Raw genomic sequence first — 143,415 nt, 5'->3', positions numbered from 1 at the left:
ATCAAAGAACATGAAGCAAAATGAGGAACAGGGTACAAACATTTGGTACGGTGATAACATTCAATACTTCGCAAAGAGTGAAGTCCTTTTTAAACTGTGGTGTGATTGGATGCAGGTGTGCGTGATTAGAACGGATGAGTGTTCTGGGAATTGCGGTCCATGACGGCCATGTTTGTAGGCCGCATTGCAGGATGGGGAATGTAGTCACTGGTTTGCCGTGATATGACCGTGTCAGACTCATGATATGGGAATGAAACACAAATACTTGAAGAGATGCCATGCTCATTCTTTCATTCATCTTCAGTAACTGCTTTATCCTATTCAGTATCCCAGTAGATTGTGAGCTTCTACCCGGAACACTGGGCATGAGGTGGGAATACATCCTAAATGGGCACCATACACACATTGACATCTAGATGCAGTTTGGAGTAGAAGTGTTTGAAGGATGCCAGAGAAAGCAGAGGAAATCCACACGGACATGAGAAGAACATGCCAAACTTCACACAGATTGTAACTGAGCTCAAGATCGAACCGAGGACCTTGGAGCTATAAAGCAGCAACACTACCCACTGCACCAACATGCCACCCTTACATGAAGCACAGCCCTAAATTCAACCATCTTCTTTAAAAATTTACGTCCCAGCCAGAGAAGCAATATGTTCTAGACGTCTTATTAGCGGCGTAGTTCAACCAAGTTGATGCTCTGTTCTATATTGATTGTTGAATCATTAATCACTCGGTCTCTTTGGTTTTGCTCTTGGGGTTTGCTTCATGTCCATGTAGATGTAAGTATTGTGGGATTACATCGATCCTGTGAAGAAATCTGATGGGGGGGGGGGGGGGGGGGTTCGGGTCGAAACACAAAAATTACAGCCATGATGAAATAACTCTTTGATTTTAGATTTCCGTCTTGTCTGATCTTTTTGCACTATATTCCTCATTTATTTCTTTTTCATTCTCTGTACCTGTCAAGCCAAAAGTACCGTGAAGACTGTGAGCAATCCTTCACTGACGGAATTCGAACTCACCCGTAAGTTGTGTTCACTCTTCTCCCTGAATTAGGCCAAGTCCAAATGACGTTTTCCTATTCATTCTGACAAAAAGCCAAGTCGATGATACTGTCTGCCTCCAGAAGACAAGGCAAATCTTGTAATCTTTACTTACAAGGAACTGTCTAGTTTCGATATAAGGTTTAAAGCGAGACAGAGTCCTGTTCCATGAACTAATCATAGATTCAAGTGCTTCCTATTGCATTCTGAGTAGATTTGCTAAGATGCCAGAATGATACTATGGCAAAAAAGTATGAACACTTGTCACTGTCGAATTGTCTCCAGGAGCATAAGCTCTCGTGGTTTAAATGAATAAATTCTTTATCTGTATGCTAAAGATCCTGAAGATAGAATTTAGAATATATGAAAATAAAATCAATAGAAACCCTTATAGAATGTGTAATGGCTTTAATGGTTATAATGGGAATTGTATTGGTTTTAATGTAAACAGTAATAGTCCCTACTGGTAATTTGTTGACTTCTATTGGTGGCATGTTATGTCTAGTGGATACCATTAAGGAACAATAATGGTAGTGGTTTTAATAATTAGCTGATGGTTTGTAATGGTATTTGTAGTGGAAACCATTAGCATTTCTGTAATGGTTTCTATTGTTTTTTTGTTTGTTTGTTTGTTTTCAAGCAGGGTTGGTTGCCTTAAGTCACGGTACATCATCATCAACCTATTAACATAATTTTCGCCTATTTAAATACAAACTTTGGAAAGTATTGAAGTTTCCGCGAACACAGTCTTTTCCAGGATGGACATCTGAAACTCGCATTGTGTCAGTGAAGAAATTATTTGATTTTGCCTTTTATACCCATGCCTTGTTTCACAGAGCTGCAGAAATACCAACGCTACGAAATCGTGATGACGGCCTACAACATCATTGGCGAGAGTCCTGCTAGCGCTCCGGTGGAGGTGTTTGTAGGAGAAGCAGGTAATCATCAGCTTTGGCTGTTTTATGTATAGCACGTGAAGACGAATTTCACTTCTTAACATTTCATTAATACAAACCTTGTTGTCTTTGGCACTCAGCGCTCTGCACATAAAAGCATGATAACACAGTGGAAAAAAGACAAAACAACCAAGACAGGATTGAGTCTGGGCTAAACAGATATCTTGTTCTTGTCAAAAGGCAGACAAAATGGCTGATAACAACAAAATGTTTTGGGGCCAGCGTTTGTGCTGATAAGGTACCATGGGAGATCATGGGTATGAGTCAAACAATGAAGAATTATAAGTAAACTCAGAACTATAGTGGATATAAGAAAGTCCTGTTAAGAAACCCCTGTTAAAATGGCAGGTTTTTGTGAAATGAACGTAAGAAATGATCATGTCAGATTTATCTTTTCTTTTATCTCAGATTTAATGTGAAATTGCAAAAGCATACAAATAAAGTGCAAAATTATTTTAATTTTTTTTTTTTAATTTAGGGGAAAAGGAAATATAAAAAACTTACAATAACCCAGTTGCTTAAGTGTGCACACCCCTAAACTAATACTGTGTTGAAGCACCTTTTGGTTTTATTATACCACTTTGTCTATCAGCATGGCTCATCTTGACTTGACTGAAGGTTTTGCACTAAAATCGACTGGTATTTGTAGCTCTTCAGGATTCCCTCCATCTTGATAAAAACCCCAGTTCTGGCTGAAGAAAAGCAGCCCTAAAGCACGACGCTCCCTCCACCATGCTTCACCTTGGACATGGTGTTCTTTTGGCGAAGTTCTTTTTTTTGTTGCACCAACATACATTTTGGAATTGGTCTCATCAGACCATAATACATTTTCCCACATGGTTTGGGGAGATTTAGTTCAGCTCGGATGTTTTTATTTCTTGTGAGAAAGGGCTTCCGTCTAGCCTCCCTACCCCGAAACCAGACGTGTGAGGAATATAAGAGATTGTCGTCACATGCAGAGAGTAAATCAGCACTCGTCAGATATTCCTGCAGCTCCTTTAATGTTGTTGTAGGTCTCTTAGTCAGCCTCCCTGGTAATTATTTGTCTTGTCCTTTTATAAATTATGGAAGGACGTCCTGTTCTTGCTAATATCACTGTGGTGCTCCATTTTCTCTGTTTGTTGATGATGATGGCCTTCACAGTGTTCCCTGGTACATGTAATGTTTTGAAAATCTTTTATACTCCTCTCCTCGTTGAAATCTTTCAACAAGTGAGATCCCGTACATGCTGTAAGCTCTTTGAGAACCATGGCTTCAGCAGTCAGATGAAACCAAGAAGATGTGACGAAAATCCTACAGGAACAGCTGGTCTTTATTTGGGGTTCATCAGAATCATTTCATTGATGACAGCTGTGTGATAATTACTTATGAATATGAGATCGCTCCGTTCTGAACACAGTCACGTCCCCAATTATATAAGACTGTGTACACTTATCCAAACAGGTTTTTCTGTTTTTCCCTAGAATGTTTTTAAAGGGTGGAAAAAGCCATTTAACGGGGGTATGTATACTTTTTTATATCCATTTTATATATATATACATATATATGAGTGAGTCAGTCAGTGAATACGTGCAATTGCACTTCATACCTCCCTCTAAACAAGACGGACGACTAGAACACACTACAAACAGGAACTAATACATACAGGACATGACATGTTTTTCATCTAAGAACAAAGAGGCATTCTGGAGAACTGGTTCACGCATCAATATTGTGGTTGTTTTGTGTAGATAAAAGAAATCCTTCATTCATGGTTGTGAGTCAATTTGTCTACATCGCCTTTCAAAAAGAGCAAGTTGTTTACGACTGGTTTGTCTATAAGCTCTCCTGCTGGTCGGTCTCCTCGGTGAAAACATTAGGGGGGCTTTCGGAGGCTAAATGATGGTCGGGTTTAGAGAAATACGTCACGGGATGCCGAAATACACGGCTTGTGGATGGGTTTGTGCAGCGAGTTTAATAGGGTGCTTTTTAGGCTAGAGCCTGCATGTTCACTATGCACTTTTCTCTGACATTACATTGCATATCTGCAGGCTTGACCTTGCTCAAATAGATATTTTGCCAAGCAGAACAAGTCTGGTTGACAGTTTCAGCATATTGTTTCTTCACTGAACTGGACAAGTACACATATACACACACACACACACACGGTGCATATGCACAGACGCTCGCAGACACACAGACTACCTCTACGTTTTAAAAGAGAGTCTTCCATGCTAATGATCTCGAGTCACCACTGAGCAGCAATATATCTAAGCATAAAATATTACCCTTTTCCATCTCTCTGGCATTTCAACCCGAAAGAAATGAAGTGGTGGATTTGAGTGCTCTTCAAATTCAACGCAAGTCGCCTCGTTGCTAAAAACAGCCGATGTTCAGTGCAATTATTCGCAGAGCAATATTCCATTTGCCTGGCAAACAGCTGAACCCGAGCATCTTTCTGTATCTAATGAGCTGCCAAACAGCAGGATAGGACACAACGACGTCAGAACCCCACCAAGAGAAACCAGGCTGTAATTGCTGCACTACATTATGGGTTAGGATTTACAAAAAGGCAGTGTTCGGTGCCGACTCGGGCTGATTGTCTTCTGTATGATCAATTCAATGCCTCTGATAAAAGCCTTGAGTTGGAAAAAAAAATAAAAATAATCGCCCTCTATCTGAAGATGCATTAGCGCGTCGCTTGGCTGACTCGCTCACGAATATTGAACGCCGCTAAATTTCTACAAATACTGTCCAAGGTGTTGGCTTGGTTTTTTTTTTTTTTTAAATTTAATCCTGAATATCATAGTAAGCAAAAACATGCTGTGGTAAACTTGGAGGTTTTGAGGGCATTTTCAGGCATGTCTGATAGAATCACGTTTGGCGTTATTCTCGTGATCCTTACACCTGATCGTTACAGAATGTGTCAAATGGTGCCGACGGTAAGATTGTTATTGAGAGCAGTGACAACAGTTTTGGCGTTTCCTTTCCTGCACGTCTTCCGGCTGCTTATGGCCGCCTCTTGTAAGAGGCTTAATGAAGCAGTAAATATGAATCTGTCATAAGAAACTCAAGCAGCTGGCGGAGCTGCACAGGGTTATCTGCATCAGGTTATTAACAGCATCATTAGAGGGGGTCAGGCAGGCAGATTACTCCCAGCAGCAGGAAGGGGGACGGCCAAACAAACAGACAGATTTCCTAATGATTAACTTTTGGCACCACTTGAGGGGAAGCAGGGAGGGTGAGGAATTTTGGTGTGGGTGGGGGGGGGGGGGCTTTGGGGGTGTTTCTGGGGATGGTTTTGACACTACCTGTCAAAAGTTTAGACACACTCATTCTTTATTTATTTTTTTCTCCAGATTTTAGAATAATAATAAAGTCATCAAAACTCTGGAGTAACACAAATGGAAGTATGGGAATTATGTTGTGGTAAAAAAAAATCCACAATATTTCAAAATTATTTAATATTTTATCATCTTCAAAGTAGAAACCCTTTTCACCTAGAATTTCCAGAAATGTATTCTTGGCATTTTCTCACTCGATTACTTGAGGAATTTCCCACTGAGATGCTTTTTAACCAGTATTAAAGGAGTTCACACCGACGCTGGACACTTATCAACTGCTTTTCTGAATATTTCACTCCGAGTCGTCCTTTTAAATAAATATTTTACGTAAATAAAATGTTCGTTTTCTAATGAAGGAAACGAATACGTTGGCACGATTATATTTTTGTCTGCAACACACAAGATCAAGGCCAGGAGAACTTGGAAGTTCACTTGGAGGAGCATGGGTCTGGAGATCGCCACAGCAGTCAACCGGCGATCCAAATGAGAGGAAATAAACAATAGTGTACTATTACTTTGTATCTATATTTGTATATGTTTAGATCGGTTACATCCATAATGTGTGTGTGTGTGTATGCAACTCATATTTAGCTGAGGTTAAGATTAGGATTGGATTTAGGTGTAGGCACAGCATTAATTAGCTGCATTATGATGCAGCTCCCATGATCAGTGCATTGCTTGCATTGTTTGAGCAACAGGATATATTTTTCATATGCTTCATATGAATCTGAACATTTCAGTGACACCAGTTATGCGTGGGTGTGGCTTGAAGTGCTTACATGGAAGTCTCTGAGTCGAAATGAAACACTGATGTTCATAATTGTGCCTGCTTAAATTAGACCGTCAGGGTGCCTGAAAGGCTTTTAAGTCACTTTTAAGGATTTCTAAGTAGACTGCATTCAACTAGAGGTCATAAGACCAAGAAAAACCAAAGAAAACACCCCCTCGACTCGGAATTCCTGCTCGGGACTTCGGGATGCTCCGCTCGACTCCGAGTTCCTCCGATTTCAGCAGGTGACGTCAAGTCGACATCGCAGCATCAGCTGTAAACAAACTAGCGCTTCTTAAGTTCAAGCTGAGTTCTGCGAGTTCTATATACAATGCACGTATCTGCTTTTTATTAATCTACACAGAGATATTTGCGACGAATAACGACGAAACAAGCCACACCCAGCCACGAAACTGCGTATCGGTCAACTGTCCGATTACTTTTGAGCCCGTGAAAATGGAGCGACTCCATTGGCTGTCATTTTTAAATGGTTAAAGCAGTATTATATTGTTATTATCCAACCTCTTGAATTAAAGCTGAAAGTCTTTACTTCAGTCACGTCTTGATTTCTTCGTTTTAAATCCGTCGTGGTGGTGCACAGTGGTGCACAGCGGCAGAATTACGGAAATTTGCGTCCATCCATCCGTCCATCTTCTACCACTTACTCCTTTTCAGGGTCACGGGGAACCTGGAGCCTATCCCAGGCAGCATCGGGCACAAGGCAGGGACAGGGTGCCTGGACAGGGTGCCAGTCCATCGCAGAGCACACTCACATACACACTCACACACCCACTCATACACTACGGACACTTTAGACACGCAAATCAGCCTACCATGCATGTCTTTGGACTGGGGGAGGAAACCGGAGAACCCGGAGGAAACCTGTTTGAAATCTCAAACGGCCTCTTTGAACGCAGTCATAACGCTATAGCTGAATCTGAAATCTTTATATACTGTAGTACACTACTGTATATCTGACATGAAATAATGGCTTTAACACTCTTTATAACGCACTACGTACGCATAGCAAATATGAAGCTCTTTCCGACGTCACTCGGAAGCTTTGTTCCCACTCGCTTATTATTTTACCATCGTTTCCATACATAATCAGGGCTTTTGTACGAGAAAATGAAGCCAAACATGCCGGCATGCTTCAGTTTTCTCTGGTATTAAAGGCTTGACTGATTCAATATTTCTCTACTTTGATATGCTCAGCGATCAGTGTAGAAATGTAGCTTGGTCTGTCAGTGTGATCTGTGATGTTGGAGTGCTTCTGAGTTCTCAGCCCATCTGGAGAAGAAACTGAAATGAGTGATGTTAGAGTGCTACCGAGTTCGTATTAGCATTCAGCTTGTGTAAGTGCGTTTTCTGAAATAAATACATGTCAATATGTGCGCTGGTGCTGTGACTTTGTATTGAACCAGTGTTGTTGTGGGTGGTGATTGTCGGCAGTGTGTTTATACTGTTGCCTCTCATGCTCTCTCTCAGCTCCCTCTGTGGCCCCTCAGAATATCCAGGTCAACACAGTGTCATCCACCCAGCTGGAGGTGCAATGGGAGCCGCCCCCTGTCGAGACGCAGAACGGCATCATCCAGGGCTATAAGGTCATAACTTCTCCTCTTTGTTCTCTAATTTTCTCTCTTTTTTCTTTCTTTCTGATTCTCGCTCTCTTTCATTCCCATCTCCATCTCTCTGGGAATGAGAGATAACGGCAATGCATGCTTTCAGTCTTCGCTTTGCTTTTATAAACAATGTAATAGATAATCATGTTCGACAGCATGTTTAAAAGACCGAGTCATTTGGGTCATGAAATAATTATGACCGGTCATGGGTTAAGCAGATCCTTGCTGAAAAATGCATGACACCGAGACTGAGGCTGTAAGGGAACCCATGCATGAATACAGCAGAATTGGTTTTCCAGTTTCCTGAAGCTTTTATTGAATACGTGCATTCTGCAATATCTGCCATCTTTTAGGAAGCCGCAATGTACCGGGGCATGGAATTGAACGTTTAGAATGCAGCAAGGACAGCTTTTCGATTGCATTCCTCACATTTTGATGGGGTTTCTTTTTTTTCTCACATCCTCCCCTCCCCCATTACGATTACTTTGTCTTCAGATTCACTACTGGGAGATGGACAACCAGAACGAGACGGAAAAAGTGAAGATCCTCTTTCTACCCGAGACGAGCGTGCGTCTGAAAAACCTGACCAGCTACACGTACTACATGGTCAAACTGTCTGCGTTTAACGCGGCTGGAGACGGTCCTCTCAGTGAGCCCAGGAGGGGGCGCACTCTTCAGTCAGGTCAGGCTCTGCGTCACTCTACTTCACAACACTTCACTCTACTCTCTCTTACCTGTTCTAGGATCAGCCGGCGTCATTCCCTGAACGGGTTAAATCATAACACAAGCCAAGTTCAGCGGCCAAACAAAAATCAGGTCGGGTTTTATTCCTCCAGTGTAACGCGTCGCACGTTCAATCATGTACTCGGCGGTTGTTGACGCTCCGAATCGTGCACTTGCAGAGAATCGTTTGACCTGAGGCTCTCGCTCGTCGCGATACCCGCAAGCTACACTCTACCCGTGAGTCATCTCCAAAGGAAAAAAAAAAAAACAATTCAGAATTTATTCAGCTGGTCTGGATGTGACCTCATTAGCACAAGCCATAGAAACACAGGCTCTCGTACCGTCGTTGACATTTCCCAAAGCAACAGGGAGCACATGCTGAACAGAGAACACAGAGGCGACAAATGTTGTGAATTAATTGTACGGAGAGTAAAAAACCTGTGGTTGCCTTTATTGCTTTTTCGTAACATGGTGTGTCTGTTTGTGCTCATTATTTCATTATTATTCAGCACACACCAAAGTTTTGCTCTTTCTCTCTTTCTCGTTGTCTCTTAGCCCCCAGTGCTCCTAGCTTTATTACTTTCTCTGAAATCACCAGCACTACTCTGAACGTGTCGTGGGGATTTCCTGTGTCGCCGAACGGAGTTGTCGAGGGCTACAGAGTGGTGTACGAGCCTACTGCCCCTATTCACGGTACGCCTTATATGCTATTCCATAAGAAGCGATATACACACTTTTTTCTTTTTTTTTTTAGCAATACACTGCTTTGATTATTTTATTAGTAGTATTATTATTCACAGTACTGTAAGCATATGCCAATAAACAGCACAGATGCCAGCCGTTGTGTACGCCTCTGAATTAATGATCAAGTGCCAAGGAGCCCTCAGGGGACTCGCTAGTTCTTTAAGTTTTCCCACATAAATTAGCATTGGCTCATAAGCAACATCTTGTTGCTGAAACTCATTTCAAAAGCCACTGATCCAGTTCTGTCATTTGATGTTTTCCTTTCTTTGTCCTGGAGCTGAAAATTATGTTAACTGTCTTTAGTGTCAACATTCAAAGAAGTATTTCGTTTTAATCAATAGATAGTACTAATAAAAAAAATTGTGTGTGTGTGTGTGAAGGCATAAGTAAAGTGGTGACAGTGGACATTCGGGGCAGCTGGCAACGCTGGTTAAAGGTGCGAGACCTGACAAAGGGGGTGACCTACTGCTTTCGCGTGCAGGCCAAAACCATCGGCTACGGCCCCGAGGCCGAGGCCAACATCACAGCGGGACCCGTGCAAGGTGTGTGAGCCGCTCATGTTGCTTAACACGACACACAATGCTTACAGTAACATAGCTACAGCAGGGCCAAAAGAAATGCTTAATTGAGCATGAATCGATAGGTGACAGAAGCGTGGGCTCGCGGGACAGACAGAGCAAGGCTTCATTTCATGCTCTGCTTGCCTTTGTCCATACAACAATCGCTTGTAGTCATTAACTCTTATCTGCTGTGACAGTCTGAAATACATTTGAAAGGAAACTCCCTTGAGGTTTAACAGTGTATTGACATGTTAAAGCAAAAAAAAAAAAAAAACGGTTGCATGGTCTCATCAACTTTTGCACTTTCGTAAATCATATCTGGTGCTGCTGCAACTTTAACACATCATTTGTGGTTATTCAGAGATATGTACATCCTTTTTTATGCAGGATCTCCAGGATCCCCGCTCAAAACATCCGTCACGAAGTCTGGCTCTGGTCTGACCATCCAGTGGATACCGGGAGACACAGGAACTGGCCACGTGACAGGTTATGTCATCGAGGCTCGCCCTTCAGGTGTGTAACCGTTATAGCATATACAAATACAGCATGAGGCAGGTCATAGGCTCAGTCTCTATAAACTCTGTTACATGTCTGATGGAAATGAATAGCAAGAACTTGCCTCAGGAACATATAGAATAAGCAACTGAGGTCTTATTAGGTTTTCATCACAAAGCATGTATTCATATCTTGTTCTCATCCAGTATTTATTATACCAAACTTAGCGTAGCAGGCAGGAATGAGCAGACATGAGATGTAACAAGTTTCTGAGGGATTACATGACATTTCTTTGTCTGTGACTGTGACTTTGTCCTGCAGATGAGGGATTATGGGACACTTTTGTTAGGCACCTGCCCCCCTCCAGCACCTCCCACACTGTGAGTCTGGAGCGACTACGCCACGGAGTCAGCTACCAGTTCAGAGTGCTGGCCGTCAACGAGCACGGCTACGGCGAGCCAAGTGCGCCCTCTGCTGCCATGTCGGGTAAATCCTCCTGAGTGAGGCTCAATCCACAGGCTTTTCATTCGATTTTTTTTATTTTGCATGCACAGAAAAAGCTCAGTCTGAAGCATCAAACAGCACAGACTTCATTTAGGGCTACATTGTGTGTAATCTGCAGCAAAAATTCCTGAATTAAAATTTGCCAGTAAAGAGACTACAGTAAAGCGCAGGTGAAAAGTTTCGATTCTTATTACAGCGGGCTTATTCAAATTTCTCCTGTTTCATTTAGACCACACTGCTCATTACTATTTACGGTTTCTTCATTTATCCACTTGAATTCAGCCTGAAATGTAATACGGGAACGTAATAACGTGAAAAAGGATTTCAGAAAGAAGCCATGTGTCGTGCGAAGAGCAGAGGGTTGGAACAGTGTGTCATTTGGGATGTAAAGTCAATGGCGCCCTGCAATTAGTTCAGGGTCAGGTTAATCTTTGGACTTTATTTAATAATTTAGGTGTTTGTTTTCATCCTGATATCGTCGTGCATTCACATGAACCGTACACTGGACTCCTTAAGTAACTCCTTATCGGCAGTGATAAAGCCACTGCGACTGTTTTTTATACTCCAGAACATAAATAATAATGATGTTTTTGCTCTGCTGAGGTATCACGCGGCTAATCACGTGGCTGAGAAATATTTATTAACTAAGCAAGTCCATGAACATTCTGAAATATTTATTCTTTATTCTCTTTTTTTTGTTTACCACTCAGAAATTGCAGAAATATAAAATACTAAGGGCAAATATACTTGGTTATTAAGTCTAGCTTCCTCTACAGTGACGTGCTGTCAGGGTTTACTCACATGTAAGTGACTATTTGAGAAAACAAAATATTACATATGTTACTGTGGTTCTATGTCTGAGTGGAGGACCGACAGGCTGGTTTGATTTGGCGTTAGTGGAGGCTGTGTATCAAAGCCGTCACGAGGGTTCGTCCTGATAGAGCACCTCACCAGATAGAAACAGACAGCACTCTTATTATTTATTTATTTATTTGTATTGTATTGTATTTATAGTTACAGTCACTCATAGTGTTGATACTGCTCCCTGTTGAGTTTGATAATCACTTAAGTGCTGGCACGCTCCTTTAGTGAGAACGAGAATCCCTCGGTCTGATATTGTTCAGTACTAAGTATAAGAATAGCTCAGGTTCTGATACTGCCCACGCTTGAGAATGAGAAATACTTTTACTCTCCGCAGACTCTTTGCAGGAAGAAAACATGTACTCGGACAACACCTCAGAGTGTGTGCACGCTACTACCAACACCTGCCTTTGTGATATGTCTGACAGGCACTGAGCTTTCAGCCAACATTGCAATGGTCTGCAGGACAACGTACGCAGTTTCACTACCGGAGTTGCAAATGGTAGTACATACCCTGTATACGCGGGTAATGTGCGGCCATTTGCAAGTTCATGACTGCGTCCGTAATTGAGACAGCTCAGTCTTGTGTCAAGAAGGTACACGAGTCGAACCTTACACCATTGAGCAGCCTGCAAAGGAGTCACATGGTCCTTTTTGTGATTGACTTTAATCCTAGTGTGAGATCCGTGACATTTGTCTCATCACCTGCTGTTCGATCTGTCTGTCCAGTACATATGTATATATACACCCCCCATGGCATTGCAGGGACTCTAAGGTGACTTGCACACGCTTTATGAACACCCTGGGTCAAAAAGCTACCCCAAAAGGAAAGGTATGTGACCCCATTCATGCAAAAGCAGAGAAAGAGTTTGTATTCCACAATAATTTAAAAGAACCCTCCCAAGCAGTACGGTCTGCATACTCCCTCTATTGTCTGTTTCTGTAGTTGAGACGTGCCAGGCTGCCATTTGGGCAAACTGTGCAACTGTACGAATCATTTAACTGAACAGAACTTAATTAACTACAAAATTTTAACTTTTAACAAGGGCTCCTAATGGTAGCCTGCTGCCTCAAAACTGTTTCCTAGCCGCCTCTTGCACACTGTGTCATATGTCAGCTACCCATGTACTGTACGGAGAATGCTAACTGATTAATTCTGTCTGTTAAGTCTTTGGAATACCTCACGTGGTTAGTTTCACTCTGTGAAAATAAAACAAGAAAGAATTATGTACTTCCCACCCAATCCCAGCATGATTAGTTGTAGTTTTGTGCACTTCACACCCACAGAGGTCAGTGGTATTACTGGGAACTGTTCTGAACTGCACTAGGTCGGTCACAGTAAATCCTTATTTTAACCATCCATCGAAATAAATAGCAAAAAATAAAAATAAATACCACTGGAATAGATTTTCACACAAAGTCATTAATGAAACAGCAGCAATGAAGTTTCACTGGAATTCACTATGTGAGTCGTGCAATAGAATGATATTCAGGGACACTTGTCAGCATATTGGTGGACGTTTGTTCCATAAAGAGAGTCTTTTTAAGTCTCCGTTTTGAAATATGAGTTTATTTTCCTTGACCAAAGTGTCACCTACGGGAAATGCAGTGCGACCAATTAACAACAGAATTGGCTTGTCATATTTATTGCTTGTCAAGCAAGTAAAGCAGTGCGGTTCTTTTTGTCAGGAATTCATTAAACACTCCATGTCTATTGGTCAGTTTATCAGATACAGTGTTCGTATAGGTGCACTTTGTAGATAAACAGTTACTCATTGTAGTCCTTCTGTCGGTATGCAGAATAATTCCTATCCATCAAGGGAAAGGGACTACCAGAGGAGCACTGGAGGTAGTGGACTAACGGTAGTGGCATGGTAAAGTATGTGTCGTTGATATGAGTGTGTCAGATGTTAATGTGACAGCTGGATTGAGAACAGTGCACCCACCAAAAGTTTCTAGCCAACAGCAGTCCTATAGTTAGATATGGACGCTGATGAAGGGTAGATGACTGACTAAATAAATGAATAAGGCATGGAAGAAGTGAGCTATAGTTCCTAACTGCATAATTGCAAGGTGGATCAACAAGATTCATCATAAAATGGTCAAAGAATGTACAGTATATACTGTCTAAAACCAATACACGTACCAGCGTCACACACACTTCCATTGCAACAATCCATCCATCCATCTTCTATACTGCTTTTCCTACACAGGGTCGCAGGGAGCCTGGAGCCTATCCCAGGGAACAGGGAACAATCACACACACACACACACACACACACACACACACTCCAGACAATTTGGAAATGCCAATCAGCTTACAATGCAATTGGATCCCCAACCCTGGAGGTGCAAGGCAAACATGCTAACCACCATGCCCCCCATTGCTACAGTCATGTCAGTATCGTTGCTGTGCTGAGAATGGTCCACCTACCCAAATAATATTTGGCCATCAGTTATCCTCTTGATGATCCCTTAACCATCGATGGATGTGGTAGATGGGGTCTGTAATTGTGTAGTAGGTTTACCTGATAAAAGGGCCAATGAATGTAGGTACAAGGATAACGCACCTAATAGACTTATAAAAGAGAGCTTTTTTTTATTATTGTGCACTTTGGATTAGTAAATCTTTTAAAGTCATTTTAAACTTTTTTTCAAAAACAGACGTTTGTGATTCAGTCTTTTCAATTTTGAGTCAGAAGGGTGAATACTGTCACATGTTTCTTTGTGCACCAGCACAAAGAACCTCGACTTTTGTGTACGCATCAAAGGAAGAAGGTTATCTGAAAGGGTCATCAATCTCCAGACTGAACCTTTCATACCACAGGCATCATCATCTACCTCTGAGCCCTTGTCAGTCTGTCTCAACGTTGTTGTCAACCAGTCAGTCAAGCCTTGTCAGAAGATGTGTCCTTAGATCATTGGCATATCTGGGCCACTTTCTCTCCAGCTCTCTCAAGGGGAGACTCACACACCATCACATTTTCTGTACTGCTTCTCCACATACTGCCAGCAATTCCCACGACTAATTTCACCAGGAAATGAAATGTGAAACCATCTGCTGAAGGTGACTTCCATTTAAGCAATGCTGGAATAGACTGTGTTAGGAAATGTGTTTTGGGAGTGCCCTGTTATCAGTAGTTTCAGGTTAGATACTGAAGCTGATGTCACGGTTGTTATCTAACAGCATTTTGTCTGACTGTGTACTAGAGATACCGGTTCTATAGCACTAGAGAAATGAGAAAATAATAGCTCCATTAAAGCTCCATGAAAGTACATGGTTACAGCTGTCTGTTAGAGATAATCAGCTTACTTACAGAGGAGAAATACAGTCCGATGTTTTACTGCCGTTACCATAGATGTTGGAGTAGAAGGACAGCATTAATAATGACATAGCCTCAAACAAAATGAAGTCAAGAGGCTATCGCACTTAAACTATAGGCTGCTATCTAATGAATTTTCAGAGTAACTCTGTAATAAGCAGTTGAGATTCGACAGCATACATTCATCCAGCATACAGTCTACTGGCTCATTTTAGACATACCTATATCAATAACCAGGGTTGCCAGGTTTCAGACGGATGTTCATAAACCACACAAAAGGTTTGAAGCTAGCTAAAAAAAATTCAGAGATACATGTTTCTTCCTTTTCTGCAGGAGACCTTATCCACTCCATAATCCCACTTTCCTTATTTCAGCCATTGCAATCAATCTTACAATAGAAATGGTTCTGTACATCGTAGACACACTGTCTGTACTTACGTTCCTGATTATTTACTATAAAACAAGGTCTGGTGGTCGCAGAGTAATTTTAAACTAGCCCAATTTGGAAATCCTGTCCTTAACAGTCCTTAATCATCCCTTGAGCATGGGGCAGTATGATTCCTGTCCTAATGGGCCTCGTTTGTTGCAGTTCCCTTTCTTTACCGCTAGATGCAGTAATAATTCTAAGGAGGTAAAAGGGGCAGTGAGCGTGCTTCCCCAAGATTGTGGAACCTCTAGGAAGGTAATCAAATCAATAGATTGGCTTATATCTGTCAAATAGGAAAGTTTCTTTTATTATTCTCGGTCATTCAAAAGAGGTCATTAGTATTATAATGAGAATTTTATGAAAATGAACATTTGTTGAATGGCTGAATGGTGAAACTCTGCCCAACCTGCCCCTTCACTGCAAAAAATGCCTTTCTTTAAGCAAGCAAGACAAACTTAAATCTAGTTACTAAAATCAAGCAAAAAAAATCTGCCAGTGGGGTAAGCAAAACTGACACGGTAAGAATTCTTGAAAATAGCATAAATATCTAGTGACTAAAAAATGCGATTGGTTCGTAAATCTAGACAAAAATGCAAAAATGTAAGCAAGTTGTGCTTATTACAAGCAATGAAAACTCAGTTATTCAAGAAAGACTTACTTAAAATGATATTTTGGTCTCTTGATTGAGCTGACTTTAGAATTTATCCCTTAATCTAAGATTAATAATTAGAAGAAGAAAAAAAAAAGCTTACAGTAATAGACAATTTCTGAAAAACAGCAAAATAAAAATAAGTGACTTTGTCTTAAATTAAGGCACCAGAAATATCGTTTTTTTTTTTTTTAGCATTTTTATTAAAAAGGGGAAAACTCTGCAACATAGTGTCAGGGATTGTAGAAAGTGCAGATTTTTATTGAATAAAGTGCAAAAGGAAAAAAAAGCAACTGAAACTGTGTAAATAAGAACCATAAGTGTAACAATGGACACAAGGCAAAAACATACGGACTATGAGAGCGACTGTGGACTAGAACGTCTATAGGGGTGTTTACTAGAGGTAATACAGAACAGGTGTGAGTGATCAGTGGGACATGTGACATGCTGATGGATAACGTAGTTCAGTGTGGATTTCCGCATAACCATGACACATAGCTGCTTCATTGAAAAATTGGAAAAATTGAAGTGTGCAAGAGGTCTTACTCTTCAAATAAGGAAAATAATCTTGTTCCTCTGCTGGAAAATTATGCAAACCTTTGTTGTAGCTTGTTCCTGGTTAAATCTAGCTTGATATTTGCTGGAAGATCTTATTAAGATATATATATATTTATTTATATTTATATTATATATTTTTTTTCTTTTCTTTTTTTTCTTAAAATGCAATTACCTTTCTAATGCAAAACATGCTCGATAAGATTTTTCTTACACAAAAAATGTCATTTCCCAGAAACAGGGCTTTTTTTACTTTCTTGAAATGCAATGTATGGACACGCCACCACTGGTTTTGTGCCAATCTCTGTGGCTGTTGTTGTTTTTAAAAAAGAATGAAAAGCATTTTCCAGTACAGCATGAAATCAGGCTCTGTCCAATTCACTCTCTCTCTCTCTCTCTCTCTCTCTCTCTCTCTCTCTCTCTCTCTCTCTCTCCATCTCTCATCTCTCTCTCTCTGTCTCTCTCTCCCTCATCTCTTTATCTCTCTCCATCATCTCTCTCTCCCTCATCTCTCTATCTCTCTCATCTCTCTCTCCCTCATCTCTCTCTCATCGCTCTCTCTCATCTCTTTCTCTCATCTCTCTCTCCCTCATCTCTCTATATCTCCCTCTCATCTCTCTCTCTCTCATCTCTTTCATCTCTCTTTCTCTCATTTCTCTCTCATCTCTCTCTCTCTCATCTCTCTCTGTCTTTATTTGTGCATCTTCGCTCCCACAGCCCAGATGGACACCCCATTTTATGAGGAGTGGTGGTTTCTGATCATCCTTGCTCTGAGTGGTCTGATTCTGCTGCTGATGATCGTTTTTGGGCTCGTCTTGCACGGACAGAACAAGAAGTACAAGAGCTGTGGAACAGGTGTGACCAAGACCATGTCATGCAGATAAATCCACCTTATACTCAATTTCCATACACTGAGCTGCTGAATGTTGGTCTGTATTAGATGTTGATCCTAGTGGTGTTGCCGCGATGATGATATGCTAATCACCGCAGGTAAAGCTGTGTCCACGGTAGAGGAGAGGGTCACACTGGACAATGGAGGCTTCACAGCTCTGGAGCTGAACAGCAGACCTGTCCATGTCAAGAGCTCCTTCCTGAGGAAGAACGGCACCAGGTGAGAACTCCCTACCTCTTGTGTAGAGTCACCTTCACCTCTAGGGCATGATGATGTTTATTCTATAACCCCATTTCCACAACTCATTCAGTGTAGATTCCCAGTTTGTTCATATAGGTTGTAGCATATTCACAATTAATTAAAAATATATATATATATATATTAAATAACCACCTTGTATTATTGAGTAGAGTTATTCAGTAGTCCACAATGTCTTTCATTTTTCCAGGTGTGCTTGTCTGAATATTGAAATTACTACTCCTCACCCAAAATCAGTGCCTGACCTCACTAATGCTCTTGTAGCTGAATGAACACAAATCCCCACAGACACGCTCCAAAATCTAGAGGAAAGCCTTCCCAGAAGAGTGGAGGTGATTATAACAGGAGACTGGGGGTGATTGTAACAGGAGAGAGGGGATGATTATAACAGGAGACTGGAGGTGATTATAACAGGAGAGCAGGGGTGATTATAACAGGAGAGACGGGATGATTATAACAGGAGAGCGGCGGTGATTATAACAGGAGAGCGGCGGTGATTATAACAGGAGACTGGGGTGATTATAACAGGAGATTGGGGGTGATTATAACAGGAGAGCAGAGGGGATTATAACAGGAGACTGGGGGTGATTATAACAGGAGACTGGGGGTGATTATAACAGGAGACTGGGGGTGATTATAACAGGAGAGCGGCGGTGATTATAACATTAGAGCGGCGGTGATTATAACAGGAGAGCGGCGGTGATTATAACAGGAGACTGGGGGTGATTATAACCGGAGACCGGAGGTGATTATGACAGAAGACCGGGGGTGATTATAACAGGAGAGCGGCGGTGATTATAACAGGAGAGTGGCGGTGATTATAACAGGAGAGCGGCGGTGATTATAACAGGAGACTGGGGGTGATTATAACAGGAGAGCGGCGGTGATTATAACAGGAGAGCAGGGGTGATTATAACAGGAGACCGTGGGTGATTATAACAGGAGACCGGAGGTGATTATGACAGGAGAGCGGCGGTGATTATAACCGGAGACCGGAGGTGATTATGACAGGAGACTGGGGGTGATTATAACAGGAGAGCAGGGGTGATTATAACAGGAGACCGGGGGTGATTATAACCGGAGACCGGAGGTGATTATAACAGGAGAGCGGCAGTGATTATAACAGGAGAGCGGCTGTGATTATAACAGGAGACTGGGGGTGATTATAACAGGAGACTGGGGGTGATTATAACCGGAGACCGGAGGTGATTATGACAGAAGACCGGGGGTGATTATAACAGGAGACCGTGGGTGATTATAACAGGAGAGCAGGGGTGATTATAACAGGAGACCGGGGGTGATTATAACAGGAGACTGGGGTGATTATAACAGGAGACTGGGGGTGATTATAACAGGAGAGCGGCGGTGATTATAACAGGAGAGCGGCGGTGATTATAACCGGAGACCGGAGGTGATTATGACAGAAGACCGGGGGTGATTATAACAGGAGAGCGGCGGTGATTATAATAGGAGAGCGGCGGTGATTATAACAGGAGAGCGGCGGTGATTATAACCGGAGACCGGAGGTGATTATGACAGGAGACCGGGGGTGATTATAACAGGAGACTGGGGGTGATTATAACAGGAGACCGGAGGTGATTATGACAGGAGAGCGGTGGTGATTATAACAGGAGACTGGGGGTGATTATAACAGGAGACTGGGGGTGATTATAACAGGAGACCGGGGGTGATTATAACAGGAGACTGGGGGTGATTATAACAGGAGACCGGGGGTGATTATAACAGGAGACTGGGGGTGATTATAACAGGAGACCGGAGGTGATTATGACAGGAGAGCGGCGGTGATTATAACAGGAGACTGGGGGTGATTATAACAGGAGACTGGGGGTGATTATAACAGGAGACTGGGGGTGATTATAACAGGAGAGCAGGGGTGATTATAACAGGAGACCGGAGGTGATTATAACAGGAGAGCGGCGGTGATTATAACAGGAGAGCGGCTGTGATTATAACAGGAGACTGGGGGTGATTATAACAGGAGACTGGGGGTGATTATAACCGGAGACCGGAGGTGATTATGACAGAAGACCGGGGGTGATTATAACAGGAGACCGGGGGTGATTATAACAGGAGACTGGGGGTGATTATAACAGGAGAGCAGGGGTGATTATAACAGGAGACTGGGGGTGATTATAACAGGAGAGCGGCGGTGATTATAACAGGAGAGCGGCGGTGATTATAACAGGAGACTGGGGGTGATTATAACCGGAGACCGGAGGTGATTATGACAGAAGCCCGGGGGTGATTATAACAGGAGAGCGGCGGTGATTATAACAGGAGAGCGGCGGTGATTATAACCGGAGACCGGAGGTGATTATGACAGGAGACTGGAGGTGATTATAACAGGAGACTGGGGGTGATTATAACAGGAGACCGGAGGTGATTATGACAGGAGAGCGGTGGTGATTATAACAGGAGACCGTGGGTGATTATGACAGGAGACCGGAGGTGATTATGACAGGAGAGCGGTGGTGATTATAACAGGAGACCGTGGGTGATTATGACAGGAGACCGGAGGTGATTATAACAGGAGACTGGGGGTGATTATAACAGGAGAGCAGGGGTGATTATAACAGGAGACCGGGGGTGATTATAACCGGAGAGCGGTGGTGATTATAACAGGAGAGCGGCGGTGATTATAACAGGAGAGCGGCGGTGATTATAACCGGAGACCGGAGGTGATTATGACAGGAGACTGGGGGTGATTATAACAGGAGACTGGGGGTGATTATAACAGGAGACCGGAGGTGATTATGACAGGAGAGCGGTGGTGATTATAACAGGAGACTGGGGGTGATTATAACAGGAGACTGGGGGTGATTATAACAGGAGACTGGGGGTGATTATAACAGGAGAGCAGGGGTGATTATAACAGGAGACCGGAGGTGATTATAACAGGAGAGCGGCGGTGATTATAACAGGAGAGCGGCTGTGATTATAACAGGAGACTGGGGGTGATTATAACAGGAGACTGGGGGTGATTATAACCGGAGACCGGAGGTGATTATGACAGAAGACCGGGGGTGATTATAACAGGAGACCGGGGGTGATTATAACAGGAGACTGGGGGTGATTATAACAGGAGAGCTGCGGTGATTATAACAGGAGAGCGGCGGTGATTATAACAGGAGACTGGGGGTGATTATAACCGGAGACCGGAGGTGATTATGACAGAAGACCGGGGGTGATTATAACAGGAGAGCGGCGGTGATTATAACAGGAGAGCGGCGGTGATTATAACAGGAGAGCGGCGGTGATTATAACCGGAGACCGGAGGTGATTATGACAGGAGACTGGAGGTGATTATGACAGGAGACCGGAGGTGATTATGACAGGAGACCGGAGGTGATTATAACAGGAGACTGGGGGTGATTATAACAGGAGACCGGAGGTGATTATGACAGGAGACCGGAGGTGATTATGACAGGAGACCGGAGGTGATTATAACAGGAGACTGGGGGTGATTATAACAGGAGACCGGAGGTGATTATGACAGGAGAGCGGTGGTGATTATAACAGGAGACTGGGGGTGATTATAACAGCAGACTGGGGGTGATTATAACAGGAGACTGGGGGTAATTATGACAGGAGAGCGGTGGTGATTATAACAGGAGAACGGAGGTGATTGTAACAGATTGTAACAGGAGACCGGGGGTGATTATCAGAGATCGGCCGATATGGATTTTTTGTTACCGATTATTTGCATGTTTACGTGCCCTATAACCGATATACAGAAGAGATTTATTTATTGTTTTACTTCTGGTTTTGACAGTGATAACGACACCACTGAACTGAACAAACCATTTTATTTACAACAATCACACTTCCTCCTTGCATACAAAACAAAACCTCTTATTAATACACAGATAAATAGACAGGTCTGAAAGAGTGCAAAAAATTATGTGCACCGTTACTAAAGTCTCTCTTTTTTTTTAAATAAAAGCTTTGATGAGATAAAAAGTTTACGTGACTCCATGAGTTTGTCTCTATTTCTTAGTGGCAAGCTGCTTAAACTACATATCAAGCATTTATGTAACACATCTCATTAGTTCATTAATGGCTGTTATTTTAAATAAAGTTTGTTCATTAAAACAAAGGAAGTATACTTCACCTGTGCACACCGTTGTTAACCCGTCTCTCCTCCAGATGCAGTGCTGCAATCTCAATTCTTCATGCACTTCTCAATGCGCCCACAAGATGGCGCCATTTATCGGTGGAACCGATATTACAAAATCGAGATCTGATCTGATCTGATATCTGATCTCTAGCTATTATTCACACCTAGGGCCAAGTCCCAGACCCTGGAGCTGTGATGTGGAAACATTACCCTCTGCACCATCGTGTAGCCCTGAATATTTAAATTTGCATATCAAAAATAATTATACTAAGTTACTACATCCCCATAAATGATTCATTTATTCATTCGTTCATTCATCTCCCACTTTATCTGGTCATAATGGCTCCAGAGCCCATCCCAGAAACTATGACGCAACCACCCTGGATGGACACCATCACAGGACACCATGCGCACACACACACACATTTACACATACAATTAGGAAATCCAAGTAATGGCATGTTTTTTGGGATGTGGGAGGAAACAGGAGGACCTGGAGGAAACCCACGTGAACACAGTGTGTGTACACAGATAGCACAGACAGTAACCCAAGCTCAGGATCAGCCTGATACATTGCCTCTGAATTGTTCATTTCCGTATATCATATGTGCAGAATTCTGGGCTTCTTCAAATATCTGAAAGCAGACAGGTCATTTAGGGTTAAGCCGTTAAGGGTAAATATATATATATATATACGCTATGTTCATTTTACAATATATGTTCTACTATGTCCTCTGCTGCGACAGATCCCCGCCTCGGCCCAACCCTGCAGGTCTGCGCTATTCAGACGAAGATATCTGCAACAACTACAACGGTGCCGTGTCCACAGACTCCACAGCCCTTACAGAAAGAGCTGCAGAGCTGTCCGAATCTGAGGTGAAGTCTTGAATTACACGCACGATGAAAACCTCAAAGAATCGATCATTCTCCATATGAAACGCTGAGACATTCTTATTGTAGCCTGGTAGCTAAAAAGTCATAAGCGGTGTGGTTTATTAATTTTTTTATGCGCGTGTGTAGCCGTTTATACACTATATATTTCTCTGGTAGTCTACACATTGCGGTCATAAGAAGAGCTTTTAATAACGTGACTTCATGCTTCTGCCCGTGTGATTTGATATACCAGGCAACAGACAGCGAGTGTGAGGACGAACCGATCAAGCACTCGTTCGTGAACCACTACATGAGCGACCCCTCTTACTTCAACTCGTGGAAGCGGCAGCAGAAAGGCCTGAAGGAAACTCTGGCCTGCGCATATGAGGAGTGTGCCAGCGGAGACGGAGAAGGCTACTATCAGACTGTCGTGACCCAGCACAGCATGGGAGGAGTGTACACACCCACTGGGCAGCCTGCACCAGGCTCGCGTACTCCTCTCACAGGCTTCTCATCCTTCGTGTGAAGCTCCCCGAGGAGCAGGACCACTCTACAGACCTCTCGATCTGCTAACAGGGATTTGGGAAAAGGCACAACACGTGGGAAGACATTTTAGCTGTATTTTCAGCATGAGCACTAGAAAGGACTGCTCTCAGAAGGGTTGATGAGGAGAATTCATGGATAATCACTGGACTGAGAGAAAAAGAAATAAAGCAGAGTGTATTACTGTACATGTTCCTCCCTGGGAGGCCCAGACTTTGACTGGAGAAGGTGAAGACTTGTTTTACCTGTTGGGGATAAAGCAGGGTGTAGCAGGGACTCACACTACATTCCTACAGCGACTCACACTATAGTGGCACACCCTCACAGTCTAGCATACACAAGCATTCCTGCTACTATTCCCTTACGAACATAGGGCAAACACTCTGTAATTACGATATACTGTATATACTGTCAAGTCTGAATAATCTCACTCACCTTCAGTGTCTCTTTGTATATACACGTGTTCTACTTGTGATCGAAAAGATCATAAAACCGTGACAGGTGTGATGAGGAAGCACAGTGCAGTGGGACTCAGCCATGACCACAGCTCCAGAGTTTACTACATTGTCTACTCAACCGGAGCCCATTAACCAGCGAGCCAGCCTCGCCGTCAGTCGTGCAGTGATCCTTTGTGTCGCATGTCATCCTCACACACAGCGTTGCAATTAAACATTCAGTTTGTTACTTTTTTTATCAGGCTGAACAACTGCAGTCTCTTCAAATACTTGTTTCTTTTCTCCTTCTTCTTTTTCTTTTTTTTTTTTTTAACGTGCACAGATATACAGTATAAGTGTAGTCCGAACCAGTTTCAGATTCAGAGAAATCCTATTTCCCTTCTAACTGTATTTCAAACGGTTTACTTTGAGTAGCGCAAGATGTACTGTTAATACAACACAGCGATGATGTACTGGAAAACCAGCAGCGGAATCAACCTGCTCCATGAAGCATAAGGGAGGTTAATTATAATGTTCCTGTGGAGGCTGTTCTGACACAGGTCGGTGATATGAGGTACTACATTTAGAGCAAAACGTCGGTGTTTTGAGTGATTTGAGATGTTACTCAGGGACGGCTGGGATAAACGAGTTAAGACCCCCCGCCTTGCCCTCCGCCGTCTTTAAGAGATTCAAAACAACAGCAGCAGCTTTACGTCAGATTACTCGCTGTTGTACATTTTTGGTGGAACCAAGCACAACATCGGTTGTACGAATAATAACACATGGAACGTTCTTCGAGTTCGTGTGCATCGGGGCTGAACGGTTTTTCAGCCCGCTTCAGCAGCGATTTAAAAAGCGAACAAGTTGGATTATGTACTCTTAATGCCTTTTCGAGGAGAAGCTAAAAATAGATCGACTAAGCACACATCGTCCAATCAAAGTACAAATTACAAAAAAGGACACGTGACCGAACTAGACATTTACTGTTTTTTGTAAAAAAAATTAAAAATAAATAAATAAATAAATAAAAATGATCAAATTAAAAACCCTTTCTGTCTATCACGCTTATACATTACAGACTTGAAACATTTCGACGTCACGAATGCAGCTGCGTTTCAATGTGTGTGTAATTGATTTCCCAATATCATTCTCATTACACATCGATGACACCTCGTGATATGATATAGCTCAACACTAATGGATTCATTGTGAAGCTACTGATAGATATTAAGTTTAAGACCTCCTACTGAATATCACAACCAGCCGTCACTGACGCCACTGTAGTACAAACCGTCACAGGTACTACTCGAGTATACAGTATATTGTCAGATAATTGTATGCCATGTGAGACACAGGTGTGCTTTTTTTTAAAAAAAAAAACAACAACATTTTTTTCTGTTCAAATACACCTGACGGAACTCATACCAGGTTCGATTAGCCACTGATCTGAGTCCCGTGTGTTTTAAAAGCTGTGCCGTACAGGACTGGAGTGACTGGTTTGTCACAGTGAGCTTTTCCGTTATTTTTCAGTGTTCCGGACGAGAGACGTTTACGAGTTCGGGGATCAGAAAAGCCCGGGCTTACACTTTTTTTTCTTTTTCTTTTCTGGAACTGTATCAAATTTGAGCACAAATGAAAGCATTTCAGTCGCTGGTTTGATGAAGTCGTCTCAAATGCGTAACCACTCGCATGAGGACACGTGTGAGACGTCTCTGGATGTAATGATCGAGATGGAGCGTGAACTTGTATTCCCAGCGCTCATAAGCCATAAGGACATTTCATTTTTGTTTTCTTTCTTCTTCCGGTTGCTTTCTATTCTGATTCACTTTTCTTTCTCCGTTTGAAATAGTTGCATTTTTATTTTATGTGCTAGAGATGTATAAAGGTGATTCTTTTCTCTTTTTTCCTTTGTTGTTGTTTTTTTTTTTTTTTTTTGGTCCATTGTTTACTGTAGTGCTGTTATACAGTGAGGCAGCACCATTTGTAATTCGGTTACTATGTATGAAGGTTTTTGTTTAGTTTTTTGCAGCTTTTGAAATGGTGGACAAAGCAAAGCAACATGTTCTTGTTTATAGCTGCCATTTCACCCCAGCACTAGTGTACATCATCAACATCCGTGAAGTAAAGGCAGTTTCCCACTTTTTCAGTGAAAGTAAATGTTTGCTATTGACTTAAAAATGAATCATTAACTTTTTCAGACCACTGACACACTATTAAAGACACCCAGAAATGGTTTTAAACACAATTCTTTCTATATTAAATAGAGTGATATGGCGCAGAAACATCCCTACACTGTTACCCATATCAACCCCAGCAGCTCACGACCATAGCTTTTGGTGTAGCAGGACAACATGAATTAATAACAACATCAACGCCTCAAACGAAATGAAGCTGAGATGCTCTCACACTCCGTAATAGCAGTTGAAAGTCTGAAGCATACAATCAAGCATGTACTTTTTGAGTGGGTTTTTAGTGTACCTTTGTTCAGCTGTGTTCGATGCAGCAGAAATGTGTTTCCCAACACAAAGAAGGAGTAATACCTTTAACCATGGTTGCCAGGTTCCAGCAAGTGTTCCAGCCTACCTACATCAAAAACCACACAAAAGACCTGAAAGCCCCCCCAAAAAAACAGTCATTGGAAAAGAGCGACACATTTTTCTTTCTGTATTTCTCGTTCTTTGTGTGGGGAAACACTCCAAAATCCCCCTTTCCCTCTAACAAATTTTGCACTTTATATCACAAAAGAAATGGTTCTTTACACCATAGACACACTGTCTGCATTTGCGGGTTGCCTGTGTTTGTGAACATGTTTTAGATTTAGTTTACAGTATTTGCTTTAAAACGAGTTAAACGGGGCAGTGAGTGCACTTCCCCATGATTGTGCAACAGCTAGAAAGGCAAACCAAACAAAGCAGTGGAACATCAGCTGTCCGATTTTTAAAAATCGTTGATCACAGAAAAGAGTTCATTAGTCAATTCAATGAAATTTAAAATGTACAGAAATATGAAAGAAACTTCATGAAGAGTGACAGATATATATATATATGTGTGTGTGTGTGTGTGTGTGTGTGTATGTATATATATATATATATATATATATATATATATATATATATATATATATATATATATATATATATATATATATATACACACACGCACACACACACACACACACACAGGAGGTTGTATTAGTGAGGCAACACCAGACCATCCTACCTGGTATGTTCAAGCCTTGGATTGATCAGCACAAGAGTTTATCAACACCTGCCCATCACACCCATATATGGTTCTTCCCTAAACAGTTGTACCAAAGGTGGAAGCCCCAAATTGTCTAGAATGTCTCTGTATGTTGTAACATTACAACTTCCCTTCACTGGAATTCAAACCTGTTCCAGCAAGACAATGCCCCTGTGCACGTGAAGATATGGTTGGACTGGAAGAACTTGACCTCAACCCCACTGAACACCTTTGGGATGAACTGGAACACCAACTGCACCCCAGACCTCCTCACCTAACATCAGTACCTGATCGCACTAACACTCTTGTAGCTGAATGATCACACATCCATACAGCAAGGCTCCAAAATCTAGTGGAAAGCCTTCCCAGAAGAGTGGAGCGCATTATAACAGGAGACTAAATGTGGAATGAGATGTCCACAAACTTTTAGCTATATATTGTATCTACATATACTGTACACCCCCTAAATGTAAAGTCAGTTGGCAAGTGATTAGTGAGCAAGCTGTTATTTCATTCTTAAGCTTTTTGCAGCCGGGTAACGTCTGCAAGCATAAAATACATTCCACATATTAATTTTTAAACATAATCACACTATTCAAATACAAGGTTCATTATTTAAATGTGTAGAGTAATATTCTGGACAGCGTTTCGTTCCTGAGCACCAACAACAGGTTCAAGTTGTCATTATTTATAGGCTACATGTTACTGAGGTTTGGCTTAAAACCCATTCAGTTCAAGGGAACAGTCACACACTACCAACTATAAGAACTCAAATAATACGGTTTGTGATTTCCACCAAAAAATTCACAGACTCCTGGAGGTCCCCAGACCGCGCTTTGAGAACCACTAATTACCTAATATCAGCTTTGTCATTAGCTTGCAAGACAAAATCTTTCCTTTGGTTATACATTAGACATATACCGTACCTATTTGTCCACAGGGGAGTACATCTGTCACTTCAGTCATGAAAAATTTCTTTACTTGTATCCCAGGTTGTTAGTGAGGACTCTCCAGCATTATCAAATGTATCATCCATCCATCCATCCATCCATTTCCTGTACTGCTTATCCTACACAGGGTCACAGGAAGCCTGGCGCCTCGAAGGTATCATTTGACTTGTAATTTGAATTGAATAGGTTTAATCCGAACTTCAAAAACTTAACAAGTTGGCCCAAATGTATCCTGCCATTCTAAAGGCTCTTTTGACTTTAATAAGTAGCCAGAATATTATTGTACACATTTGAATAATGAGCCTAATGTTTAAATAGTCAGATTATGTTAATAATACTTTTTTTAAAATACTTTTTTTTTTTTTTTTAAATAAAACAAATTTGAGCTGACAGGTCCATGAAAGGGTGCACGGTGGCTTAGTGGTTCGCACGTCCACCTTACACCACCAGGGTTGGTGGTTCGAGTCCGGTGCTACCCTGTGTGTGCACGGAGTTTGCACGTTCTCCCCATGCTGCGCGAAGTTTCCTCCGATTACTCCAGTTTCCTCCCCAAAATCCAAAGGCATGCATGGTAGGCTGATCGGCAAGTCCAACGTGTCTGTGGTGTGTGAATGTGTATGTGAGTGTGCCCGGCCATGAATTGGCACCCTGTCCAGGGTGTACCCCACCATGTGCCCGATGCTCCCTGGGTTAGGCTCCAGGTTCCCCGCGACCCTGAAGTATAAGCGGTATAGAAAATGGATGGATGGATGAATGGATGTGTCCATGAAAATTATTTTACATTTAAATTGATTCCTGACTCCAACAACTACTGCTACAGTATATACAGTATAGGAAAGTATCCAACTGAATCCCTTTTAGATGGTCCCTAAGCATTTATGTGTGCATTTATATGACCATTCATCCAAATCATAAAGGATATTTGTTCCTAAGCTCTACAGGATATACAATTATAAATGTGAAAACACTGCCTGATTGAATCCTGCGTGTCCACTATGGGGCACTGTGCACTATTAGTGCACACCAAAACCAAAGCTGTAAACACCAGGAAGTGACTATAGACATGCTTGACTGCTAGAGTAACGGAGGTGAGTTACCAGCAGGATTGAAGTTTAAAGACCAGAGCTAAGGAATGAAATTGATATTTTTGTAGTATATCTGTCGTCGTTTATAATAATTAATCACTGACACGTGACTACAGAGAGAGAGAGAGAAAGAGAGAGAGAGAGAGAGAGAGATGATCAGATTACAGGCTGAAGGGTGTGTGTTGAGTGTTTTGTGGTCCAGGATGCATCTGCCAATAATGTGTTATAAAAGTAGTAGATAGCAGTATAAAAGAGCAGACTCACATCATGAGCTGTTTATATATAGATTTTCAGGGCTGGGCTGTTTGTTGGTGAAATGTGTGTTGATTTTAGACTATCTGATGCAAAGTAATGTTTTTGTTGTTGTTGTTGTTGTTGTTGTGTTTGTTTTTACCTATAAGATGGGTTTCATTAAACAGTTTTTCCCCTCCTCGTAGTCAGGTAACACTATTAAATAATAAAATGACGGCAAATGGACATACCTTGAATATAGTCACATTTATCTAGTATTTCCAATTATAAAGATCACAGTAAACTAAATATAAGGTTATTAAATCTATTCGTACTCATTTCAAGATTGAAAAAGTCTTGTTCTATTGCCGGATAATTTTGGTCATGTTAAGCATTTATTTCTAGAAAGAAGCTAAATGATCTGCCAATACCATAAGAAAGCTTGAAATGAGGAATAATGTCTAGAAATATGTTTAATGATCTTATATTTGGTTTATTGTAATCTTATAATAAGGAATGCTATAAATTTGACTATATTTCAGATATTTTTCACTTGCTAAGATTTTTTTATTGAGGTTTAAGGAGGGAAATAGCAAGGAGCCGTTCGAAAATAGCGGTGAGTCGACTCTTATTGGTGAGCCAGGTGATTTGAATCAGTGAAAAGTACTGGAGAACAAGAAAAGTTGTAGTTTTGGCACTCTTGGCCATCAGGCTTGATATGAAGAAGGCAGTATATGACATTGGCAGAGTTTTAACTAATAGATCAAGAACATTGGCCAACGTTGGAAAAGTTCGAACATTCATTGAGTCATTTTCCTTCCACTTTTCTTGGTGGGAGTCGCAGTGAGCCTGAGAAGGTCAATCCAGACTTCTGTATCTCCAGCCACAGATTCCAGCTTTTCAGTAAAGGATTCTCAGATGTTCAGGAAAAATTTTAATATTACGACTAACAAGATCTTACTGTTGCTTAGAGGATACACAAAGAGGATGGATTTGTGTCTGACCATCAGAAAAGAAGATCTTCTATCCATATATCGACTGGTGTTGTGATGGAGAATAGTTTATGTTGTTGATTTGAGAATTATGAGGACTGATTCAATCGCCTGTGATAATAAACAGGTCTGAGATAACAGATAACTACGTAATCAAAAAGTCATGCAGGATATATTACATTATCCTGAAACTTTGTTCTAGCTCACTCCTTAAAGCCCCAGAGCCTTACTTTCTACCTTATTAGGTCATGCTAACGCACCTTTATTGTATACCTGTATCTTTCTCTGCCTACGCTTTTGAACTTGCACCTTATTTGGATCCCTATAAAATGCTCCCCTGTAGGTGTTATCTAAAGTTCACAGCTGTAAGCAGTGAAGCGCGACTGTCAGCTGGACAATTCAGACCATTCCTAAGAGCTTTGTTGTTGTGGTGTGATGGAAACGAGTTTCCTACCAACTCTGTCTGTGACATGGAGTCTAGTCGTACTGGTGGTCACTCTTTTGTTTATGTAAGTATACCCTGAACATTTTAGTCTAATTAGTCATATGTGTGTTTAACTATACTTGCAATAGACAAATGTTCCTTGTGACTCGCTCACTTCATGGTTAGACTTTAAACATTTGGGTTTTATTAGCATAGTTCTCACAGATAAAGAAACTGGATTATTGTGTTTGTGCTCTTGCAGTTTGTTTGCATGTGTTTAAAAAGATGTTCTTAATTTTAAAAGGCAAAAATAAAGAATATGTTTAAATGGAATCTCTTGTATTTTGAAGCATTGTGAAGCATCTATACGAACGCTGCAGTTGTTATCGCTGCACTTTGACTTGGTTAAGTGGCTGTTAGTCTTTTTTCCTTCACTTTCCTCATTATTAATCACAAGACAAGCCAAAATAAAGTTTGTTCAGGGCTTTGTCAGATAGTACGCAACCACTTCAATTCGAAACTGCTGTCAAGTCTAAAATGACTTCCCCATGTTACAAAAGAATAAGGAAAAAAATTTACTCCTGTGGAAATCCCGGAAATCCCGTCCTTCCATTTATTCAGTCCAATCCTCTGCAGGCAGTGGGGATGAACGCTAGCAAAGTGGAAATGTATTACATTGTGTGCACACAATTTAATATATGTTATGTTATCTGCCTGTAGTTACGGTGTTTGGCCGTATCGATTTTTTAAAAACCTGGGGATCCCAGGACCAAGGCCATGGCCCTTCGTGGGAACCTTCTTGTCCTACATAAAGGTGAGTAACTCTACACTACAGCAGTAACACTGTGTATAAATATTGGTGTTGAACCAATGCAGGAGTGGCTTATTGCTCCCTTTTGATTCCATTTCAGGGTTTTTACCATTTCGATATGGAGTGCTTCAAGAAATATGGAAAGGTTTGGGGGTGAGTACAGATTACAAACTATGGTTTCAGTCAGGAAATACAAGCAAAGCGATATATCAAGTGGAGAACAATACAAGTAGTGCTACCATACAGTTGAGTTCTAGAGAAGTAAAGTGTGCGGAGTAGAGGTGTAAGTGCCAGAGTATGTGTTTTTAAATAATGTGGGAGTTGGCAGGTTAGGGTTTAGTAAAGTGCTCATGGAAGAGGTGGGTCTTTAGTTGTTTTTTGAAGATAGTGACAGATTCTGTGGTCCGGATTGAGGTTGGAAGTTCACCTCACCACTGAGGGACAGATAGTGTGAAGGTTCTGGAAAGGGATCTTGAACCACGCTGAGTAGGTCATTAACCGATCGCAGATCGCGTGAGGGAACGCTTCAGGAGAGTGTTGAGGTAGGGCGGTGCTGTTCCAGATAAGGTCTTGTACGTGAGCATCAAGGCCTTGAATTTGATGCGGGCGGCTACAGGAAGCCAGTGGAGGGAGATGAAGAGGGGTGTGACATGGGTTCTCTTGGGCTGGTTGAAGACGAGGCGTGCTGCTGCATTCTGAATCATCTGAAGGGGTTTGATGGAGCTGGCTGGGAGACCCGAGAGTAGTGCGTTGCAGAACCTGATGATTATGTTTACACCCTAAATATCATTAATGGTTCCAGCAACTTATTAAATAAAAGTCCAGATTGTTAGTTGACTGTACTGTAAATACAACCTTGTGGTTGTTTTTTATTTTTTGCAATTAAGAATCTTTTGCAAAATATTAATCAGTTTACACATCTTCGTTGTGATGTTTTATGACGCAGAGTGAACAGGAGCACTACTGAGTCAGATATAATCAAAAGTATATTTCCTTTTAAGGGTATATGATGGAAGACTGCCAATTCTGATGACCTTGGATCTCGAAATGATCAAGGCTATTATGATAAAAGAATGTTTCTCTACCTTCACTAATAGAAGGGTAAGTCGATTACATCAGGTAACACGATTACTTCAGGTTTTGTCCTTATCAAGTAAACTGAGCATTGTTTACATTTGTCTCTTCTGTGTAGGACACAAATATGGAATTGGCTGGTCCCTTCACTGATGGCATAACTATAGCAAAAGATGAAAAGTGGAAACGAATCCGTGCTTCGCTCTCTCCATTCTTTACAAGTGGACGACTTAAGGAGGTGCACTTTTGAGTTACTTCATTTCAAATGTGTATTATATATACTAATTAAAGACAAATAAACTGTCAGCTCATAGGAGCAACCAGCATGATAGGGTCCTTCATGCCTGACTGGACTAATTTAATTGAATATCCAGTTATTATAATATGTCGATTGTCTTCATGTGACATTTTCAGTTAATTAGTGCATTTTGTGATAGTTATTATGGATCTTTATGCATAACAATTTGACATTTTCTTATCTGATTTCTTCCAGATTTTTCCTATTGTTGAGAAATATGCAGATCGCTTAATTGACCATCTGAAGAAGAGAAAGCCAGAAGAAGCGATCAAAATTAAAGAGTAAGTTTTTGTCACTGATAATAATGCAAAAGGTTGTTTGTTTTTTTTTTTTTTTTCTCTCCTCAGGATTGTGAAGATGACCATACAGTTTGATTTGTAATTCAATTGAAAAACTCTATTGTATCTATAGTGCATCGATTATATACACTAAATCTACATCTTGGTTTGTGTCCCCTAAAAGATCTTTTGTAGAAACACATATATTTTCTTTGAAAAAATATTATAATAGTGGGTTTCAAAAAAGGGTTACAAGTAGAACCTATTCAAGAAGCTAAGAACCCTTGAATCACTTTGTAGTGTACTATAATGATCTTATTTTAATATGTTAGTTTAAACTGACATTTATAATATAATCCACAGAGGTAACTCTCTAGGTTTACTACATATACATACTGATTTATGATAGATAAAGGTTCATACACGTAACAACAATGAAGACTTGCCATTTTTTCTGTGCATATTTGGCGTAGAAACTCTGCAATTTAACATCGGCGTACATATCTGAGCTGGCTTCTTTTTTCATCCAGTAAAAACGGCAGATAAGACAATCAGCATATGAGTCAACAAATGATTGACGGTTTCATAGGTGTTTTGTACTCTCTGTTATTAACTGACCTCATGGAAGCCCCTCCCCTTCCCCATCTCACATTCGTGATCTCTTGACTCTGATTTTCCCACGTGAAAGACGTGGTGTCCTCGCTTTCGGTCAAGGTCAAATCTATCGGTGATGTTAACTATATTTATTAGGTACTTGTTCGACTAGAAAGAAGAAAACAAATAGTAAATAGTCCTTCAAGGAGATGTCAAATCTAGCACTAAAAACTATCTTACTGGTAATGATCATTAGAAAGTCATTAAAGTGCTGTTTGCAAGCACTTCTGAGTCTGAGCTTTATCTTCCAGAGATCGAGAGGTGGAATCATATCTGCATATTTTTGACATCTGAGCAGCACAGATAGCGCTTCCCTCCAAGTGTGTTACGTTGCCCTGTGATATGAGCAGTGGTTCGAAAAGATGTAGTTGGAGAGCATGGCGCATCTTGAACGAAGCACGTATTAGTTAGATTTCACCCTCACTGGTTGGTAGCTGTCCGCGGTCAAGTACACCTTGAGGCCAGAGGGTGGATTCGGACTTGATCCAGCTTCTCCTAATTGGGCAGAGTCGAGCCACAAGTCCAGGAGGTGTTTCGGACCGGATAAGTTTTTGGATATGTTTTTAAGTGTGTTGTTACATATTGTACACCGTTTCGTGAGTTAGGGTTAACCCTAACCCTTAGGAGTTGTAGATCACCAGCTCCACCCCCAGGGCTCACCAGCTCTACGCGAAGGACTTTAGCTTTCTACAGCAAGGACTATCTCACTATAATCCTAACTAAAACAGACAAGATTTCCCCCCAAGCAGACGATTGTTACTGTAGAACCCTGTATATATACAAGCACTAAAGGTTCTACCTTTGACAAGTGATTTACGAAAGGACTATATCAAAGATGGACTCCACAAGACTACACTTTATTCCTCTTCGCAATCAGCAAGTCTGACAATGTATTTAATGATTTAAATGTCTCTCTCTCTCTCTCTTTTTTTCCCCCAGTGCTTTTGCTCCCTATTCCCTGGATGTGGTCACCAGTGCCTCCTTCAGTGTTGAAATTGATTCCATTAACAGCCCTGATGATCCGTTTGTCATCCAGATCAAGAAATTTTTCAACTTCAACTTCTTCAGTCCCTTGTTCCTGTTAATTAGTATGTCCTATCTGATTTGATCAAATTATGATATTCGCATATAAGTCGGTGACGTGTGTAACGAATCCGGCGAATGTAAAACCCAGCAGTCATGCTATGATTTGTAGTCTTAATAATGCACTTCAGTTGATAGTTTGAATTCTGAATGAAACAGTACAGATGTTACTGTGCAATTCAAATTTTTCTGCGTTGAGTTCCCATTCATGTTTGTAAGTGTCCCATATCTGTCACTAGTGTGAACAGGTCTGCACATGTGTACAATTAACACAGTCAGCAATCAAAACAGCAACAATCTGCATACCGTATTTGCAAGAACTAGCAGCACCAGCGTACAATGAGGTTGTCTGACAACTTGTCTGCTGTTTGTTATTAGGACAGGAAACTAAAAAAATGAAGAAAACGAAACAAAAACCCACTGAATGCAGAGTGTTCTTGCGGGTTTTTGTCTTGCTGCAAATTTCAGGTGTTGATGTAAGGGCAGGGGGGAAAAAACATGAAAACCCGATTTGACTAATCAGATATGACACCGCCAATTTGGGAAAAGTTTGATGAGTTTAATTGCCGTTTAGACTGCAGAGGAAAAGACAACATCCCTGTGCTGCTCAAATAGGAAATCAGAAATACCAAAGAAATTGGATTTGAGCTGATTGTCTTAAGTACCTCAAATCTAATTTGAAATGATTGGTGTTTTGCTTTCAAACAGATTCCAATTCATTAGAACTTGTCACATTTAAGGACAAAATTAGATCTGAGCCAAATCAACCTTTGTAATGTCATTTTTAACAGTCATCTTGTTTTACAGCCATCTTTCCCAGTGTGGCTCCGGTTTTAGCCAAAATGGGGGTGACCTTGTTTTCAAAATCATCTATGGAGTTTTTCTATGCTGCGCTGAAAAAGATCAAAGATCAGCACAACATGGATGAAAAAGTGTGTGAAGTAAATATACACTCTGTAATGTCTATTAGGAATCCCACTGCCTGCAATATGTTGCAAAGATACATAAACAGAAGTGGTGTTAAACTTGTGCTCCTTCCTTTCCTGGTAGAGGCGAGTGGACTTCCTGCAGCTCATGATCCAAAGCCAGATATCTGACGAGCAAGCTGAGAAGGCCGACGATCAACCGACCAAAGGTAAGAGTTGCAACGATGAAACATACAGGAAACTTCCAGGAAAGTAGAGCGTCATCTAAAAGCTTTAATGTTCTAGTTTCAAAGAAAGACTTGGCCTTGGTGGTTGTTGTTTTGTTTTTTCAGGCTTGACCGATCACGAGATTCTTTCCCAGTCCTTCATTTTCATCCTGGGAGGCTATGAGACCACCAGCACCACCCTCACTTATCTACTGTATAATCTTGCAACTAATCCTGACTGCATGAGCAAACTGATGGAGGAGATCGACACAACCTTTCCTCATGATGTAAGCATAAATATATAGTATTATTTTATGTCAACTATAACAGGCTCCCCGGTTCAAACTCAAAATCTCGGGGTACTGTCTGTGTGGAGTTTTGCATGATTGTGTGGGTTTCCTTTGGGTTCTAGGGTTTCCTCTCACCGTTTAATAACAGGTTAGTAAGTGGATTGGATTCAGTAAATTGCCCCTAGGAATGAATGAATGAATGAATGAATGAATGAATGATGAATATAAGCGAATAATCTGTACACAGCAGCGAGTCATGATTGAAGAAAAATGTTTGGAGCAGAAACACAAATCACCAATAATAAAAACTCATATTAATAATAAAACCCACGTAATTACTCAAATATATCTGATTTTTAGGCTCCAGTGACATACGATGCGTTGATGAAGTTTGAGTACCTGGAAATGGCCATTAACGAGTCGATGCGTCTGCTCCCTACTGCTCCCCGTCTGGAGAGGGTTTGCAAGAAGACTATAGAGCTCAATGGATTCACCATTCCTAAAAACACTCTGGTCGGAATTCCTACATACGTTCTGTACAGGGATCCACAGCTCTGGGAATCTCCTGAAGAGTTCAGACCAGAGAGGTATACGTTTTTTCATAATGGCATTTGTGTAGCGTTAGCATATTATCAGACCTGTCAGACAGGCTGATTAGGTGGTAATAACTGCAATGGTTTGCGTATTCTCTTAAAGGAAAAATTTATTCTGAACGACTTGCATATTAATCCCAGATTTATTTTTGTAATGAAACTCCAGGTTGACTTTTTTTAGTTTATACTTCTTTGACAGATGTGGTTTGTTTTTCTACATTACTCGTTTGACTACCCACTAGTGGCGCTAGTGGAATTTAGCTCTCGCGTCATCTCTACCTGAACGAACTGATGCAGAAGCACTTTAGTCTATTAGTCACTTTAGTCTAAACCTTCGTATTACCTATATATAAACCCTACTTGTACATATATTTTACTTGCTTATTAGGCATACATACCAGTTTGCCTAATACAGTCGGGGTCCATAAGTATTTGGACAGTGCCGCAAATTTTTGTGCTTCTGCCGCTGTACACCACCATGATGGATTTGAAACGAAGCATTCGAGATGTGATGTGACAGTGTAGATTTTCAGCTTTACTTCAAGGGGTTTAACAAAAATATCGCGTTAACCGTTTAGGAACTACAGGCATTTTTTTGCATAGTCCCTCCATTTTTACACGCTCAAAAGTAATCGGACAATTGACCCATAAACAGTTTCCTCATTATTTCATGACAAATTAAGGAGACAAAAGATCTGGAGTTGATTCCAAGTGTTAAATTTGCACATGAACATCTGTTCATGTGAACTCTCAATAGGCTGTCCAAAGAAGTGTCGATGCAAGGCCATCATTAGGCTTAAAACACACAGATAGCAGAAACTTTAGGAATGGCCAAATCAACAATTTCATTGTCAAAGTCTACAGTGAAGAGACGCCTATATACAGAGGTTTTACCTCAAGATGCAAACCAATACTCAAGAACAGAAAGGTCAGATAAGACTTTGTTAGAAAATGGCTATAAAAAAAAAAATCCTGCCAAGGTTTGGAACAAGATTCTTTGGACAGATGAAACCAGGATTAACTTGTATCAGAGTAATGGGAAGAGAAGAGCATGGCAAAGGAGAAGAAGGGCTCGAGATCCAAAGAATACCACATCATCTGTCAAACATGATGGAGGAGGTGTTATGGCATGGGCATGTATGACTGCCAATATAACTGGGACACGGGTGTTTATTGCTGAGCCCCCAAAACACACACACATCCTTTTTTTTTTCTCCTTTCCCCTCATCTTCTTATGTATATATTTTGTATTGCACAGCTATAAAGTACCTGATCCTCACAACAAGCATTTCAATGTACAACTGTCCCTGACATTTTGTGCACATGACAAATAAACTTAAAACTTGAACTAGTCGCTTCAACACCATCATGCTTGTCATCTTGTAGATCACTAACTAGCTGAGCTGAGTCTCTGCCGCATCCCTGCTCAACTGTTATATATATACCACTGCATTCTGGAACTTCTACACTGTCTTTTTCATCAATTGAACGTCACTGGAGACTGTTGAAGGTTTGAGGAAAAAAGCTTTTGCTCTTTTATTTTTAGGAACTAACAAATGTTTTCTCCTATTAAGAGTCATTGTAACTGTGCTAGCAATGTCCCTCTGTGACATTACCGCAGCACACAACTGCAAACTTCTCACAAAAATAATGTAAAAAGATGGATGCCTTCCTAACAATGTGATGTTCTTTAAAGGTTCAGTCCCGAGAACGACATCAACCCTTACACGTTTATGCCGTTTGGTCTCGGGCCTCGTAACTGTGTGGGAATGAGGTTTGCTCTGCTGATCATGAAACTGGTGATCGTGAAGCTGCTGCAGAACTTCACTGTGGAGACGTGCAAAGAGACGCAGGTCTCTTATTAATGCTCTCATCATTTAAATAGTCCTGGTCCTGCATTTTAAGCCGTGTAGGCCACGTCCAAGCCAAACACCAATGCTTAATCAATGACTTCTTTCTTCTCCTTCTTTCCAGATTCCCATTCAACTCAATGCTCTCTTTCAACCAAAAGTTCCTGTGACTCTGAAGTTCATTCCAAGAACTCACAATGAAGGATAGTTCAGCAGGATTTCATTGTAGCCGTGATTTTATTACACTAATCATTAAGTTGGATCACTAAGTTTTCATATATATCGTTGATTAATTGAAGATTTACTATTTCATTAAAGGCTATCATTTTCTACTCAATTAAGGGAGAATATTTACATGTTTGGTACAAATATTAATCCATAAGAACACATTTTAGCAGTACATGACAGTGCTCTATACGATGCCTTGTCTGTTTTATACTCCTATTTTATATTGAATAAATAATTCAATATGCATGGAGGAAAAGCTTGCATTCGTTTATCTTTATTTGATTTGACTTATAAAGAGTTATAAAGAGTCCAGCAATGCATAGGGATGTTAAAGTGCGTCTGTCTGGTAATATTTCCTTATCCTACACAATGTTGCGGGGAGCCTGGAGCCTATCCCAGGGGACTCGGGGGATAAGGTAGGGGACACCCTGGACAAGGTGCCAACCCATCGCAGGGCACAATCTCACACACACACATTCACACACTACGGACAATTTGGAAACACCAATCAGCCTTCAGCACATGTCTTTGGACTGGGGGAGGAAACTGGAGTACCCGGAGGAACAGGGAAAACAGAGAAAACATTTTTGTGTGCTACTTTTTGCTATATTATTCAGAGGTGACTTGGGCATTCATAGATTTTCCCCCTTTACTAGACCTATAGTATACACTCTATACCCTATACACTATACACTCAAATGTTAAGATTATGGAGTTCTGAATTACTGCTGATAGTGTGGGTCATAAAATGTTCAATTTGTGGTTTTAATTAGCGCCGATTAAAAGAAGAAAACCTCCACTACTGATATTATTTAATAGAGGTATTACGGCCTGTAGTTTGGGAGAAGTAAAGCTTATTTTGCTTATTTGCATAATGTTTATTACATTATGAGCTGTAATGGAGTTGCAGCAATCGTTTAAATGTACTGGAGGACCTTCAGATAATTTCCCAAAATGACATTTTATAGCATTTAAGCAAAACTGCTAACAGCCAGACCACTGCATTTCACACTTCCTGTGATCTATATCTCAGGCAAAATAGCATTTTGTATTCACATTAGTTTTTACTGTGTATAAACTAAGGCTGTCAAATGTAACACTTTCACTTTTAAGAGCTTGTTTTTAAACACATTTCACACAAAGCCCATTTGCCGAACCATGCTAGCTGGCCTAGGATCTACAAATTATTCCTTAAAATATTTCTAGGAAATATGAAAGATGGTATATGCTTGCAGCACTAGCAGGGTGTTGCAGTTTTCCCGCTGATTCATGAGCAGAATTAAAAACTATTGCTTGTTTTTCTGCGCCTGGCTGTGTAATGGATCGTGGTTGTGACTGTGATTTCACCGGTGGGATATGTCAGGGAGCAGTGTTTTTCCTCAAGGGGCCTGAAAATTTTTTTTGCAAACAAACAAACAAATAAATAAATAGATAGATAGATAGATAGATAGATAAATAAATAAGGGAAGGCTCATTAATTAATGGAAGAGCATTGCAGCTTACAGGCTTTCTCTGTTTGAATACCCGCAACTAGTCAGAGATGATCGTGATTTAGCTCACTTTAAAAGACCTTTTGTTTCTGTTAGGCACACTGGACTGTTTTTATCGTACTCTGAAATGTGGTGAATTTTCCTATATATATATATATATAGAGGAAAATTGCATTTTACAGGTTAGCATGTTTGCCTCACACCTCCAGGGTCCGGGGTTTGATTCCCGCCAGGGCCATGTGTGTGCGGAGTTTGCATGTTCTCCCCGTGCTGCGGGGGTTTCCTCCGGGTACTCCAGTTTCCTCCCCCAGTCCAAAGACATGCACGGTAGGCTGATTGGCGTGTCTAAAATGTCCGTAGTGTATGAATGGGTGTGTGAGTGTGTATGTGATTGTGCCCTGCGATGGACTGGCACCCTGTCCAGGGTGTACCCCGCCTTGTGCCCGATGCTCCCTGGGATAGACTCCAGGTTTCCCTGCGACCCTGAAGAAGGAGTAAGCGGTAGAAGATGGATGGATGGATGAAAAAAAAAAAAGAAAGATAGTTAGTAATTACCGTCTACCTTTCCTCAATCCACCTCCAGGGTGCGTACATCACTGATACAATATATATTTTACAGAAATATATTTCTGTAAAGCTGCTTTGAGACAATGACCATTGGAAAAAGTGCTGTACAAATAAAATTGAATTGAAAATAACATGTTATTGGTGTTACTAGAAAAATCTGCAGTTCCTGTACAACCAGGGTCTGATGTCATCCCCTGAACATGGGTTACAACGGCACCTGGACCTGCTGGAGCAATACTGTGGGCCTGCTGAAAATCGAGACAAGACCAACATTTTCATCTTCCAAAAGAAAGCCAGATCTCAGAAAAGCAAACACCATTTTACTGCAAGAAACAACGCCCTAGAGCATTAATTACACTATGATTACCTAGGACTGAAAATCAGTACCACAAGGATCTGGAATCGGAATACACTAAGAAAAAAATACATCATATGCAGACTACACTAGATGAGACCAGCATCACACAGATTATGTGCATGCAAAATTGTTAGTAATGTACGAAATTTTTAAAGGTAAATGTTAACAAATTTGTGAGGGACGATAGAGCGCGTCCAGACCAGCTGTCTCACTGTGTGGTATGGGATCTGCACAGACTTTGACCACAAGACCCAACAGCGAGGGTCTCTAGTGCTGCATCGGGGGCTCTCTACCCATCATCGAGACCTCCTTCAAAAACCACTGCATCTGCAAAGCCACCACTATTGCGGACGACCCCTCTCACCCGTCTCATGGACTCTTCACACTGGCAGAAGGTAAAGGAGCATCCCTGCCTCCACCAGCAGACTCTGCAACAGTTTCTTCCCTGAGGCAGTCAGATTACTCAACACCCAACACTCACCTGGGCTAGTTGAACACCTAAACCAGTAAGACTCATACCACTGTACATACACTAACCCAGTAAGACTCATACCACTGTACATGCACTAACCCATTAAGACTCAGTACTACTGCATACTGCACTTTACATAGCTTCATCTTTATACTGTGGAACTCAATTTTGCCTCCAGTATTGCTGCTATACTTGTGCTGCTACTTTACACAATAGCTTACAGTTTACAGTCCATTTTCTGTGTATTTACTGTCCTGTGTATTAATTGTTTTGCACTCATCTCACACTGTTGTGTATTTGCACTTTATATAGTCTTGCGTACTGTTCCATGTTGCACCATGGTCCTGAAGAAACGCCATTTCGTTCCAGTGTATACAAGTTACATAGAGGAATGACAATAAAAACCCACCCGACTTGTAACTCAGAACTTGGCTGCTTTCCATTGATTATACGCTATATGGCCAAAAGTACATGGAAACTTGACCATCACACCCATATGTGGTTCTTCCCCAAACTCTTGCCACAAACTTGAAAGGACTCAACTGTCTATGATGTCTTTGTATGCTGTAGCATTACAATTTCCTTCCACTGGAATTAAGAGGCGTAAACCTGTTCCAGCATGACAGTGCCATTGTACACAATGTGACATCCATGAAGACATGGCTTGCGAAGTTTGGACTGGAAGAACTCGAGCTGCTCGCACAGAGACCTGACCTCAACCCCACTGAACACCTTTAGGATGAACTGGAACACCGACTAAACCCCAGATCTCCTCACCTGACCTCACTAATGCTCTTGTGGCTGAACAGGAACAAACCCCACAGCCACATTCCAAAATGTAGTGTAAAGACTTACCCTTAGGTAAAGGCTATATAGTGTAAAGATTTAGCCATAAGAGTGGCAGCAGTTACAGTAGCAAAGGGGGGGTGAGATCTTCAACAAGCACATATGATTAGATTTCCACATACTTTTGGCCATATAGTGTACCTATTCAAAAGATCTTTAAAATTCTGAATATATCTAAAATCTGTTAATCAAAATCTCTTACATCCCATCTGTCAGTTGCCCCTGAGACTCACTAACCCACAAAACCTCTAAAACACAGCAGCCTCAGACCAGCAGTGCTGACCAAAGTCAACTCAGAGTAAACCAAATTATCAAAGCAAAACAGTATATGTGGAACATTAGGACACTGACACCGAATCACAAATCTAAATTACAGTGCTATTTGGGCCCTAAACAGAGAATACAAATTCGCACAGAATAACTCCACCGTCAAAGATCCAAAGGAGAAACAGATCCTGATCATATACGGGATCAGGGACCACAGTTTCACCAGAAAAAAAGAGAAGAGAGACTGTGTGGTCATACTGAGGGTGGCAAGCTCTTTCTGCCTTGCACGGAATGGCCTCAGGTGGGCTCCTCTATGGTTAGCCTTACAGAGAGTAATTCATCTGCTGGTCTACATAACATTGCGTACATCCAGAGGAATGGTGCCTGCACCCAGATGTGGTAGCACAAATCTTGGACAGGTTTGGCAAAGCGGAGGTGGACTTCTTCACCAATGACAAGTCGACACAGGCCACGGAAACAGGATGCACTGTAGGACCACCTACTATAAACTTCTCCTCCTGTACTGCTATACCCTGGACAGCATGGTTTTCAGACCAATGAAGTGTTGGAGAAATTGACTCAAATCTGTCTCCGCCCCTAGACATCAAGTTCTGCTGGGTAGTTTTGATCTAGATCATCAGTGTGGTCCATGTCACTAAGAAAATTTAAATCGCTTAGATGACATTGGACATAATACATTACTTGCTTTAAACATGGCCACTTTTTATTTTACATTTAAACTATCATTAGCTTAAGAAGTCAACAGTGATGCAGTGTTACAGATATCAATAATACATTCTAGAGAAATGTACAGTCTCATATTTCTTTATATTTATGATAGGAAACAGGGTCTTAACACAAAAATAGCTATTTTGTTTGGTTTCTGAACTACTAAAATACTAGAGAGGCCACATAAGGAAAATCAGTTGTATTTGAGTACTATTTTTTTCCCCTTATAACATCTTATATTTTTCCCCCAACTAAAGGGATTAGCACTACATTAGTACAGTGTGTGAGAGTTGAGGCTACATCTACTAATCAGAGGTGTAATAGAGGAGTAATTAGAGTAGCTATGAAAATGGTGGTGAATCTGCTTCTGTACTGACTGGATTAGACTCTCTCTCTCTCTCTCTCTCTCTCTCTCTCTCTCTCTCTCTCTCTCTCTCATCAGTGCTCTTGTCATCAAACCAAAATGTAAGACTTTGCAGAGACAAAGGACAAACACTTGAATGGGGGAAACAACAGCAAGAGAAATAGGTGCAAACAGTGAGCGAGGCACATGGCCAAAAAGAGCTGGAGCAGGAGTTGAAGAAAACAAGCATGCCAAGAAGGTTTTGTAATAGAGTCCCTGTTGGCTGTGTTGTATGTTCAAACAACAACAGATGGGAGAGTGAAACTTGGACCTTGGTGTCGCACAGGCAGTGAGAATGCACCCTCCAGAGCAATGGATGGCACTAAAGCATTAACTGGGGTGCGGGCAATTGTTAAGAGTCAGAGCAGGAACAAACACTGGAACAGTATCTGAGACAGAAACTATCATGTTAACTTATGTCCTAAACAATTTAAGGTCTAATTATGTGTGTAGACAATTTAAAAAAATTATAATAATTTTATTAACTAATCCCTAATGTGGATAATGCCTGACATGAGAACCTGGAGACTGACTACTTTTTTTCCTCATTGACAAATTCGGGGAAATTCAGAGAGCCTAATATAGCTTGCTTTCTGCATGTGTGGATTCTTCTACCAGCACTATCTTGTTTCACAAGGGCATGCTCATCCATTCATTGCTGTTGTTGGGGAGACAGGGCATTTCTGGCAAAACAATCCAAGTATCTATGCGGAAAAGCAAAATCAATCCCTGGGTGGAAAATAACAATGCATGAGGACATCCTTACGAACACATCCATTTGATAATTCTCTACAAAAGGGAAAATCTCTGGACTTCAACCAATTGCAATTTAATTCTATATTAACAAGTCATGGGATTTTGTAGATATTTATACACAGGGGCGTTGTTTCTGGTGGGTTGAATGGTGGTAACAATTCTAGGGAACCTAAACTGCTCTGGACCCAAGTTTGAGTCCCTAGAATTATGTAAGTGTACCATTTTACTATCCCACATCTTTCTTGCTTATCATTTGCAAGGGGCCGACATGGCACCACCACTGCTCAGATCTTACTTGGGTGGTGGGTCATTTTCAGAAAAACTGTAGTGACATGGTGGAACTTTTAAAACTGTATGCACACTTGCCTTGATGGTCCATCTTGTAAGTGTACAGTTAGAGAATATAGGTCATCTTAACACAGTTGGTGTAAATCGTCCACTACCCCCCTCATCGGTGTCAGTTTCTAAGCATAGCACTGCTGTTGGCAGGAGATTTTAGGTTGGTGGACTGTTCTGAAATCAACACACACTGTAAAATGCCACCATGTTGTTGTCACTTGCCTGTGATGGTCGTATGGGGGTTCCATTTCCAGAAGGTAGTGATCATGAGCATTAAAGGTGCACTATAAAGGCGCCATAAACACTATACTCCAAGTGGCCGTATGAGAGCTTTGTGTCATATGGACTGCTTTTCTGTATAGGCATATAAACATTCTTCAAAATTCTCCTTTTGTGTTACACTGAAAACAGCATACATATTTTCGTGTAAGTCCTTTTGTCTGGCTAGCCGACACAGTCATGTCGTTTTTACGGAGACATTATGGCAATAACGAAAAGACAATCAAATGATATTCATTTTTTCTTTGGGACAGCAGAAAAAAGGGTAAGCTGACAGGAACAGGAAAAAGGTTTGCAGTGTATACACAATTGTGGCTGCTCTACTGTTTGGAACATATTATTCACTATATCTGTGCATAATAAGATGAAAGGCCTGCCTGGGGGTAGAGAGTGAGTAAAATCTGAAATATAATAAACCAACTAATCTAACTTGTTTTTGTATTGTAATACACACTGACCGTTTGGTCCTAAATATAAAGCTCTTGCATTGTATATATAAATAATGTATATATAAATATTTGGGCATTTATTTCATAGAGAATTAAAAAGGACCATTACATTTGTGACCCCACCCCTACCAAATGGTTTGGTCCACCCCCACCCCCAATGTTCAGGATGTGGTTATGGCTTTGGTTCTACTGAAGTGAAATTGTAATGCTTTTTTTGTGATCAAAGGTTTTTTCAAAAGTTAACATGTTACTCAAACCCATACTAATGAATACAACAGAGAGTGCAAACATATTTAAATATAACCAAAATACAACCGCAGTTCCAAAAAGTTGGGACAGTATGGAAAGTGCAAAAAAATAAATAAAAAGAGCCGTCTGAAAATTCAGTTCACCCTGTACTATATTGAAAACACATTAATTGATGTTTTACTTTGTGAATTGAATTTATTTTAGGTTTGGCGTTGTCCTGCTCTGGATGGAAGCATATGTTGCTCCAAAATGTGTACATATCTTTCTGCATTATCAGTGCCCTCACAGATGTGCAATTTACCCATGCCATGGGCACTGATACGCCCCCATGCCATGACAGATGCTGGATTTTGGACCTGATGCTGATAACAGCTTGGATGGTCCTTTTCCTCCTTGGCCCGGAGAACACGACGGTTGTTTTGTCCAAAAACTATTAGAAATGTTGACTCGTCTGACCGCAAAACACGATTTTCTCTCCACTCTTCCTCCAGGCTCTGGGACCTTGATTTCCAAATGAAATGCAAAATTTACTTTAATCTTCCCCGTGATTGTGACTCTGTACTGAACCAGACTGAGAGATTAAAGCCTCAGATAACCTTTGCAGGTGTTCTGAGTTAATTAGCTGATCAGCTCTCTTCTCAGGCTGACATTTCTGTATTATAAATTCTTTATTCGAATATTTTGAGATACTGGATTTTTGATTTCCATGAGCTGTAAGCCGTAATCATTAAGACTTTAAAAAAAAAAAAAGGCTTGAAATATTTAACTTTGTGTAATGAATCTAGAATATATGAAACTTCCACTTTTTGAATTAAATTACAGAGGGGGAAAATGAACTTTTCCACAATATTCACTTTTTTTTTTTTAGATGCACCTGTATATGTATATGTGTGTGTGTGTAACATCATGTATCATCTATTCTGTATACTACAATATATTCTGGAAACTTCCTACTCTTCACCAGAATAGTGTGCAGCTTCAATGTTTTCAGCCCGACTTTCACAAAGATCCCACAATCCACGACGCAACTCTCGCATCCGTGTTTTCACTCTTTCTTGTTCTTTCTATGTTTATAAACAGAGGAAGCGGCCAATGGTCACTCGGTGCTGACGTCACTGCCGCACACCCCACAACTATATCCGAGTAACGAAAAGCTTTATAATTCCACACGAAAAGTATCAGACGATCGACACGTTCGTGCTACAGCCGCAAAAGGAGACTTCATCGTCCTTTTGCAGATATTTCTCACTGCCACATGTTACGCACGTGTCGTCCGGTTCCAGGAACTGCGCCGCCGTTAACCGTTTGTGCGCCGGTCAGAGTGCGCGCGCGCTCGCTCGTGACCGCGTTTGAATCCCTTTCCACGTCAAATAAACGGCGCGTCGCTGCTAACTGAAGTCACCTGTTGCAGTGTTGTAGTCGGTAGTGTAGAACAGTGCCGGTTAAAAGAAGATGTGCGATATGTTGTGAGAGCACGGGTTTGGATCGGAGAGTCCCGCTGATCCAGGTCGGGTGTTGTGTCTCGCTCATCTCCCATGTTGTGACTACCAGCAGCAGCAGCAACAGAGCGAGGCGCTGCCCGACTCTCAGCCATTTCTTCAAGTTCCTGTTCAAGTTCTTTTTGTTTTCTGTTTCTTTTCTTTTTAATACATATATCGATACACATCTATATAGAAGAGGAGAAAAAAAAAAATGGCGGATTACGCGGACGACACCGGAGCGCGAGCATTGCTGGCCCTGAAGTCCGCGCCGTGCAGCCCGGTCCGGGGAGCGAGTCCGCCGGCGCACGCGCTCTCGGCCCCGGCGCAGGCCCTCGCGCGTCTCCACGGCCGCGACTTCGAGTTCGTCATGCGCCAGCGCGCAGTCACCGTGGGCCGCAACTCATCGCACGGCTCCGTGGACGTCAACATGGGCCACTCGAGCTTCATCTCGCGCCGCCACCTGCAGATCACCTTCGAGGAGCCCGACTTCTATCTGCGCTGCCTGGGCAAGAACGGCGTGTTCGTGGACGGTGTGTTCCAGAGGAGAGGCGCGCCGCCGATCCGGTTACCCAGAGAGTAAGTGTGCTCTCCTCTTCATCTTCATCTTCATGCTCCTGATCCTACTGCTAAAGTAGCCCTGTGCCCGTCCTTCCACGAGCCCATGGAGCAGTAATGCGATTTGGAGAGCTAAAACTGAATGCAACTTCACTTCTTGCGCAATAGAAACACGTTTATCTTGACCGCACAGCCATGTTGCATTAGCTGAATAAACACAAATCATTGTTTTCACTCTTAATGTAAACACAACCCTCATCATTGTGTAGAGTTGCAACACAGCAAGGCGTTTTATTCTACTGTATTAACATGCGTGTGTGTGTGTGCACACACATATACACACACACATATAAAACATATACACACTAAATACAATGTCATGTTAACTTCACTTGAGGCCTAACAGTTCCCCCTAATGCCTATTTCCAGGTAAAGACATCTATCCTAGCTGGAAAAGCCACTTAATCCTGGAATGAATCGGATTAATAACTCGTATTCTTAACCTGGACAGTGTTACATTATACTAGAGAAGCTGTATGATTGTAGACATGCGCCTCCTGTAAAGGTCGACATGGCCCAAGAAGTTAAAACAGAGATGTGTAAGTGGTTGTACTTTGACAACAGCAGTGTGAGGGGTGTGTGTGTTGCTCCAATTGGTTGGGAGTTGAGCTCCACCTCAGCATGGGGCGGTTAGACAAGCTACACACACACACACTTATTTTAGGAAAGAAAAAAAAGTGAGCCCCATGCCAACAACAACTTAAACACGTCATGCGTGTGGTGTTTCAGCTCAGGGTGTCAGGAGTACTTGAAACACCGCTCGATTTCTTGGATTTTTACACGCGGTTGTGATTTCTTTTATATGATGCAAATTGATCCTCAAATCTCCACGAAGCCCGTCAGCGGTTATCGGATCCGTTCAGGGCCGGAACCGGGATTGAAGTTGTAGTGAGGGCCACGTTGCAAACATGGAAAAAAAAAAAAATCCTGTAATATACCTAATATTTCCATCACCAGTGGCTAATCCGTGTTGTGTTCCACTTGTATAAAAGTGCTCTCACTCCAGTTTCATCTTTAGTGCGTTAAACATTTAAAAATATTTCTAACGGGTTACATCTAACGTTACTGGAACTAGCAAGCTGGATTGGCTTTTTACACACGTCCAACTGGCCTCTCATATTTATTTCTTGGATAAACTCAGTGATTATATCGCCACTGTCTGGCCAAAAGTATGTGGACACCTGACTATCATCACACCCGCTTGTGGTTCTTCACCAAACTCTTGCCACAAAGTTGGAAGCACACAATTGTATAGAATGTCTTTGTACAGTGTAGTATCACAATTTCTCTTCACTGGAACTAAGAGCTCCAGACCTGTTCCAGCATGACGATGCCCCTGTACACAAAGCGAGCTCCATGAAGACATGGTTTGAGAAGGTTGGTGTAGAAGAACTCGGATTGTTCTGCACAGCGCCCTGACCTCAACCCCACTGAACACCTTTGGGATTAATTCCTTACATTTTATATAATGCTTTTCTAGACACTTGAAACGCTTTACATTGTGGGGGGGGTCTCCTCAACCACCACTAGCATGTGGTGTGTAGCATTCACCTGGATGATGCGATGGCAGCCATAGTGCGCTAGAACGCCCAGTACACACCAGCTATCAGTGGAGAGGAGAGTGATGTAGCCAATCCAGGGATGGGGATTATTAGGGGGCTATGATAGATAAAGCAGAACGTATGCGTCATTTTTTACACGTACGCTAGGAACAGCGTACAGTACGCTTGACGCAAATTTCATCATCAGCAGTGTACGTGCACCGCCCGATTTTTCTGACGCACATGCGCATTTAATTCTTTTGCAGTATTTAGTTGTTCCACAAGGTGGCAACAGTGACACATGGGCCACTGATTCTCAAGGTAGTTGAAGAAAAAAACAGAAACGAGTGTAGGTTAGAAAGTACCCCCGTTTGTATAATTTTAGCCTTAAAGTGTATGAGGATTTGTATATGGGTCGCCATATGGCGAGAGCTCGCCCAAGCATTCTTCTTCATGTTGTTGTGATTCTTCATTGTCGTCCTTCACACCTGCTTTACTGCTCTCTACTGACTCTTGTAGACAAGGAGCGGTACTGCAAGTTGTCGTAATGCGCACGCGTCGACCGCCTGTGTACGCGTACCTGTCAAATGGAGTATACTTTGAAAGCCTATACATACGACTGTGCGCTTACGCTGGTGTATGCTGGGGGAAAAAAAACGCAGTACAGCAGAGGCTTAAGGGCCAATGGGGGCTTTTTAATGACCACAGAGAGTCAGGACCACGGTTTAACGTCTCATCCGAAAGACGGCGCTATTTTTACAGTATAGTGTCCCTGTCACTATGGGCCTGTTCACACCTGGTCACTTCATGTGTTTTTTCTCTGATCGGATAGCTATCTGATTGGTTAAAACGGTTCCATTTACACTTGGCTACGTAATGTGTTTCAGCTGAACGGCTACGAATCCGATCTTCTATTCCCCGTGCAAAATGCAAATCCAATTTTCCGCTGAACTGAAACGCTAGCCGCCATTATTTTTGCTCTGTTTGGGTCGAGAAGAAACCGAAAATGCTTGCTACGACTCTTGCGCAACAAAAGGCAGCACTTAAGTGCAGCATTTTCATTGTCAGTAGTACTAATCTTTAATCTCTAGCTAGATACCTGGATGGAAGCTCGGAATCAACACCTGTGGGAAAATATAGTGCTGGCTTCTTTTACAGAACAAGACCGGCTATCCAGTTTCCGAATGGGGCGCCGGACCTTCCATTGTCTTTGTGTCAGCCTTCAAAGCAGTTTAATGAGGAGTTCTCTGTCAGGCTATACCGGTCAATAAGATGTTTTTACTTCTGGCACAGCTAAAGGGAGTGACGTACCTCCGTTTGGGAGGAGAAAAGAGGCTGACGTATGTGGCTTCAACAACTGGATGCATTTAGACTTGTCCGGAATGCGTCCAAGACGTTCTCCTGATGTGGTTTGAGTGATTGGATTTAAATCCGTCTCGGAAGGCGTTTACACCTGGTCTTTTCACAATCGAATAGCTATCCAATCAGAGAAATCACAGGTGTAAACAGGCCTTATACTGGGGCGTTAGGCCCCACACCTACCACAGGGTGAGCACCCCCTGCTGGCCTCACTAATATCACTTCCAGCAGGAACACAAGTTTTCCCCAGTTTTCTCCCATCCAGGTACTGGCCAGGCTCAACCCTGCTTAGCCCCAGTGGGATGCCAGGTGAGAGCTGCAGGGTGATGTATGGCTCTGAATGTACACCAGGCCTTCTCACTTGACGTCAGTGCCTGATCTCACTAATGCTCTTGCAGCTGAATGAACACAAATCCCCACAGCCGCACTGCAAAATCTCGTGGAAAGCCTTCCCAGAAGAGTGGAGGTTATTATAACAGCAAAGGGGGGGGACACCAGCTCTGTGTAAATGCCGACGGTTTTGGAATGGGCACGTATAGGTTTGATGGTCAGGTGTCCACAACCCTTTGGCCATATAGTGTATGTCATGTTTATCGCATGGTCTCGTGAGTGCTAAATATAAAGGCAGATTAAGTCTTTGGACAAACCTACAGCGTCCTCAGCTGCCCTGAGGTCCAGTCGTCAGTCACTGTGGATTTGTCTTTGAATGCAAGTAGGCATTCGTATTGAACCATCATATTGTCAAGACAGAACCGTCTCTATATTAAATTTGTCAGCTGGAGGTAAAAAAAAAACAACAACAACAAACTAAGCAAAAAAACCACTGAAACCCTTTGTAGCTAGATATGGCCGTGGGGTTCATGTAAGTTGCGTTCATTCGGTTTTCATTTCAAAATGAAAATAAGAAAACAAGGAAACTTTAGCTTTAGTTCTATATCTGAATTCATGCCTTTTGAATACTAATTAGTGTTTTGATTTTTTTTTTGAGCAACAATAAAAAACCTCATTGCACATTGCATGGCTGTGTTTACATTGATTACAAAATCAACAGACGGTATATAAAAACGCTCAGACCTGGAACTACCATTCTACAGCCTCTTCTTTGATTGACATGTATTCTGGGACCTTTTTTATGTTTTCATTAAAGATATTTTAAAAAATAATAATAATTTTAAGCACGTAGCATTAGCTGTGCATCACGCACTAACAGCAATCTTTTAATCTTCCCTGTTCTTGCTACTAGCTACGCATCCGGGCCATTCGAGATTGTCGATTCGTTTTAACCCCAGAATCTGAAATGATAAAAAAAAAAAAACAAGAAATGTTTTAAAAGCCCAAAAATTGTTTTTACATATACCATGAAGGGAAATAACCGTTCAGACGCTTTAGTTTCCGTTGTTTAATCTACGTCCAGTCCGTATATCTAGTTTTCAAATTTACACACACAGTGCCTTTTGACTTTGGCCTTATAAACATGGACAGAAAATCTGTTCTGTATCCATAAGCAGAAGCAAAGATGTGTTTAAAAAGCTAAAATTGTTGGGGAACAAATTCTTCAAACACCACAAAGTACCGACATTAGTAGTTTTGCTGTAATGCTCTTGTTGGCGTTTGAGCTTTGAGACGTCTATGGTAAGAAGCTTTTTGCAGCATTGTGGTTTCATTTTGGCTCGTTCCTCTTGGCAAATTGTCTTCAATTCCCGAAGCTTATGAGGATCCTTCTGGTGAATTCCCAATTTCAAAATCCTCCATAAATCTTCAATGGGATTCAAGTCAGGAGATTGGCTAGGTCGTGCCAGGCCTTGTTGAGTTCTTATGGCTGTATTTGGGCGTGTTGTCTTGTTTATACGTCCATCTTCTAACTTTCTTAGCCAGTGAGATTAAATTCTCCTCTAACATGTCCCGTTACGTCGCTTCGTTCACGTTTCCTTCGATGATGTGTAATGCCCCGGTACCGTTTGCAGAGCAGCAGCCCTGTAATATGATGCTCTCACGTCTGGAAGTCACTGTGGGTACGTTGTTCTTGGGAACACTTATGTCTCCAAGCATGACCAGGTTCTACTTCAGTTTCGCCTGACCAGAGTATATTGTTCCAAAAGAGTTTGGATTTGACTATATGCTTTTAGATATGCTTGAGGTGTCTTTTTTTATTTATTTATTTATTTTTATTTTAACCAAAGGAGTTTTGTGTGAGGTGGGAGGAATGGAGATGATTGCAGTGCAGTTCTCTGGGTAATTGTTGCTCCCGCTGCTTTCAGGTCATCCTGGAACTCTTTTGGTTTTGGTCCCATGACCGTTCTTGCACGTTATCGAACCAATTGGACTGACCGGGGACCTTTGCTATGACTCTGTAGCATTTTTCCAGTCAAATTTTGTTCATCATTGTTGTCCTTGAGAACTTTACGAAGCTCCTTCAGCTTCACTATGATCGCTACTTCTTCCCAATCAAAGGTAACGTCATTCATAATGACGGAACATGATCAGGTCATGTCAGTCCTAGAGTAAAGTGCAAAAATTATTCTTAGAACAAAGAAATATAATGTATACCAACAAGTGTATGTTTCACAGATATTCCTTCATAATCCCAATGAATAAAAATGAACATATAGGTCATATAAATAAAATAACATTTTTACAGACGCTTTTTCAGTAAGCTCTCTGCATTTGACTTGGCCCTTATCAGTGCACAGAACAGAGCCATGGAGCTTGTTGTCATGGAGCTCACAATGGCTATTCCAGCACCTATGAAAACACAGGCCAACAAACAGAACCAGAGCTGGGTGCGTGCCAGACATGCCCATCAAAACAACTGTAGTGTTTACACTGCAGCAGCAAACGGAGAGCTCTCTGAGCCTGGTTTATTTTTTCCCCCTAAAGAACCGTACCAAATCCAACGCTCTTCGGCTATGCTGATCCAAATTGTGAAAACGGCTCCAGTTCCGCTAGAGCTTGTCGTCTTGGGTGCAGAAAGATTTGGGGAGTTCAGAAGTGTTTTCTCAGAAGTTCGGTATTTGTATTTCACAAGCGCTTTTCTTGGGAATGGTGCTGTAAATTTCTTATTAAAAGTCATACACACACACTGTTCGGTTTATTAGGAACACCTGTACATCTGCACATTCGTACGGTAATCCACTCGGCCAATCATGTACTCGTGCAGATACAGGTCAAGAGCTTCACACCAAACGTCGGCTTGGGTGCAAATGTGATCTCGGTGACTTTAGCCGTGGTGTGGTCGTTGGTGTCGGACGGGCTGCGAAAAAATTTCATTTCACACTTCGACTCTGTGCGTTCTGAGATGCTTTTCCGCTCAACGCGGTTGTAAAGAGTGGTTATTTAGGTTACCGTGGCATTCCTGTCAGCTCAGAGCAGTCTGGCCATTCTCCTCTGAGCTCTCACATCAACAAGGCATTTTCTCCTGCGCAACTGCGACTCTCTGGATGTTTTGTTTTTGTTTGGGTTTTATTCGCACCATTGGGTGTAAACTCTGGAGACTGTTGTGCAGTGTGAAAATCCCACACTGAAAAGAAAAAGCAAAAAAAAAAAGGGAATATGTTGTCCTGACTGACCACCTGTTCCTTCTGTTTTCTGTGTGGGAGTTAAGAGAAACTAGAGGACGTTTCTAATCTACTAGTTTGAATGATATAAAGTGAGTATGATCGGTTCACATGGTATTAACGTGATGCAGTTGTTACCACAGATCTTACAAGGATGATGGTGCTGACAGGAAAAATGACTCGTTTAATAACTAGTGCGCTACGATCGCGCCGTGGGTAACGCTGACTCCTCACAAAGCCGGGGCCTGGGTTCGATCCTGATGATTCACTCGAGTGACTGTGCGGAGTTTGATTTCATTCCAGGAAAATACATGATCAAGTCGTGTTGGCTGTACGAAAACAAGCTGGGCTAATGTAACTCGGTTCCTTCACATAGAACCAACGTACACATCTGAATCAAGTAAGTTCAGTGAGCTTTTTTTCCCCCCAGTACATTTAGCAGTTTCGAAAAACCAAGCCACCGTCAAAGGCACTGAGATTTTATTTCCTCCCTTTTGATGTTTGATGTGAACAATAACTGAAGGTCTTGACCTGTATCCGTGGTGTTTTATTTATGCTTTGCTCTGCTGCGACACGATTGGTTGATTAAAATCAATGCATGATGTACAGGTGTTTCTAATTAAGTGGGCGGTCCGTGTCCATGTAGAAGAGTTACACAACACTGTTGTGTGAGGGAGTGTGTAAGAACTACACTTTTCAGCTCCGAGGAAATCGAATGATCTGAGACTAAATTACAATGGGAGAGAGGCTCAGAAGTGTTGCAATTAAAAACACACACACACACACACCATAGCAGCCATCTTGAATAATCACTTTCTGATGAAATCCTTTATCACGCTGCTCAAGCAGATGTGTGGTTTGCGAAGCGCAAAACTGGTAGCTATAAGCTTCCATTAAATGTTTACCTCACCGCTTTAAAACAAACGAGATGTCTTTTGGACTGATGAAGTACAGCATGTCCCAAAAGTCTCCTTTTGGACATAAGGGACTGTGTACCGTATGCCTGCACCACGTCGGTTGTGTCTTCGTCGGCAGACGTTCGTGGACGTCCACTTCTTCTCGGTCGGTCCACAACACTTCCAGTCGTTTTGAATTTGTTAATACGTTTGGCAGCAGTTTAAAGCGACAGCTTTACAATCCAGCCATGAGAACGATTCCAATACATTCTTCTTTTATCAAAGGCGGTCTGGGGGGGAAAAAAAAAAAACATAGGGGAAAGCACCCTGAGCAAAAGAACTAGGCGTGTATCTAGTGCTGGGCGATTATATCGATATAATATCGGGATAAATGCTTACACAATACACTTTTCTGAGATATCGTTGGTATGGTGATGTATTTAAAAAAAAAAATGTTTTTAATAAGTACAAATGAAATGAACGGATGTCGTAGATTTGACGTAATAAAAAAAATACCGTAATCTTGTTTTGTCTTCGTAGGCATTAAAGAGACGTATCGTCAAAGACGGTTTAGCGTATTTTTGTTTCTTTTACTACAGTTTTGCGGACAGTTTTTGTTTGATAAATGATATATCGTGGTACACAATCGTGTACCGTAGAAATGTCCTCAAGTATCGTGGTGATATTTTTTGTCATATCGCCTAGCCCTACACGTATCCCGTCCTTATTCATATCAAGCATTGCTAGTCATTTTCTTTAATATTGACGTCCTCGTGATCAGATTTCACGCTGTATGAGCCACTTTCTGCATTACTCTCAATAAAATTCATGTACCCGGAAAGCTTCAGGACAGCAGTGTTGTCGGAACCTGATGGTGCTTTTTATGTGTGGTTTTTATTTTGTTTCGTTGAAATCCGTTCACGGATGTAAGACTTTAAAACGTAACTGCACAAAGCGTAACGTTTTTCACGCCGAGCTTGACGAGATATCCATGACCGAATGACTGAAATATCGGTTTGGCTTTGTTGCAGCCTGTGCAGAGTAAAATTTCCTGAAAGAGCATGGTGTGTTAACTCGAGAGAAGCTGCACTGGTCATAAATGAAACTTGCAGCCGAGCTATTTCAGGGATTACTGTCTGGTTTCTGAGCAGTAGAACCCTACGTATAATATCAAACTACATGTTGTAATTATATTGCTGCGTATTTATGCCATAATGACAGGGCTACAGAGTACTAACAGGAACACTTTCTTTATATCACGTGCATGTGTGTGACTAAAGCCTGTCAGGGAAATGTTCTCTGTAACACACTGTATAACTACAGATGCTTTTTTTTTTTTGGCAGTCTGCAACTACGTAAAGGCATAGCTCACACTTTTTTTTTTTTTTTCCCTGCAAGCGTATGGAGGGTCGTTTAATGAAATTGGCATTTATATGTTAAATATAGTTGATCTATTTTCAGCTTCTTTATTTATTTCATGTGTAAGGGAAGCTTCTAGCTACCACGTTGGCTTAGCACACACTGCACGTACAGTGGAGATATAATATATATATATATATATATATATATATATATATATATATATATATATATATATATATATATATATATATATATATATATATATATATAATTTAAAGTTTACCCACCCTGTTATATGAAAATGGCTGTTTTTTTGTGCTGTGATTTAAACCATGGTTTGGGGAGATTTAGTTGAGCTCAGATGTTTTTTTGTGAGAAAGGGCTTCCGTCTAGCCTCCCTGCCTCATAATCCTAGACGTGTGAAGAATGAGAGATTGTCGTCACATGCAGAGAGTAAATCAGTACTTGTCTGATATTCCTGCAGCTCCTTTAATGTTGTCGTAGGTCTCTTGGCAGCCTCCCTGGTCAGTTTTTGTCTCCTCTTTTTTATAACCTTTTGGAAGGACGTCCTGTTCGTGCTATTATCACTGTGGTGCTCCGTTTTCTCTATTTGTTGATGATGGCCTTCACGGTGTTCCTGGTACATCTAGTGTTTTGGAGATTTGTTTATACCCCTCTCCTGATCGATACCGTTCAACAAGTGAGATCCCGTACATGCTGTAAGCTCTTTGAGAACCATGGCTTCAGCAGTCAGATGAAACCAAGAAGATGTGAAGAAAATCCTACAGGAACAGCTGGTCTTTATTTGGGGTTCATCAGAATCATTTCACTGATGACAGCTGTGTGATAATTACTCATGAATATGAGATTGAACGAGATCGGTTCATTCTGAAGACAGCCACGTAACCAATTATAAAAGGGTGTGTACACTTATCCAACCAGTTTATTGTATTTTTTTTTTTTTTTTTTTTTTTTTCTCTATTTTTCCCTAAAAAGTTTCTAATTTTTTTTTTTTATCCACTTTATACCTGTGAGATCTGTATACATGTACAGCATACTGCTTAGCATCATTTAGCCACTGACGGGACGCCAAGACAAGCTGTTAGTTACCTGAATAACACTCTATGGCTGTGTCCGAAAGGGCATGTTTGCGTACTATGTAGTAGGCGAAAAGCATTACGCCAGAGTGGTCGCTTGTCTGAATTCATTTTAAAATGAAAACGATCCTCGTCCACGATGGCCTTTCCGCTGTGTTCCAGAAACGATCTCCGTGCACACTACACGACCGAATACGCATGTCACATGACCATTCCGTGCATACAATAAACAGGAAGTTAGTTGCTAGTCCAAACTGGCGTTCCATGTAGGGCGTACACCGCTCGAAATGAGATTTGTTGCCGATTTTCTCTAATCGTAGCTCGCCTCTTGCGCATGTAGGCAGCTGCAGTGTTATAAAATACAGAATTGAACTGCACAGTGGCTGCGAAGAATGACGACAAAGCCAGCAAAGCTTGCGGTTCAGTCTCCGTGTTGTTGAGCGTAATGGTCATACGGTAGGGGCTTGACGAATCGGGGAAGGATACGCAATAATCCAGACCCGATCGGGGGGGGCGAATGTGGGTGAAGCCACGCCCTCGTTTCCAAAAGTCTTCGTTTTACATTGAACCGCGAGCACGGGGGTTTCAAACTAAAACGGGGTTTTCGAGGGTGGAAACCGCCGGAGTCAGGCGTAACCCTAGCAACAGTTATGCGTTTTAAAACAAAAGCATTTTGCAGTATGCAACCGATGCATACTACACGAGTCCCATGATGCAATGGGACTGGTGTGGACGAGCTCGGGGGGTAAACCGTGTAAGACAGCATTGGCCGTTTTAAGTATTAAGCCTTGGTTTAACAATACCCGAATAAATTATTAGCTTGTTTAGGATTTTTGTGTTTATGATGACGTCGGCGGTCACATGACAACGCTAACATGGTGGATGCGGTATGTCGTGCAGTACGTACTGTCGCAGTATGCGATTTCGGACACAGCCCGTCTTTTAGTGCTAATCCATAATGATAAATGGATAACAGTATCTGTCTGATTTCTAAATAAAATCCTTGATAGTCACGGATTATAAGCAAGTAACGTGAAGTTGGTTTTTGCAACCAGGTTGGGCGCACATTTCTTTTTGTTTACAAACACCCAATGTGCTTATAAGCGTCCAGATCTTGTTCGCTACTTTAGCCTGTTAGCTTGTATAATAGTGCAAATATTATTTTCGTTTCATTCTATGTTTTATTCTCTGCCCCGCCAGGTGCACGTTTCGTTTTCCCAGCACGGTGATAAAGATTCAGTTCACTGCGCTGTACTACAAAGAGGTGCTGCAGGAGGAGGCGCCCATGTCCCCAGTGAGACCCCTGTACCCGCAGATCTCGCCGCTGAAAATCACCATTCCTGAAAACGACTTCAGAAGCATGATGAGTCCTCTGCCTTCTCCGACAGGAACCATCAGGTACAGCCGAGTCGGAACATTAACCAGCATGAGGCTCCACATGTACTGCTTCACTTCGCATTCACAATAAACTTCTGAACTCTTAATGTTTTCCTAAAGCGAAGGCTAAGCCGAACCTTATGCTGCATGTAAACAGTGTTGGCTGAACGTGAACCCAATACAGATTTCAGTTGGAAGACCGATGCTTTTAAATGATTTGAGTCTGCTCCGGGAAATTCTGGAAAACAGCCAAAAATATCTTGGCGAAAAAATGAAGTTTCCCCAAAACAACATGAACATGTTTTTGTTTAGGAGACTTTCTAATTTCGCCTTGGCTGTCTTCCTGCAAAGATCATGTCATGTGAGGAGCCAGTTTAACCAACACGGTGGTAAATACCGTCATTCTGCCTTAATACAGTCCCCTACGAAAGTATTGGAACGGCAAGGCCAGTTCTTTTGTTTGCGTTATACGCCGAAGACATTTGGGTTTGAGTTCAACAGATGGATATGAGGCGGGAGTTTAGGATTTCAGCGTCTAGAGGTGTTAAACAACATAAAACACAGAACCTTTAGAATCAGACCAATCAATTTTCAGAGGAATAAAAGTATAGGAAGAGATCAGACTTAAAGTAAATACACGTAATATTTGGTTGCATATCCCTTGCTTGCAATAAATGCGTCAAGCCTGTGCCTCGGTGACATCAACAAACTGTTGTTTCTTCTTTTGTGATGCTTTTCCAGGCTTTTACCACGGCCTTTTATATATAATATAAAATAAGTAAACCAAGTATGAAACATTTTGGAAGACGTTTAGCTAAAAAGTGTCAACTTTTTGGGACACCCTGTACGTAGATTAGGTTAGAGATGTGAGGTAGGCGGTGCTTTTGCTTGCCTGTCAGGATAAATTGGCGGTTAAGGCTCTGGGTTACTGATCGGAAGGTTGGGTATTCAAGCCCCAGCACTGACAAGCTACCACTGTTGGGCCCTTGAGCAAGGCCCTTAACCCTCTCTGCTCCAGGGGCGCTGTATCATGGCTGACCCTGCGCTCTGACCCCGACCTCCTAACAAGCTGGGGTATGCGAAGAAAAGAATTTCACTGTGCTGTAATGTATATGTGACCAATAAAGACTCATTATCGTTATAATTTCACCATGTGAAGGGTTTTCCCAGGACACCTAATTCCTATTTGCCATTAATCTCCAAATATGGGTGAACTGAAAACATGAACTAGACCTGATTTTGTGAGAGAAGTGATCCAGTCGGAAAGTTCAGTTGAGCTGTGTATTTCATATCAGACTGATCTACAAAGGCCAGAGTTCACCAATACAGTAAGAAATTCTTCAGTTTCATTTCTTTAAATTCTTGCACTGTAACGAAGCAAAGTGGTTTCTTAATATTTGCCTAATGATGAAACTATTTGTTTTATTTGCATTCGAAATGTAAAACGAGATTCGGATTTACGAGTCGTTTCTTTAATCCGAAACGGTCTGAGGGTCTGACTGAAAGGGCTGTTTTTCCTGGTTGTTCAGCTTTTACTTGCTCAGCAGGGAATGTATTTTGGTTCCTCCAAACACATTCCCAGTGTTTCATTCAGCCTGCTCATGCAGAAGGGAAGTCTGCCCCCGGTGGCCCCTCTGCATCTCTGCACTGCGTGTGACCGTGACTATGAGCTCGATCTCTCTCTCTCTCTGTGTGTGTGTGTGTGTGTGTGTGTGTGTGTGTGTGTGTGTGTGTGTGTGTGTGTGTGTGTGTGTGCGCGCCATATATGGTGTGTGCACAGCTCTGAGCGCTCTGATTGGTGGAACGCCAAATGTTGTGGGTTTTTTTTTTCTATTAGCGAACTGACGGATAGTTTCCTTTTTCTGAGGGCTCCTAGTAGCCTACCCCCATCCTCCCTTTTCTCGGTCAGCCCCTACACCCAAAACAAACAGCGTGCTTGCTCACTATGCTTCCTGCTTTCTCGTCCACCCTCCTCTAGCTAGAGCAAAAGGGCTTTTTTTTTTTTTTTTTTTTCTTTTCTTTTCTACAGCCAGTCTGACAAGTTTTCCACTGCTGAGCATGTGGGTTTTTGTTAGTTAGTGTGCTGTTTTGGGTTTTTTTTGTTTGTTTTTGCAGCAGTCGAGCCAGTAGGGTTTAAAGATTTGCACGGGTACTAGGGCCTACTATGTGCTGGACAAAACAATCGTTATAATCAAAGTTTGGAATTTGGCACGTTTGGAACAGCATGCGCTGGATCATATTATATATCTGACTTATGAGCAATGGTTTTGTTTTTTTGTTGTTTTTTTTTTTTTAAGCAATCTGAATTATTGTTGCTCATGTTTTGATCTCTCAATGAGTTAATTATTAAGCCATTAAAGAGGTTTCTTCTGTAAATCATTACTTAAGATAACCTTTTGGAACCCTGAGCGAGGTGTTGAACTGTACCTCTTCCTGCTCACTATAATCGCCAGCGTGCGAAATCATTCATTGTGTCGAAGCTCTATTGAGAAGGCCAGCTGTTCCAGTTGTTACAGTGGTGCTGCTGTAAACTGGGGAGATATATTTCATTCTTAGACGCATCGCACGTTTCTCTCTTTCACCGAACAGAACGATTGGACTTTTCCATACGGCTTAATAGGCTGAATTCTCGCATCTGATTGCCCACGTCTCGGAAAGTAGTTCCAGCCTTGACATGAACAATGGGTTAATATTAACGCGCTCGTTCTGAGATGTTGTTTCTATAGTAACAGCTCATACAGGGACGCACCACATAATCTTAGACTAATGATAAATGGATTGCGAAACGTGTTGTTTAACAAAGAAAAAAAGATATGAAAAATGAATGTGGTGATGGTTTTGTCCGGAGGCGTATATATCTTACATATGGAAGCATTGTGCTTTGCCAAGTCTTCAGGACAGAGGAGTTTACGCTTTCTGGTTTCTCGGTAAAATGACAAACTGCAGGGGTTTATTTGTTTTGGTTTTTTTTAGAGAGAGAGAGCAAGGAGAAAGAGATGCTGTTATGGGAACGACTGTTTATCATTGCTGTAACAGGAGCTAACTTGTCTCTCGGATGTCCCACAACATTAAATCTTAACTGTAAACTGTTCAAATGTGCTGTTCATGAATAAATTAACCCTCATGCGTCACTTAAAAAAAAAAAAAAGTTACACATGGGTCCAAAGAGGACAAAAATGTCCATGTCCAAAAACTGTCATAAAATATTATATTAATTTTTTTTTCCACTTTTTTTTTTTTTTTTTTTTTTTTTTTTCCTTACCAGCAGCAATTACTAAACATTTATTCATTTTCATAATTGTAACCCTTTAAATGCTGGTTTCTTTACATAATGCCACAGATGTTTGTTTTTATTGTAATTATTTAATTTTTAAAAAATGATTTTCCATATATTAAATGCTGAGCAGAATTTTCTTTCTTTGATTATTACAGTCTTTGATATGTCAGTGATTAACAACAACATTCATTTTGATGCATTAATATTTTGTATGCAGTGTCAGATTTAAATATTTATAAAAAAAAACAAAAACAAAAAAAAAAAAAACTACCACTCAGGTCCAGAAAGGACAAAAATGTCCACGTCAAAACTGTCGTAGAAATATTATTTATTTATTTATTTTTTCCCACGTTCACGGACTTAAATTTAATAAAAAAAATTTTTTTAAATTTAAGTATTTAAAAAATAAATTTTTACCAGCATCAGTTCTGATCATAATTACCAAACATTCATTCATTTCATGATTTTAACCCTTTAAATGCCGGTTTCTTTGCAAAAATCTTCAAAGCTCAGGAACCTCCTTTGACTCATCTACATGGGGTGGGATTTCCAGTCCAATATCATATTCTTTCTTTCAAACCGGACACACACACCAAATTTTCAGTTCACACATACAAACCACAACTCTGACGCACACACACAATTGTAGCTGCATCATTTATTCAGTTGGTCTGCAGCGCTCTATAATACAGCAGAATCAGAAAAAAGGAAAAGCATGCATTTTCCCCAGAGACTAAACCCGAGAAAATAATACCCATTTCAGCATATTTATAAAAAAAAATAAAAATAAAAATCTACGTTTTGAAACCTTGTCAACAAAATAAAAGCCTGTTAACATAGAATGCATGATTTTATGCTTCAACGTCATGGGGATTAAATATTGCAGTTTGAAAGGGTTTCAGCGGGGACGTTTTTGTCCTTAAGGTCCTGAGTGTAGCTCTTTTGTGTATCTAGTTTAAAAATAGATTTATGAAAGCAAATGACGGTGAAATATTAAAAAGCCGATAAACATGCAAAATGTATTCTGTTTGCATTAACACAGACAAAATGATTTAAAGATAAATAAATAAATAAAGCCAAAAGAAAATGGTCCACAAGGGGGTAAACGTTATGATTGTTGGTAAACCGCTGTGGCATGAGAGGAATAACGGACTCCGGACTGTGCCGTTATACGCACATCATCCGCTTCTGTTTTGTGTCGTTCGATATCCCGACACACTGGTGTAGATGATTGTTGCGTAACTGCACAGTCTGTCATGTTATTCCTTACTTAATGTAGAGTATTAAAAAGAAAGGATGCCATATGTCATGTATTTGTTTCCGACATTGCTTAATGTGCAAGTATTATGAAAACTCGAATAGTATTTGGACAGCGACGTTCCTTCTGACTTCTCTAATGTAGTACGTTCCCGCTTGTGTTTTCATTAAGGATGAAAATCACCATGCTGTCGGGAGCTGACCGTGATGGGTGGTGGTGATATTAGACGAGAAGTCTAAAAATTCTATTTCCGTAAAAAATCGCACGAGTATCGACACGTTTGGGATCGACTCGGGCGAGTTCTGTTCGGTATAACGTCACGACTGTGATTTGTGCTTTTCTGCAGAAATGTATATAGAGTAAGTGACATTTCAGACACAATATGGCCAAATGCTCTGTTTATTTTAGTAATATTAATAGATCCTGGCTAGTGATTTGGGCGTTAAGGGTCCTTCTGGTGAAATTAGCGTCCGTTCTTCGTTTTCGTCTTCAACTGACGAGCTTTCGTATTTAAAGTGAAATGTTCTATTCCTGGAAAGGAAAGTATTGCTCGCCTTGTCTGCAGTTGGAGAATGATGTCACGGACACTACTGTAGAACCCGTTTCGAACTAGGAAGTACAAGACTGTGAGAAATTGGCTTTATCAAACAATATCAAACGATTGCAAACACGGCACAGGTTTAGCAAAAAATATATCTTTAAGTGTAGGTGTGTAACAATTATTGGCACCCTTTTACCCAATACTTCGTGCTACCTCCTTTGCCAAGATAACAGCTCTGAGTCTTCTCCTATAATGCCTGATGAGGTTGGAGAATACATGGCGGGGGATCTGAGATCATTCCTCCATACAGAATCTCTCCAGATCCTTCACATTTCGAGGTCCACGCTGGTGGACTCTCCTCTTCAGTTCACCCCACAGGTTTTCTCTGGGGTTCGAGTCAGAGGACTGGGATATCCTCGCTTCTTTAGAACATTCCATGGATTGTATTTTTCTTGCAACCATCAGTTGCGCTGTTGTGTTTGGTTCTACAGAAGTTCAAGCTAGCTCTGCTTGGCCAGTTATACCAGCTGATGGAAAAATCGAGATGCATAAAAATGGATAAATCACTTGTAATTATGAGCTGGCTATATTGCAGCCTCTTTTATGGATGGCTCGGATGCGACACGTGCCAAATGGCGGAGATACTGTTCGGCTACGGTTCAGCGTGCCGCTGCTGTTTTATGAATCAATGCATTATTTTTTGACAGGATAGCTGTACATATGCTCAGGGCTGAGTGTTCTACTGTAAAGGGGTGTTTATTTTTGGCCACAATTGCTTTCGCAGGTTGTTATTATATTGTGTTATTGGGTCCAGTTGTGTATGAAAGGACCGCTTCAAGCCTGGACTTCAACCCCACATGCAGCCTGTGCCCTCTTCCGCCAGACAAAGGCTTTCTTCCTTACTGAGCTCTCTACTCTCCACCCACATCAAGGCAGCAGAACAACAACTCTGACCCTGCTCTGCTCCTGAGGCAGCCTGTTACACTCAGGACATACAGCAGTAGTAAAAATAACGTGCGTGTGTATGGTGTTGGGAGGTGGGGGTGTGTGCCCTGGTGTCTAATATAACAGCAGTGTAACAGAATCTGTCAAACAAATAGGATATGATGTGACTTAGCACAGAGACAGTCAGAGGAACAGCAGGACTATGCGTTCCTGGGTATATCATCAGGGCTTGAGGCGTATTCCTCTGAGGCACTGCTGCCTAAATGCTATATACCTATACTATAATACGTATACACAATATATACACAAGAGAAAGGATGTATATTATTACTATTATTACAGAATTGCTAAACTGTTGACAGTAAACAACAGCCTGAGGGTAGAATCTAGTAGGGTGTGTGCAAGCTCCTCTGTGCTCCTACATGATAATCACAAGCACTTGGGAGAATGTTGTTCCAAGAAACCACATTTGTTTACAGTGTCATTTTTTTGAAAGGCCCAGAGCCATCTGCTGGCCGTTTGTATGCTTTATATATCAAGTGGTGACAGAGGAGGGATGAGTGAAATGATTAGCTCTGTGTGTGTGTGTGTGTGTGTGTGTGTGTATATATATATATATATATATATATATATATATATATATATATATATATATATATATATATATATATATATATATATATATATATATATATATAAAATATTTTATAGATAGATAGACAGATAGATAGAGAGATACTGGACAGTTGAAGATTGGAATAAGACCACCTTCTGCTGTTCTAGCTCACCTGCCTTAAGGTTTAGCATGTTGTTCATTCTGAGTTGCTCGTCTGCTCACCGTGGTTGTAAAGAGTGGTTATTCGCGTTACCGTAGCCTTCCTGTCAGCTCAGGCCAGTCTGGCCGTTCTCTTCTGGTTGCGACGTGAATGGGCAGTAGTGGAACAATGGCTAAGAAGGTTGGGGTTCAAGCCGCAGCACTGCCACTGTTGGACCCTTGAGCAAAGCCCTTAACCTTTTCTCCTCCAGGGGGTGCTGTAGCATCGCTGACCCTGCACTCTGACCCCAACTATCTAACAAGCTGGGATATGCGAAGAAAAAAGAATTTCACTGTGCTGTAATGCGTATGTGACAAAGGCTGCTTCTTCTTCTTCTTGTTCTCAACATGCACTAGGGTTTTTGTTGTATAATTCACTTTTTTTTTTTTTTTTTTTTTCTCTTTCCTATTTTTTGTTGTTAGCACTGTGAGTTAGCTATAGATGTGCACCTGTTTTGGTGGAAATTAGCTGAAGCTAGCTGTTTTGGAGATTGGACTTGCTAGGATTAGATGTAAACATGGAGTCTCGCTAAGCTTGGTCCAGACAAACGCCGACGTGTTATACGCTGACTTTTTTTTTTTTTTTTTTTTTTTTTTTCTTCGTTTCCTTTTTCAGTGTACCTAACTCCTGTCCAGCGAGTCCTCGGGGTGCGGGCTCCTCTGGCTACCGCTACGGACACAGCATAACCTCTGACCTGCAGTTGGCGGCCGAGTACGCGGCCAAAGCTGTATCGGAGCATCGCACAGAGGTGTCGGATCGAGACAGCCCCAAGGTTAGTAATCGTGAGCAGCTTCAATCCTACATGTTGCCGATTATCTGTGAGCATGTCTAGATGTCTGGCTGGAGATGTCCAGGCTTGTTTTTCTGTTGGCTCATGCTTCTCAAGTTCGCAGAGTTGCACAGTTATGCAGCACAGTAACGATAGCGATTGCTCATTCGGGATTTATTTTGATGGCCTGTATGTGTTCTCTCATAGGACGAGTCCAAGCCCCCGTACTCATACGCACAGCTGATTGTGCAGGCCATATCGTCGGCTCCAGACCGACAGCTGACACTAAGTGGCATCTACTCCCACATCACCAAGCATTACCCGTATTACAGGACTGCAGATAAGGGCTGGCAGGTGAGTTCAACGTAAACATCGCCACACCTGTCTCACTCTCTATCCATCGGCATTCGTCTAACTCCGTCTCTGACCTGCTGGATTGTGTCCAGAACTCCATCAGGCACAACCTGTCGCTGAACCGCTACTTCATCAAAGTGCCACGCTCTCAAGAGGAGCCGGGAAAGGGCTCGTTCTGGCGCGTCGACCCCTCATCAGAGGCCAAGCTGGTGGAGCAGTCCTTCCGCAAACGCCGTCAGAGAGGCGTCTCCTGCTTCCGGACACCATTCGGCCCACTTTCCTCAAGGTGAAAAGCCTCATGACTCTGTTCAACCCTCCAACACACACACACATTCTTGTGAGGAACCATTGATATAATTATTAATGCAGCTGTGCTTACATCTAAATCTAACCCGAATCTTAACCTCAGTAACCAAAAGGAAACCTCATGGAGACTTTCCAAATGCAGAATATTCCTGTCCCACAAACACACACACACACACACACACACACACAGAGGGTCTCAGTGCCAGAGAGCAACTCTTCGGTTTGTTCTCATTTCCTTTTTTCCCCCTCTCTTCTTGCTGCTCTTATTTGCTCGGCAGAACGAAGTAAGTCATGCCTGTGTAAAATCTAATTATTCCAATTGATCCGTTTCGGGCTTCTTGGGTGTCATGTCATGCGGCGGCTTCTAATCTACACTGTGCTAGTCACCTGCTGAATGGTGTGTGTGTGTGTGTGTGTGTGTGTGATGTCAGGTTGAGGTTGCTTGCAGTCACAGTGTGACCTCTGTTTAGTACATAGAGTTGTAGGTCATGAATGTGGCTTTGTTTATGCATTTGTGTGTTTTTGTGTGTGATGGACATGTTGCTTTCAGGAGCGCTCCAGCCTCGCCCACCCACTCCGGCCTGCTGTCTCCTCACTCGAGCGGCCTGCAGACCCCCGAGTGTCTGTCTCGAGAGGGCTCGCCCATTTCCCACGAGCACGAGTTTAGCACCAAGCTGGCATCGGTGCCCGAGTTCAGATACTCTCAGAGCGCCCCTGGTGAGTCTCAGTCTCCGGTGTATTCGATCTGGACGTTTCGTAAATCTCTATTCTGTATGGATCGTTTCGCTAACGCCGTGTGACTGCCAGGTTCCCCGGTGAGCGCGCATCCCGTGATCGTGGCATTGCCTCCTCAGCCCTCGGCGTCGGTGGCGAAGCCCGTGGCGTACATGCCGGCTTCTATCCTCACCTCCCAGCAAGCCTCCGGTCAGGCCGTACACGTGCTCCAACAAGCTCCGGCCGTCACCATGGTGCGCGTTCTCAACTCTGCCTCCAGCTCCGCCAACGGATACGTCCTGGCCAACATCGGCTCCGCGTCGGCCGGGGAAAGTTCTGGAGAGCACAGAGGTACCTCCGCGCCGGTACCGGCTCCACCCTGCCCTTGTGTTGACTGCTCAACATTAGCATCCTTTCTAGCCGCTGAAGCTTTTTCCGTGTCTTTGTGAAGGTGCTGTGGACGAGATGGCAGCCCCCGTCTCCATCCCTGCAGGCAGCCGAGTGATTCAGTCTGTGGGGAGCCACTTGAGTTCAGCCTCTAGAGGGCAGCAGAGTTTCACCGTTCTGCAGGCGACTTCCATGTCTCTGGGTCAGCACCAGCTCCCGGTCCAGACCATCACCCAGAATGGCAAACACGCTCTGCCCACCGCCACCATCTCACCCAACACTTATGGTAGATCTGTTTGCGAAGAGTAGAATTATGCCTATTGCTGTTAGTTAAAACTAAAACTGAAGATGGAAAATAATGTTATATTAATTATAGTTTTTTTTTTTAGTGTACTTATGTAACTGCTTACGTCTTTCTATTACAGAAAACATTCACAGAATTCACCGCACACCACGAAGTCACCGCTTTCCTTTATTTATTTATTTATTTATTTATTTATTTATTTATTTTTATATAGACCCATGATGATTCCTTAAACCTTTTTTTTGACATTTCAAGAACAGTACACAATGCACAGTGTGTATTCATGTGTTCTGCCCTCACGATAAGACAAAAAAAAGTCTTCTCATCAGATGTAAATTAAACTTAAGAATAAAGCTAAAATATCTAAGAATAAAATAAATAAATTAATTAATAGCACGTTTGCCTCACACCTCAGGGATTGGGGGTTCGAATCCCGCCTCTGCCCTGTGTGCGCGGAGTTTGCGTGTTCTCCCCGTGCTTCAGAGGTTTCCTCCCCCAGTCCAAAGACATGCGTTGTAGTTTGATTGGCATTTCCATATTGTCCGTAGTGTGTGTGCGCGATTGTGCCACGCGATGGACTGGTCCCCCGCCTCGGATAGGCTCCAGGCTCTGTCGCAACCCTGAGTATGATAAGCAGTACAGAAAATGGATGGATGGATGGATGGAAGTAAAAATGGAGTCGCTATATATTTTGTCAGTCTGACGAATAGTAAATTAAGCATCGAAGACCTTTCAGTGTCTGTACTGATGGACTAGCCTTGTTTTGGAGAGTTATGATTGCAGCCTACTATTGTTGTAAAATATCAGCGATCTACTCATCCATCCAAGATCTAGTGGAAAGCCTTTGCAGAAGACTGGAGGTTATTAGAACAGCGAAGTGGGGACCGACTTTGGAATGGGATTTTCAGCTAGCACAAATGGGTGTGATGGTCAGCTGTCCGCAAACTTTTGCCCATATAGTCTTACTAGCCAGTTTGCCAAGTTCGAATCAGAGGCAAAATATCGATACCGATAACCAGAGTGACATCGGCCGATACTGATAACCGATACCGATAGTTCTGCCTTTTAAGCTTTCTTTTAAATGAATAATAATTAATTCCACGATTCTGAAGGAAATGCAAATAAAATCGTTACTCTCTCCATTTCAACAAGTTGTTTGACTTTAACTGGTCTCATAAACACAAAACACATTACTCTAATTAACATTAACACATGAACTCAATTCTGAAGATTAACTTATTGAATGTTATTCACTCTCCACAAACAAAAGCATTTCTACTTCATCACTGAACATCAAACTGGTAATATATAATATCATCTTTTTTATATATTAACATTAACTGGATATGAAATACACTACAAATATATGTTTCTGTGCTATATATATATATATATATATATATATATATATATATATATATATATATATATATATATATATATATATATATATATATAAAATATACTTTTTTGTCAACTCATCTTCAGTCAACACTGTACCGGCCCTTTAATTCAGCTCGAGCGGTGCGGCAAAAAATAATTTGACTCGATGCCGAAACTCCCGCTTCAGTGCTGCAGCGTCCGGTGTAAAGATTTGATCAGTGCAGAGATTACAGAGCTACTGTTTTGTCGTCATTCCACACAAGACACATCTTCTTTACACACAGCACGGATTCCATATATTTTCCCGCCCTCTTTTGATTGACAGGATATAATCGGCCCTGATCATCAGATGTTTTCGAAGCGTGAAAAATTGCCTGGTATCGGCCGACACATCGGTGCATCTCTAGTTTCAATCATACGGCAACAGAAAAAGGTCAACAAACCTTTGCCAAGTACACATAGAAATCAGATGAGTCATTCGAACACGGACAGGAGAGATGTGAGCAAGAACATGTCCACTGTAGTGGACAAAAATGAATTGCTGGGTCTCAGGAGGTTAAATCAATCGATTGATAATTACATATAACTGGTTTGAAACATTTTGTGCATCACATCCAGCAAGTGTATTCTCTTTCTCATTCGGGTTTGCTTTAAAGAGGCTAGCTGCACACGAGTGCTGTTATCACCTGCCTCAACGAACCACGCACACCAGGGTTCGACTCAGACGGACTAACACGGAACATGTGCTATCATCCTAAAAAAAGCTATTTCATTAAAAGGACAAGTGTAGCCTGCTTTAATTTGCTGTTGCACACTACAACCGGCTACGCTGGAGTCTAACCGACCGTTATCCCCTCCTTGTTCCTCCTTGTTTTTGTGCTCAGCTTTCACCAACCCTCTTCAGATCCTGGCAGCGCAGGCCTCCACCTCGCCCCCGGTGCTAGTGAACAGACCCTCCAGCGTGGAGATGGAGGAAGCGGGCCAGCAGGAGCCTGAGTCGAAACGGCCCAAGATGGAGGATGACGGCGTGGCGTCGGTCCCCCAGCCTGTCATTGTGGCGATGACCCCGGAGGCCAGTGACTGAGCGAAGGAGCGAGTGAGTGCAGAAGATGGTTAAAGCAAGTCCCCAACAATAGTGTTAGCACAATGTGCCATTGTTATTGAGGGGAATTTTTTTTTTTTTTTTTTTTTTTTTTTTTTTATATAAATAATGTCGTTTTCATCTCTTTTACTAAGAACTTCAGTTATGTGTGAGAGAATGAGCCCTGAACGAGTCCGCATATTAAGGGCACGTAGGAGCTAAATGAATTATCCTTTAAACCTTAAAAAAACAAAAAAAAAAACAACGCAAATGCTGAGATGGTTTTAAATTTGTGGGTTTCTTTAAAGAGCACGGGAAAACGGACCCTTAAAGCTATTAAAGAGCTGGATGCAGACGCGAGGCAACGTGCTGCCGTGTAGTTCCTCACAAGGTAGAGGGAAGAGCAGTACTTACTCTGGGTCGGGGCGGGACCAATTAAAATGATAACTAAGCAGCTACTTCTGTACGGGAGCACTGGCCTCTCAGAACTGAAGCATTACGTATTAAGCTTGTTGGAGGCTCGGTTCTCTTGGGTTTCTTTCTCTCGTCTCCAGGGGAGCCTTGGATTTATTTATGATTCTCTGCTATAAAGCATAGGTTAGAAACACCATCTGCAGAAATTGGATTGTTATAACTAAAACTTACACAACAATTTCACAAAAATAAATTTCATACATTTCAAGGCCTGACTGACTCTCTCACTCTCTCTCTCTCTCTCTCTCTCTCTCTCTCTCTCTCTCTCTCTCTCTCTCTCTCTCTCTGTCTCTCTTTTTTTTCCGGTTCCAAGCCTTGAACTCTTTAACATGCTATAAAGTATTTTTCTATGGTGAGCTATTACCTTGCGTGTTTAGATTTTGTAATGTCTAGCACATGCGTGTTCGGGAATCGAGTCTGCAAACATTAAACATGAATGTATGTCGCTTTTGTTTTTCCTTTTTTTTTTCTTTTTTTTTTTTTTCTTTTTTATTTCCCCCTCATTGTTTCATGGCTCCCTCTCGACTAAATAATGTGTTAAGAAATTCGAATGTGATGTCCTAAATGTTTTTGTTTAAAATGAAACTAATTTTGAAGTTCAAACCCTTCAGTTAATATCCGGGTTAGACATACACCTCTGCTCCGGATGACATGTTTGGCTAAAAATGACAGTGACTAATCAGATATGTATTATTTAATAATAATTAAGCCAGACGTTCCTTATAAATGCTGGAATATTTCATTATTACAAGGGGCTACTGAAAACCAAATATGTTTTTCTGTTTTCTATTTCGTAAGACCCAGGAATGTAAGAATGTAATGATTAACGTTAATTATTAAAGCGGCTACTTTTCCACTGTCCGCCTTCCCGTGACCTCGCAACGACGCTGGGAGGTACTTAACGAATGCTAAACGCTTTTCGAAACGTTCTCATAACAACTCGTTTTGTTAGACGTGATTTTTTTTTTTTCTTTTTTTTTCTTTCAATTTAACTAATAGAGTACAAATACAGTGTTTGACGATCACTAACACGGTGGTGTCAGTTTCCACTTTATAAAAGAAGCATCAGAACTGAGAAAACACTCGAAAAGACCAAATGCATGTCCACTTCATTTAGTGCCTTGAGCTCTGTAGCAAAAATACTGCTTCAAACTCTACTACCTGCTGCTTTGGAAGTTAAAACACTGAAGCTTTATCACTCGTCGGGGTCCGAGTGACAGTGTCCGATCTGTCGGAACGATCTAGAAACATGATCAGAGTTTGGTTCGTGTTCACGTCGTGAGCAAAAGAACCTAAAACATGTTTGTTATAATACATACAATGCTGAAATAATCAACTTTTATAGATAAATCTAAATATGTTTGTCTTCTTAAGAGTACCTGTGACATGGGGAAGGAGGAAAAGGAGGAGGGAAGGCTATTCAGGAAATCAGATTTTTCCCCCTCTTTTAGTTAACAATGTCTTCTTTAACGCTCGTCTCCATCTGTAAATCTACACCAATAGAAAACATCCACGCAGTTGAATCGCTGAAACTGCTGACTTAAATTGAGTTCAGATTAATAAAGCATTAAGAGCAGTAAGCCTTTTATTAGGGGTTTAAACCTCTCAGTAATGATTAAGCACTTGGTTGTCGAGTTGAGTTTCTATTCTCCTAACTTTCCACTGCCTAGAAAATATTTCACATACCTTTGTAATAAAGTGTTTCTATCAACGATTATATAAACCATATTTCGTCAGCTGATTTTGATGTATTTTATTTGTGTGCTTTCTTTTCTTTCTTTCTTTTTTTTTTTTTTTTTGGTGTTTTATGCATATTAGCTTATGCAAGTGTTTATACACTAAACATTTATAATTTAAAAATTAAGTCTAATAAACCGATGCACGTTTTTCTTTCCACTTATTAGTCGGTAGGACCTTTACTGATTGTATACAAACCATGTTAGTCCTTGTTGAAAAGCATTGCATTGTCTTTAGAAGCCATTATATGTTATGAAGTTCCTGTCATTCAGTAGTATTTATCTGATATTTTCACATAACCTGACGAAAAGGAAAAAAAGAAGAAGAAAAAAAAAAGAAAAGAGTAGACGTTGCTTTCTTTTGTTCTTTCTGAAATGTAAAGAAAATCAGCAACAGCGTCATTACGATTAGCTTTCTTACCGAGTTTACTAACCGAGCGCGTTATGAACTGTATGTTTTAGTCGCTGTGTTCATATAGGGCTGTTTGTTCAAACCTTTTATCTCAGCAGCACCAAACTCTACTCTATGCTCTTATAAAGTCACCGAGAATCCTCATTTTGGACTGCGAAAAATGTCAAACTGAAAGAGAAAGAAAAAAAGACTATAGATAATGGCTGATTTCTGAAAGGAACTATTTTTTTTTTTATATCCATACCTGTCTTTTCTTTCAAATGTTTCAAATATTGTATACCCGGTATCTCGTTCTGTTCGTTATTCTTCATTTTCTTTTCAGATTCATCCTGATGACATGAAAGCAGTTTTAATGTAATAATGCATTAATGCACATCTACGTGCAACTCTGTCTGTCCTCTTTTACTACCTTGTGGAAAGCTCTAGGAAATGCTGAAATGTGACCACAGCCTATTAAAAGGTTTGAGATGTCCAAGGCATCCTGTTCTCTCGCTTTGATCATTTACACACCCATACGATGCAGGTTTTTGGAGGCTGTTTCGAATCATGCAGAATTGTGTGTGAAGGATTTGCTTGCCTTTATGACGTATTTGATTTAAACCATTATACAGATCTCATATCTTGAATATTGTGAGTGTTTGTTTTTATTGAGTGAATGTTTCTGTGAATTTATAAAGTGAACTTCCTAAATCAGGGCGCTTTTTTTTTTTTTTTAATAACCAGGAAGAAGTGGAAAACGACACAATCGCCTTAAAGGTGAACTTAGCAGGTGTCCATCCCCCGAATTATGTTTCATAGGGGGGTTCTGTTCAGTGACCCGTATGATTGAGGTGAAGCCAGCGTAAAAAGCAGCACAACTACAGCTCATAAAGTACACAAAAGACTTGATCTAGCCCAAAAAATGTTGGAACTTGAACTTAGCTTTTTTTAAACTAGCCCAATCTGGCAACCCTGTCATTAAAAGTCTTTCTGCTGCTCCTCCTTCAGTGAGATTGTTCATAGTGAGCATGGGGCAACATGATTCCTGCCCCTATAGGCTGCTATTAGCACTTAGTTGCCATTTTTACTATTGTAACAACTACTGTAGGTGCAATAATAAATCTATTGAAGGTAAGTGGGGAAGTAAGCACACTGCTCCATGATTGCACATCTAGAAAGGTGAGCAAATCAATGGAACATCTCGTTATATCTGTAAAATAACGACACTTTAAAAAAAAAAATCGCTGGTGATTTAAAAGAGAACATTAGTGTTTCTCCTGCTTAATATTGTGTAGGTCCTCCTTGTGCCACCAAAACAGCTTGGACCCGTCGAGGCATGGACTCCACAAGACCTCTGAAGGTGTCCTGTGGTCTCTGGCACCAAGATGTTCGCAGCAGATCCTTTAAGTCCTGTAAGAAGTGAGGTGGGGCCTCCATGGATCAGACTTGTTTGTCCAGCAGATGCTTGATCGGATTGAGATCTGGGGAATTTGGAGGCCGAGTCAACACCTTCAACTCTGTCATGTTCCTCAAACCGTTCCTGAACAGTTTTTGCAGTGTGGCAGGGCGCATTATCCTGCTGAAAAACGCCACTGTCATTATGGGTTAGGCCGTTGTCGTGAAATGGTCTGCAACCATGCTTAGGTAGGTGGTACGTGCTAAAGTAACATCCACATGAATGCCGACCCAAGGTTTCCCAGCAGAACATTTCCCAGAGCATCACACTGCCTCCGCCAGCTTGCCTTCTGCTGGGAAACCGGTATACACTCACCATTGTTAATCTAATCAGCCAATCATTTGGCAGCAGCACAATCCATAAAATCATGAAGCTACAGGTCAAGAGCTTCAGTTCATGTTGACATCAAACATTAGCATAGGGGAAAAGTGTGATCTCTGTGACTTTAACCGTAAGATGGTTGTTGGTACCAGATGGGCTGGTTTGAGTTTTTCAGAAACTACTGATCTCCTGGGATTTTCACACGCAACAGGCTTAAACATAAAACATAAGCGATATTTGAGCTCTGTACATTTTTCCCCAAGGGTTTCAGGACAGCGTAAGAGATATTGCGTCATCGGGTAGGCATGGCCTATTTTGATAATCTGCATAGGTCAATGATCATGTGCAGTGTGGGAAGAAAAGCCATTTGCTGCAGATCTGTCCATAATCGCAGGGGTTTTACATTCACTCTACTATAACTTCAGATACCTGTCCATGATCGCAGGGGTTTTACATTCACTCTGTTATATCTTCAGACACCTGTCCATGATCGCAGGGGTTTTACATTCACTCTGCTTTATCTTCAGACACCTGTCTGTGATCACATGGGTTTTACATTCACTCTGCTATATCTTCAGACACCTGTCTGTGATCACATGGGTTTTACATTCACTCTGTTATATCTTCAGACACCTGTCCATGATCACATGGGTTTCATGTTTGAAAAATACTATTGTCATGAAATGCTTGTTTTACTTAAATAAGTCTTACTGACTTTACATCAATTCTATTATATATCCTATCATGCAAGACTTTTTAACCTCAGTACAGCAGAGGGCTGTTGCCCCATTATAAAAATCAAACTCATAATTTATCCATGTTTTCATACTCAACTTTATTTACACAGAAAGACCCACTGGTTGTTTAAGTTTACAGTTTGAACAACCAGTTAATTGAGCATAACAGGATTACAAAACAAAACAAAAATGCCCACGCGTAAAATAAATAAATAATTTTTAAAAATATATTCTGCGCATGTTCAGTGACCTGTAATTTTATTTATTTATTTATTTTTATTTTTTGTAAGGGGGGCGTGTTTGCCACATCTCCGGAAACGCCCATTTTACGTCGCGGTACTGAAACCCAGCACGTGACAGTCTAGCATGCTAATTTGAAGCGACCAATGAGCGGCGTGTTCAGCGCCACGTGACTTCTCGAACACGGAACTAGCTGTCATGTGGTTTGTAGGACACAACAAATATACCTTCGACTGTAATCATTTTCCAGATATATTTAAATGATCTTGCTTTTTGCTCTCTGATGTGGTTGGGTTTGCTGCTTCAGTATGTACGCTCCCGGAACGGAGAGTTTGATCAAACAAGCCAGGTATGATATTTGGCTAGTTAACTATCATATTTGGTATTAAATACTTTTATTATTATTATTTTTGTTTTAAGGAATGTTTTATATTTGGCCACCGTGTAGTTATCCTATGTAGTTATATACCTGTGTGGTTTACACTAACTTACTCATAATGCATATAATATTGTTCCTAGATAATAATAATAATAACGTGTAACGTGTGTTTGAACGTAAAGCTTCAAGTAATTAACGTCAAAGTGATATAAAGTACCTGGATTTAGCTAAATATCTTCTGTTCCATCACTCCTCACCCAGCTCCCAGTGGTGAGATGGTGAGAAACCAAATGAATGGTTGTTTAGAGAATTAACTATGACCATGGACATGTTTGTGACATATATTGTAGAGAAATACAGGAAGAGGAGCTGCAGAAGTTTTATGGCCGTGTATCTAAACAACTTCATTCTGGTAAAGAAGCTGGAGGAGAGGTGGTCGATTCCCTTCAGAGGCTCCACTTGATTGTTTCCGCTACAAAATATGCCAGAACGTAAGTTGGTTTGTAACTCTGACATCCAGTGTCCATGAAGATCTGTCAAGAGAACATTATAAAATGGTGGCATATGCACATCATCATCATCATAATAATAATAATAATAATAATAATAATAATAATAGGGCACATGGTGGCTTAGTGATTAGCACGCTTGCCTCACACCTCCAGGGTCGGGGGTTCGATTCCCGATGCTGCCCTGTGTGTGTGGAGTTTGCATGTTCTCCCCATGCTGCGGGGGTTTCCTCCCCCAGTCCAAAGACATGCATGGTAGGCATGTCCAAAGTGTCCATTGCGTGTGTATGTGATTGTGTCCTGTGATGGATTGGCTGCCTGTCCAGGGTGTACCCCGCTTTGTGCCCGATGCTCCCTGGGATAGGCTCCAGGCTCAGGCTCTAAGCGGTACAGAAAGTGGATAGATGGATGGATAATAATAATGGGGGGCACAGGGGCTTAATGGTTAGCACGTTTGCCTCACACCTCCAGGGTTGGGGGTTCGAATCCCACCTCTGCCCTACGTGCACAGTGTTTCCTCCTCACGGTCCAAAGACACGTGCTGTAAGCTGATCAGCATTTCCAGAAAGTCTGTAGTGTGTGAATGTGTGTGCGATTGTGCCGTGCAACGGGTTGGCATCTGAGCTCCGGAGTGTCCCCCGCCTAGTGTTCCTTGGGATCGGCTTCAGGCTCCCCTGCAACCCTGTGTGGGATAAGCGGTACAGAAAATGGATGGATGGATAATAATGATGACGGTGATGCAGGAAGACTAGCAAGAAGTAGATCTGGGAAAGTTTTGGGAGATGGCATTAAAGACAAACTGCTCTCCATTGACAAAAGTCTGAGACCTGGGGAAAACTGTCAATAAAAGTTCATCCATGAGTCCATCTATGATTTTTAGATCAGGAATACATACAGATAATGAGATAACATTCAGAAACAAAGAGAAAAGGAAGGGGATTGCTATAAGAGGAGGATCAGCTTGACTTAATGGTGCTTTTTCACTATGAAATTTCATGGTAAATAATAATAATAATAATAATAATAATAAGTGCCAATATTTTAATCTCGGAATACATAAGAATTTTGTGTGCAGACTTGCAATGAATAAAACACAATACCTGACCGATCTCCACTGCCAGGCTTCCTCCAGACCTCGTGAAGAAGCTCCAGATGCTGCTGCGCTCTCCATCCTGTCTGGAGCAGTTACAGGTTCTGTCCTCGGCCATCCTCAGGGAAACTCTGCCTCTCAGCGTGCACAACCTCTCCACAGAGCTCGGTCAGGACGGCAGAGCACTCGGTTATGTGGCCAGCGTAGTGCTCTCGCAGGTCATTCCCGTTCACCCTTCACAAACACTTCTTCAGTTTTTTAATTCACAGTCTGCTGAAGCAGTGCCTCCTTTTCTTTCAGGCTGGAAGCAAGGAAGATCTGCTTCCTCTCTGTCAGCATTTACTGAAGACTCTGGAGTCAAGACAGCCTGAGTTGCAGGTCCCCAAACACGCGCTTCCTATTCTCTCGAAAATGTTCAGCTTCTCTCCAGATATTCTTAATGAAGGTGAGCTCTTCTCATCAGCAGGTGGACATGATCAAGTCAGTCGTTTCTACAGTGATTATAATGTCTTGTAATGTCTTGCTTTTATACGGAAAGGGGGAAAAAAAACCTGATGATGTAATTATGAACGTTTTGAACACAGATCAGGTGAATCTGGTCTGTCGGAAGCTGGCTGACTGGCTCCGATATGCAAGCATTCACCAGGGAGCCTCCATGTCCTCCGGTGGATTTTTCATCAGTCCCAGATCACGACAGGTAAAAGCACAAACTCACTTGGTAGCTGTAAGGATACGTGATACGACAGTAATATTGACATTGTTCTCAATTTGAGCACTCTACACTCTTTTGGGATATTAAAGGTATCATAAATATTGTATAACACAGACCAGCGTTATTGTTTCTCACAGTAACAAGCTACTAATTATACATTTAAAAAAAAAAATCTTCTTTCATTTTGTGTGGTTTTTCATTTTTTTGGTAAATTGTTTTTGATTGTCATGTGGAATGTGAGAATGTCCACATCGGTCATTTTTCCATCTTACTCAACCAGGTCTTTCAACTAAAAACTTCAGCTGTATGCTCGATATATATTCACCGGCCACTTTATTAGGAACACCTGTGATGACATGCACATGCAGTGATCATTCATGCAATTATCTAATCAGCCAATCATGTGGCAGCAATGCGTTGCATAAAATCCCGCAGATACACGTCAAGAGCTTCAGTTCATGTTCACATTGTTCACAGTGACCTCTGTGACTTTAACCGTGGCATGGTTGTTGGTGCCAGCAGTCTGGTTTGAGTATTTCTGAAATCTCTTGGGATTTTCACACTCAATAATGTCTGGATCGGGCATCGGGCGCACGGTGGCTTAATGGTTAGCACGTTCGCCTCGCACCTCCAGGGTCGGGGGTTCGATTCCCGCCGTAGCCCTGTGTGTACAGAGTTTGCATGTTCTCCCCGTGCTGCTTCCTCCGGGTACTCCGGTTTCCTCCCCCAGTCCAAAGACATGCATGGTAGGCTGATTGGCGTGTCCAAAGAGTCCGTAGTGTATGAATGGGTGTGTGAGTGTGTATGTGATTGTGCCCTGTCCAGGGTGTACCCCGCCTTGTGCCCGATGCTCCCTGGGATAGACTCCAGGTTTCCCCGTGACCCTGAAAAGGATAAGCGGTATAGAAGATGGGTGGGTGGATGGATAATATGCATAAAGGATTTTGCGCATCGTGCTACCACTACACGATTGGGTGTTTGGATAATTGCAGGAAATGTGCAGGGCTCGAGTTGTTCCTATTAAAGTGTCGATCTGAATGAATTAGCCTATATTTAGATTAAAAATGCCAAATCTTCAAGCCTGTAAGTTGTCGAGAAACATAAATCATATTTTAAAGGAAGTATACAAAACGAATATGACTGCTTTCTACACTGTATGATGCTTTCTCCAGCCAGCGCTAATGACTGAATTGGACGGAGCAGTGGCAGGAGATTTCTTTACTGTGCTGTGTGTGGGACAGAGCTACACTGAAGACCAGTGGATGAACATGTACACTTTTTCCATGATCAAGCGCTGGCTGCTTACCTACGACACAGACGGAAGCTCGAATACAGAATCGGGTAACGAGATAAATAAGAAAGTTTTGATGTGTGATGGGGCCAGTGAGCATCGTGCAGCCTGGGTTGCGTTTGGTAGATTTGTGCTTGATTCCATCGCAACAGCAGTGTACAGTTTCCTTTATGACATGCAGAAATAACTCAGGGTTGGATTTTTACTTTTGCTAGCTCAGCTAAAAAGAACGCAGATTGTTCATACAGCTCCACACCAAGGTAAGCAGCACGTAGCAAGCTCGACTCAAACCCCGCTTAAAACAATAACCAGAATGAACTTGTTTTGTCTTCTCCTGGTGCACCCAACCCTGGTCCACTTATAATCCTGGCTTATCAGAAGAAAATGTTCAATCCAGGCTGGTATTATGCCTACAAATAACCTCTACATATGTAAACATTTCCAGGACCTGGTTTGGGCCTCCACATTCTATTCACAAATCAGAGCTTGTCAGTGCTGTGTGATTTGAATTGTTTTGCTAACTGTAAATCAATCAGTATGCACCATGATTAGTGAATAGCAGCTCTGCTTCCTAGATTTTTAATCCATCTTGGATTTGTCCTCATCTCCTAAACTGACTCTTTCATTCATTCATCTTCAGCAATCACTTTATCCTGGTCAGGGTTGCAGTTGATCAGAAGCCTATCCCCGGGAATATTAGTTGTGAGGCAGGTATATACCCGGATGGGATAGCAGTCCAACACAGGACTCCATGCATACACACACATTCATACACTCATTCACAGCTAGGGGCACTTCACACCTACTATGATTTTTGGGAGGTGGGAGGAAACCGATGAACCCAGAGAAAGCCCATGAGGACATGGGGAGAACATGCAGAACTCTGCACAGACAGTAACCCAAAACTCAGGATCGAACCTGGAGCTGTGAGGTGGTACCACCACCCATTGTGTTGCCATTGACTCACTCTCACCCACTCACTTTCAATAAGTGCTTAATCCTCGTCGGGGTTGTGTTAGATCTCGGGAATACTGGTCATGAGGCAGGAATACACCCTGGATTGGACTCCAATCCAGCTCAGTGTATCACGCACACACACGTTCAACACCTAGGGGCATGTTTTTGGGAGGTGATAAGAAATTGGAGAACCCTGAGAAAGCCCATGATGACATTTGATTGATTCTTCACCTCAAACTGACCCTTTACCTCAAATTTACCTCCAGTTGTTTCTTTACCTCAAATTGTTTCTTTACCTCAGATTGACTCTTCACCTCCAGTTGATTCTTCACCTCAAATTAATTATTTACCTCAAATTGATTAACCTCACGCTGACTCTTTACCTCAAATTGATTCTTTACCTCACACTAACTCTTTACCTCAAATTTATCGATTCTTTTCCAAAGATTGACTCTTCTATTTACTCTTCTGCTGTGTAGATGACCGGTCTGAGTTGGACAGTTCGGTGATGTCCATGGTGTCTGCGACCTCCTGGTCCAGTCGAATGCTTCCACCGAAAGAGCGTCTGAGGGAGAAAGCATTCGAGTATTGCCATCGGCTTATCGAACAGAGTGACCGCAGTGAGTTCACCACCACAAGCTCATCTCACTGTCTGGTTTTGTCGAGGAACGATCATTAGCATGCTATGTTTCATTCCAGAGGCTGTGAAGAAAGCAGATGCAGAGCTACAGAAAGCGGTAAACCTATTTAATTTCAGCCTATGCATAGAAGTCTTTCTCAGAGTCTTTTGAACTAAATCAGATCTTTTCTTTATCCATTACCTTTTCACTAAGGGTTTTTGTATTTATGCTTCATTAAACTGTTTGCACTGACCGTTGCGCTGAGATAGGGGTGTGGGGTTTGTTTCAAGTGAACGTTCTGCTTCCAGGGCCTGGTATTGCGCTACCTGCTTAAATTAGTTTCATGTTACTTCCTGTTTCAAGTTTCACACTGGCAAGGAAAGCATTGTTGTGAAACATTTATGAGCTTCATCTGTAGTGAAATGCCTTCCCAATATACGGATTGAAAAAGGCGTTTAAATGCAAGTGTCTCCAGATGCAGGCATCACCTGATCCATTGATTAGTGTTGAGGAAAAAAGGAAAACACTAATTAAATAGTCTTAGTAGTGCTGGTCTTCAGCACCTCCTCAATGTATGTTCTATGTATGGTCAGGTTGGGAATAAAAGGTAACGTTGACAAACAGTAAACTGAAGAAAGTCATCCTCGCTGACTCTGACGTCATGTGCCACTGACTAGGAAGTGGCGTATATTTCCGGTTTGTGAAAAACTAATGTGTTCCATTTAAGACAATACTACCCTTCTAAAATTCATACTTTAGACTAGTGGTTCTCAACCTTTTCTGAGCTCTGGACCCCAGCATATTTCTCGAACAATCCACAAGGACCCCCTCACTCCACAACAATTATAGCCAAAAAATGTACAGTCATTTCTATGTATGTTGTTATTTTATTAATATTTAACAGTGACTACGTTTACATGGACAGCAGCAATCTAATTATTGACCTTACTCTGAGTAAGATAATAATGTGATTAAGGTGTTTACATGAGTCGCTTTTAGAATACTCCTGTCATGTTCCCGTTTTACATGTTATGGGACATAATTAGATTAACAGCCCGCGTCATTACGTCACCGCACAACGCCATCCGACGTCCCTCCGGAATTTCACGTATCAACATACAGTTCGTCTTCGTTATGGTACCGTATACAGTTTTGGGTTTATTTATTTATTTTTTTTTACGAACGCTTTAAGTGCAGTTAATTATGTCATGCTATAAATGCTAATAGACAACTGCTTGAAGCGGTGGGTGTGTCCCAAATCGCGTAGTTACCGTCTATATAGTAGCCGAGATACATGTATTTTTCCCCACTACAGGCCTATAGTAGGAAAGTATGCGATTTGGGACACAGCCGAACTCTCTTGTTCGCCGTAAAACGTAAAACTGCCGTGTGTGATCGTGTCCTGTCGCAAAATGCGGTGAAACCGCTCACACGACGTTCATAATGTGATTAAGGTGTTTACATGTCTCTAATACACGTCCATAATGCGACTAAAACAGGAGTACTCCACCTGTCTTAATTCGATTATTGCTTACTTCGATTATGACCTTAATTAGATTAAGGTAAGTAAAAATTGCTGTTTACATGGTAGGTTCTTAATTAGAGTATGGTCTTCATCGGATTAAGAGTGGATTATTGTTGTCCATGTAAACACAGCTATTTAATAATATTAACATTGGACATTTAAAATTCGTCAGCTCAGCTATCGTGATATTTGTGAATACACGCGAAAATGTTTTGATGCATTCAACAAAAAAAATATAATATTATTTAAACATTTTTAAAACTTTCCTACAGACCCCCTGCAATTACACCACTGACCACTAGGGGTCTGCGGACCCCCGTTTGGGAAACACTGCATTAGACATAGAGTACATAATACATAGTGTAAGTGTATAGGATGTCATTTGGGACACAATTTTAGCATTTACTTTCTGAAGCATGTTTTCAGAACAGAAGTAACGTAATGAGTAAATGTACCGCGCACAGACCAACTAATTGATAATGAGATTCGTTAACAACGATTTTCATAATCGATTAGTATCGATTTTTTTCAATTAGTTGTTGCAGCTGTAATCATATATAATGCTAGTAAGAGTGTTGTTATGGTTTGCAGAACTAAAGAGGAAAAATGTCTAAACGTTCGTATGTTTAAACTGTCTGAAAAGACTCTTAATGTTTGTCTGAAGGTAAAATATCTCGGGCATTTTATTACTGAGCAGATGACAGAAGACGAGGACATTGAAAGGCAACACCGCGTGATGTATATACAGGCTAATATGCTTTTACACAAGTTTAGTGCATGTACAGATGAAGTGAAGACGTCTTTGATTAAAGCATATTGTACACCACTCTACACTGCACATTTGTGAACAAACTATAGGACTGCAAGCTTAAAGAGACTTCAAGTTGCTTATAATGATGCAATGAGAATTTTTAATTTTTTTAAAGAAACCTCGACGGCGTAGTGCTGAGTGAAATGTCTGTGGCAGCAGGAGTTCAAACTTATCATACTGGTTTAAGAAATGTTACGTAGAAGTTCGTTTGCCGGCTCAACAAGTCTGAAAATGAAATCATTGTGGACTTATCGAATGTAAGGATCGGTACTATACTCTACGAATCCAAGCTGTGGAGACACTGGTGCCGTTGCATCTTTGTAACACACTGATTTTTTTTATTTATTTGTGTTGCTCATTTTGATGTATTCACTTCTATTTTCATTAGACCCAGAGTCTGTAGTTTATTAAACCAAAATGATGCAGAAGTGTAAACCGTGTAAGAATTCTGTTAAAACACAGCCGTGATGAGGACGTTAGAGCAGATGACGTGTTGGTTAGACAAATGGTGTTTTCTCTTGTCCAGTGCATTGTGGAGGCAGTGTCCATAATGGACATCATTTGCAGCGAGGATCCTTCCTACGTGTACCGTGGCTTTCCCTGTATCAAAGCGCTGTACGGCAGGCTGAACGCAGAGCTGGCATTTGCACGAGTCCTGCTGCCCATCGCTCAGTTCTACCTCAACCACAGTGAGTGTCCTGCTGCCTGCAAGGAAACCTCTCTCTCCTTTATGGCACAATGTACACGATGGATACATGCACATCTTCTGTTGAGTTACACGCTCGAATGGATCGAAGACTTGTGGCATTTCCACATATCCACTGATCACACAGAAATTATTATTTATTTTTTTCTTTTAAATGATCTAGCTCGCATATCTTGTGTTCCAAGTATCACTGGACTTAAGTTTTAGTCTTGCTACAGTAGCCGTGCTGTGTGTAGACGGCAGCGTGTCTGTCCGTGTTGTCTATCCAGGCGAAACCGCCGCTGTGGAATCTGAGGCCGTCTTCTGCCATCTCTTCAGCCGCTTCCCTGCCGAGCTCTTCAACGAGCCCATGCTGGCCTACGAGTTTGTCCGTTTCTGCCTGCACAATGTGAGCGTGCTGCAGGAGAAAGTGGCCATCTACAGGCATAGCTTCCCCAACCTGCTCAAGGTGACCTTTCCTCTCCACAAAGCTTAAACGACTCCCACCTTTAACAGTGGATAGACGGAGTGATGTGATGTACTTTTTATTCTTTGTCTTGTCCAATAGTTTCTGGCATGGAACAGTCCGGGGCTGATCTCCGAGTTTATGGAACTGCTGCCTTCTCTTTTGGCTCCTGAAACGGCGATCGAGTTACTCCACACCCTGCTGGATCTCCCCTGCCTGGCCGCAGCCCTGGATCTTCAGCACAGGTTCGCAAGATTTGGGACTTAAACACCTTATACCTAATTATTCTAGGATAATAATCTTGATACGAAGTCACAGCTGTTTTCAGATTTCACTGTGATTTCCATGTTTAGTTAGTAGAGGTGTAAAGGTTTTGAATGAAAAGTATATCATTTTCTGCAGTCCATGGATTGGTCCACAGATGGTTTTTTTTAAAATAAATATATACCCCTATGACAAATTAGTTATTAGCCTACAATCTGTGTTATTAGTGTAGTGTAACTTTTATTACCAGGAATAATGTTAATAAGACACACAGTTTAACTGAGCAGTTAAACTATTAGTTTAATTTTCTGAATGTAAATGAATATAGTTATATCGTTAACTTATGTTGTATGCCAGGTCATGAAGTCTCTGTTCTGCTTTCTAAAGGGCTGGACGTCGATCCCAATAAGCATTGATTTCCAGATTCCAGACATTAAAAACTACACGATATGGCCAAAAGTATGTGGACACCTGAGCACCGAACATTCCATTCCAAAGCCATGGGCATTAATATTGAGTTGTTCCCCCTTTGCTGTCTGCTGGGAAGGCTTTCCGCTAGATTTTGGGGCGTGTCTGTGGGGATTTGTGATCATTCAGCTACTAGAGCATCAGTGAGATCAGGTGAGGGTTATTGGGTGAGGACGTCTGGGGTGCAGCCGGTGTTCCAGTTCATCCCAAAAGTGTTCAGTGGGGTTGAGGTCAGGGTGAGGTCGAGTGCAGGACACTCGAGTTCTTCCAGTCCAACCTTCTCAAACCACGTCTTCATGGAGCTCGCTTTGTGTACAGGAGCATCGTCATGCTGGAACTGGTTTGGGCTTCTTAGTTCCAGTGAAGGGAAATTGTAATGCTACAGCACAATTGTGTGCTTCCAACTTTGTAGTAAAAGTTTGGGGAAGAACCACATATGGATGTGATGGTCAGGTGTCCACATACTTTTGGCATAGGGATTCCACATGCACTGCAAGCAAAATGGATTTAGCATCCGAGAGACCTGTTAATATAGAGTTCTGTAGTTGTAAATTAATTTTTTTTTTTTAATGTTGGAAATAATTATTTCCTAAAGTTTTTTTTTTTAATTTAGTATATTTTACGAATAATCCAACTAATCATTTAAGCAAAAGAAAAATTAATAGATCGATCAATTATCAAAATAGTAGTCCCGCATACTGCTTGTTTACTCCGGCGCTATGCACTTTAGTGTTTACTCTGATATGACACTTTCACACACACCTCTCTCATTATATTATAGCAGTCTTTCCACTGGACGTTTTTTTTAGAGACGGTGCAAGGGTAATCCAGAACCAGGATTGGGAAGCACTGTATTAAGGGATTTAGTGGTTTTAAGATGTGAGCGTGATGAATCTCGCTGCAGGTCGGCATGGTATCAGGTCGGAGATCGTGCTGCATGGGACCAGCAGGGTTCGAAGATCACAGCGTCTCTGGATGCCTTCCGTCAGCCTTCGTACAGAGGTCTGTTCCTCTACATCCTCAGACCTGAGGCAGGCACCGGAGACACGATTGACAGGTCATACACGCTCATTGCCTGTGATATTATCAATGGAGGCATTTATTGTTAAATTGTGAATCAAACACAGCAGTTTCGGAACGAATGACTGTTTTATTACCTGTTGAAATATACTGAGTGCTCTGTGCTGCTCTTCAGGTTGAGTGTGCTTCACAATGCTCTGGAGGGAATGGCCGAGAGTCCTCGTGTGCTGTGCTGTGCTCAGATTGTCCCTGTCCTCCTACATGTCTACTTCAACACAATTACGCAGGTAATATCCAGTATGCAGACATGACAGTAGGCAAAATTTAATTTGGTTCAACACTGCTGCTTTATGCCCTGTCTGATGGGTTTTGTTTGTAGTTGTTTTTTTTGTTTTTGTTTGTTTGTTTTTTTATATAAGCAGGCTCATCATGACTCTGAAAACATTACATTCAGTACGTTTACACGGACAACAATAATCCGATATCAACCCGATTAAGACGATACTCTGATTAAGAAACTAGCATGTAAACAGAGATTATCGACGGCCTTAATCTGATTAAAGTCATACTCGAAGTAAACACAAATGGAATTAAGACGTGTGGAGTATTCCTGTTTTAGGCGCGTTACAGACATGTACACACCTTAATCACACTATTAACGTCGTGTGGGAGTTTTCACCGCATTTTGCGATAGGACACGTACACACACGGCAGCGCTCGACCGTTTGACGGCAAACAAGAGAGCACGGCTGCGTCCCAAACCGCGTACTTATCTACTATATAGTAGGTGAAATACACGTATTTAGGTAATGTAGGTAAGAATGCGGTTTGGGACGCAGCCCACGGCTTCAAGCAATCGTCTGTTTGCACGTACAGCATGACAAATTATTAACTGCACTTGAAGCTTTCATAAAATTAAAAATGAAACACCCAAAACTGTATACGGTCCCATAACGAAGACAAACTGTATGTCGATACGTGAAATTCTGGAGGGAACGCCGGACGGCGTGGCCCGGTGACGTAATGACGTGTGACGTTAATCGAACTATGTTCTATAACATGTAAAACAGGAACATGAAAGGAGTATTCTAAGAGCCTCTCATGTAAACACCTTAATCACAATATTGTCTTATTGTCTCATATAAACGTAGTCATGCAAAGCTCATGGAAAATAAGAATGCAAAGAAATCTTCTGACGTGCTATACAATTGTGTGCTTCCAACTTTGTGGCAACAGTTTGGGGAAGATCCACATATGGGTGTGATGGTCATGTGTCCAGATACTTTTGGCCATATAGTGTATAACTCCATCACTGATTTTAAAATCTGCAATGGCCGATTAAATACGATTTTGTTTTGCTTTCATTATGTGATATGCAAAAAATATATTACAATGTATGTAGGAAGCATGTTGGTATCCGTAGCATGGACCGCTAAACAGCAAAGTGTAAATGCAGAGTCCAGTTCACAGCATCAGCACTTGAGGATGTTGGTTTTTTACTGTTAAAACATGCCTAACAAAACCACCTGCCTAATATTGTGTAGGTTCTCCTTGTACCGCCAAAAGGGCTCTGACCCGTCGAGGCATGGACGCCACAAGACCTCTGAAGGTGTTCTGTGGTATCTGGCACCAAGACGTTAGCAGCAGATACTTTAAGTCCTGTAAGTTGCGAGGTGGAGCATCCAATGGATCAGACTTGTTTGTCCAGCATGTCCCACAGACGCTCGATCAGATCGAGATCGGATTTGAGGCCGAGTCGACACCTTTTCCATATTCCTCAATCCATTCCTGAATAATTTTTGCAGTGTGTCAGGGCGCATTATCCTGCTGAAAAACCCCACTGCCGTTAGGGAATACCATTTCCATGAAGGGGTGTACCTGGTCTGCAACAATGTTTAGGTAGATGGTACGTGTCAAAGTAACATCCACATGAATGCCAGGACCCAAGGTTTCCCAGTAGAACATTTCCCAGAGCATCACACTGCCTCCGCCGGCTTGCCTTCTGCACATAGTGCATCCTGGTGCCGGTATTAACTTTTTCAGTAATTTGTGCTACAGTAGCTCTTCTGTGGGATCGGACCAGGCGGGCCAATCTTCGCTCCCCACGCACATCACTGAGACCTGGCCACCCACGACCCTGTTGCCGGTTCACCGGTCGTCCTTCCTTGGACCACATTTGGTGGGTATTAACCACTGCCTACCGGGAACACCCCACAAGACCTGCTGTTTTGTAGATGTTCTGACCCAGTCGTCTCGCCATCACAATTCGGATCTTGTCAAAGTCACTCAGATCTTTACACTTGCCCATTTTTCCTGCTTCCAACACATCAACTTCGAGAACTGACTGTTCACTTGCTGCCTAATATACAGTAGAGAGATGCCATTGTAACGGGATAATCCATGTTATTCACTTCACCTGTCCGTGGGTTTGATGTTATAGCTGATCGGCGTATATAAGGGTTAATGTGCAGGCTCATGTCTTCCACGTGTGTAGATGGCTGATGGGAAGATGATGAACCAGCTGCTGCTGGTCCTGCTGGAAAGAAGCAGCCTGTTGTACAATATCAAGAACTTCAGCACTGAAGTCCAGAGGTCAGTCACTCCTAATACTTCCAATGGCTGCATTTGTTTTACCTACCTACGTAGACATATGTGGATAAAATAAAATGAAAGCTTTGTACCTGATGGCTGAATATGTGCTGTAGAGTGTTCAGCACACACCTGAAGGCACTGTGCAAGCTGCACCCGCCGCTGATTGTTGAGCAGTACAGGGAGCTGCTGGAATTTACCAGCGCCACTACCAACATCTACTCTAAAGAGGACTTCTACACACATGTGGTGAGGGAGAAAAGAATAACCGTTATGTGTGTGTTTATTATATATAATGTACATCATCGCTTTGTCAGATCAAACAAGTGTGCGTATGTTGTAGGTGTGGGTGATCGGGGAGTATTTGTCACTTTCCTATAACCCTCGCTGTACTGTGGAGCTCATAACGTCCTTTTTTGAGGGGCTTGAGGCGGTGTTGTTCGAGATCACACAAGTACGCCAGTCTGCCAGCCCCCCACGCTATTCGCCACGACTGCTCACCGTGCTCATGACCGCACTGGCAAAGTTGGCATCCCGCAGTCAGGACCTCATTCCCCGGTACGCCTCTCTTCATCAACACTCACACATAGTAACAGTAGTATTGTTTCTAGTGAGTACAAAAACTCTACGTTGCAGATTAAACATTACAGATACAGATTATTAAACCTAAACTCGGGAACAGGGAACAGCTCATTTCCCCATGAGACACTGGCGTTGTTGGGTTCGACATATTACAAGTGCTTGGATTAACATTGTGGTTTGATTCTAATTGGCTTTTTTTGGGCAACCAGTTTAAATGATATTTCATGCTGATGAATTCACCAATCGGATTATCCAGAAGGTGATTTCATTTCCTATAACAGCATGTAACCTTCTCGTTTCTATAGTAACAGCTCGTTCACAGGTACTTTGTATAGCAGACCCTCCACATAATCTAAGACTAATAATAAACATATCATTTTTGACACGTGAAAGAGACATTTATTTAACGTTCATGGAAGGAGTCTCCAGTACCAGCGCTTCGTAACACTTTGAGGTAAAGCTATTCTTTTTCCACCAGCAAAGTGTAAAGATGGAGGATGTTGCGTTTTGTCATTTCTCAATAACAAGCTGTGTTTGTTTTGTCTTATTAACTTGGTGTATGTGCGAGAACACTTATTTATAGCTGGTCTAACATGAACTATAAGAGGAACCTATTTATTTCGCAGATGTTCAGTAACAGTACAAGCTCATGGCCGCACGTCGGCATTCCGTTGTTGATTGTTTTCCCATAACAGCACATCCTGTGGTGTTTTATTTTACATATTGCCTCTTCCAGCTTCACCCGGGTTCAAAAACCATACAACGGGAACCTTTTGTAGTAATAAAAACCGCATAGTTCCAGGTACTTTCTCTGATGAGGTTAAAAAGCCCCCAATGTACACATACTAGTGTAAGCATAAATAAACAGGGCAGGTTTGTTTTGGAGGGAGACTGAGGTTAGGGTTAGGGAAGACACTTTTTTTGGGGGGGGTTTGTAATTGTAATACTACAATTAGGAAAGTATACAAGCGGGAAGACTTTTTAAAAAGTATACGACGCTGTGTGTCTGTCTAGGGCGTCACTTTTTCTGTCCAAGATGCGCTCATTTGCGCACAGCGGACACGTGGCATCGTGCTTCAGTGAGGAGGACAGTGAGGAGATCATCACACGAGCCCACGAGCTTATCAACCTTCTCAAGCTGCCTAACGTAGCCCAGTTCGTGTTAACACCTTCCGCCCAGGGCGACTGTCCACGCTGGCACCGAGACACCAACGCTGCCCTGCCGCAGCGCATGAGGGCCATCAGTGACCTGCTGCAGTCCCGTTCCAGCTTCCTGCCTGCTTAGAGCACCGCGCCACACGGTGCCACGCTGACTGAATCATGTTTCTCAATCAGAATCACTCCGATCAATCGCACTGGCTTATGGATGAACCCTGAAAACCTCACATTAAACACTTGTATTAATAAATAACCTGGTGTATTTGTATTATTGAAAACCATTCATTAAACACATCAAACGTTTTTGCTACAGTACACTTATCTGGGACAAATTTGTTTGTTGTGTAACAACTGAAACTCCTACACAGAAGCTCTTCAGTAAGAGGTCGAGAGAAGCAGCTTTTGGCGCTGATAAATGTTTATTTTTTTCAGGGTTGTGGTGCTGGGGATGTAAAAAAACAAAAACAAAAAAACAACGAAGTTTTGTTTTTTATCATTAAAAATTTGTCTATTCAAAGCCAGTGTTTTATACATTTTTGTACAATGTACCAAAACAGTTCTGAGTAAAGACGAACCAGACCTACAATGAATAAGAATGTGAAATTCTTTACATCATGAAAACATTTTGTGGTGAAAGTGTCACACCAGTAAAGTAGTCCCAAATTACACACTAGCATCTAGCGTGCTGGTTTAGGAATATCAGAGGAGCTGCAGTTAATCGGTCCAGTTCATCAAATCAAATCAGATCATAGTTTGAACATTTGGAACCGTTTCTCCAAAAATGTTGCAATTAAAAATAAAAATATAATTAAATATATCAGCCTCTATGTGAATGCTAGGTAACGATCAAAATCAAGAAGTGTATGTTTCCCTGCATGCTACTTTATGGTACCGGGTGGGTGTTTTTTTTTATTTATTTATTTATGTATTTATTTATTATCTATAATCATTCTTAGAATTCAGAATGTGTACAAATACTGTAACAAATGCTGATCGAGCAGAGTAGCACAACAGTAATCACATTGTGCTTTCAATAAATTAAGTTCTAAATACGCAAGTAGACTAGCTAACTTGCTAACAAATTCTCAAACCCTAAATATACATCTTCCTGTACGCATCTCGGAAAATGAATGAAATCTAAACGTTCTCCGTTTTAAGTTCGATGTTCTCTATAGAAAAATATATTTCCTTCAGTTGAGGACGTCGACAAAGGCAACACATGAGCAAGTAAAAATTACTGAGTAAATCCTGAATACATTTAAACACACGGTGCTTCATGGCCCAGGTAGTGCATGATGTTCCTCAGCAGCTCTGTGAGTCACCTGGAGCTTCTCACGTGACTTCCTGTCGCATACAGATACCTCCAGATAGCGTAATAGTGGATAGCTGCTCCTATAGCCACGAAGATGTGCCAGATGGCATGAGCGAAAGGGACAAGGCCGTCACTCTTGAAGAAAATCACGCCCAAGCAGTAAAAGACTCCGCCCATTGACAACTCCAACACGCCCTCCCTGTTGGGCTGGCAACAACACAGAGAAAAGACTCAGCACTGAATTACAATACTGCAAACAAGACATACCACATACTGTGTGCACGTGAACTATATTAAATGCTGTCGAACAGAGAATTGTATTTGTTCAGAAGAATACTTTATTCAGGTACATAGAATGCTAATATATCTACACTATCTGGCCAAAAGTCTATGGACACCTGACTGTCACATCCATATATGGTTCTTCCCCCAAACGGTTTCCACAAAGTTAGACGCACACAATTGTAAGAGGCCCGAACCTGTTCCAGCATGACGATGCCCCTGTACACAAAGCGAGCTCCATGAAGACATGGTTTGAGAAGGTTGGACTGGAAGAACTCGAGTGTCCTGCACAGACCCACTGAACACCTTTGGGATGAACTGAAACACTGACTTCACCCCAGACCTCATCACCCAACCCATCAGCACCTGATCTCACTAATGCTCTTGTAGATGAATGATCACAATTCCACACAACCACGCTCCAAAATCTAGTAGTAAGCCTTCCCAGAAGAGTGGAGTGCATTAAAACAGCAAAGGAGGACTAAGTCTGGAATAGGACCTTGAGTATTATGGTCAGGTGTTCACAAACATTTGGCCATATAGTGACGTATAGGATTTTGAAAACCTGTTTAAAGTGAAACGAGAGAACATTTACATTTAGAGATGTAAAGTGTGGTGCAGGAGCATTGCAGACACTCGGTATCTGATGGCACACTGAAATACATATATTATTCTTAATCTGACTGCTGTGCAATGACGTCCTCCTTCTTACCATTGACAGAAGCACGATTGCAGGAACAGCTCCCATGACTGTGTAGCAAATCAGGTCCAGGATCTTATTCCTAAAACATACACAGAAGTGTCTTGCATTTACACTGTATCCACTGTGAAGGTTCTCACGCATAGCCACAGCTACACAATCAGATAAATAAACAGGATAGAAAAGTTTTGTAGTAACATCTAGACGTAGGAAAAAGCATTATAAGCTAAAGTATTAGAACAAAATGTTGATTCGTGGCTCAGGGGGAACCATTGGAAGTTCAATCTAGATCTGAACAATAGATTGGTTCCCTTTAAGAGAAACCCTCTTTATGAAGTCCAAAGAATCTATGAAACCTTCCTTCCTTTTTTAATAAGAGGCTACACTAAGTTACCACTTCATTACCCCTACCAGGGGCATTTAAAATATTAATTACGAACTTGGAATTCTGAGGATTACTCAATTTTTTTTTTCTTAATGGTGTATTTTGCGGTGGATTGCAATGTTTTCTGTTTCTCTAGCTACAATGTTGCCCTCATGTTGCACTTTGTGTGCGTGCGTGTGTGTGTGTGTGTGGCCAGCAGCTATTTGTACATGAGCTAAGTGTACATATTTTTCCACTGCATCATGCTCAAGTAAACCAAAGTATCTCTCCCATGCATGTGTGCAGCTGAAATGTATAAGGAAAAAAGCAGACGCATACTTTTCATGGAAGAAGAAGACGTAAGCAGAGCCCACACAGGCCATGATCCACACCAGCCAGCGCATGTGTGCCGCCCAGGGGCCGAGCTCCCTCAGGTTCAACCTGCACACAACTCCCACATTAAATCCAACCTGACAACAAACATACCTCTACATACTCTAGAGGTGCTCGAAAGTTCAACGTGAACACACCTACACCTAGAGGACTCACCAGGGGGCGTAAGAGGCAGCGATGAAGAAATAAATCACCATCCTATCACACATGTGGAAGCGCTGCTCTACAATCCTGAAACAGGAAAAGCACAAATGGAGAACTTTGGTTAGGGTTTTTTTTTTTTTTTTTTTTTAACTCTTTGGCCCTTGACTTCACTCCCATGTGTGAATTTCTCTTCCTCCCTTAGCAATAAGGAGTCACACATGAAAAGAGATAATATGCTGTGCATGAAGTAACCTTCTGAGAAACCCAACATGAACCAACAGGCCCATGTGAGTCAGTTCCTCTAAATCTGTAACGGTGAGCGAAAGTAAATGTACAGTGCAGCCGATCTGGGAGATATTTACAGGTTTGACAAACTTCAAATGGCATATAACGTTCACGCTTCTCTCCTTTTTTACTTACGCTACTAGGGGTGTAACGCAATGCCACTATCTGGATCTGTTATTGCTCCAAATATCCATAACTGTATCTGTACTTGGATTTATACCCCAAAGGTTTTCATGCCCTTGCTCCACTATGCCCTTGGAAACACGGAATAAAAACACGGGTTGAAATGCCGGCACTGCCAACCTAAAAAAAAAAAAAAAAAAAACGACAGCAAGTGAAAATATCTTAAATACACTCCCATTTCTCTAGTATTTCCTATTATAAGATTATAAGAAACCAAATATAAGCTTATTAAACATATTTGTAGACATTTGTACTAATTTCAAGCTTGACATAGTCTTCTTCCACTGCCAGATAATTATTTCTCATTTTAAGTATTTATTTCTGGAAAGAAGCAAAATTATCTTCCCCTAGTATAAGAAAGTGCAATGGTTGAAATGATTTTTTAAAAAAAGTCTAGTAATAATGTTAATAACCTTGTGTTTTGTATATTGTTATCTTATGATAGGTAATATTAGATACATTTGACTCCAATCAAGACTCAAACCAAATTATTATGTTTTGTTTGTACCTGCCCATAATATTTTCGAACAATTTTAATACATTTTAAATATATATATATATATATATATATATATATATATATATATATATTACTCTTTCTGTATTTGTATCTGTTACAAATATATTATCTGTTCGTTTCTGTATATCGTATTCATATTCGTTTGCACCCTGCCAATCCTTTCTTTTTTAAAATCAAGGTAGCATACACTATATTTCATTTTGCAGCATATACTTGAGGCTGAATATCGCAGCAAAGAAAGCAGTAGCCTCTTTCTCCTGACATCTTTTGTTCAACAGTTTACCATTATTTACGCGTAGGTAACGCTTTATATAAATACTCCTACACCAGTCTGACAAGTTTCATATGACCCTGTTCTCAGTAGAAACAGTTACAGACTGGACAACCATGCTGGGTGGGAAGATAGTCTGCCAGGAACTCTTATTAGTCAGTGTCCAGATTTAATTAGCATTTACAGTTAGGCGTGTTAAAATGGCTGATAAAATGACACTTTATGTGGAGAGTACGACAGCTAAAAGGTTGTTGTCTTGTACATATTAATGTGAAGTTAAACAATTTCATGAAGCTAACAACTGTATCAACTTCATAAAGGAACTAAGACAAGACTAAGAGAGTTACAGGGACTGTTCTTATCACCTTCATATCAAGTTCATTGATGTTGAGCGTGTACGTGTAAATGTGTGTGCGTCCGTATGTAAATGCACAAACTGTGCACATGACACATTCTCAGAAATGAAAGGAGTTCCAGCGCCTTGTTTCATGCAAATACTTACTGCAAGTGGCTCTTCTTCCAGCTTACAGTGTGGAACATGGTGGACATGATGAACAAGCCAGACAGTCCGGTGCCGTACAGCCATGCTGTGATGCTTTCCCATTTGTCATCAGACAGGAAGTACAACAGCGAACTGCCCACGATACTGGGAATAATCCAAAGCTAATCAAATAAAAAAACAAATACAACATTGTTTTAATGTTGTAAATACAACGTTGTTTTAATGTTGTAAAAACAAATACAACATTGTTTTAATACCGCTGCGTGATAAAATAGTTTCTGTGGATCACTTTCTATGGATGGGGAAAGAAAATACCGCAAAGCCCAATATAATTTGCATATGATTTACAAGTCTGGGTCCCTATTTTAGAATAGGGAAAACAAGTAGAGGGTTCCGACATAGTCGCTGCTCTTTGACTATAACCTCCCTTCACCAGGAAATAAATGTCCTGTTGTCAGCATCATTGATTACGTTTACATGCACATCAATATTCCGATATTAATCACAATTTGGCAATTCTGATTGGTATCGAGTCGTGTAAACACCGCAGTCTGATTGTCCGAATCAGATCGAGACAATATTCTGATTAGTATCGAGTCGTGTAAACGCCGCAGTCCAACTGGCTGATTCAGATTAAGACAATATACTGATTCCCCAAATTCCGATTCCCACCCCTGGAAATTTGTTCCATGAAAATCCACTGAAAAGATATATTTCTTCTCGGTTCGCAAGGAATTGTGGGTGCTAACAGATGCTTAGCTGTAGGCTCGGTATTTAGGAACGGCAACTCGGGCACACTTAGAACAACTATATAGAGAGGAATATTTCGATGCCCGTACGCATATAAACATCGTATTCGGAATATGGCTGCATCCCGAATATAGACCTTAAATGGAATTTGATTTACATGTAAACGTAGCCAACGTCATCCTGCGGCCCCAATGCTGTCAGTAAAGAGTCAGTTCTACTAAATATTAACAAACTGGCAAGTAAGCCAAGAGTTCATATGAACTAATTATTAAGAAATAGAGTATTATAGCAACTTTTGCAGTTGAATTAAACCTATGGGACGTATGGAAAACCGTCAACTCCTTTAACTTTTCTATCACTTTAAAAAAAAAAGCATGACTCCTTGTATGAATTCCTGAATCATTAATTGCACATTTCTAACAGATCCTGCCCACACCAAGTCAACAAGCCAACAGAAACAAGATAAACAACGCACGCATCATTTCTTTTCCCGAATATCAAACTGGGCCTGAGCCTGAGCCAAGCATTCTCATGTGTAAACTCCTAGGTTTGGTGTCCTTTCAAGCCAGTAGGCTGATAAAAGAGGTCAGAGAGGATTTTCTGTCAGAGAGACGGCTGTGTGTCGGTCATGCCAGATGTGATGACGTAAAGCATGGGAGGAAGATTAGAGAGCAGGACGTTATCCAAACAGCGGCATTGCTCCAAAACCACAGAAACACAGCCATAAAAAAACAACTCGACAGAAACACAAAATCCAGAGGTTAATCAATCACATTTCTAAATTCTGTGTTCTAATCAGATGATTACTTTTCTCTACCTTCAGATCCCTTTCTCTTAATGTGTGTGTGTGTGTGTGTGTTGGTTCTCTTCGGCTGTGCTGGTACATGTTGAAGTGATTGATGCCCCGTGTTGCTCGCAGTCACAGGTTACTTGGCGCTGTGCTGAAAGTATTTTTCAACTTTGTAAGATTATATCATTATAATTACAAAGGTCCGTCTTGTACCTTAACTGCTATGTGACTAGTGACTTGTGTACGCCTGAGCAGGGGTGTAGGTTAAAACCTACGGAATAAGAAAACTACTACGCTACAACAAAATTAGCTCAGAAGGCTTTATCTCAGAAGACACACCAACACGACCTAACATCTCCTGAGACAAAGTTAAAATGAAGATGGGTGGAGTTAACCATTCTTTGGTGACTAGTGAGGTTGAAAAAAATAATACAAATCTCCCTAAAAAATCTTCGAAGAAAAAAAAAAAAGTACACGTGTAGAGAACTGTGTTAGGTGCTAATTTTGGCACATTTCTTTATCACAATTTCACTGTAATGTAAAAAATAAATAAGTAACTTGGCTAGATAGTGAGATAGCTAATGTTAGCTCCAGCTAACTGCTAACACCTGTGAACACTACCTCTCTTTGAATAATGAGGGAAAAAATACAGATTTATAGATAGCACATTAAACCCACACCGTCTTCACTAATAATTGGGATTCCTGTTCAGAACTTTCACCTTCTGCTTGGGTCTGAAAAAAAAAACCCCTAACTATCATCACCAACACCAACAGCCCCCAAGTCTTCACAAATCCATCCATCCATCCATTTTCCGTACCGCTTATCCTACACAGAGTCGCAGGGGAGCCTGGAGCCTATCCCAAGCAGGGGACACCCTGGACGGACTACCAACCCATCGCTGGACGCAATCTCACACACATTCACACACTACAGGCAATTTGGGAACGCCAATCAGCCTACAGTGCATGTATTTGGATTGGGGGAGGAAACCGGAGAACCTGGAGGAAACCCCGAAACACGGGGAGAACATGCAAACTCCACGCACACAGGGTGGAAGTGGGATTCAAGCCCCCAGCCCCGGAGGTGCGAGACAAACCTGCTGACCACTAAGCCACTGTGTCCACTTCTTTACAAATCCACCTACAGTAAATCTAAATATCATTAGGACAGAGTCTACTTACTCCATGTGTAGCACAGTTCGCTGCATGTTCATACTCGGTCGGTTGATATCTTTTGCTGGGTGGGACTCGACTGTTCATGAATCTGAAACAACAAACAAATATTATCTGATTATCATCCTTCATTCATTCATTCATTCATTCATTCATTCTGTACACATCTACTCTGTGGTTCTATGGCCCAGTAACACTGGGCACAAAAACACAGGAATTGTTTGTGGGTGTTGGACATGCAGAGAACATGTGAAAATCTACACAGTCAATCAGTGGATCGATATTAAAAGTATAAATATAAAGAGGAATATTTTAATGAATACGTGGGTCATTGTTTCTATTGTTTCCATTATTCTATTGATGAATACGTGGGTCATTGACTGTAATGAAATTCTTTTTGAAAGAGTAATGTGGTGCCATTACTTTCAGTCACCGGTGTCATAAGCACAGGTTTTTACACCAGTCGCAGTAACACCAGTGACAAATTTCAAGTTGTATTTTCCAAGATGGCCGCAACACCATCTCAAACCATACATCATTAATCACGCCAGCATCTTACTTTAGTAAAAATTATTTCCCAGGAAGATTGAATAGTTTAATTCAAATGACACATCGAAATTATCCATAAGAAACAAATTACAATTAAATCAATAATTTATAGAGTGTGGAGGGAAGCTCTGCTATCGCTGGTTAAGATGTCCACTCTTCCTTCTGAACTTTGACCCTGGAAGCAACTTTTGTGGATTTCAAAATAACCATAAATGCAGGGGCAAAGATTTGTTTGAAATCATTTATATTATTTTTAAAAAAGTATTATATTGTGTTCATTTATATATTGGATAGGCCTCATTCTTATGTTCAGCCTGTGACATTAATATAAAAACAAGAAATCTTTTTTTTTTTTTTTAATCTCTGCAAAAGCCTCTAAACTGAATCATAACTTGGGGGTTAAAAGGAAAAATGTACACAATGGGAAACAGTCAAACCAATTTCTTATTTCTTAGGAAGTTATACAGTCTGTACAGGAGTTGTTGTTTTTTTTTTTGCTGTGTCCTTTTTCAAAATTTGCAGTTGTTTTTTTCTGCTTTATCTTGCGGAACACTACTTGAATTGGCGAAATTGCAAGAAATTGTTTGGCACGCTCTTTCCCGGTGATTTTTTTTGCTGGTAAATGAGACTCATGCTCGACTCAAGTGAATTGAAGAGGGCTTTGACTGACGACACATGACGTGTCTAGGCCCAAGATTTTCTATATTTTTCATGTCATGGCAAACAATTTCAGAGACAGGTTTGTCACCATATTCTGAGAATGACTCAAATGTAAAATGAGCAAGAATTAGCATGAATGAACTTCTTTCCAAAGAAAGAGAACTGTCTGGACAAGTCCTTCATCAGATTCTCACTATGTCGGTGATGCAAGCAGGTGATATTCCTGTTTCTTCAGAAAACACTGTGTACTCAATTCTTTTTACCTCTACATTTCTATATCCTACTAAATACTACTACCTTCACTATGTATACTAATTCACAGGTACATAATCCCTGACTTTTCAGCATTCTCATCTCGAAGATAAAGATCTGTGAGGAGTTTCATAAAAGCAGTACAGAACCACTGTGAAACGTTTAAACCAGGAAACATGACATTGGACTTAATTCTACAATGCTTTTGGGAAACTGGGCTCTGATGTGTAAACCAGCCATACGTTCTTAATGCCAAACTAAACATGGGTCATCTGCCAAATATTTTTGAGGCTACGTGCCCTAACTGTTTACACTGGTGAACATCATACACAGCTCGTAAAATAAGCAGACTGACAAGGGCATAGAGATGCAGGCTAATGTGTTTTCCTAATGTCAAATCTCGAGTCCTGTATAACGCAGACACAAAGCTGAACTATGGCTGAATCTGGGCCACACACACACACACACACACACACACACACACACACACAAATGTAAGCGATTATTGACCTGTAGAGGCATATTCCCTCTGGTCCCATTTAATGAGTCATGCTTATTTCCTGGCAATCGTTGATTTAATCGTTTTAAGTACATGGGGCAGAGTAGAGTTAAATAAGGCTGGGATTTAAAACAATTTAAGCTTAAAGTTGAACCTCATTATTTGAAATGATAAAATAGCCTTCCAAATGAATAAATGAAAATAGAAATTGTTCGAGTGTTTTTTTTCTCTGTTTGTTTTTTTTTAATCCCGAGCATTAGCACTGTGTCTGTGGACGCCGCCGATCTGGAATCTTATTCTAATCCCAATCACGTTATAGGAATTTTCCCAGCACTTTGTGGTTGCCTGGCATTGGCAGGTCTAATCCCGCCTGGAATCCGTGCTCTTTTACATCGCGCAAACATTAATGTCAGGGTCACCTTGACAACCAGTGGCTTGGGGATTTTCTGGCTAAACATCCTTTTTTACATAAAAGTGAACAGGACCAGGAAACAGTAAGTCCTTGGAAAGACAGGGGGCAGTGTTTCAAATGTGCTTAACGCTGATGAAATCCAATCAACTGCAGATTTGTTTCTGTTTCCCCAAAAATGGACAGATACACAAGAAGCTACCATGTAGTGGAGAGCAGGGGGAGAGGATCTAATGCATTTTGGTTTTCACTAAATAAATGAACAAACATTAACGTCCCCGTGAAGTGTCTTGAGAGGCGAAATGTTATTCTATGATTTGACATCATTTATACTGACGTCAGGGTGGGACATATCGAGCGGCTCCGCATTTAGAGATGTACCGATGTATAGGCCGATAGTTTAAAAACATCCGATGATCAGGGCCGATTATATCCTGTCAATCAAAAGAGGGCGGGGAAAACACATCAATTTAGTTCTGTGTGTAAAGAAGATGTGTCTTGTGTGGAACGACGACAAAACTGCAGGTTGTAATCTCTGTAATCTCTGCACTGATCAAATTTTACACCGGACATTGCAGCAGTGAAGCGGGAGTTTCGGTGAAGCAGTGAAGCGGGAGTCAATTTTTTTTTTTTTTTGCCGTGCTGCTTGAGCTGAGTTAAAGGGCCAGTACACTGCTGAAAGATTTAAATAAAGATGAGTTGATAAAAAAGTATATATCGTACAGAAAAATATATTTGTAGAGTAGTTTATTTCATATCCAGTTAATGTTAATATATAAAATAGATGATATTATATATTAGCAGTTTGATGTTAATGATGAAGTAGAAATGCTTTTGTTTGTGGAGAGTGAGTGTGAGACTAACAGGAGGATTTTAGTATTGAGTCAATATTAATATGAATTAATAACATTCAATAAGTTAATAATCTTACTTTAATCTTCAGAATTGAGTTCATGTGTTAATATTAATTAAAGTAATGTGTTTTGTGTTTATGAGACCAGTTACTGTCAAACAACTTGTTGAAATGGAGAGAATAACGATTTTATTTGCATTTCTTTCAGAATTTTTGAATGAATTATTATTCATTTAAAACAAGGCAGAAAAGGCAGAATTATCGGTATCGGTATCTGTATCAGCTGAGAAATTTAATATCGGTGCATCTCTAGTCAAATTATATATGACTAATGACATGAAACATTTTTTGTAAGCAAGGTAGGGCAGCAAATAATTTAAAAAAACAAACGTGTTTTTAGAAGTTTTCACGTTTCCTTTTCAAATCTTCGCAAACATCCGGGGAAACAGAAATGTAAAATGGCCTGACCAGTGTTTTTAACAATACAACAAACAGGTCAACACAGTTCTACTTTTCATCACGAACATGACAAGCCAAGTGTTTATATCCTTTAATACACAGTTTATGCTCACACCCTTCATACAATACACACTTCACAATACACACATTGCGCCCCAGGGATAGAGGAAGTAAAATCCTCACCACACACAAGGTTCATTTTAACTCCGTGTCTCGTTCTGTGAATGAAAGACGTTCAAGAAATTTGTAGTTTTATTTGATTTTACATGAGAGAGAATGAACTTGTCATGGTTTACGAAAGGCTGCTTACTTGTAACGTCGTGTAACAACTAACCCTGCAGTATGGGGGTTGTATTTAAGCCTATCTAACACTTGCTGTGAGTTGCTCACATGTTTCAAAACATTGTTATGCCTTGGGCAAGAAGATAGTGATTAAAGCAATATACTGCACGGTTGGATTCTGTACTTTATACACACAGCTCAGATACAAAACAAAACAAAAAAAAAACCCTTACTTATATGTCCTAAAAACACTTTTTGACACAGTTTTTTGTTTTTGAGGTCACAGGCAAATCATTCTGAAACTAGGCTCCAGATCATTTCTAGCAAATGTGGTAATATGGCCAGACGTACAAGCTGCTTGACCTTGTGTAGTAACATAAAAAGTCCATGTTACGTTTTGTACCATGTTGTGTTGTTCCCTCATGCTCTCCTATCTATGCATCAGGCACATTTTAGCAGTTGTAGCCTGCGCACAGGGATAAGTACACAGACGCATATATTTCCTTATCATCATGATGGAAAGCTGTAAAGTTGTTCCAGGTGTTGTGTGAACTAAATGTGCATCATTTCATCTTCCAAACTGAGTAAACCTGAGAGAAGAAAGCTAAACAGCTTTCTGATAACTGAAACAATGACCTGTGAAGTCCTCTGTCCTCTGTATTGTTGGCACATTAACAGAGATGAATTCATACAATGGATGCTAAACATGAGGCCAAGGGTTTGTGCCCAGTGTGTCTGTGACTGGCTTTTATAATGAGAACTGATTTTAATGATGGTGTCAGTAAGCTGCCCATCTCTGACTGAACAAATAACCACAATGGATCACTTCAAATGATGTGAAAGAATACACAGTCCCCTCTGAAAGTATTTTAACAGCAAGGCCAATTCTATTCTATTGTTTTCACTATACATTAGCTGCGTTTACATGGACAACAATAATCCACTCTTAATCCGATGAAGACCATGCTCTAATTAAGAAACTACCATGTAAACAGCAATTTTTACTGACCTTAATCTAATTAAGGTCATACTCGAAGTAAGCAATAATCCAATTAAGACAGGTGGAGTACTCCTGTTTTAGTCGCATTATGGACGTGTAGTGGTGACATGTAAACACCTTAATCACATTATGAGCGTCGTGTGGGAGTTTTCACACACGGCAGTTTTACGTTTTACGGCGAACAAGAGAGTTCGGCTGTGTCCCAAATCGCTTACTTTCCTACTATAGGCCTGTAGTGGGGAAAAATACATGTATCTCGGCTACTATATAGACGGTAACTACGCGATTTGGGACACACCCACCGCTTCAAGCAGTTGTCTATTAGCATTTATAGCATGACATAATTAACTGCACTTAAAGCGTTCGTAAAAATAAATAAATAAAAAAACCCAAAACTGTATACGGTACCATAACGAAGACGAACTGTATGTTGATACGTGAAATCCTGGAGGGACGTCGGACGGTGTTGCGCGGTGACGTAATGACGCGGGCTGTTAATCTAATTATGTCCCATAACATGTAAAACGGGAACATGACAGGAGTATTCTAAAAGCGACTCATGTAAACACCTCAATCACATTATTATCTTACTCAGAGTAAGGTCAATAATTAGATTACTGCTGTCCATGTAAACGTAGTCACTGAAGACGTTTGGGTTTGAGATCAAAAGATGAATATGAGATGATAGATCAGAATTTCAGCTTTCATTTCCTCATATTTACATCTAGACATGTTAAACTACTTAAAACGTGCCACCTTTTGTGGCAGACCACCCAATATTGAGGCAAGCAAAAGTATAGGATCAGATAGTCTTGAAGTAAATAACACTTAATATCCTTTGCTTGCAATAACTGCATCAAGTCGGTGACCCACTGACAACTTCTATCAGCTGTTGTTTGTTTTGGGGGGGTTTCTCCCTTCAGTCTCCTCTTCAGAAGGTGAAATGCTGTTCAGTTGGGTTAAGGTCTGGTTGCTGACTTGGCCAGTCTAAAACCTTTCACTTTTTTCCCCTGATGAAGTCCTTTGTTGTGTTGGGAATGTGTTTTGTCTGCAGACAGATTGTTTCTGTACACTTCTGAATTCATTCTGCTCCTACCATCATGACTTACATCATCAATAAAGATTAGTGAGCCTGTTCCAGAAGCATCCATGCAAGCCCATGCCATGACACTACCTCCACCATGCTTGACTAACTTCTGTTTTTTGGGGTTTTCTTCAGAACTCTCACAATATTTTTGTCATCGACTGCTCTTGTTTGCCTTGGCTGACCTGTTTCATATTTACATGGACGTGTATGATTTTTCTATAAATTGAACTACAGTATATTACGATTGTGCATGGGAGAAAACCATTCACTAGTGTGTAGACAAAATGACATACACAAAACCACATAGATGTGCACATCTGTTGATGGTGTGCCTGAAAAGAGGCTGCTAATTGAATGGTTTGTTTAATGGAATAGTCATTCTATATATTTATTTATATTTATTATTTACCACCTCCATGGGGTGTAAAAATGCAGCATTAGTTTTAGGCTCAGATTTGCCTGCTGTAATATAGCAGTGACACACTGAGCACTGAACAAGTGACCACTATGCCAGTGCCTAGTGAAGCAGAACAATCCCGATCTCTGTGCCTCAATAGATGATTAATAGAGCTGTTCTGGGGTCCAAGTCCAAATTTCCCTTCAGAAATAGCCCAATTGCCTTCTCACACACTGCCCCAACAAATCACTAGTCTCGGTTAACTGCACAACCTTAGGACATCTGGCTGCATTGTAGAACTTCTTTAATTGTTTAGGCCAGTTTTTCACCAGCTTAACTGAGCAAATGTGCCTGTATTGTTTATGATCATAAACTTTATTATCATTTTTCATGGGCAGTTATGTAACCTAATATCGACTGTCAAGGCAACGGGACTTGTTATGTAACGGGGGTAATGCCCCAATCATGGGCCTCCAACTCAGCATTCCTGCTCTCACATCCTGTTCTGTTAAAAACTTCAGGTCCAACTGACTTCAAATGAACTCATTATATAAATCTGTTATTTACAAGCCACTGAATATATGTTAGAAATATTACATCAAAATATTAATTACACAAATATAAAGTTGGAAAATTGTATCTACTTTATGTTATTGGCAGTCAACACTTTATGGCTTAATATCTTAAAGTCACAGGATTGTCAATAGATCCTTGATTACAATGTTTCCATTAGTTCATATATTTTATACCACAGTGCTGTTGAATTCTCAAATCTGATTGGATTAATATTATATAACAGCACAGCTGTAACAGTAGTGCTATCATTTAAATCACAGGTTTGTTTTTATAGTAACCGTTAATTCAGAGGGACTTGTATAGTGGATGCTCGTGATATAATACATTTTTATAACATTTTAATAAAAGTTTTTCCCCCATAACAAATCCATCTGCACTGTTATTTCTCATTGTATTAATGTTCAGTCATTAAGGCTGCACATTTACTTCACTACTGTGATCCTGGTTTCAGTCCATTTGTACATACTGTTCTGATAAATCCGCACTCACTGACTTAGTATTAATGCACATTTCTTGCAACTTTTATGTCTATTGTACGCTTTACTGACTCGATTACTACCAGCGCCATTGTGTGACAATAAAAGAAACTTAAATAATAAAATATACATCGGTTTATCTGTCATTCCACGTCATTAAATGTAAATACAAATGATGAAATATGTCGTTCATTAATGAATAAAAATATTCGATAAAATAATCGTTCGCAGATTGTTGTTGTCCATCCATCCATCCATCCATCTTCTACCGCTTACTCCGTTTCAGGGTCACGGGGAACCTGGAGTCTCTTCCAGGGAGCATCGGGCACAAGGCGGTGTACACCCTGGACAGGGTGCCAATAGATTGCTGCTGTATAAGCGGAATAAAACATTTGGTACATGTTGCACGTTGAAATAATCAACTTTGGGGTGATAACAGTTTCGCACCCTTCGTTGGTCGTTGATTATTTTCCTACGGTTTAACAACACACCCTGTCATGTTTTATTCCGTACTAATCAGACACGATGCAGGCCGGGCCACTCTCAACGGCATGCAAAGGCCACCAATGTACTCAGCTTTACACAGTGGAAACCTCTTCACTCATGAACTTGCTTCCAAGCTAGAACACACCCTCGTTTGAAGTCAAGAGACATAAATATTTAAGGACTTAAACATTGTGTTCATAATGCCATGATGAAACATTAAAAAGCTTCATCGACGCATGCTGTAAATATACATACATGAGTAAGTCAGTGTTTTGGTTCTGAAACATGTATACCGGTATATAGATGCCAAAACAAAGATAATGTCATGGGTCTATAAAGAATAGGACAAGTCCAGTCCTGAAGAGACTGCGAGAGATGAGAAGGTAAACCCGTGCTAAAAGTAAAACAGAAAATGTTGTGTAGTTTGGGGGTATTTTACTGTTTATAAGCAGGATGATTTAAGATCAAGGGGAATTAGTTGCCTTTTTTTAATAGCAAAAGAAATATTCGATAGACATGGCAAGCTCTTCAGACTAGTACAAACGTGTTCTTACTTCTTTTTAACTTTTCGGAGACCATGAAATGGAAAACAGAAAGACAAATGAAATGAGAACGGAGTGACCGTGTTAACAATATAAACAAAATACTGTATATAGAATCATATGACAGAATGGAAGTGTTTGAGGTCTCAGAAGTGACCCATCAGGCTGTTTTCTGAACACTGCTTCAAGATAGAAAGGAACAAAAGGGGGGGGGGGGGGGGGGGGGGGGGATAAAGCTTTGCTTATCCTGAAGGAAACCGCTACCCCAATCTTGTCAACATCCTTTACACACACATTCCTTCACCAATAACTAGAGTACTCAGTTCTTACTACACTAATGTATAGTGCAGACACTGGATATCAGGATACTCCATATAGCTCCAAGCACCTTCATTTCAACAAAGGGTTCAAATACATAGTGTAGACAAATAAAGCCTACTTTTTAGTCACGTGATCTGTTTACTTTCTCCATTGCACAAATTCTTCACTTGTTTTGTTTGTTTTTTTTTGTAGTGAATTATTATTATTGTGTGTGTGTGTGTGTGTGTGTGTGTGTGTGTGTGTGTGTGTGTGTGTGTTCTAGTGAGCAACATGAGCACCAACCACTTATAATATTATAAATAAAGAACAGGCACTTAGGATGAAGTGAGTTGTTTATGATCATTGTGATCTGTTCAAAGAGATCGATACAGTAGATAGATAGATAGATAGATAGATAGATAGATAGATAGATAGATACTCACAGTAAAAGCTGAGGCTGAAAAGTAAGCAGTCTTGAATGCACTTTACCTTCCATATTTAGTATTCCTGAAATCCATGCTGTAGATGAACATGGTTAGTGTGTGTGCGTGTGTGCGTGTGCGCGCGCGCGCAGCCCCTTCCACTTCCTTCAGCTCGGGATTGACTTGCTCGCGCGCTCGTCGCACGTGAACACTGAGAACTTTCTTTACTCCAAAAGTGCAAAACAAGTTCCTGAAAGCACTGCAAAGCCACGACGATACATTGTGGTATATCATGTCTCATGTCATCGAGTACACCATGCTCCATTTGTGCTTTCCCCATCCACAGAACAGGCACGAGAGATAATATTAAATCCCCTGACCGCCCAGTTGCTCCTCTGGAATAAACAGATCAGGAATGATCAAATACATACGCGCGCGCACACGCACGCACGCAATCCATCACTGGTACACCTTCTGTGCAGATACACAGACTTCCACTACAGCGTCGGGGATGGAGCCCGGAGTATTTAAACACCACTAAACTCATTCACTCATTGCATGTGCATTTCAGACATGAAGCTTAACCGTTGTGTAGTCTTAACATTATGTTTACTGCCCTTGTGCTAAGGCTCAGGTGTCATTCATCATAAACTTTGTGAATATCTGGGATTTCCCTCTCCACAGTGCAAAAGTTTCATCAGTGGACACCAATCATTTTTATTACAACAAACCTGTCGGCATTGTTTGAGGTTTATTATTATTATTATTATTATTATTATTATTATTATTATTATTATTATTATTATTATTATTGCTAAAGGTACTGCATAGGTGTAAACATCAGTATACTTTTTTATATACTTTTTTTTTTAGCAGAAATGTGCAGAAAGTGGTTTTGAATCAATTTTATTGAAGGGAAACAATAACAAGCCAAGCAATTCCTTTGTGTGTCAAGAGCGCCCCCGTCTGCCCAACATGCGACGCTACGGTCTTATTACACAGGTTCCCAACCCTGTTCCTGGAGTACCTACGTCCTGCTCTGTTCTTGCTCTAAACACATCTGACTGAACTAAACAGCTAATAAACAGTCAAAGTGGGTGTGTTAGAGCAGGGAAAACACTAAAGTTTTGCAGGACATGGGGTTCTCCAAGACCAGGGTTGGGAACCTGTGGCTTGGTGGTTTTTGAATGCAAAGCGTTTAACTTTAGTGCAGATTTCAATTAGTTTTCTGCATGTGTTACTGTGTTTCTGCATTAATATGACTACTAAAGAGTCCATCTCTAGGCCTGAAAGAAATCCACTGGTGCTCACTTATCATTCCACTAATCCCACAGGAGACTATTTCCAGAGACTAGAACCTCCACTTAACTCCTATACAAAAGATGATCTGTAATCATCATCAAAAGATGTCATCTGTAATCAGCTGAACATTAGAGAATCAAGAGGAGACTGACTGTTTTGTCAAGCACCTTCATTCCATCACAATCAAGGATTTCTTCATTCCAGTGGTAAGACTCGACAGGTTCAGTTCAATTCAATTCAATTTTATTTGTATAGCGCTTTTTACAATGGACATTGTCTCAAAGCAGCTTTACAGAAACATATAAATACAGCATACAGATTTTAAATGTGTGAATTTATCCCAACTGAGCAAGCCGGTGGTGAGGAAAAACTCCCTAAGATGCTATGCGGAAGAAACCTTGAGAGGAACCAGACTCAGAAGGGAACCCGTCCTCATCTGGGTAACAACAGATAGTGTGAAAGTAAAGGAAAGTTCATTATGGTTTAATATGAAGTCTGTTTATTGAACTAGTCCACTGTTCAAAGGAGACCCGAGTGCAAAACTGCATGTGGTAATTGCAGTCCCGGGACTTAGATGCAACCGTAGTCCCGGCAACCACAGTGAGTGTGTCCATCTGGAATTGGAGTTGATGAGAGCTCCATCCAGGGGTAGGGCATCCGAACGGGTCAGGCAGGTCCGGAGAGCAGAAAGGATCAGGATCTCTAGTATCTCCATAAAACCGTGTGTGGCTTGACAGAAGGAGAGAGGGAGTGATTGATAAGACTGTGCTTTGTGTAACAGAAAGTCTACTCATGGTAAGCTTGAGTAAACAAATATGTTTTCAGACTAGACTTAAACACTGAGACTGTGTCCTGAACACTAATTGGAATGCTGTTCTATAACTGTGGGGCTTTGTAAGAGAAAGCTCTTCCCCCTGCTGTAGCCTTCACTATTCGAGGTACCAACAAATAGCCTGCACCTTTTGATCTATGTAGGCGTGGCAGATCATAGAAAACCAAAAGGTCGCCCAGGTACTGTGGCGCGAGACCCTTTAGTACTTTATAAGTCAATAATAGTATTTTATAATCAATGCGAGATTTCACTGGGAGCCAACGCAGTGTTGATAAGATCGGGGTGATGTGGTCGTATCTTCTGGTTCTAGTTAGGATGCTTGCAGCTGCATTCTGGACTAACTGGAGCTTGTTTATGCTTCTACTGGAAGAACCAGACAGTAAGGCATTACAGTAATCTAGTCTAGAGGTGACGAAAGCATGGACTAATATTTCTGCATTATGTAGTGACATTATATTTCTTATCTTAGCAATGTTTCTGAGATGAAAGAAGGTGATAATCACACCAGCTTTGCTGAAACATACAACTGTGTCTCATCAGCATCCATGTTTATGAATAATTTGACCTAGTGGTAGCATATATAAAGTAAAAAGCAGTGGGCCTAAAACAGAACCTTGTGGAACACCAAATTTAACCTCAGTATGCTTGGACAGGTGTTGCTGTTATGGGAGCAATGAAGTGTGGAAGGGTAAAGAGAAGGAGCTCATGTACACTCTCAGCACTCTGGAACCCTGTGGAATAAATGTTATGTTTTTATGTTATCATAAATCATTTCAAATATCTACTGGTTTATCAGCCTCCTACAGTTTCAGAAGAACTTGCACAGATGATGGACTTTTGTCCAAAACGTCCAGTTTCTCTGGAAACGTTGTGTACTATACTTAACTTTCATTACATCCACTACTGCAGTACACATTGCAAAAAAACGACATCTTAGCAAGTGAAAATATCTTCAGTATAGTCAAATGTATCTAGTGTTGCCTAGTATGAGATTACAATTAACCAAATATAAGATTATTAAACCTGTTTCTAGGCTTTTTTTTTATATTATTTATTTATTTACAAATTTCAGGCTTTAAATTTCTTATACTTATTGAAAGAAATAAATGCTTAAAATTAGCAAAATTATCTGCCAATAGAATAAGACTCTTCTGAGCATAAAATAAATAAATAATGTCTAGAAATAGGTTTAATGATCTTATAATTGGATTATTGTAAACTTGTAACAGGAATCTATCTATCTATCTATCTATCTATCTATCTATCTATCTATCTACACACTGTTTTCTCCAATGTTCAGCTGATTACACACACATGTATATGCATATTACAATTAATGCGTATTGTAAATGATCTATTACACTTTTAAAGTTTTCACTTGACTCACTAATTGTAATCTAATCTAATGTAGTATGTGTTCAGCTGCACAGCTACTTGCTGAAGGTCTGAAAGTGAGTTGTCCATGAAGTGTTTTCTGTGTAACAATTATGTTCATATCATTTATCACTTTGAATGGTAATGTTTTGTTCTCATCTACACTCCTTTCCACATTATCTGGGTTATAGCTAAAAAAAAATAATGATGATTATTTACACCATTTGTGGGAACCAATGCATTATCTACAACCCCAATTTTGAAAAAGTGGGACAGTATGGAAAATGCAAAGAAACTAACTAAAAGAGTCGTTTGAAAATTCAGTTCACTCTGTACTATATTGAAAACAAATTATTGACACATTATTTTATGTTTTACTTTGTGAATTTAACTTCTTTTTGAAAATATACACTCATTTCAAATCTGATGACTGCAACACACTCCAAAAAAGTTTAGACAGTTGACTGTTTACCGTTGTGTAACATCAACTTTTCTTTTAATAACATTTAATTATTAAGCGTTTGGGCGCTGAGTGAAGACACCGGTTGGTTAAGTTTAGCAAGCGGAATTTTCCCCCATTCATCCGTTATGCATTTCTTCAGCTGTGCAACTGTACGGGGCCTTCGTTGCCTTATTTTGCACTTCATAATGCGGCACACATTCTCAATTGCAGACAGATGGTAAATGGTCTGCGTTTATATACCGTTTTTTTTAACCTTATCGGTTCTACAAAACGCTTTAAACTGTTTCTCGTTCACACACTCAAACACCAATGGTAGCAGAGCTGAGCTTGCCATCGGGAGCAACTTGGGGTTCATTGTCTTGCCCAAGGACACTTCGGCACATGGAGTCGTGTGGATTAGTGAACAACCCTCGCTACCACCTGAGTCACAGTCGAACAGGCAGATCAGATCTACAGACTGCAGGCAGGCCACGCTAGCACCCGCACTCTCTGCTTATGCAATCATGCGCTTGTAATCCGGGCAGAATGTGGTTTGGCGTTGTCCTGCTCTGGATGGCAGCATATGTTGCTCCAAAATGTGTACATATCTTTCCGCATTAATGCTGCCATCACAGATGTGCAAGTTACCCATGCCATGGGCACTGATACATCCGCATACCATGACAGACGCTGGATTTTGGACCTGACGCTGATAACAGCTTGGGTGGTCCTTTTCCTCTTTGCCCCGGAGAACACGATGGCTGTTTTGTCCAAAAACTATTTGAAATGTCGACTCGTTGGACCAAAAACATGATTCCACTGTGCTACTGTCCATCACAGATGAGCCCGAGCCCAGAGAAGTCGGCGGTGCTTCTGGACAGTGTTGATGTATGGCTTCTGCCTTGCATAGTAAAGCCTTAACCTGCATCGGTGGATGTAGCGGCGAATGGTGTTGACTGACAAAGGTTTACCAAAGTATTCCCGAGCCCATGTCCGGATATCCGTTACAGACTCATGACGGTTTTTAACACAGTGACATCTGAGGGATCAGAGATCACACCCATTCAGAAGTGGTTTTTGGCCTTGCCCTTTACACACCGAGATTTGATCGGAATCCTTGAATCTTTTAATTATATAGTGCACTGTAGAAGGTGAAATGTCCAGAATCCCACTGATTTGTCTTTGAGGAATGTTCTTCTCAAAGTGTTGGATTATTCGCTGACACATCTGTTGGCACATTGGCAAACCTCGACCCATTCTTACTCTTGAAGGACTAGGACCTTTTTTTGGAGTCTCCTTATATACTATGATTAGACCATTGCCTCACCTGTTTCACATCACCTTCTTATTTTAACTTGTCACATTGCTTTTAGTCTTAAATTGCCCCTGTCCCAACTTTTTTTGGAACATATTGCATGCATCAATTTCAAAATAAACATTTATCTTCAAAAAAAAAACTATGCAGTTGCATAGGCAAAGCATCAAACACCTTGTCTTTGACTTGTATTTAAACAAAAACGTATAAAGTACATTTACAAAATCACTATTCTTTGTTTTTATTAGCATTTTCCATACTGTCCCAACTTTTTCGGAATTGGGGATGTATGTTATCCCAAGAGAATATCTAAAATACATTAATTATGTTTATTTTTTTATTTTTTATTTTTTATGTGGGGCAAGGAGAATTGAAATGAACTGATGCATGAGAACAGTCTGCAGTATTCTGGCAGCCAGAGGTGACAGGGACAAAGAATCACTTCCTAAGACGACATGAGGAAGAAACTTTGAGAGGAACCAGACTCAAAAGGGAACCCGTCCTCATCTGGGTGACAACTATTACAGTGTCAGTAGAGAGAAAACATATCAGTTTAAAAGTTTGCATCTCACTGTGTGAATGTGTTATAATTATAGTTTAAAAGCCAAACTCTTTGCATATGCTCTAATCAGATTTTTGGATCCTTTCAGTTGTAATATCTGACATCTTTATTCTAACTGTACCAGATGTCATTCACTGTCTCACAGGATAGAACTAAACTGGAGGCCGTAAACTGTAAAAACCAAAGAAGCCAATTTTAAACATCAAACACATTTTGGCTGAATACTATATTTGAAGTTAGAGGAAACTTAATTTAACAAAAAAAGTCTTTTTTGGCCAAAACATTTCTTTAACTAGCATCAGGGGACCATGACGCCATTCCTTAGGTTTTTGCTAAGCTGAAACTTTGATACACTACAAATTTCTGACATGCAAATGCATCAGTTTTGTTAAATTATTGCTGCCTCATTACAGCAAACACAATTAATGCCTAAATCTAATGAAAGTCTAGTTTGCAAATATGAGTTTGCGTACTCTCTTTGAAAACTGGTGACATTCAAGCTGAAATTCGAATAGGTAGCATTTTCTAAATAAGAAATAGTATATTAAGATATAATCAAACGTCTATATACCATAGAAAGGTTCGGCCTAAGGTCAAAAGAAGGGAAGAAAATAAAACATACATAAATTTATGACTGTATAAGGAGACATGACATTCCACCATCCTCGTGTAGTCACACTGATTTGCAGTTCATCCAAATATAAATGATTTGGATATGATCAAATATCCTACCAGGATGCACTGAATATGAAAATCTTCTGACACTCAAGTTCCTCCACTCCAATCTTCTCAAACCATGTCTTCATGGAGCTGGATTTGTGCGCAGGGGCATCGTCATGCTGGAACAGGTTTGGGCCTATTAGTTCCAGTCATGGGAATTCAGTAGTTAAGACGTTGGTCTACTGATTGGAAGGTCATGCGTTCAAACTCTGGCACTGCCAAGCTGTGGCTTCTGGGCCCTTGAGCTCAACTGCTCAGATGTATAAATGAGATAAATATAAGTTGCTATGGATAAGTCTGCCAAATGCCATAAATGTAATTAACAACAAGATATTTTATGGAGTTGTTTGCTTCCAACCTTTTGGCAACAGTTTGGGGAAGAACCATGGTTAATGGCTTCATATTAATGCCCACAGAATGTTCAACAAGCACACATGGGTGTAATGGTCAGGTGTTTACATACTTTTGGCCACATGCTATGTATCTTAAGACAGATCCGATACTTCTTCATGGGTACGCATAACACACATGCATTGCAGCTGGTTATATGTGTGTCAAATTACACTGTTTTTGCATAGTAATTGTACTATAATTATGTTGCTTTTTTTTTTTAAAGTCAATGAAGTCATCATTACGATTCCTCCACGTTTAACTGCCCTAGGCGTCTAACGAACGCTTCCATTACTATGCCTTATCACATTTGATCATGATTAACTGCCCATTCATTTTAATTATACAAATTAAGACAATTAATACATAGCAAATATTTATGCTATTTCTCCTGAAGGAAAATGTTATTGGAATACCCTTATAGAAGAGGTGTACTGGAAAAAGCCTGGTTTCTTAATGTAAATATTGCATCCCCGATAAAGAAAAAAGAAAAAAGAAAAGTGAATAAAGTAAATGTATATGAAAACTTGTAAACTGTGTCAGTAACATCATTAGTTTTTTGTGAGTCCAGCTCGTCCATCAGATGTACACCCCTACACAGACTTGCTCTTTAAATTTGCCCTGACATGATCCACGCTGTAGTCACTGCGCATGCGCATGAGCTGCAAACACTTGAGGGAGAAAAACAACAACACCGCCACTGGTCGCAGCGATTCTGGACCTAGATGCATTTTTTAGAGTGAATAGCGGTTTGGAGACATCACATCGCCTGCATATTTACTGCAATTTCGATTTTGACTTGACTTGTAGATGGTGTGCTCATGAACCTGGCCAGTCAGAGCGGAGAGGCCGGCTGTAGCCAGCTGCTCTTCGCCAACTTTAACCAGGACAACACGTAAGGCTGAGCGGGGAGCCGCCTCACTGGGGGTCGGGGATGAGGCCTACTGTAGCATTTCACCCTGCCTCTATTACTGGCAGTTTATTATGACACTGTAGCTATACAATCAGGTCGTATGAGTTACAAGACATAACGAATCGTTGAGTATGTAGGTAGCTACCTGGCTAAGTGTAAAATAAATAAATAAATAAATAAAAAGTTAACTGCATCTTTCTAGTTTAACTAGTTTAGTGCCTAAAGTGTTATGCGTGGTCTCCTAACATACCAACAGCACGCGACCTTAAAAGCTAGCACGTTTATTTAACACACACGAAATAAAAGATATGTATATCTTGTACAAATTATTGCTAAATGTGTAACCTGCCTCTATCTAGCTGTAATGTCCATTAGTTAACCAGCTAGAGACAGCATGAAACGTGTTGGACGTGTGAATGTCCATCCTAGCGATGGTAGCCTTCTGTAAACTTCCTGCTTAATTATCAGGCTTTGGGTTGTGTTTAGTTATATAACAGATGTGTTTTAAAACGATTCACTTTGATATCGCACTCACTGCACAGTCTGCCATGCGCTAAAGCTGATGATTTTCTTTGCTAGCGGCTAGCTGGTGTACTAGCTACATGACTTTTTAATACTCAGCCAGGTTCAGTGTTAATGGTGCAATAGTCGATTTGTTTTTATTTATTGTTGGTAGAAATAATCTGGAAAATATGTACAACGTTATTTAAAAATGATGGTTTACGCCTTGGCTTCAGCACAAGTGTATTGCATGGCAGAGAAAACCCGTTTGGAAAACTGTATTGTGGTCCGTAGAACTTGATTGTGTTTGGATGGACTTCCTGTCAGTCATTGTATAGACACGCCCCCATTTCAGACTGAAATCAGCAAGAGCACAGCACAGCCACGTAATTCTCTCGTGAGTGAAAATATAACCGCGCTACGCTTCGAAACAATAACAAGAAACACACAGTACATTTACATGGACAACAATAAGACGATACTCTGATTAAGAAGCTAGCATGTAAACAGCGATTATTGATGACCTTAATCCGACTAAAGTCATACTCGAAGTAAACACAAATGGAATTAAGACGTGTGGAGTATTCCTGTTTTGGTCGCATTATCGACGTGTATTACAGACATGTACACACCTTAATCACACTATTAACGTCGTGTGGGAGTTTTCACCGCATTTTGCGACAGGACACGTACACACACGGCAGCGCTCGACCGTTTGACGGCTGCATCCGAAACCGCGTACTTACCTGCTATATAGTAGGAGAAATACATGTAACTCGGCTACTATATAGTAGGTAAGAACGCGGTTTTGGACGCAGCCCGCGGCATCAAGCAGTCGTCTATTTGCACGTACAGCGTGACAAATAATTAACTTGAAGCGTTTGAAAAATTAAAAGTAAAAACACCCAAAACTGTGTACGGTACCATAACGAAGACGAACTGCATGTCGATATGTGAAATTCTGGAGGGACGGCGTGGCGTGGGGACATAATGACGTGCACTGTTAATCGATCTATGTTCTATAACATGTAACACAGGAACATGAAAGGAGTATTCTAAAAGCGATTCATGTAAACTCCTTAATCACGATATTGTCTTATTCAGAATAATTAGATTACTGCTGTCCGTGTAAACGTAGTCACAGAATCAACACTTGCCCAAATTTGACAAATCTTGCCTAATGCACCTTTAACGTCAACATGTTATTAATGTATTGGACTCGGCGCCTTCGATCATAAAACCCATGAAGTGTGAAGACTGTAACGGTGCAAGGCCGATGTCACAATCCGTCAGCGTGTGAAGTGTTTACTTACTTTTTTCTTTTTCTTTTTAAATATCTACTCTTTCCCGAGCAGGTCCTTAGCAGTTGGTACGAAATCTGGATACAAGTTTTTCTCTTTGTCCTCGGTTGACAAATTGGAACAGATCTATGAATGTAGTAAGTATTTTTATATCATCATATATTTTATGAAGATTGCATATTTAACCGAAAAGCCACATAATGTCATCATTCTTTCCAAAACGTTTACTTTGAGTCTGAATAGAAGCAGCTTTAGTACTTGTGGACCCAAATGCGAGCTGTTTTGATGCTAGCTCGATCTGACCAGCTAACAGGACGCAGGCCGAGCGAAAGTATTCAAACGGGGGATTCCTGGAAGATGAGAATGTTTATGAACTGTTTTAAGAAGCTTGTGCAACAGTATGACGATGAGCAAATTTCCAAGATTTGTTCATCCATTTAGTCATGTAATAAGGAAACTGGAAAAAAAAATAACCAGATGGCTAAAATGGTGCACAAGCTGGTTGCTGGCTTTTTCAGCAGGGTTGCTATAGCAACTAACCTGCTTCATATCGCAAGTAAAAAAAAACAAAAAAAGAAGTTTGTTAAACGTATTTTACCATACAAGATATAATTATCGTGTTCACATTGGCACCCATGGTAAGAAATACTATGTACTTTGTTGAGGAGGTCTAAATATCGTTAATATAATATTTTAGCAAATTTTTTTTTTTTTTATACTTCTCCTATTTTATCCCAGCACATGTTTAGTCATTTATCTATCGGTGTGTTCAAGTAATGTCAGAAAGATCGTATTTACGTGTTGAACGCGCGTGAACACCACCACAAAATGACGAGGGAAACTTGGGATCTCCTTTGAGTTCCGGGTTTCCGAGTTGGGGGCGTGTCAGTAAGAAAGCAGGGTGGCGTCAACGGATGCAACGTCTGTAGGAGGGATGGCATAGTCTTTCTCCCTTGTCAATCACAGCGACACTAGCCGAGCGTGCATGTCTGTGAGACCATGTATGCGGAAGAGGGCAGATAGCTCTTTCCTCAGGATGTGTGTTATCATATTAAAGACCAGAAGATGTCAACGAGCCTAGGTCAATTTAGAGAGAGACTTTGTTCAAGAAAATAAACACATTCTCAACGTGGATGAGTGAAACATGAAAGCACTGTCAGCAGTGAACGATGTACAGCTTCCCGATGATAATGACGGTAGACGATTGCGTTTATTTGGATGCGGATATTGAGCTGTCCACACACCTGAAGTGTCGCAGTTATACCTGTCTCACATTTCAGCTTTAACTTACTGGTTATTTCTTTTCTTTGTCTCTCTCTCTCTCTTTCTCTCCTATACAGTGAGCTGAGTATCGTGTCTGATTCAAAGCAGTCTAGATGTAACCTTTGCCTTTAAGCGACGTGTGTAAACATCTTTAACAGTGTTTTGTCTGGTATCTCGTTTTCCCACAGCTGACACGGAAGATGTGTGTATTGTGGAAAGACTGTTCTCCAGTAGCCTTGTTGCTATTGTGAGCCTTAAGGCACCTAGGAAGCTCAAAGTGTGTCATTTCAAGAAGGGAACGGAGATCTGTAACTACAGCTACTCGAACACTATACTGGCTGTAAAACTGAACAGACAGGTACGTACAAGCGTACATGTAAAGGGTTTGTGTCGGAACACGGTTGGTTTAAGTGCATCGCATCACGGACTGCATTTACACGGGCAGCAGTAATCTAATTCAGTGGTTTTCAAAGTGGGGGCCGCCAGGGGGGCTCAACAATTTGGTATGAAAAATAAAGTCTCACTCTCAGACAACCACACACACAATCAATTCCTAATGTAATGTAAAGATGTAAGTATTAATAAAAAAGTGGGATATATTCAGAAGATAATTAGAACCCCTGATCTAATTATCGACCTTATTCTGAATAAGACAATATTCTGATTAAGGTGTTTACATGAGTCGCTTTTAGAATACTCCTTTCATGTTCATGTTATCAAACATGGATCGATTAACGGCACACGTCATTACGTCCCCACGCCACGCCGTCCGACGTTCCCTCCAGAATTTCACGTATCGACATACAGTTAGTCTTCGTTATGGGACCGTATACAGTTCTGGTGTTTCATTTTTAATTTTATGAAAGCTTCAAGTGCAGTTAATTATTTGTCATGCCGTACGTGCAAACAGACGACTGCTTGAAGCCGTGGGCTGCGTCCCAAACCGCATACTTACCGTCTATATAGTAGCCGAGATACATGTATTTCTCCTACTATATAGCAGGTAATTGCGCGGTTTCGGAAGCAGCCGTGCTCTCTTGTTCGCCGTCAAACGGTCGAGCGCTGCCGTGTGTGTGTGTCCTGTCGTAAAATGCGGTGAAAACTCCCACACGACGTTAACAGTGTGATTAAGGTGTGTACATGTCTGTAACGCGCCTAAAACAGGAATACTCCACACGTCTTAATTCCATTTGTGTTTACTTCGAGTATGACTTTAATTAATCAGATTAAGGTCATCAATGATCTCTGTTTACATGCTAGTTTCTTAATCAGAGTATCGTCTTAATCGGGTTAATATCAGATTATTGTCGTCCATGTAAACGTACTGACTGTTTCTGTGACTGTGTTATCATAGTCAACTAACAGACAGTTTAACACCTGTATCTATATTTCGTCTGTATATAGCTAATGGGTCTGTACGCTTTAAGAAAACCAGGGGATTAGTGATGATGAAGAATGGTGAATTTAAAAAGGCTGAAATTTCTTTCTCTTTTTCTTTCTTTCAAACAGAGGTTGATAGTATGTCTGGAAGAATCACTGTATATCCACAACATCAGGGATATGAAAGTACTGCACACCATTCGAGAGACTCCTCCGAATCCATCAGGTACGCAGATTTCTCGCATGCACTCGTCTGATGGTTTTTCTATTTCTGTAACATTACGAATGTTGACACCGCATCGGTGTCTCTGCACGATTACACCGCAGGACCTTCTTTCACAACAGGACGTTCGGTTCTCCTTTCACAACACTTCATTTCGGTGCTTTGGGAACTGAAAATGATCCGCTTCAGGATGTTGTTGCCGCAGATGGTTCACGCCGGTTGTAGTGGCGGTTGAAGAATAAATAACGAAGACGTTTATTCGATCTTGTCTTGATGTTTTAATTTTGTATTTTTTAGGATTATGTGCCCTCTCTATAAGTAACGACAACTGCTACCTGGCGTATCCAGGAAGTGCAACAATAGGGGAAGTGCAGGTTTTTGACACTGTCAATCTGGTAGGTTTCACTTCTTCACGTTCATTACAATTGTTGGCTCGAACTAAAGCCTTTGGGAATTGTTCAAGCGTAAAACGTCGACGCTTCCGTTTTCCAGAGGGCCGCTAATATGATCCCCGCCCACGACAGCCCGTTAGCAGCACTGGCTTTTGACGCAAGCGGGTCGAAACTCGCCACGGCTTCTGAGAAGGTTCGCGTTAGAACTTGCGTTCACAGATTTCAAAGTCAGACCTTTTTAATCCTCATGTTGACGGTATGTTCGCCATCTTGCGATTGTTTTCTAGGGAACCGTCATTCGCGTGTTCTCCATTCCAGAAGGCCAGAAGCTCTTTGAGTTCAGGAGGGGAGTGAAGAGGTAACCGATAACCGATAGCCTCATCCAGAGAACTCTAGCTTGCACGGTGTAAAAGCATTAACATGTTGTTTTGTTTTGTTTTTTTTTGTTAACAGATGCGTGAGTATCTGCTCCCTGGCCTTCAGTATGGAAGGACTTTATCTGTCTGCCTCTAGCAACACCGAGACGGTTCATATCTTTAAGCTGGAGACGCAGAGAGAAAAGTGCGTGTTACTGTGTTAACCCTGGCTGAGTGGGGCTTTCATCAGCTTTGAAAGTTGTGAAATCTTCACTTATCTTAATGATGATTTCACAAGAAAATGCTGTATTTTCTATTAGACCTGTCACGGTCACTGCTTTTGTCGGACGATATATCGTCCCAGAAATAATTGCGATAATCGATATTGGTGTCATTTTAAGACTGTTTGTTTAATGCCAGTGATATAATGATAATATAACATCATCATAATGCCAGTACATCCTTTCAGAGAACAATGAGCTTTTAATTTTTAATAATATTCAGAAATTGTAATACGATATGGTGAATTCTTTACGCTTTAGTTATTTATTGTCGGTGTTTTAGGCCGTCGTTACGGAAAGAGCGTATTCACGATGTGACTTATCGTTCTACCTAGTTCACGTGTGTATGTGCGGAAGCGAGTTGTAATATTGTGTTTATGTTGTGTGTAAATATCTGATTACTCTCATATGTGTATAGGATGTTTGTGTGAGTTAATTAACCCGCTAGTAAAGCGCTTCAGTTTACCGCTGTTCAGATTCAGCTCACGCAGATTAAGCGGCTCAAACCCCGACGTTACTGACTACGACTGGATTGTTTCACACGCTAGAACTATTCTTTCTAGATTTTTCTAGAAACTAGATGGCTGAAATGTTGGTAATGTTCGTTCTTATATAAACAAACACGTATGTAAACACTGTGGGCGATATCGAGGTCGGGGAAAAAAATTATCAAGGTCACGTCTGTATATCGTACGATAAGTCGATAACCTGGCAGGCCTACCTTCTCAGAGTGTGAAATATGGAAAATGGTATCGTGACGTGATGTAATGACTTTTATTTCTCCACACCAGGCCGCAGGAGGAACCCACTACTTGGACAGGTTACTTCGGGAAAGTACTGATGGCCTCCACAACGTATCTGCCTGCGCAGGTGTCCGAGATGTTCACACAAGGACGGGCCTTTGCTACAGTCAGACTGCCGTTTTCAGGACACAAGAACATCTGCGCTCTAGCCATGTGAGAATCACGACTTCTTTCTTTTTTTAAACGTGTCTGACGTGATGCAGAACTTGAAGCTGATATCATTTCACTCTCTCTCTTCAGAATCCAGAAGATTCCACGTCTTCTGGTTGCGGCGTCAGACGGCTACCTTTACTTGTACAACCTGGACCCACAGGAGGGGGGAGAATGCACACTGATGAAGCAGCACAAGTAATCCACTCACTCTTATGAAGCTTTATTTGTATATATATTATATGTATGTCTAGTAAATGTATATTTATTAAATAATGAAACGTTACGTGTAAAGCTGCGGAATGTCCACGAAACAAGAAGTTTTGGATTGTAGCAGCTATAAACGGTCCTTCGTGCACTGACTTCATGAAGTCTCTCGTGATGTTAATAAGACGAATAAAACGCAGGGGCTCCTGAAGGCGCGACAGAAAAGCGTGTTCGATGCCACAGCCATCCGTTGCCATGTTCTCTGGATGGGAGGGACGGCGTACTCTCTCTCTCTCCTGTCAATCACAGTGACACTAGGCAATCAGGGGCGCGTGTGAGCTGGTGTATGTGGAAGAGGCGCTTTCCTCTGAGCAGCTCGAAAAGATGCGACCACATTTTTTTTTTTGCGACGGCAGAAATCTTGCAAACACCACAATATTCGCTATTTTTCAAAACCGTCTCGGATTTTCTGCAGACTCGGACCGAGGCGTGTCATGTGACATGATCACGGCGCGCATTCAGCCCAAGCGCTCTTCGATTTACACGTGTCCGACATGAGTACAGCTAAAAGGTCTTATTTATCAACAAAGATCGCTGCGACTGCGATTTCGCCAATTCAGATAGTTTTCTGCCAAGAAAAAAAAAAAAAAGAAAAGCACAAGAAATGTAAAAATTGCATGATAAATTTAGAAAAAAAAACCTGCGAAATCCTGTATGGCCCTATTATTCATATATTTGCTCGAGTGCATTAATATCTTAAAGCTGGTTCTGCTATTTAAAAGTAGTCGACACCTGCTGACCAATCAGAATCGAGAATTCAACAGCACTGTAGTTTCCTTTGCTGTAAATGATATTTGTGAAAATGTAAATGATGGTCTTGATATTTTTTCCCCTCAGTAGTGGTGGTGGTGTTTCTTGTTGAAGCAGATCCCTGTCTGAATTGTGTTGTTTACAGGTTGGATGGAAGCGCTGAAGCTGCAAATGAAATTCTAGAGCAGACGTCCCACGAGCGCCCGCTGGTGGCACAGACCTACAGCACTGCCATTGCCAAAGGTAAGATCTCTACATCTCGGCCTTTATCTGCTTGCGCTAAAGCCTGTGCGTGTGTGTAACGTATACGTGACTGCATTCCTCTAGGTTACCCTGAGGATCAGGGAGCAGTGGGCGGAGCTGGTGTGGAGGACGACATGAACGCTCTGCACCTGGACGAGGAAAACGAGCAGCCTCCGCTAATCCTGGAGACGGACTGAGAGCTCCAACACCCCATCCTCCCCCCCACTCCCCCAGCATCCCTCACGCCACAGGGCAGGAAACAAATCATTTCAGAGGGGGCGCTTTTCTTCCTCCTCTGGCGCTGCTATGAGAAAGGGGTTAAGAAGAGAGGGCATTTTGTAAGCAAGCCTAGCTGTAGCCGCCTTGTCTGTTAATGTATAGATGTTTCAATGTCCGTTCCCCCGTCTGTGGCTTTTTAAATCTGCTGAACGCCCAGACTACCTTTTTCCTATAATACTAAAGCTAGACGTCCGAGCTACAGCCGTCATGTCTGGTAGCTTTGCATGTACATGTGCCAAGTGCAAGCAAACGTTTTGCTCTTATGTTCATGGTTCTGATGTGTTCAGTGGACATTCTCCTCTTGAGCCTTGACGTACGTTTTAAAGTGTGCGTGTGTGTCTCTCTTTTCTTAAAGCAGAAGACGGCTAACTTGATATGCCTGCCACGTCATACCGTGCAATGTTTTGTTTGTCCCCCCCCTCCCCCATAGTGACAGAAACATGGGGCATCTCTCATCCGTGGCTGTTTTCTGTGCCGAAATGTGAATATAGTAACGTTTATGATGCCTTCGTTGTTACTTTGCCAGCTTAACTATTATTAAGATGATACTGAGTCTAAACAGTATTCATCACAGGCTGCGCTTCGCTGATCATCAGGATCATCTTTAGTTTTGGTTGGTTGTTGTTCCCCCCCCCCTCAGAAAGGAGCACCTCTGTTTATTTCTAGACCAATATCCCCACTACTTTATGGACCATTTGGGTGTCCAGTTGGGCGGATGGAGATTTCAGGTCGGCGTCACACTTTCCTGTTCTCGTTCCCCTTCCCTTACCCTGACAATGTAATCGCAGAATTTTATGCGCCACTACGACTTTATAAAGCATTGACCATATCATCTGGAGTGGAAACGGTGTGTTAATGATGTGGGTCGGTGTTCAAACACTGCCCCGTGATATTCTGTAATAAACTGCCAGCCATCGTCTGGTTTTCAGTTTAATCGCTGGATTGTGTGGATATCTATCTAGTCTGAATATCATTAATATAATCCCACCTGATCAGTCAGGTAGAAAAAAAAAATCCTCCTCGATGCACAGGGAAACCGTATAGTGCGGACTTTTCCATTATAGGACAGACGTGGGAAAAGCCTGCAGGCCGGCTGGTGCGAGTCCGAGTCTGCGGTATGTTCCCACGGACATCCCAGAGGACTGATGAGGTCCGTGTGTTTCCTAAGAGTTCTCTTGAGAAGTATGTAAAAGCTCGTGAACCTACAACGCTCTACAAATATACAGCAGTAGCGTATTTCTGTGCGTGTGTTTAGGAAGCACAAAATGGATGAACTAATAAACCAAACAAACATTTTTAAAAAAAATTTACATACTGAGCGTGTATATTTGCAGTTATTACTGACAGTTCAAACAAGGTTGAGTTCCCGAACAGGTTCCTCACACTAATCTTTCATTTCTATGCATGAGGCTCTCTAGAGCACGATCGAAGGTCAGCGTTGATATCTGACTTTCATCGTGACAACCAATAGGCCACTAGAATTTTATTTGAAATTTTTTTTTTTTTTGTATAAATGTGAATTGTTCCATACAAAGATTAAATAAAATCTCTGGTTTGAAAAAACAAAAACAAATAAAAATGAAAAAACTGAAGTTTGTTTTGGAAGTGTTCAATTCCAGTACATTTTATTCAAGTGCGTTAATCCAATGCAAATTTTAGGAGCATTAATAATCGATAAGTGAGCAGTCATAAACAGTATCATAAGTCGAAGTGCACTGCAGCATCCAATCAGAGCTGCTTGCGTCGTCTGCTTTTATAAAGAAGAAACGCTAACTATTACATTATTGATTATCCATATATGATTGATTTTGGTTTTTTAACAACTTCAATCCAGCACTCATCACGATCCAGTTTTTCTTCAGGACACCATGAAGTCCACTTTTAGATCGTTCATGGCAGATTAAGCGGTCTGTTGTAGAGGGAAAAGTGTTTTAGTAATCATGGTGCTTCGCATAATAATCAGTATTGATGTTAATATGTGCATTCGCAATAATTAAGGATTTTTATTTCTTTTCTTTTTTTTTTAAATAGGAAGAATGTGATGAGTTTCACCTTTAGATCCCAAATGGCCATTCCTCCATCCATCCCAGTAGTGCAGAATTTAGTGCACTTCGCTTTCCCTCCAGCAAGCACTGAGATTTGACTGCGAGAGACAGACATTTGGTTATGTATACTATACTCATGGGCATAAAGAGAGAGTAGTATGCGATAAATGTCCAAATATCTGAACACGGAAAAGTTACCAGTTCAAATCCCTAAACTGATCAGATCGGGTCCTTGTAGGAAAAAAAACTCCACCCTGAACATCTTGCATATTTAATACTTATAATTAACACACGAGATTATTACAAATGTAATAAAGTTGTTTTTCTTAAACCGACACGTTGGGTAACTGTCATACATTACCCACAATGCCATTTGTTGTCTACCTGCTGAGGATAGTGATGCCAGTGGGAATTCATCTCTATGTAACGAGAGAGGATGCAGCAGCGCTTTAGTCTTTTGGTCAGTCCAGCAGTCTCGCCTCTTCATCTATATTCCCTACCTCAAAAAGGTCCGTTTCCAAAGCTTCAACTTTCATGCTAATACCACATCATCTCTCTGCTGAGCCGATCCTCTGCCGTTCTGTTGCCTCTCTCACCGATATGACGTAAAACGGCGGGCGAGAAAAGAAGCTCTTCCGGGTAACCGAACAGCGAAACCTGATAATCGGAACTCCTTGAAATATTTCCCCTTATTAAACAGCATCGCACCTGTGCTAGAAATGCATCCCTGTAATAAACATCACAAATATTTCAAACTACACGCACGGAACGTGTTACAGAGTGGACTTTTCCTTTAAACAAGGCCCCGACCCTCAAAACGCTGAGCAAGGCTCGCTGTCTAGCTGACGAAGGTAAAAACAAACCTGATGCTGTTCTTGTGCAGCGAGTCCAGCACGGCCTCCTTGGTGTCCGTCGTGGCTTTCTTGTCCAGGTTCTGGAAGCGCTCCCTGGCAGTCATTCCTTTCTGAGCGCTCTGCTTGGGGATATCAAGTTTCCCTCCGAAAGACAGAGCACCCTTCCCAGCATCGTAGACAAACAGCACAGGGTAACAGTCGTGACCCTGAAACACAATTTCACAATGAACTCGAGCACACGCAGCTTTAAGGGTCTTCTGTACTAATGAGGGTGTGCGGCTCGCCGGTGCTTACCGCTGCCACTAAACTGTTCTCGCTGGTGAAGGTCACACACAGCAGGGGAAGGGTCTCCGAAGCCAGACTGGTAATTCTGCCACAGAACGACGAGAGATTTTAGTTTTAAAAAAACAAAACTTTGTACGAACGATTACACGAGAGGTTTGGTATTCGTAAAAAACACTTGACTCACTTGGCTTCAAATCATATCATTAGCATGGATTACTGCACTTTTATATCTGGAATATACTGTCGAGTTTAAACTGCCGATTTTTATTACATTCACAGCATTTAGCAGACGACCTTATCCAGAGAAACTTCTAGAAGTCTCCATCGAAAACATTTCACCTCGATTCATTTACACCGAATTCACCGTTCCTGTACTGAGCCTGCAGGTTTTTGATCGTTTCAGATGACATCACTGCTAGAGAGTTTTCACCGGCGTAGAAGTCGGTCAAAATAACTTCCACTTCTATCGCTCTTAGTAGTCATTACGTGTATGCGCTCGGACTTTCGTGGAGTTTTGTGGGCGTAAATACATGCGAGTGTAAAAGCTGGAACGTACGCATGCACGCGAGTGCGAAGAAAATACTAAATTTCACACACAATTTTAATAAAAGGGTGATGAGCGTGGTTCCCTGTCGCTTATCCTAGACACGGTCGCGGGGAGCCTGGATGCTTTCTCAGGGAACTCGGGACACAAGGTGGGGGATATCCCGGACGGGGTGGCAACCCAAAACCGCATACCATTGCTCACCAAATGTTCAACCCTCATCCTCTGTTCATGATTAAACAATGATGCAGGAACCCTTCCTGAAGGGAGGTACAGTACGAGAGTGCTGTTTACAGATTAGAGATCGGCTCTATAATATATTCAGATCAGTATTTTTCAAAATATTGTTCACATTCATTGGGAAGGTTGAGCCAAGAACAAAAAAACAAAACACTTCTAGTGGTATTTACTTTTAGAAAAAAATAAATAATTGAATGTGGTGTTTTTAATCCAAGGTATATGTTTCGATATACTGTAATGTACACGCTATATAGAGGAATCGGAAAGAAAGGAAAAACACGACTCGATTCATTCATCTTCAGTAACCGATACATCTTGGTCAGGTCGAGGTGGATCTGGGGCCTATCCCAGGAACACTGGACTCATAAATGGGGGCAATTTAGTGTAGTCAGTCCACCTTCTGTCGTGTTTTTGGATAGTGTGCATGGTGACTGGTATCCCTTTGTGTCCAGCATTCCTGGGAGAGGCTGCAGATCCACCACGGCCCTGACCAGGATAAATCGGTTACTGAAGATGAATGAATTTGAATCTGAATCGAACCACGGTTTGGGGTAAGAGTGAAGAGTGCGAATATTTCGCGGTAAATTAGTTTGTACTTATTATAAACTCGTGCTGAATATGACCAACGCAACTCACACAGCAGTCTTGCCTCCTTCAGCCATAGCGACCGTGCTGTCGTGACTAGCCCAGGCCACACGATTCCCGCTCTCGGAGAAAGAAACCCCGTGCACCCAGCCCGCGGTGCCAGACGACTCGAACATCACCTCTCCGAATGGCATCTTGGAGCCCCATGGAGTTGGAGCAGGCTTCTCCTCCACCTCTTTGATATAAGCGGAGAAAATCCTGCAAACAAGGTTCAAAGAATGTGTGCGTGCGCAGGGATTAAAAGTGATGTCGTTTATATAATGCTAACTGTTATTTCCGAATGATTATCAGAGGAGTTACCGTTACACTACCAAATCCACGTATTGCTTTAATAATGACATGCTCCTTTAAGAGATTGAAGGTGTAAAGGTTCATCCCAACCTGCATTTAAAATCACAGGATCCAGCAGCCAGCAGGACGTTGTTGGGGTGCCAGTCCAGGCACAGAATAGTAGAGCGAATGGGCTTCTTAATGTGCTTACACACCCACCTGGAGAACCAAATGAACAGCATTTACTCTATAGAAATACACTAGAAAACTGTTTCTGCTGCAGCCAACTGACATAAAACCCTACTTCAGGATCACATGGAGAGAAGGACTTCCAGGGATTGGATCTTTTCACAAAAACTAGTCATATATGCCTCGAAACATCATACTATACACTATACGATCAATGGTTTGTGGACACCTGACCAACACCCATGTATGCTTTTATATTTAATTTAATTCTGGGAAGGTTCTCCACTAGATTTTGGGGCGTGGCTGTGGGGATTTGTGATCATTCAGCTACAAGAGCGTTAGTGATGTTAGGTGAGGAGGTCTGCGGTGCAGTCGGTGTTCCAGTTCATCCCAAAGGTGTTAATCGGGGTTGAGGTCAGGGCTCTGTGCAGGACACTCGAGTTCTTCCAGTCCAACCTTCTCAAACCATGTCTTCATGGAGCTCGCTTTGTGCACAGGGGCATCGTCATGCTGGAACATGAGCTGTGTACTTCCAACTTTGTGGTTTGTTGAAGAACCACATACGGGTTTGACGGTCAAGTGTCCACATACTTTTGGCCGCATAGTGTAGAAATAAAGTCAAACATTCGAGTCTACAAATGTTGAGACTTCTTTGAGCAGTCAAACTGAGAAATCCGTTCAATCACAACGATTAATCCTCAGCACGGTCTGGAAATATTACCTTACAGTAACCGATTTCCAAAATGGCGTCTTAAGCAGGTTCGTGAGCATTAAGCTTGTGGTAGCAGATGAGACCCAAGGCCATTTCAAATTCATAACCCGATCAGCTCACCAGTCATTCTCCTGCTCGAAGTAGCAGACAGAGATGAGGCGGGAGCCGCTCCCTACAGCGAACTTGTTTTCCTTGGGTGACCACTTAACACAGCGGGCAGCGCGGTTTATCCTCAGGATGACCAGAGTGGGCTTCCACACATCACCCTTCAGGGTCCACACGTAAGCGTTGCGGTCAGTGCCACAGGTCACGATGCGGTTGCTCTCCGGTGCCCAGTCGATACCTGCCACACAACAGAAAGGCAATATTACAGCAGTGACATCTAGACTCAGCTTTTCAGAGGCATTTAGATGGTGACCACATCACTCACCAGTGACTTGGCCATTGTGCTCCTTTAGCACATGGATCTTGTTCCAGCTATTCCCCTCCTTTTTATAGATGTGGACATCATGGTTATTGGGGCACAGTGCAATTTCTATAGAAGAAAGGAATACAAGATAATTATATAAAAGAGTATGAACATTTGCAAAATATGCTTAAAGGGGGCATTGGTAATGTCTGAAAGTGCTTCTAGACCTGTACGGATCACCTAATAATACTTATTTATATTTAAAGGGGACATTGGTAATGTCTGAAAGTGCTTCTAGACCTGTAATAGTTACTCAGTAATACTTATTTACACTTCAAGGGGAAGTTTGTAACGTCTGAATGTGCTTCTAGATCGGTAAGAATGACCTAATAATACTTATTTATACTTAAAGGGGGCATTGGTAATGTCTGAAAGTGCTTCTAGACCTGTACGGATCACCTAATAATACTTATTTATACTTAAAGGGGGCATTGGTAATGTCTGAAAGTGCTTCTAGACCTGTACGGATCACCTAATAATACTTATTTATACTTAAAGGGGGCATTGGTAATGTCTGAAAGTGCTTCTAGACCTGTACGTATCACCTAATAATACTTATTTATATTTAAAGGGGACATTGGTAATGTCTGAAAGTGCTTCTAGACCTGTAATAGTTACTCAGTAATACTTATTTACACTTCAAGGGGAAGTTTGTAACGTCTGAATGTGCTTCTAGATCGGTAAGAATGACCTAATAATACTTATTTATACTTAAAGGGGGCATTGGTAATGTCTGAATGTGCTTCTAGACCTGTATGAATGACCTAATAATACTTATTTATACTTAAAGGGGACATTGGTAATGTCTGAAAGTGCTTCTAGACCTGTACGGATCACCTAATAATACTTATTTATACTTAAAGGGGGCATTGGTAATGTCTGAAAGTGCTTCTAGACCTGTAATAGTTACTCAGTAATACTTATTTACACTTCAAGGGGAAGTTTGTAACGTCTGAATGTGCTTCTAGATCGGTAAGAATGACCTAATAATACTTATTTATACTTAAAGGGGAAGTATGTAACGTCTCAAAGTGCTTCTAGACTTGTAAGAATTACCCTTACAGTAAATCTGATCTAGATCTGATACACTAGATCGGACTAGTTTCTTTATTTCAGGCTTCTGTTTATATTTCTTCTGTGCTAGAAATGAATTCTGGCCCTAGCCAGAACCCTGCTAAGCTCAGCCCTTTTCCTTTAACAGATGGTGTGAGGTTGATTGGGGGAAGGTGACGGCTCGTCGGCGTTTCATGACAATTCGAGTCACAGAAAGATGAAATCTTTAAATTAGCATTCAGCATTAGGTAAGATTAGTCTCTCTCTTACCGTTACCGACTTCTTCCAGGTTAATTTGTACGAGTAAGAAATTACTAGTGCACCTTTAAAATGCCAAACTGCTTCTTTAAATCACACGTTCAAACCCCTGGCTGGTAAAATCCCAGTGAGTTTATTTTAAAGGTGGAATGGAGATGACGGGCGACACGAAGCCCTTCCCATAGTCAGAGCTCGGACTGGATTAAAGTTATTGGCCTAAAAAGACACATTTTAAATGCTCTAAATGGGGCATCCATGTACTATATTTGCAATAGTGCTGCTAAACGAACCGAGTTCAAATAAGTGTCGTTTTCGAACATCTGTGATGATAAATACTAGAACAGATCTTCAAAAATGCTTCGATGTGACTTCCATCTTTCTTTATTCGACATTTCTTCTAACTAGATCTGCGTCAACAGCTTTCACAACACTACACAGGTGACAGCCTACGAATCCGACTCTTCACACTGTCCGAGTTTCTACATTCCAGCGCAGCAGATGTGCTCCGTCATTTATAGTCTCGTCAAGCTGAAATGTTTTGTGTGGTTTCTGCATTGTGCAGCGAGTGCGTTTGCTGCAAAAGGCTCTGTGGTCTGTTGAAGACGTCCCACACCAGCAACAGAGCACCATTCATGGTAAAACAGGAAATGTGTGTGTGTGTGTGTGTGTGTGTGTAGGGGATTAATCATTACCGCTTCTCTCATTAATGTGAGAGGAACCAATGAAAGATACTCTGCCGCCCTTTTCTCTTTGTATATTCATGTTCTGTTCGTTTAAAAGAAAGAGGCAACTGTTCTTGGCCTGTTTTTTTTTTTGTGATGGTAGGAACACTTATTTTTACAAGCTGCTTAATTCCGACTGCTTGGATGACTAGGAAAACGCACTGAGGGGAAACTATGAGTGAATTAAGTCTGTTTCGTGCTTGGCAGTACAGATCAAAGCCAGTGGTGTTTTGGAAGAACATGGACTCTGCCAGACTGGCCCCGAGGGCTTGAACGGTGGTTCTCGTGAGCACACGAGATGCGAATAATGATGTGAAATGTCAGACGTGTGATTATTTTGTGGAAGTGAAATTAGAGCAAGCACAAACTGGGTGGTGTTTTTTTCTTTTTAGAGGGCATGAATAATGGAACAAATGTAATGAAGGACTAGGAAATGTTTACAAACATAATTTCATCTTCTAAGGAGAGAGAGAGAGAGAAAAAAAAAACACTTGTTCCCATGTAGGAAATGGAAGCGTAAACCTTCTTTTACATTACAAATCAGCATAACGGTGCACTTGCTCATCTGGCCGAGACGATAAAACCCTTCCAGTGGGCGTTAACATTTGTGTTTTTACAGTAAGAGCAAGGTCATGAGATGCTCTACAGCAGGTCTGCTTAAAGACTTACGAGTTCGATCCTTGTTCCAGGCGTGGCAGCTGATGGGCTCCAGCAGAAAGCTATGATAAGCCATGACTGGAGTCTCTGCAAGTCAGGTGCATAAGGAGATCAGAAAGGGAAAAAAACAAAACACAACTCTATTGAAAAACTAAAGTCCTAAGAAAAAGAAAAAAAAATGTCACAACCACAACCGTTTCAGACGACTCGAAACTCTAAAACAGAAGTTTCTGCACTTCCTCCTCCAAATAACTGCACTGCATTTGATGTGCACACAACCCCCACCTCCCCCACCTCTGTTTGTACTGGTGAACTTCCTCCTTCTCTCACTTGTGCACTAAATTAAAAGCAGGCCATGAAGGAATTTGACGTGAGGTCAGGGGGGAAAAAAAAAAAAAAAAAAACCAAGACCATCCACTTATACGTAGCTCTCTCGACCTTTACCAGTCTCCTAGCAGAATTAGATACGTTTGTGTTATACAAAGTTATAGTGTGAGCCACTGCTGTGACATTCTCATTAAAAAAAACACCATTTTTAACATGTTTCTACATGTAAGTAGTTTCACAAACACTCGCACTGACACTACAGTCTGCCTTGCAGCCTACACTCTTTCAGATAAATGAGAACATCTGCTTTAATGCTTACCTTGGAAATGGATTAACCAAAGTGTCCCTGAGATGTAGCGGACAGCGAGATGTAAAACAAAAGCCTCGGTTCGTGGACTCTGAGCAGTCAACACAAACGCTGGCTCGGCTCTCAATGAACTCGGCTATTTCTTTACTCCTTTATACACAGGGTGGAAAAAAAGTGTTCTTTCCCCTTCCTGTTTGAGAAACATAACCACTTCCTCGTGTGGGCGTCTGTCTGCTCGCGAGGACGGCCTTCTTCTGAACTCCCGTCAACGTCCTGCTCGGTGCAAAAGCTCCTCTCGTGATCTAAAGCCTGTAAACAGCATCAACGTGCACATGAGCAGTTTCTTGTGTGTAAATATTTGCTGTTCGCCGGTGCAGTTAATCGCTCGAGACAGTAACAGTAACACAAACGCTGGAAACGACACATTAAGGGACACGAGGCTGCATTCAACATAGTGTGTAGTACATTTCTTTTATTTCTAACAGACCATTTACATAAAATTCTCCTTTTAATTTAACTCCTCTCCGGTTCCCCTAAAGGTCCGGAGTGCCAACGATCAAATGACACATTGCTGGAGCACCAGCTTTGGCATCGAATAAAAAAGAAAAAAAAAAAAGGAAAAAAAAAGAAAGAAAACCAAAATAGAAAGAAAAGAAGAAAGAAAAAAAAAAAGAGGAGAGAGAGACCCTAAACCATTCTTCCTCCCCGCCCCATTTGTTTTTTTCCCCCCTGTTTTTAAAGAGTGTCATGTCAGCTCACAAACTGGTCAGTGCTTGTTTTTATTTTATTATTTTTTAACTCCCCCCCTCAGTTAAAAACTTTCAGAAGTGTTATCAGAGATCTCCTTGTGTTAGTCTTCAAGCCGTCATTGCTCGCGCTGCGTCATGCTAGTTCAGAGCGAGGTCTTTTACATGATCCGCAGGCCTTGGATAGACGACTCTAAAGTCTGGGGAGAAGACAAAAATAAATACGTTTGATAATAAATATAGAAATTAGAGCAATTTGCATCGTGTGTGTGTGTGTGTGTGTGTGTGTATACTGCAGTAAAGGAGTAGAAAAATTGGAATTTCACAGAGTACCTACTCCCCCCGACCCCATCGTAGCAGTGTACAATACCTGAGAACACCTTACAGAAAATAATCGGTCATGTCAAATCGGTCTGTAAAGGTTTTTTTTAGGTTCATTTTAAATGCCTCTGAGATTCCACTGAGCCCCCAATTTCCCCATTTGGGTCACCTGAAAATTCCCACCCACTAACCAGCTCTTCCCCATCATACGACAGCTACCAAGCAGGGAGTGTGAAGGCTGAAGGTACATTCACACAGATTTTACCGCTGCAAGTTGCTGTGTTCCTACTACTGGTTGCCATAGTAACATTCATCACTGGGTGGCGCAACTTATCATTCCACTTTTGACAACAAGCCAGTTTTCATGCCGCTAAACGAAACATTCTGGAGGGAGAGCGTTCGTATATAAAAGTCACCAGTGTATAAATGCACCATGTCCTAGGAGATGAAGGAGAAGCAGCGTGAGCTCTATGCCATTACGGCCGTTTATCTGCGGCGAAAGCGCAGGCTACGGACTGTCTGGATCCACGAAACAATTTGGACTCGCAGGCAGCATCACGGATCACGTACACTCTACTGTCTTCACTCCCATTGGTTCTCGCTGCACCGAGACACTCCAAATTTGCATAAAGTGGAACTTTTCTCAACTTTCTCGTGTCGCTGGACACACCCACATAACTGAAATTTCCTGCAGGAAGTATAGTGCTGCAGATGTACTGCTGCTGTAAGAGTCACTTTTAAAAAAATTTTTTTTAAAAATGAGCAATACAAACCTTAAAGTCCCATATGGTCATCGCTCCATCGATTCCTGTAGTGCAGAATTTGCGACAATCTCTTTTGTCTCCTTCATATATAGACACTTGGCTACGAAATGAGAACGAGGATGGTGTTAAATTAGAAACAAAACCCACAAATCTCACAAGCTGTGTATTTAAAAGTCTACAATAATAGCGTAGATGTGCTGAAATGTTTACGCGCTTATCTTTTAAACCTTAAGTCTGCGTTCTCGTCCTGTTTTGGCTCATTCTGACACCGCGCCTATTTCGCCCCCATTTCATTTTTGCAGCTCTCTTCAGGGCTAGATTCGGTGAGTAAGGACACGGCATTTCTTTCAGAAGCCTAGTGATGGGCCAGAGGACCCCCCAGGTAGAAACGTGTCAATCAGAGGCACTTTTTAAACTCTATTTCTACCACGGTTTCACAAAACTACGCTAGCAACTGATAGATTTAACTTAAAACAGTACTTTTTCAGCCAAACTTCTTCACATATTCGTTGTGTTGAACTATTTCAATTACTTTTGTTTGACTTGTTCATTTGTAAACAGCTGAAAGTCTGTAAATTTTGACGATAAACCTGATTTGCAATGTGGGGGGGGGGGGGCTCATTTTTCATTTCCAAACTTTATTTTTCCAAATGTTTACATGTTGGAAGAGAAAGTAACACTTTACGTAATGGACCAGTCAGGAATTACCTGCAAAAACAGACGCAAGTGCGACAGTCAAAGTCTCCAAAAGAACTGTGGCGGATTCCTCAAGACGGTGAGATAAATTTTACCAGCTAATTTCCTTATAAAACTGCACAAAAATGCACCCGAGACTACTGATGCGTTTTTAAAGACAAAGTATCGTCACGCTAAATATCGACTTTGTTTAGTTTATTGCTGTTTACTGCTCTTTGTTTCATTATTTTTGAAGGCATCTTTGCTTTAAGACCTATCCTCAGAACTGTACGACCACAGCTTTATGAAGAAAAGGAATAAAGAACCTTCATGTAGTTTAGCAGTTGCTTTTCTATTAAGAATATATACACTGCCTGTCAAAAGTTTAGACACACTCATTATTTATTTAAATTTTTTCCCCGCATTTTAGAATAATAATAATAATAATAAAGTCATCAAAACTCTGGAGTAACACAAATGGAACTATGGGAATTATGTTATGATTAAAAATCCAAAATAAATCTAAATAATTTAATATTTTTTTATCTTCAAAGTAGACACCCTTTTTGCTTAGAATATGCAGAAATGTATTCTTGGCGTTTTCTCACCTGATTTCTTGAGGAATTTCCCTGAGACGCTTTTTAAACAGTATTAAAGTAGTTCACACTTACGCCCGACACTTATCGTCTGCTTTTCTGAATAATTCGCTCCGAGTCTACCGTTTAACAAAAAAGATTTCCTTTGTAAATAAAATGTTAGTTTTCTAATGAAAGAAATGAATATGTTGGTACGAGTATATTTTCGTCTGCAACACCGATATCAAACATTTAATCATACACCTTCGGATCAAAAGCTTTTTAACATCATGAGAAATATTTCAGTTGCACGTCCACAAACTTTTGAGCGGTATTGTACACCATACTGTATAGGGTTACAGATCAATATTTTGAAAAGATGCTATATAAAAGGTTGGTTATATCGCTCACTCCTCTGACTGAGAGATCTGCTCTGAGACGAGAGCTCCGAGACTTACGTGATGCTGTTCTGGTGAAGGGTCTCCAGAGTGCTATTGCGGTCCTCGGTAGTGGCTCTCTTGTCCATGTTGCGGAAACGCTCCATGGCAGAGATGTTGCGCTGGATGCTCTGCTTTGGAATGTCCAACTTGGATATGAAGGTCAAGTTTCCACCATCATCGAAACTGAACAGCATTGGGCAGCAGTCATGACCCTTTAGAGGAAATAAGATTTAAAAAAAATAAATCTTAAAAAAATTATTTAAACTAAGCTTTAAACCTGAGTGTGGTATCTCTGATACGATGGCGACGTGACATGACAGCGTGTGGTGCACTTACCGCTGCAACAATGTTGTTCTCGGACACAAAGGTCACACTCAGAAGAGCAAGGAACTCTGTCTTCAACTGGCTTGGCCTGGAAAACAAAAAGAACCATAAGAATCATCAGTAACCCCTTGTGCACAGTAAATAAACATTACTTATGTTGTTGATCTTCAGAAAACAGGCCAAGTAGTTAGGTCAGATGCTCACGTTGAGCCTTTTGTGGGATCCACCACAGTCACAGTGCTGTCATGGCTGACCCAGGCCAGTCGATTTCCACTGGCAGAGAAACACACACTGTGGACCCATCCTCCACTGCCTGCTCCACCATACTCAGCCATCACTTGGCCAAACGGCATCTTCGATCCCCATGGAGTTGGAGCTGGCTTCTCCTCCACCTCCTTGATGTATGCAGAAAACACCCTTGGAAAAAGAGATGGCCATCACACACACCTCAATAAACTGGACAAGTGACCTAATTTTCATAATGTCACCTGAAGCTGAATTGCATCCTGGAATATTACATCAATACCAAGCGATGATTTACACTAGCTTGTTAAATATGCATACGCGAGACGGCTGCTGCACGTATCCTGCGTTCATTGTGTTGCGTTATTTAATTCAAAAAGTGGAACTTTCATACATTTCAGATTAATTACAGAAAGTAAAACATTTCAAGCCTTTTTTTTTTTTGTTTTAATCTTAATGATTATGGCTTACAGCTCATGGAAATAAAAAATCCAGTATCTCAAAATATCAGAATAAAGAATATCATTTTTAGCCCCTGTACGATTCGAGACCGTTACTGAGTACCAACATTGATCATTTTCCTTTTACAACCTGTTAAAAACATCTTAAACCTACCGAAAGGTCCGTTTGACTAGCAGTCTACCAGGATTTTCTAGTTAGTAAATATTTTTGAACGTACAGTGAGTGTTTTTGAACTGAGATGCGGATCATGAGGAGTTCGGTTTCTTGAATTTTCCGCTGTCATTAGTCTCTTTAACGTCGCTGCACGTGAAATCCCTAAACGTTACAATTCGACTTGGAAACCAGTTTTAGTGCTGATGTGCCATCTAGTGGACGCTGCTTTTAATCTTGCAGACGTACAGGATGTGTGTGAGCGAGTACACGAACAACGGCGCTTGCATAGCGGCTTTGTGTGTGCACGCATGCGTGGTGAAAGTGAAGTATATTTACAGCTTCAGGATGAAAAAATATTATTGCCATATCTTGAACAAATCAACGGAGTGCACCATGATATCTAAAATTATCTAACATGATATCCGTATATAAAATTCTCTAATCTTGTGGCCATGTTAAAAAAAAAAAAAACAACAATCAAGTGTCAATAGTTATTTAAACCTATTTTCACTACTCTGTTAGAAATTCGCGACTTGACGTGAAACCGCTTCCTGGTGAAAGACATACAAGCGCCTTACCTGCATTTGAAGTCACATGACCCAGCTGCCAGAAGCACATTGTTTGGATGCCAGTCTAGACTGAGGACAGTGGAGCGGATAGGCTTCTTGATATGTTTGCTCACCCACCTTAAAGAGAAAAGAGAGAGAGACAAACAGAAATCATGACGCTTCTCGGTGATCTACTGCTAGAAGTAGTTTCGACCAGCGAGCGCATTGAACTCACCAATCGTTTTCAGACTCGAAGTAGCAAACAGATATGAGGCGAGCTCCGCTGCCCACCGCGAACTTGTTCTCCAGCGGAGACCACTTCACAAACGTGGCAGCACGGTTGATCCTGAGGATGACGAGAGTGGGCTTCCACACGCCGTCCTTCTGGCTCCACACGTAAGCGTTACGATCCGCTCCGCAGGTTACAATCCGATCGCTTTTAGGAGCCCAATCAATGCCTTAACACATGCGGAATAAATATTACATCATGTCACGATACCATTTTCCATATTTCACACTCTGAGAAGGTAGGCCTGCCAGGTTATCGACTTATCGTACGATATACAGACGTGACCTTGATCACTGTGTTTACATACGTGTTTGTTTATATAAGAACGAACATTACCAACATTTCAGCCGTCTAGTTTCTAGAAAAATCTAGAAAGAATAGTTCTAGCGTGTGAAACAATCCAGTCGTAGTCAGTAATGTCGGGGTTTGAGCCGCTTAATCTGCGTGAGCTGAATCTGAACAGTGAATGAACAGCGGTAAACTGAAGCGCTTTACTAGCGGGTTAATTAACTCACACAAACATCCTATACACATATGAGAGTAATCAGATATTTACACACAACATAAACACAATATTACAACTCGCTTCCGCACATACACACGTGAACTAGGTAGAACGATGAGTCACGTCGTGAATACACTCTTTCCGTAACGACGGCCTAAAACACCGACAATAAATAACTAAAGCGTAAAGAATTCACCATATCGTATTACAATTTCTGAATATTATTAAAAATTAAAAGCTCATTGTTCTCTGAAAGGATGTACTGGCATTATGATGATGTTATATTATCATTATATCACTGGCATTAAACAAACAGTCTTAAAATGACACCAATATCGATTATCGCAATTATTTCTGGGACGATATATCGTCCGACAAAAGCAGTGACCGTGACAGGTCTATGTGCCGATGTGTATTAGATTACCTGTAATGTGCCCATTGTGTTCTTTCAGTTCATGGGCTTTTACCCATTGATTCCCACTCTTCTTGTATATATGCACCTCATGGTTGTTCGGACTTATAGCAATTTCTAAGGGAAAGAAAAAAAAAAAAACCAACAGCGAATGTGACTGTCTATCTGGAGTGAAACCAGGGAGTGAAGATGAATGAATGTGTTGCTTACGAGTCCTGTCCCTGTTCCATGCATGGCATGTGATGGGCTCCAAGAGAAACTGGTGGAGTGACATTTTCTTCTTTTGTAGCTCTGTGTAAAAAAAAAAACAACAAAAAAAACAACCATAAGACGACATTTAATTGACGCCTGAACAATTTAGTTAATTGAGAGAACATGATAGTAATATAAAGATAATAACACGGGCTTCCTACTACATTATGGAGGGAGGGAATAACAAGGTTTTAGAGAGTATTACTGATTTAACCAGCAGAAGAAGAAGAAGAAGAAGAATTTCAGTCAAAGGGCCTCTTGTCGGTTTCAGGGCGTGGAGCTGCCTCGGTTTCTCCTGATGTAGTTTAGCCGGTTAGCTAAGCTACTGCTAGTACAGCTAGTTTAGCCGGCTGCTAGCTAACGAGCTCAAGCTATGCTGCTGCATCCCGAGCTTACTTTAACCAAGCTAGCGAGCTAACTTCTGAATACAACACAAAATCTTTAACTAGCCCATCACCAACAACCCATACAAACTCGAATAACACAACAAATTAAATAATTTCCAGAAGCTAAAAAGGAAGGCCTGGAGCACTGACCGGCTCTACCCCGCTCCCTGCTATCGGATACAGGCGTGAAAGAGAACGAGAGACCGCGGTTCACAAGGCCTCGGGATTCACTGCTCCACAATAAAACACACTTACACCTGAAGAGTTAGGTTTGTGTTGTAAAATATCCGCAAGACTGTTTGTTTTTGGCTTCTTTTTGGACGGACTTGAATTCGCGGACTCTGGCCAGTCGACACGAATTCACTCCGACTGCTGCTCGGTGAGTGGAGTTTTATCTTCCTAATCTCAGGCTGTCAGGAGGGATCCAGGAAATGGCAGCGGTACCTCACTGCGCATGCGTACGCACAGGATTTAGTCAGAGGAGCATCATCTACCCGAGGAGTCTACCAAATCCGCACTCATGCAGATATAGGGACAGACAGAGAGGAAGGAGGTGGAAATATTTGGGAAAGACCACTTTTACACACACACTATGTGCAGTCCTTAGAGTTAGAAGCATTATACCAATACTGGGTTGAACCTGCTACACTTCATCTCTAACCCTGACCCTACTGCTGATATGTAAACACTACTTTATTTTTGCACTGATTCAGCATTACCTGAACATATTTTGTCCTGTCTCGCACATTGTTTAGTGGACTTGATTGTTGAGCTGTACCAAACCAGCACTGTTGTATGGCAGTGATGAGTCTTTGCTTTGCTTTCAGACCAGCCTCAGTTCCTCATGTTCTGCTCTCCAGACCTGCCTGATCCATCCCGATGTCCCAATTCTGATTGGGTTGTCATCACTTGGAAATCACTGCTGTAGATTTGTGAGCCGCATATTCATGCTGAAAATCTCCCGTTCTACCACATCCCAAAGGTGCTCTACTGGATTCAGATCTGGTGATGGGGCGATTCAGTGAAGTGTATATATAGCGGAATAATGGGATGTCAGCAACAGGCTTTGTGGTTTGCACTGTTGCCTTGCAACTCTGGGGTTGGGGATTCGAATCCTGCCTCCACCCTGTGTGCACGGAGTTTACACTTTCTCCCCATGCTTTGGGGTTTCCTCTGGGTACTCAGTGTTCCTGGTTCCAGGTTCTTCCCCCAGTCCAAAGACATGCATTGTAGGCTGATTGGCATTTCCGAATTGTCCATAGTGTGAGAATGGGTGTGTGATTGTGCCCTGTGATGGGTTGGCACTCCGTCCAGGGTGTCCCCCGCCTTGTGCCCTGAGTTCCCTGGTATAGGCTCCAGGATCCCCTGTGACCCTGTATAGGATAAAGGGAAGATGGATGGGTGGACATGGTCAGCAACAATACTCATATAGGCTGTGGCATTCAAACAATCCTTGTATGGTATTAAGAGGCACAATATGTGCCAAGAAAACATTCCCTTATACTGTTACACCACAACCACAACCAGCCTGAACTGTCGATACAAGGTAGGTTGAATCCATGGATTCGTGCTGATGCCAATTCTGACCCTGCATGCCGCAGTTTCATTGAGAATTATCGGACCAGGCGACATTTTGTGTGACTAGTTTGATTTAACCCAGTGTGGTCTTCTGCTGTTTTAGCCCATCCACCTCAAGGTTCAACATATTGCATTCTGGAGATGCTTTTCTGCTCACGACAGTTGTAAAGAGTGGTTATTTGAGTTATTCTAGT

General features: G+C 41.3%; 8 protein-coding genes across 14 annotated transcripts in view; 5 read left to right on the top strand and 3 right to left on the bottom strand.

The window, feature by feature from the left end:
* The window catches only part of sdk1a (sidekick cell adhesion molecule 1a), a 278,535-nt gene extending 252,592 nt beyond the window's left edge, over positions 1–25,943 (top strand). The window contains exons 34-45 of one of the 2 annotated variants that reach the window (XM_053675068.1): positions 974–1,030; positions 1,886–1,987; positions 7,586–7,701; positions 8,215–8,401; positions 8,998–9,135; positions 9,567–9,728; positions 10,134–10,259; positions 10,563–10,727; positions 17,278–17,415; positions 17,557–17,671; positions 22,595–22,724; positions 22,975–25,943. In XM_053675068.1, the coding sequence (XP_053531043.1) occupies positions 974–1,030; positions 1,886–1,987; positions 7,586–7,701; positions 8,215–8,401; positions 8,998–9,135; positions 9,567–9,728; positions 10,134–10,259; positions 10,563–10,727; positions 17,278–17,415; positions 17,557–17,671; positions 22,595–22,724; positions 22,975–23,247 (1,709 nt within the window). In that variant the 3' untranslated portion in view covers positions 23,248–25,943. Of the gene's footprint in view, positions 1–973; positions 1,031–1,885; positions 1,988–7,585; positions 7,702–8,214; positions 8,402–8,997; positions 9,136–9,566; positions 9,729–10,133; positions 10,260–10,562; positions 10,728–17,277; positions 17,416–17,550; positions 17,672–22,594; positions 22,725–22,974 lie in introns of both variants that reach the window. The other variant, XM_017454712.3, reaches the window with a different exon arrangement.
* A 2,950-nt stretch (positions 25,944–28,893) lies between these two features.
* LOC108257387 (cytochrome P450 3A40) lies at positions 28,894–39,167 on the top strand. Of its 2 annotated transcripts, none has more exons than XM_017455121.3 (14): positions 28,894–28,976; positions 30,540–30,705; positions 31,341–31,434; positions 31,532–31,584; positions 32,433–32,532; positions 32,624–32,743; positions 32,999–33,084; positions 34,675–34,823; positions 35,626–35,750; positions 35,869–35,953; positions 36,077–36,237; positions 36,601–36,827; positions 38,530–38,686; positions 38,808–39,167. In XM_017455121.3, exons 2-14 carry the CDS (start codon positions 30,632–30,634, stop codon positions 38,889–38,891), a joined length of 1,515 nt encoding a protein of 504 aa, XP_017310610.1. In that variant the 5' UTR covers positions 28,894–28,976; positions 30,540–30,631; the 3' UTR covers positions 38,892–39,167. The 2 variants fall into 2 exon arrangements, with proteins under 2 accessions (XP_017310610.1, XP_017310609.1); XM_017455120.3 differs by having other exon boundaries at positions 35,626–35,759.
* A 7,890-nt stretch (positions 39,168–47,057) lies between these two features.
* On the top strand, positions 47,058–76,887 carry foxk1 (forkhead box K1). 2 transcript variants are annotated; one of them, XM_053675227.1, is made up of 10 exons: positions 47,058–48,172; positions 59,221–59,418; positions 66,849–67,005; positions 67,210–67,356; positions 67,449–67,642; positions 68,213–68,379; positions 68,470–68,727; positions 68,828–69,049; positions 71,335–71,546; positions 75,428–76,887. In XM_053675227.1, the coding sequence occupies exons 1-9, from the start codon at positions 47,808–47,810 to the stop codon at positions 71,532–71,534; spliced, it is 1,908 nt and encodes a 635-aa protein (XP_053531202.1). In that variant the 5' UTR covers positions 47,058–47,807; the 3' UTR covers positions 71,535–71,546; positions 75,428–76,887. The 2 variants fall into 2 exon arrangements, with proteins under 2 accessions (XP_053531202.1, XP_017309748.1); XM_017454259.3 differs by lacking the exon at positions 75,428–76,887 and having other exon boundaries at positions 71,335–74,632.
* A 181-nt stretch (positions 76,888–77,068) lies between these two features.
* Positions 77,069–92,265, top strand: ap5z1 (adaptor related protein complex 5 subunit zeta 1). Of its 2 annotated transcripts, XM_017454255.3 has the most exons (18): positions 77,069–77,235; positions 77,616–77,756; positions 78,896–79,082; positions 79,165–79,309; positions 79,449–79,561; positions 80,749–80,917; positions 81,083–81,127; positions 82,304–82,444; positions 82,524–82,561; positions 85,307–85,469; positions 85,756–85,934; positions 86,034–86,176; positions 87,568–87,720; positions 87,859–87,970; positions 90,178–90,275; positions 90,389–90,521; positions 90,616–90,830; positions 91,869–92,265. In XM_017454255.3, the coding sequence occupies exons 1-18, from the start codon at positions 77,195–77,197 to the stop codon at positions 92,137–92,139; spliced, it is 2,487 nt and encodes an 828-aa protein (XP_017309744.1). In that variant the 5' UTR covers positions 77,069–77,194; the 3' UTR covers positions 92,140–92,265. The 2 variants fall into 2 exon arrangements, with proteins under 2 accessions (XP_017309744.1, XP_017309745.1); XM_017454256.3 differs by lacking the exon at positions 81,083–81,127.
* Positions 92,266–92,732: 467 nt separating this feature from the next.
* mmd2a (monocyte to macrophage differentiation-associated 2a) lies at positions 92,733–109,382 on the bottom strand. Of its 2 annotated transcripts, none has more exons than XM_017454257.3 (7): positions 109,000–109,382; positions 99,693–99,774; positions 96,969–97,129; positions 95,220–95,294; positions 95,010–95,111; positions 94,319–94,388; positions 92,733–93,531 (listed from the first exon to the last, which is right to left on the bottom strand). In XM_017454257.3, exons 1-7 carry the CDS (start codon positions 109,224–109,226, stop codon positions 93,331–93,333), a joined length of 918 nt encoding a protein of 305 aa, XP_017309746.1. In that variant the 5' UTR covers positions 109,227–109,382; the 3' UTR covers positions 92,733–93,330. The 2 variants fall into 2 exon arrangements, with proteins under 2 accessions (XP_017309746.1, XP_017309747.1); XM_017454258.3 differs by having other exon boundaries at positions 108,954–109,381.
* Positions 109,383–116,516: 7,134 nt separating this feature from the next.
* wipi2 (WD repeat domain, phosphoinositide interacting 2) lies at positions 116,517–126,563 on the top strand. The gene is made up of 12 exons (XM_017454253.3): positions 116,517–116,764; positions 118,639–118,721; positions 120,036–120,205; positions 121,357–121,453; positions 121,748–121,845; positions 121,943–122,035; positions 122,130–122,200; positions 122,296–122,403; positions 123,271–123,435; positions 123,523–123,630; positions 124,595–124,692; positions 124,777–126,563. Exons 1-12 carry the CDS (start codon positions 116,691–116,693, stop codon positions 124,887–124,889), a joined length of 1,278 nt encoding a protein of 425 aa, XP_017309742.1. The 5' UTR covers positions 116,517–116,690; the 3' UTR covers positions 124,890–126,563.
* A 16-nt stretch (positions 126,564–126,579) lies between these two features.
* Positions 126,580–134,731, bottom strand: arpc1b (actin related protein 2/3 complex, subunit 1B). The gene is made up of 10 exons (XM_017454254.3): positions 134,561–134,731; positions 133,927–134,001; positions 131,186–131,290; positions 130,876–131,098; positions 129,966–130,073; positions 129,576–129,782; positions 128,165–128,240; positions 127,880–128,076; positions 127,024–127,114; positions 126,580–126,880 (listed from the first exon to the last, which is right to left on the bottom strand). The coding sequence occupies exons 2-10, from the start codon at positions 133,988–133,990 to the stop codon at positions 126,872–126,874; spliced, it is 1,080 nt and encodes a 359-aa protein (XP_017309743.1). The 5' UTR covers positions 133,991–134,001; positions 134,561–134,731; the 3' UTR covers positions 126,580–126,871.
* Positions 134,732–135,000: 269 nt separating this feature from the next.
* On the bottom strand, positions 135,001–142,095 carry arpc1a (actin related protein 2/3 complex, subunit 1A). Of its 2 annotated transcripts, none has more exons than XM_017453936.3 (10): positions 141,794–142,095; positions 141,216–141,296; positions 141,018–141,122; positions 140,035–140,257; positions 139,830–139,937; positions 138,598–138,810; positions 138,406–138,481; positions 138,088–138,281; positions 136,389–136,479; positions 135,001–135,494 (listed from the first exon to the last, which is right to left on the bottom strand). In XM_017453936.3, exons 2-10 carry the CDS (start codon positions 141,277–141,279, stop codon positions 135,456–135,458), a joined length of 1,113 nt encoding a protein of 370 aa, XP_017309425.1. In that variant the 5' UTR covers positions 141,280–141,296; positions 141,794–142,095; the 3' UTR covers positions 135,001–135,455.
* Between the last annotated feature and the right edge of the window lie 1,320 nt (positions 142,096–143,415).

This window comes from Ictalurus punctatus, chromosome 24, assembly GCF_001660625.3.
Source record: "Ictalurus punctatus breed USDA103 chromosome 24, Coco_2.0, whole genome shotgun sequence".
NCBI classification, from domain to species: domain Eukaryota; kingdom Metazoa; phylum Chordata; class Actinopteri; order Siluriformes; family Ictaluridae; genus Ictalurus; species Ictalurus punctatus.
Note: the sequence above shows the minus strand (reverse complement) of the source record. Positions and strands in the feature narration are given on the sequence as shown.

Coding starts and splice junctions, on each gene's coding strand:
- LOC108257387 (XM_017455120.3), top strand. CDS start 30,632: ATGGAAACGAGTTTCCTACCAACTCTGTCTGTGACATGGAGTCTAGTC. Junction 31,435..31,531: donor CCTTCTTGTCCTACATAAAG/GTGAGTAACTCT, acceptor ATTCCATTTCAG/GGTTTTTACCATTTCGATAT. Junction 32,533..32,623: donor CTACCTTCACTAATAGAAGG/GTAAGTCGATTA, acceptor TCTTCTGTGTAG/GACACAAATATGGAATTGGC.
- foxk1 (XM_053675227.1), top strand. CDS start 47,808: ATGGCGGATTACGCGGACGACACCGGAGCGCGAGCATTGCTGGCCCTG. Junction 67,006..67,209: donor CGGATCGAGACAGCCCCAAG/GTTAGTAATCGT, acceptor GTTCTCTCATAG/GACGAGTCCAAGCCCCCGTA. Junction 67,643..68,212: donor TTCGGCCCACTTTCCTCAAG/GTGAAAAGCCTC, acceptor TGTTGCTTTCAG/GAGCGCTCCAGCCTCGCCCA.
- ap5z1 (XM_017454255.3), top strand. CDS start 77,195: ATGTACGCTCCCGGAACGGAGAGTTTGATCAAACAAGCCAG. Junction 77,757..78,895: donor GCTACAAAATATGCCAGAAC/GTAAGTTGGTTT, acceptor CTCCACTGCCAG/GCTTCCTCCAGACCTCGTGA. Junction 86,177..87,567: donor GCCCTGGATCTTCAGCACAG/GTTCGCAAGATT, acceptor ATCTCGCTGCAG/GTCGGCATGGTATCAGGTCG.
- mmd2a (XM_017454257.3), bottom strand. CDS start 109,226: ATGATATACCACAATGTATCGTCGTGGCTTTGCAGTGCTTTCAGGAAC. Junction 99,775..108,999: donor AGGAATACTAAATATGGAAG/GTAAAGTGCATT, acceptor TTGTTGTTTCAG/ATTCATGAACAGTCGAGTCC. Junction 93,532..94,318: donor CAATCGTGCTTCTGTCAATG/GTAAGAAGGAGG, acceptor TGTTGTTGCCAG/CCCAACAGGGAGGGCGTGTT.
- wipi2 (XM_017454253.3), top strand. CDS start 116,691: ATGAACCTGGCCAGTCAGAGCGGAGAGGCCGGCTGTAGCCAGCTGCTC. Junction 120,206..121,356: donor CTGTAAAACTGAACAGACAG/GTACGTACAAGC, acceptor TCTTTCAAACAG/AGGTTGATAGTATGTCTGGA. Junction 122,201..122,295: donor TTCAGGAGGGGAGTGAAGAG/GTAACCGATAAC, acceptor TTTTGTTAACAG/ATGCGTGAGTATCTGCTCCC.
- arpc1b (XM_017454254.3), bottom strand. CDS start 133,990: ATGGCTTATCATAGCTTTCTGCTGGAGCCCATCAGCTGCCACGCCTGG. Junction 130,074..130,875: donor TTCGAGCAGGAGAATGACTG/GTGAGCTGATCG, acceptor TTGGTTCTCCAG/GTGGGTGTGTAAGCACATTA. Junction 128,077..128,164: donor AGAACAGTTTAGTGGCAGCG/GTAAGCACCGGC, acceptor ATTGTGTTTCAG/GGTCACGACTGTTACCCTGT.
- arpc1a (XM_017453936.3), bottom strand. CDS start 141,279: ATGTCACTCCACCAGTTTCTCTTGGAGCCCATCACATGCCATGCATGG. Junction 139,938..140,034: donor TTCGAGTCTGAAAACGATTG/GTGAGTTCAATG, acceptor TTTCTCTTTAAG/GTGGGTGAGCAAACATATCA. Junction 138,482..138,597: donor GATCCCACAAAAGGCTCAAC/GTGAGCATCTGA, acceptor TTTGTTTTCCAG/GCCAAGCCAGTTGAAGACAG.